At 43.2% G+C, this 144,179-nt stretch overlaps 1 protein-coding gene, 1 long non-coding RNA gene and 1 other non-coding gene across 10 annotated transcripts; 2 read left to right on the forward strand and 1 right to left on the reverse strand.

Annotated features, from left to right (window-relative positions):
• Nucleotides 1–4,730: 4,730 nt before the first annotated feature.
• Nucleotides 4,731–77,951, reverse strand: USP46 (ubiquitin specific peptidase 46). 7 transcript variants are annotated; one of them, XM_015096502.4, is made up of 9 exons: nt 77,773–77,951; nt 49,926–50,006; nt 47,307–47,520; nt 45,569–45,798; nt 31,716–31,792; nt 14,938–15,021; nt 12,617–12,814; nt 9,160–9,238; nt 4,731–8,540 (listed from the first exon to the last, which is right to left on the reverse strand). In XM_015096502.4, the coding sequence occupies exons 1-9, from the start codon at nt 77,806–77,808 to the stop codon at nt 8,439–8,441; spliced, it is 1,101 nt and encodes a 366-aa protein (XP_014951988.1). In that variant the 5' UTR covers nt 77,809–77,951; the 3' UTR covers nt 4,731–8,438. The 7 variants fall into 7 exon arrangements, with proteins under 7 accessions (XP_014951988.1, XP_060273104.1, XP_012035358.1 ...); XM_060417121.1 differs by lacking the exon at nt 77,773–77,951 and adding an exon at nt 76,802–76,918; XM_012179968.5 differs by lacking the exon at nt 77,773–77,951 and adding an exon at nt 75,234–76,531.
• A 22,198-nt stretch (nt 77,952–100,149) lies between these two features.
• Nucleotides 100,150–111,355, forward strand: LOC114115312 (uncharacterized). 2 transcript variants are annotated; one of them, XR_003589686.3, is made up of 5 exons: nt 100,150–100,203; nt 100,502–100,640; nt 101,069–101,131; nt 106,138–108,076; nt 108,770–111,355. It is a non-coding gene; the product is annotated as an uncharacterized LOC114115312 (long non-coding RNA). The 2 variants fall into 2 exon arrangements; XR_003589687.3 differs by lacking the exon at nt 101,069–101,131.
• LOC114115459 (small nucleolar RNA SNORA26) lies at nt 108,383–108,504 on the forward strand. Its single transcript, XR_003589799.1, has one exon. It is a non-coding gene; the product is annotated as a small nucleolar RNA SNORA26 (small nucleolar RNA).
• Nucleotides 111,356–144,179: the final 32,824 nt, after the last annotated feature.

A 144,179-nucleotide genomic window follows, 5' to 3' on the forward strand; every position in this document is an offset into this window, starting at 1 on the left:
GATGGAGGTCTCAGGACACTCATGACAACCTTGAATTGGCTTTCTCCTTTGCAGCCATGAGGTCAGCAGCCACAGGCTCACCCCAGGAAGCAGCTGACCTCTCAGTCCAGAAAGTCCTGACTCCATGCTCTCCAGCCAGACCTCCAGGACTACAGCTGTGGTTCACAAGTGTGTTTAAAGCTCAGAGAGACCACACACCATGGGGGAAGCATGGCAGATTTCAATAAGAGACTGTTAGAACTTAAACAGGATCAAGGCTTTGGTTTGGAGATTTGGGGAAGGGTTCAAGGAACAGCGTTTAGCTCTGGACTGGGTACTGTCAGGAAGCGGGACTAGTCCTTTGCTTGTGTATCTTAATAGATCTCACCCAGGACAGATGGCAGTGGTGCTGACGCCATCACCGGTCCAGCAGCAGCAGCGACTGGGATCTGGTCCGGAAGGGAGGTTTGGTATTTTGTGGTTTTCAGTGATCTGGTTTTTGTCCACACTTGGGCAAACTTACAAAGTGGCCTTATTTCATTTCATCATGATCACACCATGACCTTGTCTGAGGTTGGTGTCCTGTGAGATTGCTTATGTCTAGGAAACAGCACAGCCCGTCTTCAGACAACATCCCAGGCACAATGGTCACTGGCTATCTGGCTACTGGGGCTTTTTTTTTTTTTTTTTTTTCACTCAGCTCTTTTTAGTCTTGTCTTTTATGCCTGGAAGATGTTGTGGGGATTAGATTGAACGAACTAGTATAGCACACTACCCACAAACTTCCTGTTTAAGTAACTTAGCTCTCACATGCTTTCTATTGTCTTGGCAATTGCATCTCTATCTCCCTTGAGGACCTACAGAGAAGGGTCCCTCTGCCAAACACCACTCATTAGCATCCCAACATTATGACCAACATCTGACTCAGGTCGGTGAGTCAACATCAACAGGTGACACAGTCCTAACATCATCCAAGCAGGAAGCCACAGTCAGGACTGGAACTCGGACCTGCTTCCTGACCCTCTGCCTTTCGCTACAATGATGGCACCAGTGAATGACAGCCCACACTGGAACCTGGATTTGTGAGTCCAGCTGGGCTTTCTCACATTGCTATTGAATCGAGTCTGAAGTTTTACTATTAGAGATCAAAGTCAGGACGACAGAAAGGGCATCGAGTCCGTAGGTTGTCTGTCAGGGCTGGGGGCACTTGTGGGGCTCACTGGGATCCCCCTTGACCCTGCAGGGCAAAGGCACAGACTGGGACAGACATTGAGGTGACACCTGAGGTCAGAAGCTATACAGCCACGTTAGGAGGTAATCGTCACTATGTTCCTATTTTTTTGTTTGGGGTTTTATTTTTAGCGATCTTTTCTAAGATTTTTTTTTTTCTTGACATAGACCATTTTCAAAGCCTTTATTGAATTTGTTACAATATTGCTTCTGTTCCATGTTTTGTTTTTTTGGCCTCAAGGCATGTGGAGTCTTAGCTCCCTGGCCAAGGATGGAATCTGTACCCCTTGGAAGTCCCTGTAGGTCTCTATCCTTTCCTTCCGCTTTTGTTCTCTTCTCTTGTGGTTTGATGACCATCTGTAGTGTTATTTGGGTTGCTTTTTCTTTTTTGTATATCAGTTGTAGTTTGGGGGTTTGCTGTTTCATGAGGTTTCAATAGAGCAGTCTCTCTGTATATATATAAACATTAGGAGGGTCTCAACATTTTCCCCTCCTCTTACCCCCTGAAATTCACCCCCCACCAACTTATTCTACATTTTGTACCAATTCCATTTGAGGGCAGATTCTGCCGTGAGCTTCTTCTTCTTAATCTTCCCAGGCTCCTCGAGTCTGACACAAAGAGCAGGTCAGTCAGTGAACGTCCAGGAGGAACGTTTCTCTCCATTCTACAATCTTCACCCCTTCTTCTGCTGGAGCCTCCTAAGTCCAAGTTAGCACTGGCAACATACTTAGGCTAATTTATACTTATTTTTTGTTTTCTGGGCTTTGGAGTAACCGAGGTAGGAAAACATGCAGAAACAATTTCTTTTCAAAAAGAGTTTTCAAATTGTTCTATGGGGTTGGTGGGGAGCGAGGAGGAGTCTTTCCTTTACAAAGGTCTTATAACCCATTAAAATATATTCTTGTACCCCTCAGCATGGGAAACAGGCAATTCTCAACTCAAGATGGGCTCTACAGTGAAGAGACTTAGCTTTCTGTGGAAGATATGACAGCTCACTCTCAAATTTTTCTAGTGTTTATTTTCATTTATCTCAGCACAGAATGTTCTCTCAGGCAAGGTCAACTAAGAGACACTCTGAAATACAAATACAGTTGAGTTGGATCATAGAAGGAGGGCTTGGTTAAATATATAGAAATAGTGGTTTCAACTATTCTTCCTGCCAAGTCAAATCTACATCTCAGTTTTCTTCTCCAAGCTCCCTATTAGGAGGTAAGAAAAGATTTCCACCCACAACACAAATGCTTAACCTTCCTGTGCAGTTTCTGTGGAATTCCACACCTCCTTGATACAGCCCACATGCTCACTTGAGGGAGGGAGAAAAAAGTGAAAGACACATCGATGTAACTTATAGGATACCCTCAAGGTTGTTAATAAATACTTTATTATGAATCATCACATGGATAATAAGCACAAAATTAGGGGCCCTTTTTACAAAGTCTAATGTCTTCTCTGACTTTGGACTTTGGTGTCTCAGAACCAGAATGAAGCTTTCTAGCATTTGTTTGTAAGCTCCTAATATGCTTTGTTCAAAAGCACTATTAAAATATAATGGAATCCAAAGCAGGAGCATAGGTTGAAAGGTCAGTAAAATGTCTTGAAAACTCATGCTCGTTTGATTTTGGTGAAGTAAGTTAGGCTCTAATTATTTGGTAGTCACAGGAGATTTTTTAGATAATTTATTCATAAAATCCTGTGAAGATTTTCAATATGCTGGCTCTTTTAACATGAGCATTAACAAGCAAAATGCCCGAGTCCATAACATAATGGATTTATGCGTTGTTTTAAAAATGGGGTCATCCCTACTACGAGGAGCTAAAAGGAAGGTGAAGGCGACACTGAGCACAGATGAGGAGGGAAGTGGGGACTCCAGGAAGGCGACCCAGGGGGAAAAAACGAGCTGGCTGCTTCACCCACAGCATCAGCTGTGGCGGTTCCCGTTTGCACCGGAAGATCCGGGCCGAATACCAAAATGCACCAGGTTGTGAGGGCTTCCGCTGCTCACGTTATTTTCACAATTTAAATTTCTTTTCCACAGAACTTTTTTCCAAGGCGGGACACTAGAAAGGGGATCCTATCTGCTTCACCTTTTTACCTCCCAACTCCTGTCCCCATGGCTAGCACTTACAGGTGCTAAGTGGTGTCTTCATTAAAAATCTCTCCAATCTCTGTGTTGTGCTTAGTTGCTCAGTTGTGTCTGACTCTGTGCAACCCTATGGACTGTAGCCCTCCAGGCTCCTCTATTCATAGGATTCTCTAGGCAAGGATGCTGGAGGATTCTCTAGGCAAGGATGCTGAAATGGGCTGCCATTTCCTCCTCCAGGAGATATTTCTGAGCCAGGGATGCCACCTGGGAAGCCTGGGGGATCTCTAGGACAAGTCTAAGAGTTCTGTACCCAAGATCAAAATCTTCCCTCAGGAGGAAAAATGATTTGGCAAGCCTTTTCATCTTCATGGGGATACAAGACATGGAAATGGAAGGCTTCGTCCTCTGTTCAAGGGGTTTGAAGTCTCAGCGAACAGGAGGGAAATTTGGAGAAAACGGGCAATTCTCAAGCCCCAGAAACTGTACTGTGCTGGTGGCAACAGGGTTATCCCATAAACCTTTTCGGCAGACGGACAAAAGGAAGAAAGAAAAACACTTTTCCTGAGGTCTTCCATTCACACGGCCTTTGTGGAAGAGGGAGGCACTTCCCTACCAAGCCTGTTGCGGCTCAGCCAGCTTCACCTGAGCTGCTCTGGGATGGACGGAACCCGGGAGACTTCAAGGCACACTGCTCTGCTCTTGGTCTATGTGGTTCTATTTCCATCACTGGGCCCAGGAAAATGCATTCAGATGACAATCTCCTGTCCACACAGGGACCCCTTGAAGTAACTGTTGGGGGAAAAAATCCTTAGACATTTTAACAGCAAGCTTGAGTATCAGCCCCGGGGAGCCACATGCTGAGACCACAAGAAATGGGCCCACACTGCCCGCCACCAGGTAGGCCAGTGGTGGGACTGGTGTGCACCCCGATGGGGTCTACGCAGCTCAGACCCTGCCCAGAAGCCTGTGGCTGCTGCCAGTATTGCGGGCAGGGGAAAGCCACACTGACTCTTTCCTAGAAACCAGATGCCCACGAGATCAATGAGCTGGAAGCCACTGCCTTATTTTTAGAATGGATCTTTTATTCCATAACCAATAAAGGGCATTTCCTATGAAACGCCTCAGCTAAGCAATTCATTACGCCTAGTATACCTACCCTAATTCTGTTTTTCACTGATACTCTCAATTTGCTCTTCCCCAGACCCAGGTTTCTGGATTGTGTTGCTTTTTCTCACTCAAAAAAGTGGTGAGTAACCTCAAGAACCCTAACTTTCTGAACTTTGACAATAGTGGCAACTTTACTATGATAACCAGAATATCCTCTACAATGCCTCAAAATCACGCTTGGACTGATTACCTGGACACGAGACTTGCCAATGACTCACATTTTATAAAAAGGATTTAAAATCCATGTGTGTTAACACTACTCAGATATAATTCTCTAGGAAGAGAATTCCTCTTTATTTTTCTGTCAACAACTTTAGAGGCAGGGTATTAAACTGATTGAAGTTTCACAAGATTGACATTATTGCTTAAAGTGCTTGAATTGGTTACATTAAAAAAAAAAAGGTACAGATTATTTTAAATAAAAACTAAAAAAAAAAAAATTTTTTTTTAGCAACAAAGTCAAATGTGCCACGCAAATGCAGTAACTATTTTGGTTACACAGAAATGGAAGCCAGAAATAAATTAATATAATACTGGAAAACAAATTTAATTAGGCAGAAATGTAGGAAATAATTTTCCCTGACCCGTGCCACTTACATGAGTGAATCACACTAGTGCTGATAAATGCCTTGACCATATAATAGCAGACGAGGGCAAAACATTTAGTGCACAATATTTTAATACACATGAACATACAAAGTTGATCAAAATGCAATGTTTATAGATAAAATCCATCTTTGTAATAAAGCTACACTCCAATATCTAAAATAAGCCCTAAAGCTCCAGTTATAACATAGTTCATTGTTAGGCATGCCCATGAAAATTAAGGGTATCCATGAAAATAAATGCATAGGGACCATTTCTGTCATTTTTTTTCCCCATTTCATCTGAAATCCAAAATATACCAAGCTATAAAACCAATATGACTGGCTTCCTAGACAAAGCACCACTCTCCTGTGGTTTTGCTCCTTGGCTCTCTTCAAACCAGCTCACTTTGTGTTTCTTCGGAATGGAAAATGCATCAGAATAACAAGACTGGGCGTCAGCATTCTACCAATATTTACTTTCAAACACATGACATTTTAGCATACTGTGTCATAATCTAGATGTTAAACAAGGAAGTAACCAATAAAGCAGACATTCCTTCTCTTCTGAAAGTGGCAAACACTGTAACTTCTTTTAAAACACCCAGCAGTTAGAAGAAATACAGCAAGCCTGCCCATTCCTGCCAGAAAAACAACACACACAAACGCTGGCCATTTGAGGGACTGTTGCTGAGCTTTTGTGCTATCGCTCACCTCAGAATGGTCTCACACATCCCACAGCATCCCTGCTCCACACAACGAGTGAGGGATGAAAAATAAAGAAGTGTTATGTGCTCTAGTCTTCACACAAAGGGAAATGACTTGGGAGGATGTAGCTGCCTAGTGTTTCTTTCCTTTATTAAAGAAGGGGGACGATGATCCCAGATAGTGCGAAAGTTTAAAAAACTGATGGAGTGTTGGTGGATTTGTGTATTTTTATCTCAATTTTCTTTTTCCTGCACCACACGACCATGTTTTTGTATTATCTTCAATATTTAGGCAAACATTTATTCATGAATACTGAATTTTAACTGACCTTTTCTACTGAAAGGAATTATTTCAGTCAAACCACTGAGAAAAACTTTTTGCTCATCCAAAAAAACCCAAAAGTACTGAATTTATGACTTAGCACTCAGATAATACTTCTATGAGGGGCTTCCCTGGTGGCTCAGCAGTAAAGAATCTGCCTGCCAATGCAGGAGACTCGGGTTCGATCACTGGGTTGGGAAGATCCCTCGGGGAAGGAAACCCACTTCATTATTCTTGCTGGAAAAGTTCCATGGACAGAAAAGCCTGGAAGGCTACACTCCATGGGGTCACAAAGTCGGACATGACTTTGCGACTAAACAACAAATTAGTTCTATAGGCTTCCAACTGAAACTTTTTTCCTAATAAATTAGCTTCAAGAGTCACTTCAAAGGTAATTTTAACAGTGTTTCTCATGTATCACTTCCAACTATATTAGGGATCAGCCATCGTTTTTTTTTTAAAACTTTGCAACCTGCAAATATATGGATTATGTATAGTATAAACAGCTCCCTGTATCAGTCACCTTCAATTGCGAAGCATCTCTTCTTAAAAACAGGACGAAAACTTACCTTCCAGGTAAGTGATTACTGCATAAGTCTTGTGGAGGGAAAAAAGACAAAATATTTATAAATATGAATTCGCCTCTAAACAAGGCAAGGTATATTTTCATCACTTGTATAAAACAATAACGAGAAGATCACCCTGTTTTTGTCTTCTCCAGTGAAACGTAAAACATTTCACTTCAAGCATGAACAGATGAAGGGTGGCATGCTTATGGAAGTTGTGAGCAATAAACAGTTCAAGATACTTCAAAGATAAAGAAATCCAGTTTTCATCTAGATAAAGTGCTATGCTCTTAATTGTTGCAAAATGGCCAGTAACATTTTCAATTTCAATTTTAGTTCACATTATGCCAAAGTTTGCGTGTTCCTTCGCTGATGTATTAGGTAACAAAGTAACAGGTTCACAGTATATTATAGTGTATGGAAGTCAGCGGTCTTCCCACAGGAAGCTGAGATCTACAACTTAAAAGATTTGTAGGAAACCAAAAACCTGCTCAACAGCAAAACAGCATATCGAACCTTTTAATAAAAGGCATCGATACTCAAATGATTTAATAAATACACATACAACAAAAGTGAAAAAAAAAAGTAAAACTATGGTGAGATGAGGTTCTTCCAAAAAACTCCGTCTTGTCAAACATCCTGGGAGCCTGAGCCAAAGAAATGCTGCCCCTTTGTTCATCCCACCACCTGCTCACTGACACTTCCTCTGACCCACCTGCATCCCCAGCTAACTCCAATATCTCCTCCGGAGAAGGTTCCATGGTAGCCCTGGGCTTGCCAGGACCTGAAATGCTGAAATATGAACTGTTGTACAGTGTGGCTGATGGGAGGACAGGTGCAGCACCTTTGTTCTTCCTGGGAAAGGACGGTGTTGGTGCTGCCTGGCTAAGCAGAGCTGGGCGGGTGGCAGTCCCCGTGGTGTCTCAGCCCTACCACCTCTGACCGCGGAACACCAGCGGGGTTGGAAAGATACCCTGGAAAGCTTAGCAGCGCCGGATGAAGGAGAGATACAACTCACAGGACAGAAGAAGAGCATCACTAAAAACAAAGAGCACAGAGCTATTTTCCTGAAACTTCGTTTTGGTAGAAAGAGAAGAAAAGCAACTTTCCACTGTGCACAAAAGCTTCCTCCTCTCGGCTTTGCCTGCCCTGAGCTCCACGTCTCCTCAGCCCCTGGCTTGTAACGGCCGGGTGGGCACAGCCCTGGGCATCCTCGAACAGCTTCTCTTCACCCTGTTCCACCCGGAAGATGAATTCAGTTTCGAGGTTACTCAATTTTAAAACATTTTCACTCGAACAAACTTAAAGCTATAGTTGCAGCTCTAAAAGGTAAGCATCTACCCCATTCTTCTGTCCTTCTGTCAGAAAAGAGGCAGAGAAGCTAAAAATGGGGAGCAATATTTCCAGGGACAAGTTAAAGGAATGCATTGAAAGGAGACCCCGGAAGCCATTTAGGAAGATTAGCAAAGACCCCAAATAGACTGTCGATGTCTGTAAGAAATGGCATTCTAATTCAGCCAGACAGTGGCATAGTATGTACCTGAAACTAAAATTAGCAAATGTTATTCATCTAATCCTTACTACAATCTGATTGCAGTTAACTCTACCTCAGACTAACATAAAACCACGAGTAGTGCTGCTTGTAGAAAAATGAAGGGGGAAGAGAGTCACGCAGCCAGACCACCGAGACTTGGAGTGATGCCGTTCACCGGTGGTCCACTGGAGAGGAGGGACGTCTGCAGAGAGACCAGGTCCGAGTGCATTTTCCCTCACTCGAGTTAGTTCCACAGTCCTGTAAGTTATTCTCTTGACTGATAGAATAAAATATATCCAGATTCTGAATTTTTCGATATATCTGATGTCAGGCCATAGAATTCTTCAATAGCTTGGGCGTCTATTTTCTGCAAGAAAGAGAAGTGAAACAACACAGTGGTCTAACATGATTACTGGGAGAAGGAAAGAAAGGCTAAGGGGATGCACAAGAAAACGGAAGAAACACCATCATAAACTTGGGAACTTTCAACAGCAAACGGGTAACTCCACAGACTTGACCGAGAGAACATGACGACTCACACTGCAAATCCCTGGGAGCGAATGCCACCCTTTCCACTATTAGCAACCACAGGTGTGCACTCTTTGAAGAAGACAGGACTTCTGTCTTTCAAACGGTAAACTGTGGGAGCTCTTGGGAATAAGCAGAATTCATTCAGGTCATCGAAGCTTATTCCTTTTAGTGCTACCTTAAGTGGGCTCAAATAAACCATGTCTTTTAGGATGGCAAGGAGGTCCCATGTCTGCAATCAGTTAACAAAAACACAGTATTGATGAGTCCCTGATCTTACCCCTTCTCCCCTTCCAGAGAGGCTGGGGAGCAGCAGAATGTAGTTCTGAGAGAAATGTAAACTGTTTTCAAGTCAGATGACGGGAATACAGGTCTATTTTAGAAAATGTCCATATGCACACATCCCAAAACACTGTCTCCACCCCAGCTCCCTCGGATATAATCATCTGTTTACCAACCTCTACAATGTCGTCGTCAAACAACAGCCAGAAGCCATGACTTTTCACAATAGTAATATAATGCCCACGATTAGGACCACTGGAAAAGAACAAACAGAAGAATGTTACTCAGTTAACATTTACTTCTTTATAAAACTCTATGTAGCTCTTTATATGCAATGACTTTTTTTGGGGAAAAAAAAACCAACTATCACTAGGACAGAGAACTTGGAATAAGTCATGTCCATGTCCACTTGTCTTTGGCCACAACTCACAGAGAGACACCTGGGTGCTGACACTGTGCTGGGCACAAGGGAAGATGAATGAAGCCTCTGTTTCAAAGGATTCACGATCCACTGGGGAAAACAGACATTCAAATTCAACAAATATCAACATATAATTATTGTACACCCACTATGCTCCACTAGGTCCATTCAGGCAGTTAGGCAAAAAAAAAAAAAAAAAAGCAGTGAATGGGGGCTTCCCTGGTGGTCCAGTGACTCTGTGCTCCCAGTGCAGAGGGCCTGGGTTTGATTCCTGGTCAGGGAACCAGATCCCATGTGCCAAAGCACAGTTCACAGGACATCCAGCATGGTGCAACTAAGACCACGTGGTGCAGCCAAATAAATAAATAAATATTAAGACTGGGAGAAAAGCCTCTTCTCTTCGACTTACACAAACAAAAAAAAGCAGTGAATGAAAAAAAGTCCTGCCTTTCCTGAGGTTGAGGGTTGGAGTGGTAATAAACTAAAATACAAATATATTTCAAGGGGTGATACATGCTGAAGAATATAGCAGTGCAACGGGGTGGTGAGTGATAGAGGGAAGGCGCTATGGTGATGATATGAGATGTGAGCAGAAGGAACTTCCCTGAAGGGGAGGAGTGTGTGTGGGTGTGTTGTGGGTGTGTGTGTCTGTGTGTGTGTGAGAGAGAGGGAGGGAGGGAGAGGCAAGCCATGAGACCACGTGATGGAAGTTTCAGGAATGGAGAAGAGCAAGTGCAAGGCCTAGGGGATGGGTGGGGGTGGGAACAGTGTGATCAGGGAACAGCTCGAAGAGCCAAGTGAGCTGCAGTGGACGAGGCTTAGGAATGGGCCACTGTGGTTAAGATTACGGACTTCACTGTGAGTGAGCCAGGAAGACACTCGGGAACTTTGAGGAGTGATGTGATCTGATTCAAGTTTTAGAAAGATATTAAACCAAAATGTGTAATAACAAGTAGGAAAACAAAAAGGTACATTATGACACACTGCAGAGAAAAGTAGACCGGACAACCAAACAGCTTCTCCTATGAAGCCAGGTTTGCACAACTGACGGAGTTTTTAACTCTAACTCTGAAGTTTTGTTTTCTCAATGCATCAAAGTTGGAAAGCTGAACCTGCCTTAGTCTGCTTTTTCTTTGCTATACTGCACAGCATGCGGGATGTTAGTTCCCCAGTCAGGGATCAAACCCACATCCTGTGCATTCAAAGTGCAGGGTCTTAACCACTGGACCACCAGGGAAGTCCCTTTAGTTTGCTTTCTTTAAATAAAAGCTACCCCAGAGGATTGTTCACACCTTTCTCCAGCCACTCTCTCCCCTCCCTCTGAGCTCCAGCACATGGGCCACCTCTGTTTTCACACACATCAGCGTTCTCAGCTGGGGCCTCTGTGTCTGCTGCAGCTCTGCCTGAAAGTGTCCTCACTCATGTCTGCATTCTTGCCTCTTTTTATTCCTTGGGCGGGCTTCAGCTCAAATGTCATCTCAGGAGATAAACCTTTGCTGACCACCTTCCCTGAAGGGGCACCTCCCACTGCTCTCTGTCATCGCCCTCTTCCTTACTCATGTGTGTGCATAGTCGCTCAGTCACGTCTGACTGTGTGTGACCCCACAGACTGCAGCCTGCCAGGCTCCTCTGTCCATGGGGATTCTCTAGGCAAGAATATTGTGGTGGGTTGCCATTTCCTAGTATATACAGAATCGGACATGACTTATTGACTAAACCACCAGGAACATAGAATATACATAGCATATACATAATATATGGGATTCCCTGGTAGCTCAGCTGGTAAAGAATCCACCTGCAATGCAAGAGACCCTGGTTCAGTTCCGGGGTCAGAAAGATACCCTGGAGAAGGGATAGGCTACCCACTCCAGAATTCTTGGGCTTCCCTGGTGGCTCAGACGGTAAAGAATCTGTCTGCAATGAGGGAGACCTGGGTTTGATCCCTGGGTTGGGAGGATCCCCTGGAGGAGGGCATAGTTAAATCAAAGAAAACTGTTAAAGAACCCTTATGAATAAATAAACAGAAAATAGATGTGTGTGCACGTATGCTCAGTCACTCAGTCGTGTCCACCTCTTTGGGATTCCATGGACTGTAGCCCACCAGGCTCCTCTGCCCATGGGATTCTCCAGGCAAGAATACTGGAGTGGGTTGCCACGCCCTCCTCCAGGGGATCTTCCCAACCCTTAGGCTCTTTAAAATAATTAGCAGTTAGAAGTATTCTTCAGGGGCAAATAGAAAGGTGGCTTGTAACTGACCAACAAATACAACTTTCTGAGAACTAAGACAATAATCTGTGACTATGGCTCTGCATGGGACAAAACAAGGGTTGCCTCAGGTAGTTACAGCTCCTGACACCAGCCACCCAGTCGAGGAAAGGAAATCACTCCATCCCTCCCCGTGGAACCACGCATCCTCTTGGTAATGGTCTGTTTACTACCACTCCATCCAGGTGGATGGAGAGGAAAAGACACCTGCTCTGGGACAGGCCCCAGTCTGAAGCCTACAAGGGCGACAGCAATGTCGATCCCAGGGTATGGGACACAGATCCATCCCAGCTGAGCAAATAATAGCAACAGGTGAATTTTCAGTAGAGTTTTCATGACTTACACCAAATTATACAATAAAAAATATTTCCTCAAAAGACTTACAGCAAAAACACTTTGCTTCTCCATATCAAGGGCATTTCTCTCCACTCTCTTTTTTTTTTGGATTATGTAATTATAGAATACAGGGGAAAGGCTTAAAACTGCCTGAAGAACACTTAAGGATACATTTTAATTATTCAAATGCCAAAAAAGTATTAAATTCCATCCACTGCTTCCAGTCTTTATTTAGGTATCTTAAAACACTTTAGTGATCATACTAAATGAGTAACCTGGTTTTTCAAAAATTAAAATCACAGCACAAACATTTACTTTTCCATGTGATTTCAAATTCTTTGTATCTAATGGAGATTTATTATTTCCCTTATGAGAGAACATTTAAATTATTATTATGCGTTAATTTCCTTTATTTTTAAATTTATTATTTTACTTTATATACATAAGTTTAGAGACTCATTTTGAGGTGATAAACTGGAGCTTAGAGGAAATTCCCCAAAACGCCATCACCACGGAGTCTCACATCCCCGGCCCCGCCCCTGAAAGATGTGGCAGAGTCCACGTGGCCCAAGGACAGTGCCTCCCTCCACGCGCTCCCTGCCTGCCCTCACCTGCCACAGTGCACCACCACTGCGACCAGGTCATACATGCGGTCCAGGTTGACTGCATCACTGGAGGTGTTGAAGAGCCGGAGTTCTAGCGGGAAGACCACTCGGTAAGAGAGCTTGGTGTACCTATGGAGCTGCTCCATGTACTTGAACCGCTTGAGGTGCAGGGCCAAAATCATGGGCAGCTTCTTGACTCTCATCCTAAAATAAACCATGCAACAGAAAATCAGTGGCATCCAATGCCTGTGAGTGGGACCAATTATACCACAGCCTGCACGAATGGAGAGCAGGAGGGGTCCAACAAACCTCAAACCAGCAAACAGCCAATCCACGTGCCAGAGTAAAAGGATGCTCGCTTGCACAGACTCGGCTAACTGGAGCCTAGTAAGCAGAGAAGAGTGCAGTGGGGCTAGGATGTGGGGGTGGGATCATCTGTTTGGTCAAAGGAGACACCCCAGAACTTATGTACCAATAAATATATGATGCACAATTGCTCTACGTCACTGCCCTCTGCCTCCCAGGAAGAATGATATTTGGATAATCCCTCAACTCTGAGATAACGGAGAGGAGGGGGACAGTTTTTGAGAAAGCAGGCTGGGGAAAGGGCAAGCAGAGGGTGGATTCCGTACATACAGGTTCTGAGAACCGACAAACAGGCATGCCTCAGATATCCACTGCCAACTGGTTACCATCAGATAACCAGGCATGCTGGGCCCATTCTCCCTCCTTACTCCTGGGCAAGTCATTTCCCTTTTCTGGCTCTCAGGTTCCTCGCTTATAAATTCAGAGATTGATTGGCTTAGGGCTATATTTCTCAAAAAAGGCTCGTGAGAGCACGGGAGATGTTAATGGATGCGGGGTTTCTGAGGTCAAGTCAGGATGCTGCTCTCCCTTCTGTTCCTAAGTTCCTCCTTGCACATCCACATACCTAAGGCTTTGAGAAATCCTGCAGAAAAGGATTTTCTTTTGTTCGACGCAGCAGTTCCGCAACTTACACAAACATGAAAAGCTCTTTTTTCAACTAGATGACCATTAACATTCTTCAGTAAGAAGTCGCAAAGACAACAGTTTATGGAGATAACTCTGATAGAATAGAGGACTTTCTGGTTACCTTCGAGGACACCTTCTTTGAAGGTCCTGAATTATTGTAAATGCTGTTTTGACTTGTGCATATTTTCCATGAATTATTGTTTGTAAAGGACAAATTTAATAGAATATTATTTAGAAATCTATTGAAAAAAAAAATCCTGTGCATAAAAGTAAGCAAAACCACACCATCAGCAGAAACGTAAGATTTATGGGGATCCCTATTATTTTTTAGGAACACAGCATTTTCATGTATAAAACTTCCAGGGTTGAATAGAATATGCTTTCATGCTCCACTGGAAGACCCAGGATGGCCTTAGGCAGACTTAGTTTAGATTATATGGATGGGGACAGAGATAAGCTCCCCAACCACTAATGAATGTTAACTCCCATCTGCCACCACAATGACTAACCTTTCTCCAGTTCTGAGGCACCAAAGAAAGATGTGCATGTCTGGGGATGAAGGGCTGAGAGACTGGTCAGAGAAACTCGTTCAACTTCAGCTCTAGACCCCTCACAGTTTTAGATGGTAGGAATGGGCATCTGTGGGTTATCCTGAATATGCCACAAACCATGGACAGGGTAAACTTAACTCACGGTAAAGCCTCACAGGATAGTAAAAATGTCAAGATTTTTGGCTTCTGGGGACAGAACATAGGGAAGGACAATTATTTCACATTGTTTAAGACCTGTAACTGGCCAGTGCTGTAAAAAGACGCACAACCTTGGGTCTTGTATCAACTCTGAATATGATAACTTTCTTTTTACCCATCCATAGACTGATGTTATTGATTTCCTCATGCTTCCTTATTAAATGATTAGTATTACTTGCCTCTTCTATCTTCTAAAGAAGAAGTTCCAACATTAGGCAATACTAACAGTATTACTGGGTGACCACTATGTGTTATGTACTATGCTAAGTCATTTTTATGATTCACCTTTAATCCCAAGAGGACAGTGATCACACTTGCTCACCACTTGTTTACCCAGCATGAGTATCTGGCACACTGAATAAATGAATGAACAAACAAACAGATGAACACATGATCAGATGAATGGGCAACTTCCCCAGGTAGGCATTCTTATCGTATTCTACCAGTGAAGAAGGTAATTGACTTCTCCAAAGCTACTTGGTTACGAGCCCTAGGAACTGGGATTCAAAAATCAGATCTGTCAGGCTCCACAGTCTGGTCCCTTCTGCGGACAGGACGCCACCCCCGGGCTAAACCCTTACGTACCTTTTCTGGGCCTCTTGTTTGCTGCAGCATGTTTCACAATAATACTTCTGTTCACTACACAGTGTTTCTGTGTTGCTGAAATCTCTGCAAAGAGAAATATTTTCAACTTAACAGAAGTCCAAAATGCATTCAGCTTACCAGGTCCTAAACTCTCTATTACCTGTAGGGTAATTTTTAAGTGAATGTGGGTAAAGAAGTAATGAGAAAAGATTCTGCTTGGGAGCAAGTGCTATGATGATTAGAGCATGTTCACTGGGCTGGGTTATGATTTCACCATGAAAGATTTTCAAGTAAGCTTTATTTAATGGGACACAGATAGATCTAAATTAGGGTTTCCAACTGATTCAGGAAAAACAAAAAAAAAGAAACTCAAGGTTTTTAAGAAACAGTACCTGAAAACTGGAGATGAAAATTATAATAGAAAAATACTAACTATAGTAAAAGCCAACCATTACAGTGAAAGTCAAATCCAAAAAACCATCATACAAAATGCTAGGAGACATTACTACATGGTTAATGAAAAACGATCTGTCTTAGGTGGTCTACATTTTCAAAGAGCACGAAAGATAATAAAATTTAAATGGTATTCAATGGCCCTTATATTGAACTCAGAAAATCTTAAATTATCAGGAGATGACTACCAACCCCCTGCTCCCCTCCTGCCCACATGCTGGACGATAAGAACTCCCAACCACCTCCTCCTGAGAACAAACGCCATTGGGATGCTATGTCAGTATTCACCTTATCGTAAGATCTTACTGTGCTACTGACAGCTTTCATTTTTTAAAATGTCACGGCTTTTCATTCTTCTCTGGCCATCAAGATTCTACTCAGCATTCCTGGGGTACTGCCTCAAAGGCTGAATAGAATATCCAGAATATTGTAACACCCTGGAGTCTTGAAAAAGGCCGTGACGTTTCCTTATTCACAGGGAGTGTCCTAGCACTAGATCGACCAGCTTTTACCAAACAGAAAAAATTATTTACATGGTGTTACTAACTCAACCACTTAAATAGAGCTTATCAAGAGAATACATAGATTATTCATTCATTAGATTCCCCAGTGGCTATCAACCATACCCTGGATTGGGTGCTGGGGATCCACAGAGAATGCCTGCCCTCACAGTACACAGGTTACCAGAAACACACACAATGAGCCATTTACAACACTCAGTGTTCGGTGCAGGTGAAACATACATCATTTCATACTACTGACTCCCCTACCTAAAGCTCTTGGATAGTTTCTTGGTGAATTCAGGAATAAAATCCAAATTTCTTTTTTAACTTCTTAAAAAATTTATTTGACTGTGCTGGCTCTTAAGTTGCAGCATGTGGGATCTAGTTCCCAGGCCAGGGATCAAACCTGCTCCCCTGCATTGGGGGTGCCGAGTCTCAGCCACTGGACCGCCAAGGAAGTCCCTAAAATCCACATTTCTTGCTATGCCAACAGACTGACTGCTCTTCTGACCCATCTCCGGCCTTCCCACCTCCTTCACACTGCTCCAGTCCCACCGGCTGGCCTTCTCTGCAGCTCCAGGGTGCCTTGCTCTCCCTGCTCCAGTCCCACCGGCTGGCCTCTGCAGCTCCAGGGAGCCTTGCTCTCCCTGCTCCAGGGCATTTGCTAGTGCCATTTTTCTCTGCACTAACAGCTTTTTCCAGATGCTTCCACCGCTGGCCCTGCTCATTGTTCAGAGCTCAGATTCTACGTCACCTCTTTGAAAAAGACTTCCCCAGTCACTCTCTCCAAACCCATCCAGCCCCTACTCTGTTGCTGTCTTGTTTTCCTCTGAGCACTTATCACTATCTGAAACATCCTCTTAGTTGCTGGATGACGGGTATGGGCAGTGACCGTGTCTGTCTCACTCACTGCCAGAGTCCCAGCACTGAGGATGGGCCTGACACACAACAGCACTCAACGATGTGTGCTGGCTGAACAAAGGGAAACGCATGTATACAAAGTCCCCAGCAAAGTACAGAGGATGGAGATATGAACTTGAACTGGGGCAATTCAGGATGTTTCCTCAAGGGGTGATATCTGAGTCAGATTCTCAAAACGGAAAAGTGAACCAAGGGATTAAGAGTCCAGGATTCCAGACAGAGTGAAGGCCATGACCGAGAGGCATGAACACAAGGTACAGAGCACGCTTCTTAGAAGCTGTGTGGACCCTGTGACTCTCTAACTTGTCTCCGTGGGCTTGACAGCATCAGATGGTGCTTTATGGACCATTTATGGCAGTACTCTGGAGGAAGGACTGGAGGGGGTCAAAAAGCAAAAACACAGTTTAGAAGGCAAGTATACGCAACCCTCAGACTCCAAGTACCTGGTACCTGATACAGATTCAAACTCAGCTGAATGAATACTGCTCAGCTCTTCATGGAGTAACTGTTGTGAAATCTCTTCTTGGTCTGCACAAGATTTACTGGGGTAGAACAGAGCAACCAAGAAGGGGCAGTGAGTCTGGGTGAGGGTGGAGAGTCATAGTTTTGGAATGTCTACCACAGACAAACCTCTCCTCTGTCCTACTAAAGAATCAGAGTAAGTAAGGCAACAACACTGTAAATAAGGTACACTCCAATAAAAGTTAATTAAAAAAAGAAGACCTCAGGCAAGTACAACAAATAAGAAATTAAACACTTTCTACTCAAATTTCTCAATTAAAAAAAAAAGTTTTTGTAGATCCACAAAGGTAAAAACATAGCAGAAGTTGGTACTTAAAGACCCGATTCACCATCCTGCCCAGCCCTAGATGACTGGAAGCTTGTTGCCACAGGAGAGGCAGGACAAAGCCTTCAGAGCATCTGTGAGTCAAGAACTGGAAAATGCGGCTAAGTTAGAGAGACGGAGTGGCCCCAGCAGGAAACTGAGGCACAGCGGATCTGTCAAAAAATGCTGTACAGTTGTTGGAATAAAAGAGGGCAACAAATGTTGAGGAAACTCCTCAATGAGGAAATCAAAGAGGAGAGGCTGCTGCTGCTGCTAAGTCGCTTTAGTCGTATCCAACTCTGTGCGACCCCACAGATGGCAGCCCACCAGGCTCCTCCGTCCCTGGGATTCTCCAGGCAAGAACACTGGAGTGGGTTGCCATTTCCTTCTCCAATACATGAAAGTGAAAAGTGAAAGTGAAGTTGTTCAGTCGTGTCCAACTCTAAGCAACCCCATGAACAAGAGGAGAAGAGAAAGGTCTTTTAGACACTCGGGATAAATTACATCAAAGCACAGAGGAGAGATTATTGGGAAAGCACAAAACTCTGTATTTCTTGAAAAAGAGTCAAAGAAACACTTTTTAAAAATATACTTTGGGAGCAAGTCTAATATGAAACATATACCTTCATAAGGACTATAAAGCCTAATGGAAATGCACACAGGAAAACTTGAAAAAAATGGAGAATGACTATGTTTCCAGCTGAGATGGCTACAGGTTGTAAGAATAGCTATTATGACCAAGGTAATGTCTATGTTTGAGAGAAAACATTTTTTATTTAAATCTTAACCTTTCACTCAACACATTAGCTCAAAAATTGATTTTAAAAAATTCTCAGGGGCAGTCCTAAGATGGCGGAGGAATAGGACGGGAGACCACTTTCTCACCCACAAATTCATCAAAAGAACATTTGAAAGCCGAGCAAATTCCATAAAACAACTCCTGAATGCTGGCAGAGGACATCAGGCACCCAGAAAGGCAGCCCATTGTCTTCAAAAGGAGGTAGGACAAAATACAAAAGATAAAAAGACAAAAGAGGTAGGGACGGAGACCCCTTCTGAGAAGAGAGTCTTAAAAAAGAGAAGTTTCCAAACACCAGGAAACACTCTCTCTGGCGGGTCTATGGTGAGCCTTGGAATCTCAGAGGGCAAAATAACCAGGAGGAAAAATAAATAAAAAATTAAAACCCACAGATTACGTGCCTGACAGCAAGTGGAGGAGGAGGAGGAGCCCAGACACTCGCATTGCCCACTAGCAAGCAGGGGCTGGACAGGGAGGTGCGGGCTGCACTGCTTAGGGTAAGGACCTCGCCTGAATGCCCTGAGGGCAATCTGAGGGAACTAGCTTGAGACAGCAACCCAGACTGGAATAGCTATCGGTGGCTCAGTCGGTAAAGCGTCTGTCTACAATATGGGAGACCTGAGTTTGATCCCTGAATTGGGAAGATCCCCTGGAGAAGGAAATGGCAATCTACTCCAGGACTATTGCCTGGAAAATCCCATGGACAGAGGAGCCTGGTAGGCTACAGTCCATGGGGTCAGAAAGAGTCGGACACGACTGAGCAACTTCACTTTCACTTTCAAGACACCGCCAGCCTTGCTCATAGAACAAAGGACTGAGCAGAGCTAGCCGGCTGAGGACCGGCCCATCCCCCACCGGAGGCAGGCAGGCGAGGGCAGCCAGAGCTGGAAGGGGGCAATACTGGCCCCAGAGAGGCATCCTATACCAAACTGCAAGCTGACGTCATTGCTAACCAAGACTTCTTGGGATTCTGGATGGTCAACATCCTCTGGGAGAGTTGCAGACAGAGATCAGCTCCCCAGAAGAGACACACGGCACACCTGAGAAGGCATGCCTGTTGTACACCCAGAAAACCGAGTGGCTGGGGCGGGGGAGGCGATAAGTCACAGCCTTCAACTGGGACCAACTGCGCTCACCAAGCACCTGGTCACCTGAGCTGCTCAGACCTGGAAGGGCACAAAACGCAGGCCCAACCAAGTCTGCACCTTTGTGGAGTACCTGAGAACCTGAACCTGAGGGGCTTAGACCTGGGGACTGCATGAAACCCAGGGCCTGCATCAGACAGTTCCCGGCAGAGCAACCTAGAGCCTGAGTAGTATAGACTGGGAAAGCACACATGCCGTGAGCAGAGGCAAACTCAGTGTGACTAAATCACTGTGAGCACATGCCACTGATATTTGTTTGCAGGGTTCCTCCCTCCCCACAGCACGACTGAACAAGTGAGCCTAAAAAAAGTGACCTCCACCACCCGCCTTGTGTCAGGGCAGAAATTAGACACTGAAGAGACCAGCAAACAGAAGAAGCTGAAATAAACAGAGGGAACCACTCTGGAAGTGACAGGCGCAATAGATTAAAACCCTGTACTTAGCAGCAACTCCATAGGAAGGGGCCTGTAGACCTTGAGAAGTACAAGCTGGACCAAGGAACTATCTGAAAATGAACTGACCCCACACTATCTGCAATAGTTCCAGAGAAAGTCCTAGATATATTTTTACTATAATCATTTTTTAAATTAAAAAAATTTTTTTTAATTTTAAGTCCCCTATTATTTCTTAAATTTTCATTTTTATAACCTACTATTACCTTGCCAAAAAAAAAAGACCCTATTTTTAAAGCAAACTTCATATATATATATTTTATAATTTTTGTGACCTTTTTTTTTAATATTCTATTTTTGAGAATCTAACCTCTACTCTAGATTTTTAATCTTTGCTTTTTGGTATTTGTTATCAATTTTGTATCTTCAAGAACCCAATCTTCAGTACCCATTTTAACTTGGGTGCGAGATTACTGGCTTGACTGCTCTCTCCCCCTTTGGACTCTCCTTTTTCTCCACCAGGTCGCCTCTATCTCCTCCCTCCCCCTTTTCTTCTTTACCCAACTCTGTGAATCTCTTTGTGTGTTCTGGGCTGTGGAGAACACTTAGGGAACTGATTACTGGCTGGATCTCTCTCTCTCTCTCCTTTTGATTCCCCCTTTTATCCCCCTGGCCACTTCTGTCTCCTTCCTCCCTCTTCTCTATGTAACTTCGTGAACATCTCTGAGTGGCCCAGACTGTGGGGCACACATAGGGAAGTGATTACTGGCTAGCTTGCTCTCTCCCCTTTTGATTCACCCCCTTCTCCTCCTGGTCACCTCTATCTCCCTCCTCCCTCTTCTCTTCTCCATGTAACTCTGTGTACCTCTCCAGGTGTCCCTCACTGTGGAGAAAACTTTTCATCATTAACCTAGAGGTTTTATCATCGGTACTGTATAGATGGAGAAGTCTTGAGGCTACTGTAAGAATAAGACTGAAAACCAGAGGCAGGAGGCTTAAGTCCAAATCCTGAGAACACCAGAGAACTCCTGAATCTAGGAAACATTAATCGATAGGAGCTCATCAAACGCTTCTATACCTACACTGAAACCAAGCACCACCCAAGAGCCAACAAGTTCCAGAGCAAGACATACCACGCAAATTCTCCAGCAACACAGGAACACAACCATGAGCTTCAATATACAGGCTGCCCAAAGTCACACCAAACCCACTGACATCTCAAAACTCATTACTGGATACTTCATTGCACTCTAGAGAGAAGAAATCCAGTTCCACCCACCAGCTTCCCTAACCAGGAAACCTTGACAAGCCACCCATCCAACCTCACCCACAGCAAGGAACTCTACAATAAAGGGGAACCACAAACTGCCAGAATACAGAAAGGCCACCCCAAACACAGCAATATAAACAGAATGAAAAGGCAGAGAAATACCCAGCAGGTAAAGGAATAGGATATATGCCCACCAAACCAAACAAAAGAGGAAGAGATAGAGAATTTACCTGATAAAGAATTCCAAATGATGATAGTGAAAATGATCCAAAACCTTGAAAACAAACTGGAGTTACAGATAAATAGCCTGGAGACAAGGATTGAGAAGATGCAAGAAAGAACTTCCCTGGTGGTTCGGTAAAGCATCTGTCTGCCTACAATGTGGGAGACCTGGGTTCAATCCCTGGGTCGGGAAGATCTTCTGGAAAAGGGAATGGCAACCCACTCCAGTATTCTTGCCCCACCCCCACCAAAAGCAGCTCAAAGAAGTATTTTGGGCTTCCCTGATAGCTCAGTTGGTAAAGAATCTGCCTGCAATGCAGGAGACCCTGGTTCGATTCCTGGGTCAGGAAGATCCGCTGGAGAAGGGAAACGCTACCCACACCAGTATTCTGGCCTCAAGAATTCCATGGACAGTCCATGAGGTCTCAAAGAGTCGGACACGACTGAGCCACTTTCACTTTCAAACTAACAATTGGCCCCATAATAATCATAGAGATAATAATCATAGAAGAAATAAAAAAGAGTCAACACATAATGAATAATCCAATAACTGAGATCAAAAACACTCTGGAGGGAACCAACAGTAGAATAATGGAGGCAGAAGATAGGATAAGTGAGGTAGAAGATAGAATGGTAGATATAAGTGAATCAGAGAGGAAAAAAGAAAAAAGAATTAAAAGAAATGAGGACAACCTCAGAGACCTCTGGGACAATGTTAAATGCCCCAACATTCAAACCATAGGAGTCCCAGAAGAAGAAGAAAAAAAGAAAGACCATGAGAAAATACTTGAGGAGGTAATAGTTGAAAACTTCCCTAAAATGGGGAAGGAAATAATCACCAAAGTCCAAGAAACCCAGAGTCCCAAACAGGATAAACCCAAGGTGAAACACCCCAAGACACATATTAATCAAATGAACAAAGATCAAACACAAAGAACAAATATTAAAAGCAGCAAGGGAAAAACAACAAATAACACACAAAGGGATTCCCATAAGGATAACAGCTGATTTTTCAATAGAAACTCTTCAGGCCAGAAGGGAATGGCAGGACATACTTAAAGTGATGAAAGAAAATAACCTACAGCCCAGATTACTGTACCCAGCAAGGAAATATGAAGGAGAAATCAAAAGCTTTACAGACAAGGAAAAGCTGAGGGAATTCAGCATCACCAAACCAGCTCTCCAACAAATGCTAAAGGATCTTCTCTAGACAGGAAACACAGAAAGGGAGTATAAATTCGAACCCAAAGCAATAAAGTAAATGGCAACTGGATCAAACTTATCAATAATTACCTTAAATGTAAATGGGCTGAATGCCCCAACCAAAAGACAAAGACTGGCTGAATGGATACAAAACAAGATCCCTATATATGTTGTCTACAAGAGACCCACCTTGAAACAAGGGACACATACAGACTGAAAGTGAAGGGCTGGGAAAAGATATTCCATGCAAATAGAGACCAAAAGAAAGCAGGAGTAGCAATACTCATATTAGATAAAATAGACTTTAAAACAAAGGCTGTGAAAAGAGACAAAGATGGACACTACATAATGATCAAAGGATCAATCCAAGAAGAAGATATAACAATTATAAATATATATGCACCCAACATAGGAGCACCACAATATGTGAGACAAATGCTAATAAGTATGAAAGGGGAAATTAACAATAACACAATAATAGGGGGAGACTTTAATACCCCACTCACATCTATGGATATATCAACTGAATAGAAAATTAACAAGGAAACACAAACTTTAAATGATACAATAGACCAATTAGACCTAATTGATACCTATAGGACATTTCACTCCAAAACAATGAATTTCACCTTTTTCTCAAGCGCACACGGAAACTTCTCCAGGAAGGACACATCCTGGGCCATAAATCTAGCCTTGGTAAATTTAAAAAAATTGAAATCATTTCAAGCATCTTTTCTGACCACAATGAAGTAAGATTAGATGTCAATTACAGGAGAAAAACTATTAAAAATTCCAACATATGGAGGCTGAACAACATGCTGCTGAATAACCAACAAATCACAGAAGAAATCAAAAAAGAAATCACAATATGCATAGAAATGAATGAAAATGAAAACATAACAACCCAAAACCTATGGGATACTGTAAAAGCAGTGCTAAGGGGAAGGTTCATAGCAATACAGGATTACCTCAAGAAACAAGAAAAAAGTCAAATAAATAACCTAACTACACCTAAAGCAACTAGAAAAGGGAGAAATGAAGAACCCCAGGGTTAGTAGAAGGAAAGAAATCTTAAAAATTAGGGCAGAAATGAATGCAAAAAAGCAAGAGACCATAGCAAAATTCAACAAAGCCAGAAGCTGGTTCTTTGACAAGGTAAGTAAAATTGACAAACCATTAGCCAGACTCATTAAGAAACAAAGGGAGAAAAATCAAATCAACAAAATTAGAAGTGAAAATGGAGAGATCACAACAGACAACACAGAAATACAAAGGATCATAAGAGACTACTATTAGCAACTATATGCAAATAAAATGGACAACTTGGAAGAAATGGACAAATTCTTAGAAAAGTACAACTTTTCAAAACGGAACCAGGAAGAAATAGAAAATCTTAACAGACCCATCACAAGCAGGGAAATTGAAACGGTAATCAGAAATCTTCCAACAAACAAAAGCCCAGGACCCGATGGCTTCACATCTGAATTCTACCAAAAATTCAGAGAAGAGCTAACACCTATCCTATTCAAACTCTTCCAGAAAATTGCAGAGGAAGGTAAACTTCCAAACTCATTCTATGAGGCCACCATCACCCTAACACCAAAACCTGACAAACATGCCACAAAAAAAGAAAACTACAGGTCAGTATCACTGATGAACATAGATGCAAAAATCCTTAACAAAATTCTAGCAAACAGAATCCAACAACATAATAAAAAGATCATACATCATGACCAAGTGGGCTTTATCCCAGGGATGCAAGAATTCTTTAATAACTACAAATCAATCAATGTAATACATCACATTAACAAATTGAAAAATAAAAGCCATATGATTATCTCAATAGATGCAGAGAAAGCCTTTGACAAAAATCAACATCCATTTATGATAAAAACCCTCCAGGAAGCAGGAATAGAAGGAACATACCTCAACATAATAAAAGCTATATATGACAAACCCACAGCAAACATTATCCTCAATGGTGAAAAATTGAAAGCATTTCTCCTAAAGTCAGGAACAAGACAAGGGTGCCCACTTTCACCACTACTATTCAACATAGTTTTGGAAGTTTTGGCCACAGCAATCAGAGCAGAGAAAGAAATAAAAGGGATCCAAATTGGAAAAGAAGAAGTAAAACTCTCACTGTTTGCAGATGACATGATCCTCTACATAGAAAACCCTAAAGATTTCACCAGAAAATTACTAGAGCTAATCAATGAATATAGTAAAGTTGCAGGATATAAAATCAACACACAGAAATCCCTTGCATTCCTATATTCTAACAATGAGAAAACAGAAAGAGAAATTAAGGAAACAATTCCATTCACCATTGCAACAAAAAGAATAAAATACTTAGGAATATATCTACCTAAAGAAACCAAAGACCTATATATAGAAAACTATAAAACACTGATGAAAGAAATCAGAGGACACAAATAGATGGAGAAATATACTGTGTTCAGGGATCAGAAGAATCAATATAGTGAAAATGAGTATACTACCCAAAGCAATCTACAGATTCAATGCTATCCCTATCAAGCTACCAACGGTATTTTTCACAGAGCTAGAACAAATAATTTCACAATTTGTATGGAAATACAAAAAAACCTTGACTAGCCTAAGCAATCTTGAGAAAGAAGAATGGAACTAGAGGAATCAACCTGCCTGACTTCAGGCTCTACTACAAAGCCACAGTCATCAAGAGAATATGGTACTGGCACAAAGACAGAAATATAGATCAACGGAACAAAATAGAAAGCCCAGAGATAAATCCACACACCTATGGACACCTTATCTTTGACAAAGGAGGCAAGAATATACAATGGATTAAAGACAATCTCTTTAACAAGTGGTGCTGGGAAAACTGGTCAACCACTTGTAAAAGAATGAAACTAGAACACTTTCTAACACCATACACAAAAATAAACTCAAAATGGATTAAAGATCTAAACATAAGACCAGAAACTATTAAACTCCTATAGGAAAACAGGCAAAACACTCTCCAACATAAACCACAGCAGGATCCTCTATGACCCACCTCCCAGAATATTGGAAATAAAAGCAAAAATAAACAAATGGGACCTAATTGAAATGAAAAGCCTGTGCACAACAAGGAAACTATAAGCAAGCTGAAAAGACAGGCTTCAGAATGGAAGAAAATAATAGCAAATGAAGCAATGGACAAAAAATTAATCTCAAAAATATTCAAGCAACTCCTGCAGCTCAAGTCCAGAAAAATAAGCGACCCAATCAAAAATGGGCAAAAGAACTAAATAGACATTTCTCCAAAGAAGACATAAAGATGGCTAACAAACACATGAAAAGATGCTCAACATCACTCATTATCAGAGAAATGCAAATCAAAACCACAATGAGGTACCATTCACGCCAGTCAGAATGGCTGCTATCCAAAAATCTGCAAGCAATAAATGCTGGAGAGGGTGTGGAGAAAAGGGAACCCTCTTACACTGTTGGTGGGAATGCAAACTAGTACAACCACTATGGAGAACAGTGTGGAGATTCCTTAAAAACTGGAAATAGAACTGCCATACGACCCAGCAATCCCACTGCTGGGCATACACACTGAGGAAACCAGAATCGAAAGAGACACATGTACCCCAATGTTCATCACAACACTCTTTATAATAGCCAGGACATGAAAGCAACCTAGATGTCCATCAGCAGACGAATGGATAAGAAAGCTGTGGTACATATACACAATAGAATATTACTCAGCCATTAAAAAGAATACATTTGAATCAGTTCTAATGAGGTGGATGAAACTGGAGCCGATTATACAGAGTGAAGTAAGCCAGAAAGAAAAACACCAATATAGTATACTAATACATATGGAATTTAGAAAGATGGTAATGATAACCCTGTATGTGAGACACAGATGTATAGAATGGACTTTTGGACTCTGTGGGAGAGGGAGAGGGTGGGATGATTTGGGAGAATGGCATTGAAGCGAAATTATCATATGTGAAATGAATCGCCAGTCCAGGTTTGATGCATGATACAGGCTGCTCGGGGCTGGTACACTGGGACGACCCAGGGGGATGGGATGGGGAGGGAGGTGGGAGAGGGGTTCAGGATGGGGAACACATGTACAGCCATGGCAGATCCATGTCAATGTATGGCAAAACCAGTACAATGTTATCAAGTAAAAAAAAAAAAAAATTCTCAAGCTAAGGAGGTCTCTCAATAATTTCATGTTATGATGCACATTTAAAAAATAGTGGCAAAAGAAAAACAAAAACAAAACAAACAACAACAACAAAAATAGTGCCACATAGAAAGGAGCTGGCGTACACTGACACAGCTGCTTTGCCAGCAGCCCCAGGCTCTGCCTGGTAGTTGAGGGCATCTACACACACCTGTAACCCATCTTCCATGGCATATAAGCTAGGAAGCTTTGTTCTAGAATCTACAGCAGTGGTTCACTCGGCTGCTCATCAGAATCACCAGGGGAGCTTTCAAAACAATCTCAGTCCCCCATCACTCTGTCCCAAGCCAAGTTACATGAGAATGTCTCCAAGAACCAGAGGCACCATTGTTCTTAAAACTCCCTAGGTGGTTCCAATATGTTTGGTGGGCTGAGAGCCACTGTCCCCAGTGCTTTGCAAATACGAACATGTATGGGAGTCACCTAGAAATCTTGTCCAAGTGCAGGCACGGACTCGTGCACTCATTCTTGAAGGAGACCAGAGATTCTGCCCTACTAATGACCCAGGTAATGTCAACGGCAATGGCCCACAGACCACTATCGAGTAGCAAAGATCTAGGGCAGCAGTTCTCAAACTCTGGCGGTATCAAAACCATCTGGAAAATTAAGGAATAGTAGATGCCCAGGCTCACAGAAGTTAAATATCACCTGCCGCTGCTGCTGCTAAGTCGCTTCAGTCGTGTCCGACTCTGTGCGACCCCATAGACGGCAGCCCACCAGGCTCCCCCGTCCCTGGGATTCTCCAGGTGAGAACACTGGAGTGGGTTGCCATTTCCTTCTCCAATGCATGAAAGTGAAAAGTGAAAGTAAAGTCGCTCAGTCGTGCCCAACTCTTAGCAACCCCATGGACTGCAGCCCACCAGGCTCCTTCATCCATGGGATTTTCCAGGCAAGAGTACTGGAGTGGAGTGCCATTAGGCCTCCATTTTTACCACCTTCCCCAGATGATTCTGATATGCATCAAAGTTTGAGAACTACTGACTCAAGTGTTAAAAAAGATGAAGAAAAAGCAATCCACAAGAAAGATGTGTCAGATGTGTTTGATATTCAATATCAAATACCATATATGAGAAATAGCCAAAACTAAGACACAAGCCAGATAAACAGAGAAACTGACAGATAAGCATATGGCAAGAGATTTGTGATAAAGTTCCATATAAACTTGGCACAGAGAAGTTTCCAAAATGAAAAGACATTTTTTTAAAAACGAAGAGTAATTTTAAAATACAGCTTTGGGAGAACTAAAAAATGCTGACCTCCCTGGCCCTGGGAGAATGGGCATTTTTAATGAGAGGAGGACAGAGTAAGAGGAGAGTAGTGTCAGAGCACAAAGCTCTTTGAGGAGAAAGGTACGTTTCTGTGCAGGAGCCACAGGGAGGGACTAAGGCCCTGAAGTGAAAGGCAAAAAATACCCAAAAGGACAGGGGGGTAAGATAAACACGTATTTTAAGTTTTTGCCTGAGGCCATCCCTGAACTTTTCAAAAGAAAAAGAAATTTCTCAGTATCCTCCTATGATGCAGATGGCTCACTCTGCCTGCCTACGACACAGTGCTGAGATGCGAAATATCAGAAGTATAGCTCAGCTGCAATATGGCTTTAATGGCTTCTCTAAACCTGTTTCCTGAATAACCACTATTTATATGATCATTTCTCTGGGATAAAAGTTCATTGAAAACACGTTGTAATTGATCACCTAAAGCCCTTCTGGACAAAGGTGGCAGAAGTCTTAACATTTAAATCCTATAATTTTAGCTTGATTTTTAACTATTTTCAATATCAAAATAAATGATAAGGAGATCACACCAGAAGAGATAAGCAGGCATGATGTTTTAAAGAAGACAACTCATAATTCTAGTTTGAAAAATAAATCCTCAAGAATGCAAACCACATTAAGCCATGAAAGGGGCCAAAAAAGATCATAATCATTCCTTCTCTTTTGTCTCAAACAGAAAAAGTTAACGGATCAGCTGGCATCATTTATTTCCTGGAACTCTCTCCTGCACTTTGTTCCTCTGGGAGAGGCAGGAAAGCTGCCACCGCTGCCCCAGAACCCTCAGTGGTGAACAGCAACACCTGGCAGGCTTCTCTCTGTTGGGGAGGTGAGCTCTTAGGCATCGATGAAGGCAGATCCAGGTAAGCCAGCCAACGTTTATTTTCAGGATGATGTACTAAGGGGGAGGGGCAGGCCCTTGAGGAATATCAGCCTGGACAATCAGATGAGAATCTGATGTTGTTCAAAATGTATTGTGAGGCTATTCTGCACCTACCCATCCCGGCTTTAAGGCCTCCAAATGTCTCGAGCCTGCCTTCATCAGGTATGCATTGCCAATGTCCATATTTCCTCCAGAAAAAAAAAAGTGGGGGGACTTAGTTCTGGGGTTACATTTGTTTGTAACAAGGCTCCCCAATGGTTGAAATTCTTAGCTGGTCTCAAAGCTACAGCCACTGCCATCTGCCCTCCTCAACAGCCCAGGAATTTCTTAGAAGGGAGGGGAAGCAGCCAGCCTCCTAGCTCCCCTTCTCCAAGGGGAATGGGCAGATAATATCCTTTCTTCTGCTCCCTCACCTATGACCAGCTCTGGCATAACTTTATAGCTTTTTCACCTCCTTGTGATCACAAAACCCTGAGGAAATCAAAACTGGCTTCTTTTCATAGGAATATTAAGAGTCCATGCCAAAAACAGAACCAAGCAGAAGAAACAAAAAAAGCTATCCTGGCCTGCAAAATGCTTTGCAGAGACCATAAATGTGTCCTGGACACCTGGACCCAGGGCATCTGGAGACAAGCGATGAAATGCCGGACCAGCAGGAGGTGCTGAGGTAACTTGGGGGGGACAGGGGAAGGCTCAGCCTCCTGGGAATTAGAGAGTAACCAGCCCCCAGCTCACACAATACAGGATACCCAGACGAACTGGGACCTTCTGCCAGGTTGGAGCTGGTGCCTCTACCATGAAAAATGACTTTCTAACAGTCGACGGCCACAGCAAGTCCCTTTAATCTAAAGAGTTCTGAGTAACCTGAACTCCTGATAGAACAATTCTGTCACACAATGCCCACTGATAAAGATCAACAGGGCTTGAAAGAGAAAGACAAATACCATATGGTATCACTTATGTGTGGAATCTAAAATGTGACAGAAATGAGCTCATCTATGAAACAGACTCACAGACACAGAGAATAACAGACTTGCGGTCACTGGGGGGTGTGGGCAGGGGGTGGAGGATTAGGAGTTTGGGGTTAGCAGATGCAAACCATTAAATACAGAATGGATGAACAAGTTCCTACTATACAGCACAGGGAACTATATTCAATATCCTGTGACAAACCAAAAAAGAATGCATATATAAGTATAACTGAATTACCCTGAGGGACAGCAGAGATTAACACCACACTGTAAATCAACTATCCTTAAATAGAATAAACTTTTTTAAAATGAATGAATAAAAACCAACAATGCCCTGAGCTGATGAGGCATTCTAAGCAATGGGAAGGGCCACCCAGACCACCTGGCCTGCACCCCCACTACCAGCCACTCTCTAGACGTGTTTAATGTCCTGCAAAGCACCAATTCCTGTCTGTGGATTCCCACTAGACTGTAAGCGCCACGAGATACTCACCTGACGCTAGCTAGCCCTTGACCTCCGGTGTACAGAAGAGTGGGGCTAATTGTGAATTAAAAGGAGGAAAAAGCAGTGAGGACAGGACAGTGAATTGTGTCTCCACAGAGTATTAAAAAGCAGAGACATCACTTTGTCAACAAAGGTCCATATAGTCAAAGCTATGGTTTTTCCAGTAGCCATATACAATAAGAGTTGGACCATAAAGAAGGCTGAGTGGCGAAGAATTTATGCTTTTGGCATCAATTGTGGTGTTGGGAAGATGCTTGAGTCCTTTGGACTGCAAGGAGATCAAACCAGTCAATCCTAAAGGAAATCAACCATGGATATTCACTGGAAGGACTGATGCTGAAGCTCTAATACTCTGGCCACCCGATGCAAAGAACTGACTCATTGGGAAAGACCCTGATGCTGGCAAAGATTGAAGGCAGGAGAAGGGGGCAACAGAGAATGAGATGATTATACAGCATCACTGACTCAAGGACGTAATTTGAACAAATTATGAGAGATAGCTGAAGGACAGGGAAGCGAGGTGAGCTGCAGCCTATGGGGGTCACAAAGAATCAGATACAATTTAGCAACTGAACAACAACAAATCAACTCTGAGCACATTTTCAACCACAAGTCATAACACAGTATCTGCAGGAACCCTGGGCCTGTGTTACTCTTACATTCAGGGAAACTTACCTCCCCTCAACCCTAATTAGGAGAAGGCCTTCTTCCATGAATGAGCTCTACACAATGCTGCGAGATAGAGGAAAAGGTAATGCCCTCATTGGTTCTCAGTTCAAAAGTACGTAATTTTTAAAATCAAAGACTAGATTAGCTTAGAAAAAGAAAGGAATGGTAGGCATCAGTAGCATTTTTCAGCTTAATTGTGTGACTGTGATTGGGTGTGTCTGTGTGTGTGGAGAGGCAGATGAGGGCCCAAAGCACACATCTGTATTAAAGACTAAAACCTTATTTTTAAAGTTAATGACTAATGACTTCCACTTGATCCCCTCACTCCCCAGCAGGACTCTTCTCTAGACAACATATACTTATTTCTAATCTCTCTTGGGAAAGAAGAAATAGAAAATAATAGGATTACACTGGTTTAACAGAAAGGAAGATTATCTTCTGAAGAAATACAGGAAATTTTCCCCCATGACTTATTAGCCTCATCAAAAACTCAGACCACAGTCAGAATTCATGAGGTTACCTTAGACAGTGGGTAATAGATGTGTTCTGCTCCACATCAACAGAAAGGTCAAGAAAATCTTCATCTTTGCTGCTAACCTGAAGCAAAAAAAGGAAGAAGTATTAGGTATAAAATACATAATAGACAAGCAGGTATAATTTTGAATACTTACAGAGAACCAAAACCTGTAACTGCAGTTAAAGGCAGGTGGGACTTTGTATATTCACTGGCAACAGGTTAACCTTGAAAACAATCCCAAACAAGAGAAAACTCGAAATTCTTAGGAAACTCTAAACCTTACCTGTATCCCAGCTTTGACTCAGGCTTTTCACAATTATAACTCAACCAGATTTCTCTTCCTGTCCTTTCACTTCCCCCACTGTTTCAAAGCAAGAAGTATCAGACAGGTATCCTTACAGCTCACCCTGGCAGAATGCTTAACAGTGGAAATAGAAAAATGACAAGAGCCTTATAAACCTACTGCTCAGATGACTGCCCTCCATTAAGCTGTCTGCACTTCCTGCCAGTGCCCTGAAATCACTCCCCTCCTCTGGTGCCTCATCATTCGAACTGTATGTGGGGCTGGCGAGCTGAAAGTGCTACGGGCTGGAGGGCTACCCTGCCTGCACACACAGCCATCCTCTGGCCCAGCAAGTGCCATCCTGCAGAACGCCCACTGCTGTCTGGGGTACCACGCAGACCTGGACTTGGGGCTTGGGCTGCTTTGCTTGCTAAGTCACTTCACTCATGTCCGACTCTTTGTGATCCCATGGACTATAACCTGCCAGGCTCCTCTGTCCATGGGATTTTCCAGGCAAGAATACTGGAGTGGGTTGCCATGCCTTCCTCCAGAGGATCTTCCCGACCCAGGGACTGAACTCACATCTCTAATTTCTCCTGTGCTGGCTGAGTCGATCATCAGTCCCGACTGTTTCTTAGCCTGCACAGCTAACACCACACCACTTCTGAGTCGGTACTTAATGAAGCTCACCAGCTAGCCTAGCATTTCACCATCTTGGAGTAGGAGGGACAAACTAGCCCAGCAGCAACTTTAAGATGCCCAGTCACCTGGTAGCAAACAAAAATAATACACCTATAAACGTGACAACTATCCTAGGAGCCAGTACTGCAACATTCAGAGACGTGGACACAATCCTTCATGCTTTTATTACCACACCAAAGAATGGGTACTGGCAGTTGCCCAGCTCCACATCCTGTCTCTGCTACTTACAGTGGATGACTTTAGCTACTCTGTACCTCAGTTTCCTCATCTGTGAAGTGGGAGCAGTAAGAGTAGCTATTTCATAAGGTTGTAATGAGAATGAAAGAAACTAATACATGTAAAGTGCTTTAAGAAGTCAGTACTCAACAAATCCAGGGGGGGCAAAATATTTTAAATGGCCTGAAATGGTCAAATAGTTGGGAATAGGTTACTATGTTGTGGGCATAATATTACATGAAATACGAGACTCCTCTCCTGCACTTCCGCCACCACCATGAGAAAGGTAACCCAGGCTGGCCCAGTGACTGCTCCCCTGAAGATGAGAGCTCACAGAGGAGAGTGGTTCTCACTAAGGTGTCCTGGTCAAGCCCAGACTAGAGCTCAACCCCCACCAGCCTGTGGATACATGTGAGAGACAGCTGAGATGCAGACCAACAGGTTTGGGCAAGGCCAACTGGATCAGGCAACTCCCCACCAACCCAAGGCTGCAGAATTATAGTGAAAAAAATATCAGAGTTGATTTAAGCCTCAGAGTTTTGGGGAAGTCTAACAAAGCAACAAATAACCAATAGAACTACTTAACATGACAGGCATTCGTCCTTTCCTTGCACCTGGCAGATAGTGCGTTTTTTATAATTTGAAGATTTGTGGCAACTGCGTGTCAGGCAAGTCTATCGGTAACAGCATTTGCTCACTTCATGTCTCTGTGTCACATTTTGGTAATTTTTGCAGCATTTAAAATTTTTTAATTATTATGTCTTACGGTGATCTATAATCAGTGATCTTTGATGTTACTACTATGGCTTACTGAAGGTTCAAATGATGATTATCATTTTTTAGATTTAAGTATTTTTTAATTAAGGTATATAGTGAAGTGAAGTCGCTCAGTCGTGTCCGACTGTTTGCGACCCCATAGACTTTGGCCTACCAGGCTCCTCTGTCCATGGGATTTTCCAGGCAATAGTACTAGAGTGGGTTGCCATTTCCTTCTCCAGGGGATCTTCCCAACCCAGGGCTCAAACCCGGGTCTCCTGCATTGTAAACAGACGCTTTACCATCTGAGCCACCAGGGAAGTCCAATTAAGGTACATACATTTTTTAAATGCAATGCTATTGTATACTTAGAAGACTACAATATAGTGTAAAAATAACTTTCACATGCACTGGGAAACCAAAAAATTTGTGTGACTTGCCTCTTTGTAATATTCACTTTACTGCAGTGACATGAAACCAAACTCACAATACCTCCAAGGTATGTCTGTATATACTTTTTATTTTTATTCATTTATTGTCAGTTTCCCCTTTACTAAAATGAAAGTCTGAAAGACTGGCTTCAGTAATGACTAAGATCCTGTCTTCCGGCACTCCTCCAGAAAACTATAAACTCAGATAAAGCAACAGGGAAGAAACAAAGACAGACAGATGGGTGGTCCACATTTGGGAGGAAGAAGAGTTGCAAAGGATGAATTCATAGTTTCACAGCCTTTAGCTGGGGATTCATGGGGCGAAAATGCTATCTTTCTGGTTTAGGAGTCAGAAAAACCAACCTGGGAAACCATGTCCACTAAGAAGGGAAAAAATCTGAGACGGTATTCCCAACTCTGTCTGCCCACATCTCTGGCTGACCCCTGAGCCATGCTCACACAGAGTACAGTCACAGCAACACGGCTGGAGACAAGAGGGCTGACCCAAGAGCCAAACTGCTGCCTAAGAAACAGAGTCTGCGGTTTGAGTCCAACCAACACAACTACCTGCTAAAACTAAAGAAACTCATTGAAGAAAAGTAGCAGAACCCAGAGACTCTCAAACTCAACGTTCTCAGTGTCCTAGATATGATCCAAATTTACAATACGTGAAGAATCAGGAAAATGGAAAATATTCTTAAATAAAAGGAAATAACTGAGACCAATCCTGGGATGCCCCAGATGTTGGAAGTAACAAACAATGATTCTAAAGAAGCGATTGTAATTATCTTCAATAAAGTGAAATATAATATATTCACAGTGAACCAAAACATAAGACAGCAGAGAAATAGAAACAAACAAAAAAAGAATCAAATGGAAATTCCAGAACTAAAAAATTAATACACTGTTGGACTTAACAGAGATCTGGAGAGAGATCAGTGGATCTGAAGACAGAACAATAGAAATTATCCAATGAGAATAAAGGAAGAAAAAAGATTGAAATAAAAATTAATAGATACTCAATAAACCTGTTAGAAAATATTATAAACTAACAGGAGTCCCAGAAGGGGAGGAGAGAGAATAGGGCAGAAAAACTATTTGAAAAATAATGGCTGAATATTCCCTAAATTCAGTGAAAGATATAGATTGAAGATACTCAACAAGAATCAAGCAGGATAAATACAAAGAAGGCCAGCCAAGGTCAAACTGTTGAAAGCCAAAGGTGAAAAAGCAAATCTTAAAAACATGTAGAGAGAAATGACACATTACAGGGAGTTCCCTGGTGATCTAATGATTGGAATTCTGGGCTTTCGTGACTGTGGCCCGGGTTCAAATCCTGGTTGGGGAACGGAGATCCCACAATAAATTTTTTTTTTTCTCCAAAAAATGACACATTACCAGAGAATGATTTCACTGGACACTGGTCTCTCATCAAAAACTCAAGGGCCGGAAGACACTGAACTTCTTTAGGGTGCTAAAGGAAAAACTATCAGAACAGAATTCCGGTATCTGATAAATATATCCTTCAAGAATGAAGACCAAAAAATGAACAGAATTCATTATTAACAGAACTGCACCACAAGAAAGGTTAAAGAAAATTCTTTAAACCAAAAGGAAAAGTTACCAGATGGAAATCCAGATCCTCAAGAAGAAATGAAAAGCATCGAAAATGGGAACTGTGATTTTGTCTTGTGGGGGTTATAATATGTGTAAATGTAATACATATAATTACAGCACAAAAGACAAGGAAGGTTGGGGTGGAAGGAATAGGCACCTACACAGTTATGAGTTAACTATGTTTTATGCGAAATGTAACATTAGTATTAGGTTGGTGCAAAACTAATCGTGGTTTTGCAACATTGAAATTTGCCATCTGATATTAGAATATGTTTTAAATAAAAGTGGTTATGTTATACATCATTTTAAAACACATTTCTCACTTTGTTTTTTGCTAATGATTTATTACTTGCTGTTCATTTTATATTTATTTTAGACTATGGAAATGACGTTAGACAAAAACCAAATTCAAGCGATTTTCTTCTTTGAGTTCAAAATGGGTCATAAAGCAGCAGAGATTAACTTCCAACATCAACATGTTTGGTCCAGGAACAGCTAACGGACATACAGTGCAGTGGTGGTTCAAGAAGTTTTGCAAAGGAGACGAGAGCCTTGAAGATAAGCAGTGCAGTGACCAGGCACTGGAAGTTGATAATGACAAACAGAGACATCATCGAAGCTGATCCTCTTATAATTACAGAAGTTGCCAAAGAACTCAACGCTGATCAATTCTATGGTTGTCTGGCATTTGAAGCAAATTGGAAAGGTGAATAAGCTTGATTAAGTGAATGTTTCGTGTGTTAGTCACTCAGTCATACCTGACTCTTTGCGACCCCATGGACTGTAGCCTGCCAGGCTCCTCTGTCCATGGGATTCTCCAGGCAAGAATAGTGGAGTGGGTTGCCATTCCCTCCTCCAGGGGATCTTCCTGACCCACGAATTGAACCTGGGTCTCCTGCACTGCAGCTGATTCTTTACCATCTCAGCCACCAGGGAAGCCCTGAATGCCTCATAAGATGACTGCCAATCAAAAAAAGTTGTCGTTTTCATGTGTCATCTTTTCTTATTCTACGCAACTACAATGAACCATTTCTTGACTGGATTGTGACACTGGATGAAAAGTAGATTTTATACAATAACTGGCGATGGCCAGCTCAGAGGCTGGACTGAGAAGCAGCTCCAAAGCACACTTTCCAAAGCCAACCTTGCACCAAAAAAAGGTCATGGTCACTGGTAGTCTGCTGACTGTCGGATCCACTACAGCTTTCTGAGTCCCAGTGAAACCATTATATCTGAGAAGCGTGCTCAGCAAATTGATGAGATGCACTGACAACTGCAGCACCTCGCACCCAGCAGTGGTCAACAGGAAGGGCCCAGCTCTTCTCCACGACAACGCCTGACTGCACATCGCACAACCAACATGCCAAAAGCTGAACGAACTGGGCCACAAAGGTTTGCCCCACCTGCCACATTCACCTGACTTCTTGCCAATCAACTACCACTTCTTCAAGCATCTCCACGTTTGCAGGGAAAACACTTCCACAACCAGCAGGAGGCAGAAAATGTTTCCAAGAGTTCATCAAATCCCAAAGCAGGGATTTTTATGCTAAAGGAATAAACAAACTTATTTCTTCTCATTGGCAAAAATGTGTTGATTGTAATGGCTCCTATTTTGATTAATAAAGATATGTTTGAGCCTAGTTATAATGATTTAAAATTCACGGTCCAAAACTACAATTACATTTGCACCAACCTAGTAACTTTAAGTGGACTGTGCAAAGTATACTATACTCTCCAAAGACACACTAAGAGAAAAATTAAAATGGAATTATTAAATATAATACATACATATACATGCACAAATAATCCAAAAAGGGGAAAGAAAAAAAAAATCAAAGAAAGAGGAATAGAACTCAGAAGGTAAAATAGAAAATACTAAAATGGAGCATCAAACCCAACCATGTTAATAATTAAACACTTTTTTCAAGTAAAAGTTTTAAGTTGGACTTATTTTTAAAAGCAAGACCAGTTATATACTGTCCACAAGTATACTTTAAATATAAAGAAATAGATAAGCTAAAAATAAATGGGTGGAAAAGATATACTATGTAAAGAGTTAACATGCATATATAGTGGGCTATTTAATATAAGAAAACAAATTTTAGACAAAATTATAAGTAAAAAAGCTATTTCCTAATAATTGGGTCAATTTACTAGAAAAACATAATAAAAAATATAGAAGTCCTTCGTAGAAGTGTGAAAGTGAAAGTCACTCAGTCGTGTCCGAGTCTTTGCAACCCCAAGAACTATATACACTCCTTGGAATTCTCCAGGCCGGAATACTGGAGTGGGTAGCAGTTCCCTTCTCCAGGGAATCTCCCCAACTCAGGGATCGAACCCAGGTCTCCCACATTGCAGATTCTTTACCAGCTGAGCCACCAGGGAAGCCTAAGAATACTGGAGTGAGTAGCTTATCCCTTCTCCAGGGGATCTTCCTGACCCAGGAATCAAACCAGGGTCTCCTGCATTGCAGGTGGGTTTTTTACTAGCTGAGCTACTAGGGAAGCCCTAATTACTTGTAGCAAAGTCTCAAAAATACATGAAGTTGGAACACTTCACCAAGAAAAAAAAAGAATGAACCACATACTATAACACAGATATAAAAGAAATCAGATACAAAAGACATTTGTATGATTCTAATTATATGAAATGTTCAAAAAAGGTAAATATCTAAAGACAGAAGTTGATATAATCCCACAAGATGATATCACATTCCCATTCTTGATGCTGCTCAATACAAAGGATCTTATCGATGTGGTGGAAATGTTTTAAAACTGGATTATGGTTAGAGTTGCATAATCCAGCAAATCACCAAAAATATATATATATATATATATATATATTTTGCACTGAATGGATAAATTTTATGGTACATAAACTGCACCTCAACAAAGTTGTTTTTAAAAAGTAAAAAAAATTCATGAAGCAAAAACTGACAGGATTAGAGGGAGAAATAAGACAATCCCACATTATGGCTAGATATTTTAAGATTTCTTTCTCAACAAATGACATGAAACCCGGGGGCGGGGGGCAGGCAGAGGAGTTAAGAAAAACACAGACAATCTGAATAACTCTACCAATCATCATGGCCTACTGATAATTATAGAATACTATACCCAGCCACTGCAAAATACAAATTGCGTTTGACTCAACGGTTCTTAATAAGGGAAACTTTGCCTTTCAGGGGATATTTGGCCATGTCTACAGACATCTTTGTTGTGACATCTTTGGGGATGCTACTGGCATCCAGTAGGTAAGCCAGGGATGCAGCTAACCATGCTCAGGGCAGCACCCCACAACAAAGAAACATCGGATCCGAACGGCTACCAGTTCTAAGGTTGAGACACCCTGTTTTCAAGTACATTTACCAAGACAGACACTGTGTTAGGATCCAAAACATGTTACAATAAATTTTAAAAGACTGAAATCATACAGAGTATATTCCTTAACTAAAACAGAATGAAACTGGAAAACATTAAGAAACCTGGGAAAACACCAGGTATTTGAAAATTAAACAACATACTTCTAAGCAATACATGAGTAAAAGGAAAAAAAGACACAAGAGAAATTAGAAAATATTTTGAGCTAGTGACGAAGAAAACATAGCAGGATTTGAGAGACGCAACCAGCATTGGTTGCATGCTAAAAGGAAAAAGTATAGCTTTAAACGTGTACGTTAGTAAATAAAAAAGCAGGGACTGTCTTTTCTGTTTGCTTTAACTGCTATATCTCTGGTACATAAAACAATTTCCATTATTTACTAGATTAATAGTAATATTCACTAAATAAATGAATACAAAACTGAACAAAAGACTGAACAAATGAAAAGATATCTAAATGCCAACAGTGGCATCTGGGTGGCAGAATTATGGATGATTTACTGTTTATAAATGCTTGTTCCTGATTTTTAAAAACATAATTCATGGGTATCATATTTTTTTTAATCAACAAAACTTTTTAGAAACTCAAATGGCTCTTCTTTGAGAGATAATAAAAGGATTCTAGCCAACTGAAATTCACACATAATTTAGATAGTTCTACTAAAGTTCTCCATACTTAAAGGGGGATAAAAACAAAGAAACACTGTCTCCCTTTAGATGCAAATCTTTTCCTCTACTTAATTATTCTAGGGAGAGGGAAGAAAGGTACGCATCTAATTAAAGGACTGGAGAAAGTTATTGTAACTTTCTCAATTCCCAGCGCAAACTGCTTCCAGAATTAAGAGTGAGCAAGCACTGCTCAGGTGGGTCAGCCACGCCAGGGACATCAAAACATGGCACTAACTCTTCCATGGGGATTTTTCTCTCTCCCTCTCCATCTCAGACTGACATAGTCAAGAGCAGTGAGTGATCAAGCAATTTCCCCCCCACCCCTTTTTTCTCTTCCCAGGAAACTGCCAGAAAATAAAACCATTTTCTTCCCACACAGAAGAATCTCATTCTGGTCTAAGTGAAAACACAGCTTGTCTCCAAGGAAACATATATATCGCTAAGACTCCAACACTCTCAGCAGGTACAGGCTACATCTTATTCTCCTTTCTTCCCTCCTGATTCTGGGCATGGACTTCCTCAGAAACTAATTTTAAAAGAGTGAAAGAGATCCTACTTGCTCTTCTTTTTAATTACAAATTAATAGAACAAATTAATATACAGGGCATACATAAAAAATCAGGAGCTTTGCTAAGTTCCTGAGTAATTAAAATCCTATTCAAATGTGCTTCTAAATTCCCAGCAGCCTTTGCTAGGCTTAGCAGTAAAGGTGACCAGGTGGCAGCTCCATGCTGTTCAGCCAGGAACTGAAAACTGGCTTAGGGGCGATGCCAAGAAGGTGGTCTCAGGCAAAGTGGCAATGACAGCCCACCTGAATCCCAGGAACTCAGCACCAGTACTCATCGTGCTGAGTGCCCATCCCCCACTGCTCGTCTGTACAGGGCTCAGAAGCTCTGCTGAATCAATTTTAACCTTGGCAAACAGAGCAAGGAGGAGCCTACAACTGGTACTTAATAAAGCAGCTCTTCAGACAAACTTTTGGCTCTAGCAACAGATATAAATGCGTTAAAGCCACTGAGAAGCTATGAAAACCACAAATTTGCAAAGCAAAAACTCGGATTAAACAGAAAGAGGGGAAAATGAACAACAATAACAAAATTAAGCTCCAGTTGGTGCAGCAAATCTTGTGATCCAAGCAGAGGACAACCAAGGGAGTGCTGAGGCTAGACTAGAAAATCCCATGCCTCAATTCTAAAGTAGCTTGCTCAAGCTCATCTGGAAAATTCAGCACAGGATAAGCCCCTTAAAATTGTCTCCCCAATTCTACTGCAGAATGAAAACCGGCTATTCTCCATAAACCTTTCCCTTGACATTTGCACTGCAATCCCAGGCAATATTTACAAAGGGTGAGACCCAGAAAAAGACAAAAAACATTGTTGTCTGAAAGCATGAAGACTGGCACAAAAAGGTTTTTGCACAATTGGAGGAACTACCAGCTGAGGCTGCCCAAACAGCGAGGCTCCCCCAGGGGTCAATTTGCTGCTCCAGATCCAGTGTAGTTTAATCCCACTGTGAGCACTCACTAATGGCCTTGGCAATTCTGCCGGAAGCACTCTGAAAAGGCTGCTTGCCCGGGGCAGAGGACAGCGCTCAAATGGGGCCCTGTATTTCCCATCCTGTGAAGGAAAACTTTACCTTAAGGTCTTCTTTTACGCTAAATTCTCAACATTCTACAATAACAACAATGAAAAAGCCTGCAGACTATGTATTTTCTTAGAAAGTATACGGCTTTCTAACAATCAGAGCTTTCTAAAAATGGAAGGCGTCGTCTGGGGAGATTGGGTTCCCTATCACTGGGCAGAATCCAGCGGATGCTGGTGACCAACTGGCTAGGACGTCACTGGAGGGACTTGGGCACAGGGAGAAAAAGGATTAGGTGACTCCTAGGATCCCAACCAGTTAAAATCTCTAAGAAAATGGAGGTGATTATCCAAGTAACTCCAGAGGGGGTTAAAAAAAAAAAAAAAAAAAACACCTCTTGCCACAAATCTAATCATTGCTATAGAACACAGGAAGCCCAGTCTCTCCCTCTGTGATGTAGAGGGGTGGGATGGGAGAGGGAAGGGAGGCTCATGAAGGAGGGGAGATATGTATAATTACGACTGATTCACATTGTTGTAGGGCAAAAACCAACACTGTAAAGCAATTATCCTCCATTTAAAAAATAAATTAAAAAAATAAAATTGTGGTGGGGGGAAAAGATCCAGGTTTTTCAAAGTGCACCATCCTCCACAAAGACAGTCTCATTGTTTTCTGCAAATGAAGTATAAATGGTTGGAATGGTTGGAATCCCACTGAAACAAACACTATGGTATGATCCAAAAGTTTTGGAGGAATCTGTGGGCACAGGCTTCTGATCCACAGTAAGTGAAAGGTAAAGTAAGTGAAGCTGCTCAATCGTGTCTGACTCATTGCGACCCCGTGGACTGTAGCCCACCAGGCTCCTTCCTCCATGGGATTCTCCAGGCAAGAATACTGGAGTGGGTTGCCATTTCCTTCTCCAGGGGATCTTCCCAACCCAGGGATCGAACCGGGGTCTCCCGCATTGCGGGCAGATGCTTTAACCTCTGAGCCCCTCCACAAACTAACAGGCTCAGTAACAGCTTCTGCAATACAGCTGTCTGGGGGTGCAACCTTTGTATTTGTTGGGATCAACTGACCTGTTCTTAGACAAAAAAAAAAAAAAAAAGAAATTACAAATGTGACTGAGCCTACCTGAAAATCCATGCAGAGAATCACAAGATAGATTCAGTAACTGTGTTCATTTCAAAGAACCAAAAGGATTAGACAATCTGGGGAGGGTTACCTGGCTAAATGAAGAGATGTGATGACCCATTGTTCTGGTTCTTGTATCATAAGCTCACAGAATACTCTGTCCTCCTTCATAGAATTTTGCAATCATAATTACAAAACTCATTATTTGTTTTGTCATGTCTATCATTCATGCTTAAACTTCCAGAAAGGCAAAGGTCTCACTGCATCCTCAGTGTCTCTATCTCTACTTAGTACATGTGAAAAAGAAAAACAGGTGTTTATTGAATAAAAGAATACTTGTCTATACAGCCACTATATTACTAAAGTGAAGATATCTGAGAATAGTGGGTATAGACAAGAAGGTAGAGAAATGAGAATACTTATACACCAGGTGGGAATTTGATATTTTCAAATGAGTTTAATGATAAGCACACCTAATGACCTAACAAATTTACTTCTGTGCATATATCCTAAAGAAACTAAATTTATATATATGTTAGAATGCTCATTGTTCATAGTTGCCCCAAATTGAAAACAACTAAATATCCATCAGCAATAAAATGGATTTATGAATTGTGATATTTTCAGGCAATAATTAATTTAATAGAGAGCAAATGTTAAGAAGTAATCGCAAATAAATAGCTTGTATCATAAAAATAATAGAGTTGTATAAATACTGACAGGACACTGAGAATGAATGAACTAAAGCATCATGTAACAACACAAATAAATCTCACAAGGGTTAGTGAGGAAAAAAAACCAGGATGCAAAAGAACACGTATTGTATGATTTCATTCATATAGAGATCAAAAACAAGGCAAACTGAACCATATGTTTTAAGGAGGCAAAGATAAGTTCTGAGTTCTACCAAACATTCAAAATGTATACAAACTCTCCCAAAGAAAATGGACTATGTATGGATCATGTTTGGATCCTGATTTGAATTAACTAGCCATTTAAAAAAAAACCAGACATACTCAGAGAAACTTGAACGCTGAGTGAATAATAATCTAAAGAATCATTTTTAGGTGTGATAATGGTATTGTACTAGTGTTTTAAAAAAATTTTTTTTTCCTTACCTTTTATTATCTTTCAGAGATTTATAGCAAAGTAATGAAGAAATGGTGGCTCAGACGGTAAAGCGTCTGTCTACAATGCAGAAGACCTGGGTTCGATCCCTGGGTTGGGAAGATCCCCTGGAGAAGGAAATGGCAATCCACTCCAGGACTACTGCCTGGAAAATCCCATGGACAGAGGAGCCTGGTGGGCTACAGCCCACGTGGTCGCAAAGAGTCGGACACGACTGAGCGACTTCACTTCAATGAAGAAATGAGAAATGATGTTACCTGGGACTTCCTTAAAAACAGACCCATTCAGTGAAGAGGGATATGACAGGAAAGATGATCAAGATGCGTCAGTGTGCTAACAATCATTGACCCCAAGTAACAGACATATGGATTTATTACACATTCTACTTCTATATTCCATTGAATTTTAATGGAATATAAAATATAAAGGAACAGAAGGAGAAAGGGAGGGAGGAGAAATCTCTAGATAGATAGATAAATATGTGTAGAAAATGTTTTGGCAGGATATATTTCAAAATGTTAAAATGTTTAAGTGGTTATCTCTGGGCTAACATGATCACAATTTTTAGAAAATGTTACAAATTTATCATCTCTAGTGGAGATTACTGGTAACTCTTAGTCTCTTTTTGCTTAGCTATGTTTTCTAATTATTTCTAAAATGAACATATCAGAATGCTTTAAAACTTGTTTAAAAGGATAGAAGACTGCCAAAAAACAAAAAGCCTCCCACTTAAGTTCACATTTCTTAACCATTTCTGGGTCCTAGTCCCCTTGTAGAATCTGATGAAAATCATTCTCTCCCCTAGAAATGCCAATCCTTCAGAATTTTTCAGAATGTGAAACTTTGAGACTCCAAATGAGCCCATACTCTCCATATTGTTAGTAGTTATACTAACAAATAATAAAAGCTGACTTTTACTGCATACTTGGTATGTGCCAAGCACAGGTTTTAAGTTCTTTCCAAGAGTTAACTCGTTTAACCCTCCCAGCCACCCTGGGGCTTCCCTGGTAGTTCAGCTGGTAAGCAATCTGCCTGCAGTGCAGGACACCCAGGTTTGATTCCAGGGTTGGGACGATCCCCTGGAAAAGGAAATGGCAGCCTACTCTAGTATTCTTACCTGGAAAATGTTATGGGCAGAGGAGCCTGGTGGGCTACAGTTCATGGGGTCACAAGAGTTAGACATGACTTAGTGACTAAACCAACAACCAGCAATCCTAGGAGATAAGCACTCTCATCACCTCCACTTTATAGACGAGGAGAGTAAGGTCAGAGAGGTTGGATAATTTGCATAAGGTCCAAACTTGGCAGCCTACATAAAAACTTGGCAGCCTGGCGCTAGAGTTGGGCTTTTATATACCACATCATGAGGCCACTCATAGAGTTAAATCAAATATATGAAGCCAACGTGACCTCCTGAATTACCCTTTGGAAAACATCTTCAAATTCAACACTAAGGGCCTACTATGTGCCAGACTCACCCAGGTCCTGCAACAGCGCTGTCAGAGATTCATCCCAGACACCCAGCTAACTGCTGGAGAATCAGAAGTTAGGTCTGTCTTCTGAGTTCAAGTTCACCATAGCACAGCTGATTCCCTTTATGCCAGGGAAATGGTCTGTTCTAAGTCACACATGACTTTCTCGTGGCCCAAATCTTTTCAAGATAACTGGCAGAGGTCCAATTCAATAGTTCAATCTTTAGACCCTCAAATTACCCCATGCAGCACAGCAATCTAAGTTTTTGAGATTTTTCCCTCATCACTCTAATTCCACTGGCTGAGGCATCTTAGATGTAAACAAGCTTCCAAAGTTTGCACCTGAGGCTCATACATATGAACAGAACAGTCTGTATACAAGGAAGACAACTGCTAAGTGCTACGATGCCACGCTGCACTCACGCACAGCATAGCTCATGCACAAATATGCACAAGCAAGTTACATGAAAGCCCTCGTGATGCTTACAGTTTCACAGTTCAAGCATCGCGTTTCATTGGTGAGCGTTCCCTGAAAAATCTCATGGACCCAGGTGAGTTCTGGTTTATTATTCTCCGCAGGTTCATTCATGTTGCCATTTTTTAATTTTCCATTTTGTTTCTCCTGTTTCTTCTCTTCCTGCAGGATGTCCGCAATAGTGTTTAGTAAATAATTTAAAAATTCGTGGGCGTCCTGCTGCATGTAGTTATCAAAAAGATCTGGAAAGGAGAGGGTTGTTATTTCAGTCTCTGGCTCTTGAAAAGCAAGGGAAATGCTTAATTTTACAAGTCATTTTTCAATTTTTATATCAAAAGAATGGACATGTATGGGATCTATTCACCTCTATCTTGCAACTTCAATGGATAAGTTTTTTAAAAAACTTTTTGTTCACTTCTACCTTTTTACCACCGAGAACTAAATTTTCCCAATCTCCCTCTGTAAAGTCATCATAAATATATAAAGCTACAAACATTTGTATTTGCTCTACAAAAAAAGAAAAAGAACAGGAAATACTTGACAAGCTCCCTGATAAAATATCAATATTTAATATGATATGACCACCAATGATCAATTATTCACTTTGTAATCTATCCAGAATGACAGGGTCTCTTCCCAAAGATCATATTAAACTCTGGACCAGCCTAGAAGCAGCTTAAATGAAACACATAAGGGAGACTAGAGATATATATACAAGAATGTATCTATCCGATAGCATTCTGAAACCAAATACAGAAGATTCCAGCAGCCCGCTGCTGCTCCCTGCCATAAGGACAAACAATCAAGAGATGAATACAGCTGTGAAACTTCATTATTAATCATGTTCACAAGGGAGACTTGGGAGGGTTCTGCTTCCTTCTCAGATTATTTTTATTCTGCTCTGTATAAACTACAACAACTTCAAAAGACAGCAATCAAATTGAATGAGACTTTAAAAAAACAAACATCTGATTATCTGTGCAAGTCTGTTGCAATACGGCTGAAATCTAGGCTAACCACAAGTTGCCATATCAAATATTTCTATAGTCATAAAATTTACCCATGCATCATGTCTCCCCAAAAAAACCAGATAGAGGGGGAAAAAAAGGAAGAAAATCAAGTGACAGAAGGACATTTTTATTATAGAAAAACATCAATTTGCTATCCTTCAACTCTTTTAGACATATAAAAATCAGAGGTATTATTTTTAAAACAGCAGAGGCTCTAATTAGATAATGTGCATTTAGTTTAATCACTTATGACAAGTTTATAAGACAGTACTATTTTATTCAATTACTACATCAACCTATTTATTCCAGTCAGTGTCCTGCCTTGGGCAATTTTTCCTCTTATAATGATCCTACCCAGAAAAAAGTCCTCCGAATGTGGAGCAAATAAAAAGATCATTCCATTTTGGAAGGATTAATTACTTTTTTTTTTTTGGCCATGTGGCATGTGGGATCTTAATTCCCTGACCAGAGATGGAACCCACAGCCCCTGCACTGCAACTGTGGAGTCTTAACCACTGAACCACTAGGGAAGTTCCAATCAGAATTTTTAAGTATATTTTTTGAATCCAATTTTTACTGGGTGGAAAAGAAGAAATATCTTGTATTTAAAACCTGAGTAGTTGGCCATACTATTTTCCCATTTAAAAAAAAAAGAGGGGGGGGATTCATTTTGAGGTTACACAGACCTGTTGATTCTCCTTATCTCAGATCTGAAACACATTCGTCTCCATGTTACTCACCATTTTCTTTTCTCAGCCTCGAAATGAACTTCTTTGGTGGGATCACGCCGACCTTCTTCTTCTGCGTGGCGATGCTGTGGAAAAGGTCTGCCAGGCATGTCAACAAGTTCTCTTTCTTCTTTTGCTGGGCCTTGTACGCCAGCACATTCTCCCGGAACGGCCGGCAGAAGTACAGGGCTTGGAGAACGGAGTTACAGTAGCATGTGTTTCCGAACTGCCAAAGGACAAGAGGGCCGATTTAAATCAGGGTTCTCTGCAGCAGCGAGGAGAGGGAGGGGCCGCCCTGGTGTGAACTGGCCCAGATCCCCTGTGTCACGGGCTGCATGCCGTGGTAGACCAGCAAGCCAGGCCGAACACCAGTGACTAGCTGATCGCCAGGGAAATGAATCCTAGTATACACAAGCTGGAGAGCTCGCTAGGCTATAAAAGTCTCTATAAAATGATAAGGGACACTCGGCCCTGGTTTTTAAAAATCTAATGAGACTTTCTGGTGCTCAAAAGAGAGGGTGAAGAAAAAAAAAAATCAACATGATATGGAGACATAGAAAAGCAGCTGGCGACACAAAAGACGTCACACTGCAACACATCAAAACTCGTATGACAGGGACAATAAAAACCTCAATCAGAAAGAAATCCAGCTACTAGGAACCGCTTGCTCAGCTGAAACAGCCTTAACTGAGTGGGGACTTGTTTTAAGTTTCTCTCTTTCAAGGGTTTGGCACTCCTGCCACAGGCTTCAGACTAATCGCCTCACTTTCTCCAAAGCAATCTCGTTTCTGCCAAAGTAGCCACTGTCTCAATACAATAGCACATAGGTCCTGGTCTCCTGCCACCGTAACAGGACCCACAGAGTGACACGCTGCACTTCTCAAAAGCCACGGTTATGATTTAACGAGGCAAAAAGTCATCATCTCACTGGTTTTCAACTGACTGGATAACCAGTTCTATGGGAGAACACATAGCGGAGACGTTCATTTTAGAGTTGCTCATATGTGCTAAAATAAAGAGGGAAACCATCTAGGACAATTAGAAGATTAATAGCAGATTAGAAAATGCTGTGTAAGATTGAAATGGAACATGAACACCTTCTCAAGCCTGGTAGCTGGCTTGTGTGTCATCTGCCCAAGAGTGAGGCAGATGCACGGCCATCCTTAACGGGACATTTCTTCGTATGCTGATAGAACACTTCCTATTTTTATACATTTTAATCTACTTTGACACAATTACGTGATGAGACAAACCCCTTTTTAAAGAGAAGCTGTAACTTTCATGAACTACCATTCAAAGTGAACATGTACAAAACTATTATTAGGTTTAGATCTCACAATGCTTCCACAGGCTAGGAGATGGCTTTAGTTCTTTATTCCTCCATAGTCTGCATCCATCTTTTCCCTGGCCAAGGCAGAACTCCCTCAACTTAAATAACTATCCTCATAGAGCTTAAGCAAGAGGCCTTTGCCCAATGCCTAAAACGCTGCATTAAAATTCTAAGTCAGTATTCCATCAACACAGTGCCCTATATGCCAGTACTTTAGCCTCCTCCTCCCATTCTTTTCCTTACTCAGTACCTCACCTTTAGCCAGACACCCTTTAGTAACACTTGGCTCCTGGGAAAGAAAAGGAACTAACATTTACCGAGCGTCACTGTGCCTCAGCCTCATGTCAGGACCTTCAGTAGGAGCTCTCACGGATCCTTCACTATAAGCCAAAGTGTAGAAACCGCTGTGACCCATTTCACAGAAGGGGAAATGGAAGCTCAGAGAGGGCAAGTGACTTGCCCAAGATCACACAGCTAGGGAGCAGCACAGGCAGACTCTGGATTAGGTCTGTACTACTTCAGAGACAATGTCCACTCCATTAGTCCACAGCGGCATTCACTCAGAACACTCAGTAGAGACTATGACCTATGACACCTGAGTTCTGGCAGACCATGCTCAGAGCAGTTGTTCTAGAAAACCTGGTGCTAGTGAGGTAGCAGCTGATGTTATTTACATCCTCCACCCCAGAGAGAAAGGATCAGCTGGAGAAGAAAGCTCATGAGGGTGGTGGGTAATATTGCCTTACTACCCAGCTATCATGAACTTATCCAGGACACAGTGCCGAACAAGTCTGGCTATATACAAGGGGACCGTTGCTGAGCACAAGTGAAATGAGGCCAAGGGATTTAGAGATAAACTGGCCCCAGTCTCCCCCCACTTCCAACCCATGCTTCAGATACCAAATTATGCCACGAAGCAACCACTGGTGATGAGCTCTGGTTGAGCTGATGTATACAATCTGACGAGCACATTCAGATGGTAAAGGGAGGACACACAAAAGCAGATTTTGCTACAAAGGCCAATAATATTGCTCTGAAAGTTAGTGTGCAAAGGAAATCCTTTAAAGCACAGGGGGGAAAATGAGAATCTGACCTAATAATGCACTAATTAAACCTCCTCTTCTGGGGCAACTCATACTTCCAAAAATTGGACTAAATATCCCCTACTCTAGTATTTGCCACCTATGGTAACCAAGGAGTATGACCAATTATTTAAAACTTGGTAATGATGAAAATGGCAGTGACATTGCTTCAAGAATGCTAAAACACCTGATTAAGACAGTACATTTCAAAATACTTACATTGACCAATCCGAAGTAGTGTTCATTGATTGGAAACTGCTCTGGACCAATGTCTTTTTCCAGAGCAGAGGCATTGGTGCCCTGAAAGAGAAAAACAGCAAAAGTTCTGTTGCGTGTAAAACAGACAAGAAAGCAAAAGGATACTTGAGAGAGCCCGCTATTGAGACCAACATTTCCCCTAGTGGCTACAGAGTCTGGAGATGATCATGCTGAAAACAGGTGTCGGAAGTAAACCGTAGATGAGGTAATGAGGTCAGCCTATTCCTGTCCTCACCCAACTTCATCGTCCCTCAAATCTGTTCTACCCAGCTTCAATGACCTTCCATTAGGAAAGCAGGTTTAGGACAGGTAATGAGCAAACTGCCACTCAGAACTTCCAAATAAAATGTTCTAAGCTCAGATACCTGGAGTATATTTTATGCTACTCAGTGGTGTATAGAATCATACCACCAATTTCAAAGTCATGGTGTTTTTCTGATAAAGATTTATCTACTGTGCACCCACCACATGCCAGGCACTGTTCTAGGCTCTGACAACAGAACAGTGGACAAAGGCAGTCTGAAAGAAAAAGCAAGTATACTGGACAGTACATCAGAATGTCGTAAGTGCAGTGGAGAAAAAAAAAAGCTAGAAATGAGGGTAGGGACTCCAGGGAGTAGGGGGAGGAGGGAAGGCATGGAGTGAGGAGGTGTGAAGGGTAGATTGTTGCAGCTTTAAATAGGGTGGGTCAGGGAAGGCCTTATTGAGAAAGCAAAATGTCCAAGGAAACATTATAAATAATAGAGACACAGATTTAAAACATTTAAAACCTAACTGTTCCCAAGTGTATCAAATCGTAAGCCATGCATACTCAAGTTCAACACTCCAGCCTGAGGATAGTAAGTTACTGGATACTCCCACTGTGTGCCAGGAACTGCACTATTGATTCTCACAACATTCCCAGTAGGTAAACTGTTATTGTTCAGTCGCTCAGTCATGTCCAACTCTTTGCAACCCCATAGACTGTAGCATACAAGTCTCCTTCACTCTCCTGCAGTTGGCTCACACTCATGTCCACTGAGTTAGTGATGCTATCCAACCATCTCATCCTCTACCACCCCTTCTCCTCCCGCCTTCAGTCTTTCCCAGCATCAGGTCTTCCCAGGATCCAATGAGTCAGCTCCTCGCATCAGGTGGCCAACGTATTGGAGCTTCAGCATCAGGTAAGTACTTACTATTATAATCCCCATTTAACAGTTAGGAACTCAAGGCTTCGAATGGTTGAGAATCTGTCCAAGAACCACAGTCAATAAGTGGCAGAGCTTAGACTTGAACCCTGGAGTCAGACTTGGGATTTCACAGCCTTAACCAAATACTATGCAGAGCAATCCTACTGAATAAAACCATTTCCTGAGCCCTGCTAAGGGCCAAGAGGTCATTGGCAATGCCTCACTGATGATCATTTTCTCCCGAGGCCTGGATACTGGGATTAAGAAAAGTGACCAAAGTTCAGTCCAACCAAGTGAGTAATCTGGCGGTGGGGAGGACCAGGCCCCACGGTTACCTACAGCTCTACATCATTCTATGCTCCTCAAATCCTCGGGCCATCACAGAAGACCTATAGCTCACAGATTCTCAAAGATCTGGGAGACAGGCATTTTAAAAAGAGACTGTTAGGCTTTATAAAAAATAAATCTGCTGCTGCTACTTATTCTGGATTCGTATAATTAGAATCTCCTATCACAGAAAGAAATGGCCAAAAGGCAGGCTAAGAACCTGTCAAGATGGTCATGTGTCAACAAGCAAACATTAAATGCAGAACAACTCAATTCTGAGCAAACAGAACCTCAGCAGAAATAGTACATTCCATCCCCTTATTTATCCTTTGTTTCCACTTGTCTTCTAGGTCCATTATACTGTTCCGCCAATCTAAAGTCCTTTACCCATCACCAGAGACTTTACATTCAGTGGCCATTTGTGTGCACAACAGTTTCACTATCTTTTAATGGTGGGGGGTCCGGTTGGGGGGTAGGGAGCGGTTCGTTGCCTTCATAATGATGTGACTCCATATACAGGCTGAATTCATAAAATAATACTTCATTAAAGCAGGATTTCATGGCATTGAAAAAAAATCACGAATATTTTCCAATAAAGCTACATCTCAATCATAAATTGATGTAAATAATGTGTATTAAATATACCCACGGCCATTTCTAAAGCAACGTTAGGAAATATGGCTTAGTGCCCAGGAGGAATGTCAGATATAAAAGTAGAGCACATGGAGACAGATCTCATTAAATCTTTCTTTATGAGGCAGCCATTTATCCAATCCTTAACTTCTGCTATTTGGGAATTCCTGAATGGAGTCTGCTTTTTTCTATATATCTTAATACTTTCCCACCAAAGAGGGAGCCGATGGGGGTAGAGGGGGCAGTGCTGGTTGTGACTCAGGCTGACTACAGTGACTGGCAGCAGGGGATGGGGGACGGTGGTGCTTGAAAGGATACCCTGGACAAGAGGCAGCGGGGGAGGAGGTACCACAGCACAGCTCAGGAAGAGGGAAGGGAGCTAAAGGGGTCTTCATGAAACCTGAGATCCACACTTCCTGGCCACGCCTCAGGTCAGGCCTGCTCAACCTCTCCCAGGAGGTCTGAAAGGCTCAAAAGGGAGGTCTGATACCCTGGGCTGCTTCCAGATCACTGCAATGTCACCCTTTTGTCAGAACAGCTACCCTCAGACTTCCCTGGTGGCCCACTGGTTAAGAATCTGCCTGCCAATAGTGGGGGCATGAGTTCAATCTCTGATCCACGAAGATCCCACGTGCCATGGAGCAACTAAGCCTGTGCCCGCAACTACTGAGTCCGTGCACCCTAGAGCCCATGTGCCACAACTTCTGAGCCCACGTGCTGCAACTGCTGAAGCCCACATGTCCCAGAACCCACGCTCTGCAACAAGAGAAGCCACCGCAATGAGAAGCCCCTGCACCGCAACTCGAGAGTAGCCCCTGCTCGCTGCAACGAGAGAAAGCCTGTGGAAATAAATACATAATTTTTAAAAATCTGCCCCCTGCAGCCCATGCCTCCCGGCACTGTACAAACCCCTTCCTTTCTCCTCATCTTGCCTAACTCCCCATCCCCTGGAGACCTACCTTGACAACCCATCTCCTGCAATCATGCTGGGTGGTTTCAGGATCCACGTGGCAGCAGCCTCCCACATCTGCTCTCTGTGTTGGTGTCCTCTTTTGCAGCTACCTTTTATTCCACTCCACTCCAGCTACCCACTCCCAAAGACACAACCTGGATCTGGTCACCACCTAAACCCACGTAGGCTGGGCTCTGCCTGCCGGCTCATCCCATTACAGCCACACAGAGACTGGCTGGAACCCCTCACTCCTCTCCTTTCTCATCCAGCTTAGAGTCCATGGATCACGATTTCAATGGCTCTCATAAACAGGACCCCCCCATCCCCCGCCACCCTGCCATCCTTTGCTTACACTACTTGGCAAAAAGTCAACCCAGAGGGGACCAAACTATCCACCTTCTCTAAACCCAGACAGATGAGCAACATTAGAGGGGAGAAGTCACACTCCCAAGCTGACTGCACTCGATTGAACTCAACAAATTCAGGCAGCTCTCAACATGCCCACATTCCAATAGCGTTTTCTAACATGCTCATTCTCCACTCCACAGTGACTATTTCCAGCCTTCTCCAAGTTCCTCAAAACTCTTACATTCCTTTGCCCCTCTCACTGGCCTCCCACTCAACAGCAAAAATAACAAAATAAAATGAGCAGAGAGGATCTTTAATTACACATTCCCAGAAAAACATCTATTTCTGCCTTATTGACTATGCCAAAGCCTTTGACTGTGTAGATCACAATCAACTGTGGAAAATTCTGAAAGAGAAGGGAATACCAGACCACCTGATCTGCCTCTTGAGAAACCTATATGCAGGTCAGGAAGCAACAGTTAGAACTGGACATAGAACAACAGATTGATTCCAAATAGGAAAAAGAGTACGTCAAGGCTGTATATTGTCACCCTGCTTATTTAACTTATATGCAGAGTACATCATGAGAAACGCTGGACTGGAAGAAGCACAAGCTGGAATCAAGATTGCTGGGAGAAATATCAATAACCTCCGATATGCAGATGACACCACCCTTATGGCAGAAAGTGAAGAAGAGAGTGAAAAAGTTGGCTTAAGCCTCAACATTCAGAAAACGAAGATCATGGCATCTGGTCCCATCACTTCATGGGAAATAGATGGGGAAACAGTGGAAATAGTGGCTGATTTTATTTTTGGGGGCTCCAAAAATCACTGCAGGTGGCGACTGCAGCCATGAAATTAAAAGACGCTTACACCTTGGGAGGAAAGTTATGACCAACCTAGACAGCATATTAAAAAGCAGAGACATTACTTTGTCAACAAAGGTCTGTCTAGTCAAGGTTATGGTTTTTCCAGTGGTCATGTACGGATGTGAGAGTTGGACTATAAAGAAAGCTCAGTGCCGAAGAACTGATGCTTTTGTGGTGTTGGAGAAGACTCTTGAGAGTCCCTTGGACTGCAAGGAGATCCAATCAGTCCATCCTAAAGGAGATCAGTCCTGGGTGTTCACTGGAAGGACTGATGTTGAAGCTGAAACTCCAATACTTTGGCCACCTGATGCGAAGAGCTGACTCATTTGAAAAGACCCTGATGCTGGGAAAGATTGAGGGCAGGAGGAGAAGGGGACGACAGAGGATGAGATGGTTGGATGGCATCACCGACTCAATGGCCATGGGTTTGAGTGAATTCCGAGAGTTGGTGATGGACAGAGAGGCCTGGCATGCTGCAGTTCATGGGGTCACAAAGGGTCGGACACAACTGAGAGACTGGACTGAATTGAACCCTTCAAACCTACATGCCTCCCTGTCAATGACGGAGATCTCGCTCTCGTCCAAGGTCAATCGCTCCTGCACTATTAGATCCTGCCCTGCTGAACTGAACATGCCTACGTGTCTCTCATGTGAAAATATATACACACATCTTCCCACATCTCCCCAGTCCCCATCCTTTCTCACCTTATCTTCACAGCTAAACTACTTTAAACAACTATCTATTCTGAAACATTTACAAATGAATCAGATGATTTCTAAGAGTTGTTTCAAATAATCCAGTGGGGTGAAGTGGGAGGTGGGGATAAAACTCAGCTGTTGAAGCTGAGCGTGGGTACGTGGGGCTTGTTATACCATCTCGTTTATACTTTTACAGATATTATGGACAGGGTAATGGTCTCCCAAAGATGCCCATGTCCTCTTGTGATGACATGGGCAAAACTTGTGATGACTCCCAAAACTTGGGATGACATCACCTTACATGGCAGAGGGAAACTTAGATTGCAGAAGAACTGATTTGCTAATCAGTTGACCAAAAATAGGGGCATTGTCCTGGACTATCCAGTTGAGCACAATGTAATCACAAGCATCCTTAAAAGGGGGAGACAGAGCAGGACAACCAATGAGAGTGATATGATATGTAAGTCATGCCTTTGCTGACTGTAGGTGGAGGAAGGGGCCAGGAGCCAAAGAACCAAGCAGCCTCTAGAAGCTTAAAAGACGAGGAAGTAGTTTCCACTAGAACTTCCAGGAAGAACACAGCACTGTACTGCCTTCATTTTGGCTCAGGGAAACTCAGCTCAGACTTCTGACCTTGAGGCTATAAGATAATAAATTTGTACTGTTTAAGCCACTTAAGGTCATGGTAACTTGTTACAGCAGCAAGAGGAAACAAATACACTGTGTTTGAAGTTTTCCACAATACGTGTTGAGACCTGTCTCTGTTTTCTCTCCTTGCCATCTCTCCTCAAAATAGCCCCTTCTGGATGCCACTCTTGATGCACTCCACACACAGTCAACTCTGGATGGTGCACACAGCTGCTAGCTTTCCCCAGCCACTGTCTGAGGTCTTCCTCCCTCCCTTCATGCCTCTCTGTGGAGGGTCCAGATAATAACCAGGCTTTAATCAGCAGCTATGTGCCAAACACCTCCACCTCTTCACCACCTTCATCCCTGGAAGCTCACTTCTGAGCTCATTCAGGTAGGACGAATACACGTTTCCACTTGCTTGTCTCACAGACCCTCAAAATCATTCCACCCCAAGCCCTAGCTTTCACTTCTCCTTCCCCCCAATTCCAATCTTTTCCTGGTGTTTCCCCACTTAGTCCATGACGATGCTACCTTCCTCCCAGCTCCTTCTACAAACCTCAGGGCCAGCCCCAACATCCCGTCCCCCACTCAGCACTCATTCATCACAGTGTACTGACTGATTCCCTCTCCTTAAGTCTCTCAAGTCCTCTCGCTTCTCTTTAACCTCCAGCCACCAGTGAGACCAAGCCACCACCATTTCTCATCTGAATTTAAACAGCCTCCTAAATGGCATCCAGCATCCACCTTGCTGGCCTTAACCCCACTGCCAACGTGGCAGCAAAACTGTTCTTTTAAATACAAATCTGGGGTGTCCCTGGCGGCTCACTGGTAAAGAATCCGTGGTCTGGTAAGATCCCAAAACCCAATAAGCTCGTGTGCCACAACTACTGAGCCTGTGCTCCAGAGCCTGGCAGCTGCAACTACGGAATGCACGTGCCACAACCGCAGAAGCCCGCGCACCCTGGAGCCTGTGCTCCGCAACCAGTGAAGCCGCCGCAATGAGAAGCCCATGCACCGCAACCAGAGAAAAGCGCTCGCAGTAACGTTGACCCAGTGTGGCAAAAGGGACTCTGCAGATATGACTGAGTTAAGAAGCTTGAGATGGGGGAATTATCCTGGATGGTCTGAGTGGGCCCAGTGTCCTCAAGGGTCCTCATGAGGAGGCAAGAGTATCACAGTCAGCGAGAAGGCATGATGACACGTGCAGGGCTGAGAGAGCCCTGAAGATGCTACGCTGCTGCTGGCCTTGAGGATGCACGGCACCCTGAGCCAAGGAATGCACATAGGCCCTAGACAATGGAAAGAGCTCTCCCAGAGCCTCTGGAAGCTGTGCAGCCCTGCCAACACCTTGGTTTTAGGACTTGTGACCTCCAGAGCTCCAAGAGAATAAACTCCTGTCGTTTTTAGCTGCTAAGGGACTGCCCTGGTGGCCCAGTCATCAAGACTCTGTGCTTCCACTGCAGGGGGCCCTGGCTGGATCCCTGGTTGGGGAATTCAGATCCCACATTCCACACAGCATGGCCAAATAAAAAAAGCTGCTAAATCTGTGGTACTATTTTACTGTAGCAACACAAAATTGACATACCCCCCTCCCCAACAACCTCCACCCTCCACTCATAGCATACTGTCTTCCCTTACAGTATTTATGCCAGTTGTCATTTGCATGAACATTAATATCTGTCCAACCCCTAGACTGCATGTCCCATGGTAGCAGAGACTACGTTTAACCTACTTAATCCTGCAAGTACAGTACTAAGTGACTAGCAGAGGGCAGGCCCAGTCCTGCTGGGTGGGTAAATGAATGGATGGATGGATGAATAAGTGGCTGGATGGATGGTTGGATGGATGCGTGGATGGGAATGGTCAGGGGTGTGTGAATTGCTTCCATATCCATGATCATTTGGACATGGGTCCACACATTGGTGTGTGCACTCTCCAGATCTATTGTTCAGTGAGGTTCCCTAAGTGGTACCCGCAACCACTTCCCCGTTCTCCCTGCCCTTTTATAAACACACATCCTAGGAACTCCTTCCTATGGATACAGAATGTTACTAATATTGACCCTTGGAACCAAACTCTTACTTCACATGCTAGCATCTTCCACTGGTAACATGAATTTTTGTGCAACCTTAACAGATTTCAGAGTTCTCTATGTTAAATGCAGATCTCTGTACAATAAAAGGACATAGACATCATGGGGAATGTTTCATGAGATGATGATGACAGACACTCAAATCTCAATTAGACAGTGTAAATCAAACCTTTACATGAGCATGTCCTTCAGCCCTGCAATCTGTTCCACGTCTATACTCACACAGGTAGAAAAGATACAGAGCCTGTATCCAGGCCCCAAATGATCCAGGCCTGGCTTAAAACAAGATGGAAGTTTGTTTCTCTCTTTCATGTAAGTGTTCACAGGGAGGAAGCGGTGCAGGTCTGAAACAGCAGCTCTGCAGGGCCAGGGACACAGGCTCCTTTTAACCTGTTGCTTTGTCATCCTCAAGAGTCTATCTTAGGAACCAACGTGGCCACTCCAGCCCCCTATCATCGAACCTGTGCGAGGGGCAAACAGACAAGAAGGAGAGAGATTTCTCCTTCCCTTCCAAAAAAGTCCCTGAGAGTCACACACATCGCTTTTTCTCATGCTCTTGAGGGCCAGAACATCTCCCAGCCACGCGGCCACACCTAGCTGCCAGGGGAACTTGGCAAACGTGCTCCTGAGCAGCGATGAGCCACCAAAATTAGAAATGGAAAAAGGATACTGAAATAACAGTCAGCATGCAATGGTCCTCCCTGGCAAGGTTTTAACTGAAAAAAGTGAGAAATAATTTAGCGTTAGTCATTCAGTCGTGTCCGACTATTTGTGACTCCATGGACTGTAGCCTGCCAGGCTCCTCTGTCTAGGGAATTCTTCAAGAAAGAATACTGGAGTAGGTAGCCATTTCCTTCTCCAAGAAATAATTTCACTGGTTAAATAATTACAGTAATAAATAAGACAGAACCTACTCCACAGGTATGGCTGTGAAAATTTGTCCGAGATACAACAATAAGTAAAAACATGTGACTGAGCCAATGTGTGTACAGAACAATTACTGGAAATGTCCTCCATCCAAGCAGCAGACACTGAGCCCTCTTGGTCCACAGCACAACTATATACCTGAGGGACACAAAGGGACAGAGCGGCCAAAGCCTGCCTTCAACATCTATGCTTTAATGGAAATTCCAGAAAGAATACTTGAGAAATTATTAACACTTGTCACCAGTGTCTGGATCATCAAAAAAGCAACAGAGTTCCAGAAAAACATCTATTTCTGCTTTATGGACTATACCAAAGCCTTTGACTGTGTGGATCACGATCAACTGTGGAAAATTCTGAAAGAGATGGGAATACCAGACCACCTGACCTGCCTCTTGAGAAACCTGTATGCAGGTCAGGAAGCAACAGTTATGGACATTCAACAACAGACTGGTTCCAAATAGGAAAAGTACGTCAAGGCTGTATATTGTCACTGCGCTTATTTAACTTATATGCAGAGTACATCATGAGAAACGCTGGGCTAGAAGAAGCACAAGCTGGAATGATTGCCAAGAGAAATATCAACAACCTCAGATATACAGATGACACCACCCTTATGGCAGAAAGTGAAGAGGAACTCAAAAGCCTCTTGATAAAAGTGAAAGAGGAGAGCGAAAAAGTTGGCTTCAAGCTCAACATTCAGAAAACTAAGATCATGGCATCTGGTCCCATCACTTCATGGGAAATAGATGGGGAAACAGTGGGAAATAGTGTCAGACTTTATTTTTGGGGGCTCCAAAATCACTGCAGATGGCAATTGCAGCCATGAAATTAAAAGACGCTTACTCCTTGGAAGGAAAGTTATGACCAAACTAGATAGCATATTAAAAAGCAGAGACATTACTTTGCCAAAAAAGGTCCATCTAGTCGAGGCTATGGTTTTTCCAGTGGTCATGTGTGGATGTGAGAGTTGGACTGTGAAGAAAGCTGAGCGCCGAAGAATTGATGCTTTTGAACTGTGGTGTTGGAGAAGATTCTTGAGAGTCCCTTGGACTGCAAGGAGATCCAACCAGTCCATCCTAAAGGAGATCAGTCCTGGGTGTTCATTGGAAGGACTGATGCTGAAGCTGAATCTCCAATACTTCAGCCACCTCATGCGAAGAGTTGATTCACTGGAAAAGACCCTGATGCTGGGAGGGACTGGGGCATGAGGAGAAGCGGATGACAGAGGATGAGATGGCTGGATGGCATCACAGACTCGATGGACATGAGTATGGGTAAACTCCGGGAGTTGGTGATGGACGGGGAGGCCTGGTGTGCTGCGATTCATGGGGTCACAGAGTCAGACATGACTGAGAGACTGGACTGAACCAGTCTCTAGGAGAAGGGCTTGCAGATGACAAGCCCACCAAGGGGCTTTTTGTTTTTTCAACTGTTCCAATTTTTAACTATGAGCACATATTATCTTTGTCATGAAAAAAATGTAATGTAAGTTAGCAAACTAATATCCTGCAGACCAGTCATCGAAAGCCCACAGCACACACCTCACAGCTGTGTTTGGCCATTGCTCCCCCCAGTATGAACTTCCTTTTGATTTCGGGCATGTCCTCTCTCTTGGCCTTTGTTTCGGGTTGGAAGTGGGGCTGCTCATATTCAGCCTGCCTGTGGCTCAGGGTGGCAGAGGAAATCAGGCAAAACAAGGGACGTTATCAGCACTAAGTAAATGGCAAGATGCACTGTAAACCCAAGCCTGCCCTTTGATCAGCGGCACCCAGCGTAATGACACAAAAGGCAAACGGGCCACTGAGAATAACGGACCAGATACTGAACGAAAAACTGATCCACAGCAGTAAATCACAGGGTCTGCGGGTATAAGACAGAGTTTTCATTTACATCGGTAAGAAACGTGGTAACCTTTGAGAACAATGCACCGCAGTTTATTAAAAATAGAATCTGGGCTGGGACAAGTTCCAACAAGAAGACTGTAATGCTAGCTCTTCACAGCATGTCTGAAGGCAGTTGTGTGGCTGCCAAGGGGTGCGACAAAAACACAGAAGCAACAACAACAACTCGGGAAGAATGAATCATAAACGTATGAGATGTATAAAGAAAAACAGTTCTTCTAAAGCAATTTTAAAAGCAGCTTATAGGAAAACAAGTTAGAATGCCTTCCCTCAGGGGAGAGGGGATGAAGGCAGATTCTTGCCCAGGAGGATGTAATCAGAACAATGGCACTGCAAGATGTAGAAAAGTCCATGAAGGATTTCCCTTGTTGGTCCAGTGGCTAAGATTCTGCACTCCCAATGCAGGGGGCCCAGGTTCCATCCCTGGTCGGGAGAACTAGATCCCTCAAGCTGTAGCTAAGATCCCGCATGCCACAATGAAGACCAGAAGCAGCCAAATAAAACTTAAAAAAAAAAGAACATTGTATATTATGCAGGGGCCTAAACCGGAAAAAGAAACCAGGAAGGGGCCTTGAAGATCAGCTAGACCATTATACAGATCAAAAAAACCAACACTAAGATCATAAACATAAACCTACTTGCTCAAGATCACCCCAAGGCAGCCTACTCTTCTGCATCCTAAGGCATGCAGGATCTCTTTCAAGGTTGTACAAAGTATAGAAAGGCCCCAAATAACACGTAAGAATTCTAAGTACACAGAGAGTAAGTCGCTGACTATAAACCATGAATTAAAATACATGACAGGAGAGGTGAATGTTGTTGCTAAAACGACCTTTTAAAGTCGACATTCAAAAAAGGGCTATTTTACTTAACAAGCAGTCCCTGGTGGCGCAGAGGTTAAAGCGTCTGCCTGCAATGCGGGAGACCTGGGTTCGATCCCTGGGTCGGGATGATCCCCTGGAGAAGGAAATGGCAACCCACTCCAGTATTCTTGCCTGGAGAATTCCATGGACGGAGGAGCATGGTGGGCTACAGTTCATGGGTCGCAAAGAGTCGGACATGACCGAGCAACTTCACTTCACTTACTTAACAAGCGTGTTTCGAAGTACAAAAGTATTTTGGGGACAAATTCTCAAAAGGACTAAAAGTCCCAGACTTCTGATGACAAAAGGTCTTTCATAGAGCCTTAAGGAGAAAGTGAAGCCAAAATGAAATGTTTTGTTTTCTTCTGGAAGGAAGTTTTTGATGAAGCTTCTTCCCCCCACACATCAAAACTGACATAGATATTAAAATTTGGTGCTTACAAGGAAGGACTTAAAAATGAATAGCAATACTCCGATTAAAATTACAAACGAGAAATAAAAATAAATAAATAAAGTGATGCAACTCAAGCTCTCAGGATGAGTCAGGAGCCAACTGCCAGAATTCAAGGATGGTTAAGGAGGGATTACAGTCACTGTCTTCCAAACATAATTAATAATAATAACAGATAACACAAAAAATAACAGTGTCCAGTCACTGCTCTGAGGACTTAAGGTATATTTTATTCATTTTAATCTTCACAATAACTCTATGAGGTGGATATCATTACTGTTTCCATTTTAAAGATAAGAAAATTGAGGTACAGAGGGAGTAAAAAACTTCATCCAATTTCACACAGATAATAAATACTGAGATTAGGTTTTAATTCACACCATCTGGCTCCAGAGTGTAGGCTCCCAAGCACTATACCACACTGACTCTCAAGGTCATAGGGTCCCCTCAGAGCCCCGGAACCGTAAGAATAAAAAACGGAGGAAAGAGAAGAGGTCACAGTTAACAGATCTAAACCCCTACCTCTGAGGCACCACTCCAAATATTCTAGAATGAGGAACACAGGTGTCCTTCTCTGTAAAATCACCACAGAATACTGCAAACAGTTTAAAGAATATATAAAATTGAGGTTGAAAATCAGGAGAAACCTGAGATATAATCAAGAGATAATTTTTTTTTTCCAAAATAGTTTCAGGCTGTGAATTTTTATCCAGCCAAATATAACACTAAAAGAAAATATTACTGTTTAAAATAGGAGAAAGCAAAAACAAGATCAAAAAGTAGAAATCTAACAATGGAATAATGTGCATTCTTACTTCCCTAACATGGATAGATATTGACAATTAAAAAAAGAAAAGGAAGCCAGAGAGAAAAGACCCACCAGAAGTGTTCAGAATAAAATATGTTAATATATTAATACAACTCATCTCTCAGTACTGGGACTATCTGGGATGGGTAAGTGGGGAGAAATGGTGTGAATTATGTATCAGGGGAAAAACTGTCATTGTTTTTCTTAGCCAAAGGAAGTGGCAAAGCCTCTGTCGTGCCTCTATAGAGACAGAAATGCAGATTGCAATTCTGTGCCTCTTGGCTCAGGAACTAGTGCAGCCACTTCTCTGGCCCCTCAATGCTGTCCCCTCTCCCCCAACTCCCACCACCTCCTCCTTAGCATTTGGCTTTAACATCACTTCTTCAAAGCTATCTTCTCTGACCCTTCCCTCTCACAGAATCCTGGGTCACTCTTCATGCAACTAATTACAATCTGTAATAATACATTTACTTGGGGCTGATGTCTTTAATATCTGTCTTCCCACTGGACCACAGATTTGGCAAATGACAGTCCCTGGGCCAGATGTGGCCCACTAACTGTTTTTGTAAATAAAGTTTTATTGGAACACAGCTGTGATCACTCATTTACTTATCGTAGCTATTTTCACAATATGACAGCAGAGTTGCGTAGCTGCGACAGAGACACATGGCCCATAAAGCCTAAAGGGCCCACAAGCCCTTTACCAACAGCCCTGCCAAGTCCTACACTGGACCATAAACTCTATGAGGACAGGACTGTGTCTGATTGGTCTACCAGGACCCTACAGAACACTTGACATGCAAAAGGCACGTACTAAAGCTGCTGACTGAATCAACTTGGTGGGTAATAAGCAGTATGTGCCGCTTGTGGTTCAGAGAATTTCACATCTCTGTACTGATCAACTCCACTGTCAACCAGCCAAAACCAGTCCACTTATTGTCCCCTTCCACTCCGCCAGTAACGGCAGAGCCAGGACTCAACCCCAGACCACTCAGCTCCAGAGCTTGAGCTTCTGACCACAAGGCAGGGAAAATGATCTACCCATTCAGACTCTGAGTAATTCCTTAGCTGCAGATGGAGGGTCTGGGCAGAGGGCCACGACTGGTTCTGACTGTGTCCTCCTTGGCTGCTGGCCCTCACACATCACCTAACCACCAGTGCACTGTACCCAGAGGAGTTCGGGTGCCATCCATCCTCCTCAGAGAACAGACACGTCACCTGGTCCCACAGAGCAATACCGACACTCTCCCTCCAGACGAGGCACTCACTCGGACTCACCACCTCCATTTCATCGGTAAGGGAAATGAAGTTAACGGAGGTTCAGTAAATTGCCAAGGTCAAGTGTTAGTATGAGGCGGAGGTCAGCTGCAAACCCACCATCTTATTTACCATCACAATGCCAACTCCCAGTTCAACAGCACTCCTGCACCTCCCTCCAGACTCCCACAAGGAAAAAGGCATTCACAAAAAGGCAGTGACGGGCATTTTCATTCTACACCAGGAGAGCATATCATTTCCATGCCTTTCTGGGGAGGGAGAAACAATGCTGGAAAAAACCTCAGTGACTTCACTTAATGACCATAACACAGAGGCAAAAATGCCTGTAATTGAAGACAATGACCCTGGGATACATAATGATCCCAAGTCGTCATAGGAAGGACAGTAAAGAGCAGCGGGAGATTCCCACCTGTGAAACAATTCTCCTCGTGGCTAGAGACAGCACAACAAAGTCCTCAGGCAGAGGCAAAACTTCAGCTCAAAAGGAGGAAACTGGGACTGGGTCTGTCTTCCAGCAGAACGGGAAAGAGAAAGTATCTATCCAGTCCCTGAATTCAGTGAGTTAGAAGCAAGAACCTCATTCTTTTCTTCGCTGTATTATTATTTTTAATTTATTTATTTTAATTGGAGGATAACTGCTTTACAATGTCGTACTGGTTTCTGCCATACATCAACACGAATCAGCCATAGGTATACATATGTCCCCTCCTTCTTGGACATCCTTCCCATCCTCCACCCCTCTAGGTTGTCACAGAGCATGGATCGAGGTCCCCAAGACATACAGCAAATTCCCACTGTTTTACATACGGTAAAGGGTATGTTTCCATGCCCCTCCCTCAGTCCATCCACCCTGTCCTTCCCCAGCTGTACCCACTAGCCTGTTCCCTGTCTGCATCTCTATCGCTGCCCTGCAATTAGGGTCATCAGTAGCTTTCCTAGATTCCTATATATGCATTAATATAAAATCTACGTTTTTCTCTTTCTGACTTACTTCACTCTGTAAAACAGGCTCTAGATTCACCCACCTGACTAAGACCAACTCAAATTCATCCCTTTTTACGGAGTAATATTCCACTGTATATATGTACAACTTATTCATCTGTCGATGGACATCTAGGTTGCTTCCATGTTCTGGCTGTTGTAAATACTGCTGCAATGAACAGTGGGGTACATGCGTCTTTCAGAATTGTGCAAGAACCTCATTCTCAATCCAAAGTTCTGCAAAGGCACCAAGTTGCCTCCTTGGCCATCAGGTGGCACAGGAATCCTGGTCAAAGAGGCCAACTCTGCAAATTTAATTAACAGGGTGACCTCAAGTACTTCCCTCACTCTCTCTAGCACAAGCTCAAGGTCATTAAAACCCAGTACCCCCACCTGACAGCAGGGAATCCCTGCCCTTGGATCAGTATTGCCCTCTCAGAGATATTTTAGTCAAGTGCACTGGAAACACCCTGTAATGTACTCATTATGAAACATAAAATGTAAAATTCTGTGGACTCCTCCCCCATTTCCAGACAGTGTTGCAATGAGAGAAAGCAGAGGGAACAAGGAGGTCTTCCCAGCAGTATTACTCAAAGTGTTATTAACCCTCTGCCAGGAGCAAAGTTCAGAAACTGAAAACATGTATAATGAATGCACAGAGTAATTTCCTATCTGTTGAGTTTAGTAACAACAACAACGACAAAAAAAAACAAAAAACAAAAAAAACCCTAGAGCTGGTGTTTTATGTATCTTTGGGGCTTTTATTCCATTTTGCAATTAATTTTTTATTGTAGTTTACAAAAGTATCAGTCTGTGACAGATTGAAAATAAAAATAAAACTTGGTCCTTCCCTACAGACTTTGAAAATAATTGCCAACAGCAAAACAGCTGAATGAAATTGAGCTTGTTTTCTGAAATGTGTGAATAGCTGCTCAAGCTCACTCTTAATATGAGAGATGCAAACTAAAAATATACTAAGACACCATTTTCCCCCTATTGGCACAGATCAAAAGGCTTTTGGATCGCACCCTACTTTGGCAAGGCTGGGGCAGCAACAGTCGCACCCATTGATAGTAGAGGGCAATTTGGCAAAACTCATCAAAGTTACAAATGCAGACCTATTGCAAGGAAGTCAGCTGACAGATACACCCCCGTATACGCAAAATGATGTAGGGACAAAGTTGTTCCCTGCAGCCTTGTTTGTAAAAAAAAAAAAAAAAAAAAGGGCATGGAAAACTACCTCCATGCCCATCAGTGGGGGCTGGTTAAGTGAATTCAATACGTTCGGGCAACTGAATACTCTGCAGCCATAAAAAGAGAATGAGGATGCTCTTCACATAGTGGCACAGACCCAAGTCCAAGATACAAAAAGCAAAGGGCAGGTCCAGACTGTTCAGTATATGCTACAAGCACTATTTGTGTTTTTAAAAACTAGGAGAGAAACAAAAACATACTTGCTTGTATATGCATAAGAAGACATCACTGAATATAAGAGGAAGAAATGGCAAATACTGATGAATGCCACAGACAAGAATCGGAGGGTGGATATAATTGCAACACAGTATATCCTTTTGTACAATCTGAAATTTTTTTCTACCAGTAACTCATACTCCTTTTCAAAAACTTTATTTCAAAACTTTTAAAAAAGAAAGTGAGCTTAGCCGCTTCACGTGTTTTTGTTAAGAATGTCTCACTGTACACCAGATGACACAAAAGGGTATGTTTGTTGGCTTATCAGATGACTGAAAATCGTTTACTGCATCACGTGCGCTCGTTACTAGGAAAGGGAAAACACAGCATCCTGACTGATGATTATAAAAGCATTGCTACACACCAGCAGCCCCATGTCTTCCAACATCTCAGTAGGAAATCACAGCTTCTTCCTCCTTTTGTCCGCTCCATGCACGTCCCCTCCCCAGGCCTGCCTCTGACTGGAAGCCCCAGTGAGTTTACAAGTCTGCTCATCTCCTTCTTTAGCGCTACTCACCAGGAGGAATGGCTCTTAGCATCTTACAGACCGGGAGACCTAACTCACCTGCCCAGCATCACAAAAGCTACAAAGTGGCAGGATCAGGATTGGAACTCGGGACCTTGGATCCCAAGTTCAGGGCTCTTTCCACTACATCCTGTGGACTCCTTTGCTAGTGGGAAGGAGGGGGCACCAGAGGAAAACAGCAATAAAATAAAATGGCCAGGTTCTGGGCTAAGCACTGCACATAAATGATGCCACTTACACCCCACAATGCCCCAGGGAGGGAGGTGCTCTCATGACCCACATGCCGTGGATGAGAAGCACGTGGGTGAGAGGGTGGAGCATGGCAAGCTCTCACACCCAACCAACCAGATCGCATCCACACACTGACCTGTCTCCCGAGGAAGCTCACCAGCCCACAACCTGCAAACCAGTTTAACAGTGTTACTCCAAGAGCCAGTTATACGAACCATCATAAAGAACTTCTTCTCTGAGCCAATGTCTCCCAAACCACAGACCATGAATGCCCAAAGAAGGAGAAATAATCTTAGGTGGCATGAATACGAACATTTTTTTTAACTTTAGTAATTATACTTGATATGTATTTAAAAAGTATATAACTAGCTCATCAAACCCATTACTTCACAGATGTCTTAGCACAGAATGAGACTGAATTAAAAGAAGCTGAACAGATTTAAGGATAACTGCTAAATAAATAAGTTCAGGTGGTTCACAGATATAATGAAAACCATGAAGGAAAACAAACTGACATTTGAGAATCATGGGTCTAAGGAAGTGGATCCAATCTTAGGAATACTCCAGCACATAATACACACGGGTTCTGAATGTCACTTTATTTGTATTTATTTCATTTCCATCTGCCCTTCACCGTCCACACCACCCAGCCTCTCTCAGATGGACGAGGCAGGACCCATTACCAAAGCAACTGGAAACCTTCTATCAAGGTTTGACCCTGAATAGCTCTGATTATACATCTAGTAGATCAATTAATACAAGATAATTATTTTGAGCGTGCCCTCTCTCACTTTAAGTATCTGACCTGGCGAACAAACTGGAGAGCCAACTGGGAGAGACCTGTGACCTCTCTCTAGCCCTTGTCACCCCAGAAACAGTGAGAAGGAACCCCACTTCCCCAGCAGCCACAGTCAGAACTGCACCATCTAGTGAATGTTGCCTCTGCTCTTGCCCAACCTCTTTGTCCAATCCTATTTTTCCCCAAATGCCCACTAAATGTAGATGGCAGGGCACAGTTAAAGGATCACACTGAGTCCTGCAATGCCAACAGCTCTGTGCTTCGATCAAACTAAAAAAAATGTTCAATTCACTAAAAAAGAATTATGAAAAGTAATATGTGTGAGGGCATCATGGTTCAAAATGCTTCCATAAGAGAAATATCCTTTGATTCTCTAAAAAAAAGCTGTGAGGAGGGTATTCCATCATGTCTTTTTGTGTTGTAAAGAGATGGGGAAACAGGCTCTGAGAGTCACCAAGCAGGATTTCAAACCCGAACTGCTCCACTTTGGAGTTGTATGGAAAAAAAATTGTTTTCATTTTCTTCCTAGGGTCTTAAGTGTGCTCCCCAAACCAAGATCATCTGGTCACGAGAGAGGGCCCCAGAAAGGCAAAATGTCAGCCTGCTCCTGACATACTGGATCAGAATCTGCATTTTAAACAAGCTCCCCAGGTAATTTCTGGGGACAAGACATTCTGAGGAGCACTGCTTTACTGCAAGGCAATCCTTCCATTCTCCCACACTGCATCTCTTCATTCACTTATCCAATACTTATTTTTTGTGCACCTACCACACTGCGCTGAATGCTGGGAAATCTGCAGTGAATAACAAACACAGCTCCTGCCCTCATGGGTTGCCAGTCGAACACAGTGGTTTTTCAACCTTGGGTGCTCACCATAATCAAAGGTGGCACTTAACAAAAAGCAGATGCCTAAATCCCATCCCAGACCCACCTACATCTCTATACAGTCAAAAACGGAGGCTGAAACCCTAGATGCTGCTTATCAGAAAAGCTCCAACTCATACACCTACCTTGGAGAATAAATTGACAGTTATCTAGGAAAGCTGCGGGCAAGCGTATCCTAAGAGCAGCGTTTCTACTTCCAGGACTATATCCTGGAGAAATGCAAGCATGTGTGCAAAGAAGACAGGAACAGGAACACTCACTGCAGCAATGCTTCCAGACAGAAATCTGGGAAACTATTCAACTGTCCCTAAAAAAGGGAATGAACAAGTAAACCATGGTTAAATAAAGCATACTGTTAAAGAGCCCTCAGGATGAATAAACAAATAGAAAGCTCAGTGGTGTCCAACTCTTTGAGGCCCCGTGGACTGCAGCCTTCCAGGTTCCTCTGTCTGTGGAATTTTCCAGGCAAGAATACTGGAGTGGGTTGCCACTTCCTACCACAGTGGATTTTTCCAACCCAGGGATCAAACTCGCATCTCCTGTGTCTCCTGTACGTGTTGGTATATTCTCAAATATAATTGTTGAGTGGAAAGAGATAGTTCCAAAAGGCTACATAATTTTATACACGCTCATATATGGATTCATAAACATGAAGCATAAAGACATGCATGGCAAACACACACCATCTTCAGGAAAATGGCTAGTTCTAGGAGGAGGGGAGAGGAAAGAGAAAGCGGTGGTTAGAGGCTTTTTCTAAGGTACTTAGTAGATCTGAAAAAAGATCTTAACCAAATACAACTAAAGTTTAAGTCTGCTAAATCTGAAGGTTAGAATTTGGGTATCTAATTTACATTAAATTACATTTTTCCCCCCACACATTTTTGAGTGCTAATGTTTTGTGATTTAATTTCTTTAAAATTCTTTCAAATGCTTCACAGGGGATGTAATATATAGTCAGGGTTGGGAATCCCTGTTCTAAGAACATGAAGCAATACAACTCTGTTTAATATCAGGAAATACATCTATAGAATGGCAATGATCTACAGCTCTTGAAGTTAAATTACTTCCTTAAATAATTTCATATAGATTTTTAAAAAAATCTTTCACGTGGCAGATAGTTTCTACAAGCTATATATATATTTTCAGGAGGCAAAGGTAAGTATTACCTAAGGAAAGCAACATTTCTCAAACTGTGATCCTCAGTTCACCAGCAACACAAGGAAGAGGGAGTAAGGAGGAGAGGGAGTGTTTATTAAAATGCAGATTCCAGGTTTCCTGCCTTAGACCTACTTAATCAAAATCTCTGAGGGCAGAAACCCAGAGGCTGAATTTTTAATAAAAGAATGCACCCATGGGTGCAACTGTACACTGAAGAACCACTCAAGTATATTTTTTTAAGTTACTATTGCTCAAATTTTTAAAAACATATGTGTCTCTATGTCACCATAAAGTGACATGCTTCATACTCTGAAAATTAAGGTGCAGGGAATGTTTTCTAAATGCTCGAGATCATAATTCCACAAGTATATGCAAGCAGATCCTGATGAAAACTGGTTTCCCGCACAGTGTATCTAACCCTGAAGGACAAAGAAACGTATTTCAGGAAGAACATAACTTCACACTGCCTTTCTAAATAAAAGAACTTCAAAAAGCAACTGGGTAAACAGGAAAGCTCCACAGGTCCAGCCTTGCTGCTGGCCCCGACCCCAGAGCCAGACTCAATTAAACAGAAATGGTTAGCAGAGTAAGAGATGCCAAATTTCCTCTCTTAGGACCATCTTCTTCATTCTATAGTCCTTTTGCTACCAGTTTTCCACATCTTGTTAACATCTCCTTGGTCTGAGTATCTTCCATTCCATCCTCATCTTTCTTGACTTTTCCTTCGGCCTCCTCCATGTTCCCCTTCATTTTCTATTTCCCTACGTGCGAACGAAACCAATACCACAGTCCTGACTTTCAAGCCCTGGAAAACCTCTCTGGAGCCCCTGGGTTAAAAACAATCCAGTACAGGGACTTCGCTGGAGATCCAGGGGTTAGGACTCGGCACTTCCACAACCAGAGGTCTGGGTTCACTCCCTGGTGAAGAAACCAAGATCCCACATACGCAGCAAAAAAAAAAAAAACCAACCCACAGCACAGAGTGTGTGCATGTTGGGGGGAGGGTAAATTAAGAGGTTGGGATTAACGTATATACACTGTTGTATATAAAATAGACCACCAACAAGAACCTACTGCATACAGCACAGGGAACTATACTCAGTATCTTATAATAACCTATAATGGAAAATAATCTAGAAAACAATATGTGTGTGTGTGTGTGTGTGTGCGTGCGCATGCCGAGTGCGTGCTCAGTTGCTCAGTCCTGTCTGACTCTTTGTAACCCCATGGACTATAGCCTGCCGGCCTCCTTTGTCTATGGAATTTTCCTGGTAAAAATATGAAGTGGATTGCCATTTCCTCCTCCAGGAGATCTGCCCCACCCAGAGACTAAACCCGCATCTCATGCACCGGCAGTGGAAACTTTACCACTGAGCCATCTGGGAATCCCTACAAAAGGGAATAATGTGTGTGTGTGTGTGTGTATACACACATATGTATAACTGAAACTAACACAACACTGTAAATCAACTATATTTCAATAAGCAATTTTTGAAAATAAAATTTTAAAAAACAGCACAACACACAAATGAAAAGATGTTCGGCCTCATTAGGAAATTAGAAATTGCACATTTTAAACCACAATGATATAATTTCACGCCCATCAGACTGGCAAAACTTTAAGTCTAACAATTTTGAGTGTCTGCAAGCACACGAAGCAACTGAAACTCCCAAACCTGCCAGCTGGAACGTAAATTGGTACAAGTGCTTTGAAGAGAAATCAGGTCACGTATTCGAGTCAAAGATGCCCGCTTCCTTTGACCCACGATTTCCCTTCTAGGTACGTACAACACAGGGAAAAACTGAACAGATGCACAGGGACACAAGCTCCCAACGGTCATGGCACACAGACAAAATTCTAAAACTAGCCAAAAAATGAATAAATGTAACACATCTGTGTGATGGGATACTGTACAGTAGTTAAAAACAACCTAGATTGCATGCTTGCATTGATAAATCTCAAAATCATAACTTAAAAGCAACTTTGAAGTTGTTCAGTATTACAAAAGCATGTTTAAAACATGAGGAAGTAATACAATATCTAGTGTACGAACACCTACATATTCAGGAAAAGGTGTAGAAACACAGGATAAACACCAAATTCAGAACAGCGGTCACTGTCTGGTAGGAAGGGGATGGGGAAATGCTCACTCATATTTGTAAGTATTTTATTTCTTCACAGGGTGTAGACACTGAGTGGTCACTCTATGCGTTTCCATATTTTTTCTGCATGCCTGAAATTTATCACCACCTAGAAAGACAGTCCCACGTCTGAGCTACCTGAAAGCATTTGCAGGTTCTGAGAGCTGAATCAGAACTTGATGGGAAGAAGGAAAGTTGGACCTATGAATGGAAAGCTGAAACAACCAATAGGGTTCCCTTCTCCCTCTTCAAACTATCCATGGCAAAAAATCATTCTCAGAATTGTGGTAAAATTCCATGTAGAGGACTTGTGACACCCCCAAAATCCTAAGCCGCAATCCCAGAACAGAAACATTCCAAACAGCCTTTAGTGTTGACATAGAATTTATCTGCCTGAAGACACTTTTTTCCTGGTTCATTTTTGGGTGGCCTTTTCTTTGAAAAGATCAGCAAGGCCTTTCAAACCCTTAAATGAGCATTGGGTTTCACCACAAATGAAGGTTTACTATAAGAAACTGCATTAAAATATTTAGGCCAGAAAAGTTAACTAGACTCAAAGTTAACTTTTACAACTCTTCCAGTTGGTTTGCTTTGGGCTGGCTCCGTGGGTAGGCCAGAGATAAAACCACCGAGAGATACCTTTCTGATGATACCAAAGAATTCAATACCATCACAAAACTTCAATTCATTAAAACTAACTAGATAGACTAGGCCCAGTGTAGGGTGAAAAAAGACATGTGAACTTTCTTGTTTAGAAAAATTTAGGGAGCTTTCTCTTAATTGCTCAAGAGAATAAAAACTTTCAGTTACTACCCAAACACGCCAAAATTCCACGTTACTGAAAAATAACTAGGTTTTATTGTTTGGGTGAACTGGAAAACACGAAGCTGATATCCAGAAGCGGGTATCACAATCTTCAGTGAAAGTGAAGTCACTCAGTCATGTCCGACTCTTTGCGACCCCATGGACTATAGCGTACCAGGCTCCTCCATCCATGGGATTTTCCAGGTAAGAATACTGGAGTGGGGTGCCATTGCCTTCTTCAGGAGAGCTTCCCGACCCAGGGATTGAACCTGGGTCTCCTGCATTATAGGCAGACACTTTACCGTCTGAGCCACCAGAGAAGATTTAATTCTAACAAAATACTGGCTTTCAGTTTTGTTTTCCCATATGATTCCAAGAAAAACAGAGAAGAATCTGTAGACCTAATTGTCAGGTCCTGACCCAACACAAACTCCTTCATGTTAGACATAAGAGGCCAGAAGAACAGAATGTTTTTTTAAACATTAACCCAGCCCACTTCAGGCTGCAATTTCTAAATCTGACGATTATCAGTGTAGATGCTCACACATGACCTTAACCTCTCCTAGCTGATTCATTAACTCAGAGTCTCCAATTATCTTTCAATGGGAAGGAGTAACAGAGGAAGAAACACAGTCATCTCTTCTCTCAAATTTTGAGTTTTACATATTATTTTTAATTTTTTTTAATGTTTTCAACTATTCTAAAAATGCCTGCCTCAAATAAGTAATTGACTTTCCAATATAAAATGATCTCTATAAATGTCCTCCAGCTTTATTACAAATGTCTAGTAATTTTATTTTCCCTTCACATCAAGGTGACTTCTATTTAAAAGAATTCAAATCTGGCACTCACAGTGGTGCCCAATAACATCCTGGGGTTGTTCAATGGATGCTGAAATGGTAATACCTGGTAAATTCAACATAGTTTCAAACAAAGTAGTTAAGAACTACTACTCACTAAGGAAGTTTCTGACAACCAAATGTATATACACATTAGTTCTACAAGTTGAGAAAGAAACTACGGTCCCAAGAAACACAACAATTTGTTCAATGGCACCATTAGACTGAAGCTTAGCTGGAGAGACACCCAATAGCATAGATTTCAGTTCTAAGCTCTTCTGACTACAATCATAGAAAATAAAAGAATCAAACTCGAATCAAATGCAAATTAAAGAAACATCCTGCTGTGATCACCAGTTTACTGTCCTGCTTCTGAGATTTTGCTCAATCTTGATCCATGTGGATAACCCACTGTATTCAGATAGTTTCATCTTTACCAATGTTATGCCCACAAGATAAGAAACCATTGAGCTCCTTGGGGACAGCGACTCACCTCGATCAATTACACACCTGCACATAATATGTGCCGACACTAACACAGAGATCCTCAACAGATGGCCATTTCCAGGCACAAAACGTAATCTATTTGACACACGGCATTCCTTTCACGGAATATTTTACAGCACTATTCACAAATGAAATTAAGATTTGATGATTTAGGCCAATCTGCATCCATACAAGTCACATTTCTAGAGGGCACATTTGGTTTCTACTAACAAATGCTTCCTCTTTAGAAAATTCCTCAGGCTTTTCAAATAGAAAATCTACCCCCCAAAAACCTTTCACTTACAAAAGTTAAACCCATTAGCCTGGCCAAAATCAGAAGACTATCAACAAGGGACATTTCCTCATGCTTGGTAGCAGCTAATACATTTAAAAAATTACAACATACCAGCCAAACAAGCTTTACTATCTCTGAAGCAGACACGCTGTGTAGCTAAGGTGACAAGCCCTCAGCAAGCTGATCAAGAATCACTATGGCAGGAATTCACACGAAGTGAAATTAAGACAAACGGGAACTCGCATTAAACTGCCAATGGACAATAAAACCTCGGGGGTAGAAGACAAGTAGAGGGATGGGAGTATTTTCCACGACCCCTGTACCTAAAACTGGCACAAGAAGTGTGGGGAAAAGAGAAGGTGTTTATTTCTCAATCACACAAGGATTTGCAACAAGGTTTTTCCTGCTCTGCTGCGTCCTTTCTTGTCTGCTGGATGAAACAAATCCAGACTCAGTACTAGGTCCTGGTTTGCACAAGCCTTACCTAGAAGGATGTATCTTCTATCACTGTTTCTGTGACACACATCAGCCTGTTTAAAATATGCCAGATGACCTGCTTTTAAAAAAAAAAAAAAGACGCAACTGTCAACTGTCACTTCTTACTACAACTCCATTTGGTCCCAATGGAGTTTGGGACTGGGAAGGATCAGTTAGAGCCCCCCAGAGAGAAAAGAAGTGGTGAGGAGAGACCCACAGAAGACCTACCTGGAAACAATTCATCATTGAGTGAAGAATCTTAAGCGAGGTCCAATGAAACTGTATGTCTGAACAAGTGAAAAGACAGCAGTCTCATCACCCAGCCTCCTCTGTGGGAAGCAAGACTGGGAGGGACCAGGGCACCAGAGCAGCCTTTTATAAGGGGGCGGGATTAAGGACTCCCACCCCAGTCTCCCTGTATGGGCTTGGTTTGCATAAACAAACATTTATCTTAGCATTTATCTTAGCAGCTGCTTACATCAGGTCCAAGAAGACACTGTCCTTTAAACAACTGAAGATGACATAATAATGAGAAAGATGAAGCTGATCAGCAACACGTGATACTCAGTAAGTACTTGCTACCTAGTAGGCTCAGTAACTCCTTTAATACAACAGTCGCATGAGGAGGAACCATTATCATCCCCTTCTTGTAGATTAGGAAAGTAGGAGAGCAACTGGTTCTGGGACAAAAAACTAGCATATGTTCGAACCAAAACCCTGAACCCAGGAAGTCTGACTTTAGAGCCCAGACTCTTTATGTCCCTTACTCTAGGCACAGGGTCTATATCGGAATGTACAACTCCCGAGTTGTGAATTATTGGTTCCTCATCTCACTTGGGTGATGATCCTAAGTTTGGTGCCTTTTTAAGGACTTCACATGAGATGTCAATTCTCCACAGCCCACTCCTCTCGTCTGCCCTGCAGCTTGCCTCTCTAGCTGAGTTTTGTTGGAAACAGGTTGTGACATTCTGCTCAGGTGTGCCAAGAAGCCCCAGCTGCACTGAGGGCAGAAAAGGAAAAAAGCTGGAGGCTGGCTTCATCTTGGCACACGCTAGCTCTCAAGTTTCCAGCCTGCTTCAGTACAGAGGTGTCACCACAAACAAGCAGGGCAGGAACACCACCACCGACGGCTCCACTGCCCTGTAAGCCCAAAGCCACCAGAGCAGGCACGAAAGAGTGTTAGAGTTGCTCTGGTTTCACAGTTCCCCTCAGGAGCTGGTCTTAGCAGACAGAGAAACCGGGAAGAGAGGCATCACCTTTTCACTGCACCAAGCAACATTAATGCCATTCGACAGGAGGGAGCAGGGGGCCTGTCTCCGCATGGAGAAGAGAGGAAATGGAAACCGGCCAGGAGCCACCCACCACGTCTAACTGGTCCTGAGCCAGTATTTTTGCAGCTGTCACCCCGGGAAGGCCCAGCTTTTGCTCTGCCCACCACAGCAGTAGCCACGTCCAACAGCGCTGAAAACTGAAGCCAGCGCCAGTGGGTCTTGATTCCATCCCTGAGTAACACATGGCTCCTTAATGCTCCTTTCCCATGTGTTAATCTTGCAGGAGAATATGGGACAGAAGATTTGAAAAGCTGGGTGATGGGGGAAGGGCAGCCAGATCACCTTACTCCCAGGCTTTTCAATCAAGCCTCCTCAGATTCCCTTTAGCGGCCTGTGTTACTAGCTTGAGAGGTTTCCCCAAACTGGTATTAAAAGAGCATGTGTTCCATCCAGCTGGAGGAAGGGGAGACAGGATGGGGGTGGGGTGGGGGGTTGGTCCTTGGACAGCCAAGGCAAAGCACACACCCTCTCATCGTGCACAGGAAGGCAGTGCCTCACTCCAGGGGGCAAGCCTTGGTCCCCAAGGCTCTGACAAGTGGAAGTACCAGCAGGAGGCACCCTTGAGACCCAAGGGCTGGAGGTTGTTCCTGCAGAAGGCAAAGCAATGGGAGAAATACAAGTTAAAGTGATCACGATGTCGTGGGCCCCGTCCTCACCAGAGCCCAGCAATGTCCTCTTGCTGCGTCCACACCCACCGGTCCACACTTGGGTCTACAGTGACAGGCAGGATAACCCTGGAGACCTCCTCCATGCCCCCCAGACGGCCTGCATCCTCAGGACCTTTAAATGTCACTGCCTTATGACCTTGTTCCCCTTTCACAGATGGGGAAACTGAGGCATCCACAACAAATGACCGTGCTTTCCCAAACCAGGTATAAGTTCACTTCCCTGACCACAATTTTGCACTTTTTTTTACAGCTCTATCACATTTCAGATTTCTCCAGACACACCGACTGCCTCTGCAAAGTGAATCTTAAATACAGTTTAAAAGAGTGAACTCAAAAATCAGATAAGGGCGGTCAGGGTGTCCGGCAGGGCTTTATCTTCGGCAAGAACATGGTGGGCGTCCCCCGCGACCCCAGCTTCTCCAACCTGGTCCCCCGGGACGTCCGGGTTCGGCCTACCTCCTCCCCCCAAGACGCTTCACCGCAACCCGAGGGCGGAGGCGCAGCGGCTCAGGGACGCGCGGGCGGGCGGGCTCCCGGGTCTCGGGGCCGAGAAGGGGGCGGGGGGCTCCGGGCCCCTCCCCCGACAGCTCTCCGGGCCGCGACCGGCCCGCCCAGCCCGGGGGCCGGGAACTTCTGGCGGCGCCGCACGGCCCCCGCCGCCCCCACCCCCACCGGCCGCTCGGCGGGCGTGCAGCTCGGGTTTCCCATTCTTCGCCTCCCCACGCCTGGGGCTCGACCCTCGAGGCGGCGGCGGCGGCGACCACTCACCATATTACAGATGGAGGCGATGTTTCGGACAGTCATTAGTCTAAAGGTTACAGCGATCCCGCACCGCCATCTTTACAAGGGGAAAACAGGACCGGCCATGGTGGAGCGCTCGCGGGGAGGCCGGGCGCGGCGGCGGCGGCGGCGGGGAGGCGGCCTGGGGTCCGGCTTTCAGTTTGGCTGGGAGAAGGGAGGCCGGGAGGGAGGAGAGGAGGCGGGGAGGGCGGGGAAGGCGGGAGGCGGGCGGGAGAGCGGAGGGGCGGGGAGTGGCGGAGCGAGGGAGCCTGGGCCGCGGCCGGCGGCGCCGGGAGGAGGGGCGGCCCGAGCGCCGCGTGCAACCCGCACGCCCCGAGCGCTCCCGCCGCGCTCCGGCCCCGACCCGGCCCGGGTCCCCGCGGCTCCTCCTCCCGCCTCCGCCGGCCGCCCCGGCTCGGCTTTCCTCTTTTTTCTCTCTCGGCGTCCTGCTTCACTCCGAACCGGCTGGAAAGCGCGGCCAGGCCCCGGCTCGCGCAGCTGCAGCCGGTCCCCCGGGCGGACCCGTCCGCGCCGGCGGCCTCCTCCGCCCAGCTCCGGCCCGCGGCGCCGCCCGGGAAGCGAGACCGAGCCCTCGCTGGGTGTCGGCCGCCGGAAGGCGCAGCGCGCGGGCTGGGGACTCGCGGCCGCTTTCTGTCTTCACTTGTTCTTTCTGGCCGCGCGGCCCGCAGCAGCCCCGCGTTTTCACGTTCCGGCGAGTGGAGGAGGCAAGGGGCAGGGGTGACTACGTCCAACTTTTCGTTTGTCCCTGGGTTTCCAGCTAGATGGCACCAGCGGGGACCCACGAAGTAAATGGGGTCAGGACACGGCAGTGCCGAGAGCCCTTGGCCTGCCGGGTCGAGGGCGCCGGGAGGGGACGGGAGCGTGGGCCGAGGCGCGCTTGGGCAGTGGGTGACAGCAGCAGGTACAAAGGGGAAGTCTCAGTACTGGATAAGGACTAGGGATGGTCCAGGGAGCGATGGAACCTGGAAAGAATGAAAAACAAACTTTTCCGCGTCTTCTAGAAAAACCTACTTCACTCGGGGCCACCCAGCTTCTTCAGGTTTGGAGGGTCATTGTATTGGCTCATACACATTTCCTGCATACACAGTCGTGGTTTTTAACTCAAAGCGCGAATCTACACCACTTAGCAGTTACATTCTGTGAAGTGGAGGAGCCCATTTCCGAAGGTGTAAAACAGTTCTCATACAAAGTTGCAGTTTTATGCTTTCAACAGAGAAGTTGTACGAGGGAAACGCCTGACAGTTCTTAAACCCATATATTTAATGACAAATCGAATTAGAGGAGAAATTAATGAAATTGAAGATAGCTTTTATCTAACCAAGAGGAACATACTGGGAAAATAGCTCACTTCCTGTCCTCCATTATCTATTTAGTGTTAATGCTCTTTAGTAGTTGAAGACCATTGATTGTTAATGTCCCTAGGACCTGGGATGGAAATAAGACAACGGAGACAAAGTTTCGTTGGGGGTCATCTTGGCTCTGGATATTTAATGGATTTCCAGACATCAATTCCTGCTTAAGTTATTCTGCCTACATCTTATTTCCAAACAGATCCTGATAATGATGGTAGCTCACTTTGACTTTTTACCATTGTCAGTCATGATGCTCTTTACATTCATGACCTTGGTCACCGCCAAACCCATCGGATGACGGATCCTATTATAATCGCCTTTTGTAGGTCAGTTAAAAAAAAGCTTAGGATACCAAGCATCCTATTTCCATCATGTTACCCATATGTTACAACTGAAGCTGGGGTGCTAATCTGGCTGAGCACCTTGAAGACAAGAAAACAAAACACCCAACCTATGGCCAGTTAGGGTAACTGACACCTGGGTGAATGTGCCTGCTCAGTGGCTCAATCACATTCCACTCTTTTGCGACCCCATGAACTGTAGCCCTCCAAGCTCCTCTGTCCATGGGATTCTCCAGGTAAGAATACTGGAGTGGGTTGCCATTTCCTCCTCCAGAGGATCTTCCCCACCCAGGGACTGAACCCGTGTCTTTTGCATTTCCTGCATTGGCAGGCAGATTCTTTACCACCGTGCCACCTGGGAAGCCCACAACTGACCTATAAAGGTTTAAAATATTATACTTGAGGAAAGTCATAAAACAAGTTCAGGAGCAACCTCAAGGCTAGAACTTAGGACTCAAATTTCACAGACATTCCACTGTAAAAGCATTAATACAAAACCTTAAATAATACAGAAATTTTATACCATAATAGAGTTCAGAATTTCTGCCATTAGTATAGCATAATGGATGGCAAAGTCCACAGGATTGAAAATGCCATTGACACGGTGAAAATTGAACATCGTTGGATTACTGAGTGCTATGTCAGCAAGGCATCCTTTGCATGAACAGCCTATAGGCTAAAACCCGTGTTCAATATAGACAAACATTCAGATTGAAACTCAGTGAATTAGAAACAACAAATCAATTGAACACAGCAGATCTTGTCAGACTCATGAATAATTAAATATATTTTTACACTACTACGAGGTTCGTATTCACAGGCCTAAATCAGAAAGGGCATTAGTTGAAGAACTGTAACCTCAGTCTTTTTCAGCGGTAAACATTGTTTGGAGGTGATAAGATGCAAAGTAATGAAAATGTTGACAAGCTAATGAGAATTTTTAGGAGAAGTGTTTCATGTATAGGGGCCAGCTGATACGAAGGTATAGAGTAAAATCTGGGCAAAGTACACACTTGGGAAGTTGGGACATAGGCTAGCACTAAACAGATGAAGGAACATGACTCAGGCCAGGCCAGTGAAAGCACCACATGGCCCAGCCGCAGGGACTGGTTCAGCTAGGAGGATGTGATATACGCTGAGTCAATGAGAGTTGGCCCTGGGTCTTTGGGGAAAGAAGTGCTCCCCTGCTTTAGTTTGCTGAGCTGGTACGATATCTAGAGCTTCTGTCTTTCCACTGTTTGAGTGAAGAAAAATAAAGCTGAGAAATGCAAAACAACATCTTTTGTCCTACTGCTGCCAAATCTATATCCTGGCCTCTTCAGCAACTCAAGGTGGTAATGTCCTTGTTTTCTTCGGTCGTTCAAATTGAGTGACTGCTGCTCAAAACAATTCTAAAACATCATTGTCTCCCTGTTCCCAAAATTCATTAGGTTCATTCTGAATTCATGGTGTTCCCTTTTCCTCTGTTCTCTTCCCACTACGTGGATATTTCATCTTCTTCTCCATGATGCCGTCCAAGGTTGCTTCCCACCACCACCAATGAAGTATATGCAGATGGTTCGTGCCTCTCTGTTGTTACCAGTTTTGTGTCATTGCCCTCCTGCTTCCCCTCTTGGCTTAGTTACCGTTATGCAGCCTCCAGAACCCTTCATGGACCTTATATTTGTGAATTGCTTATGGCATCCGGCACACAGCATGGAGACAGTAGAGTGGGTGGTTAAAAAGGGGAGTCCTGGATCCAGACTCTCTGGACTTGGGCAAATGTCTTACCTTCTCTATGCCAAAATTCCTGGATCCATAAAAAGAAGAGGCCCTTCATAGAGTGATTGTGTTAGTTTATGTAGAGCATTGTGATTGTGTTTGTTAGTTTATGTAGAGTATTGTGATTGTGTTAGTTTATGTAGAGTACAAAACTATGGCTGATGTGCATTATAAGTGATCACTGCTATTATTTTTGTGCATGTGTTTAATAATATGTTTCTCATCTCAGATGTGAAGTGAGAGGTCTGTTTTTGCTTACCATTTTACACCTAAGACACAGTGCCTGGTCCGAAAGAGCAGGCAAGAAATCAGATATTAAATATTTGGGCAATTGCCTCTCTCCAAGTGGCCTGGAAGCTCCTAGAGGGAAGGTACCTTGTCTTTTGTATTAAAAACTATCTTATCTGGTCTGAGCCTGTGCCTGGCACATTCATCCCTCTCACTTTCCCCTCATTGCTGAATAGGTTATTGCACCTCATTTGAGAGGCAAAGACTAGTAAATATTTGCTTGTCAGGGGAAAAACATTTTCCTAGTTGTAGACTTCAGTTTAAAACCAGACTGGCTTCTGAGGGTTATATTTCAATTCTGTGAGGAACTTCATGAGTCTTTTCCCTTTTACATCACGTATACAGCAAATACTAAAAACATGCTTTGCACCAGGTGCTGTGTGAGGTACTGTTATGCCCAAGTTGCGAAATCTCCCAATGACCACCAGGGAGCCGATATCCAATGCAAAAGCAAGAGAGTTTTTATTACCAAGCTCGAGCTGGGGCTCCCACCTATATCGATGCAGTGGCTATAGGGAGGAGCCCCGAGCTCTGGGTTACATTGCTTATATAGGGTATTCTCGAGCGAAAAATTTGAAAAACGGGAGCTTCTGGGTTGGGAGATGTCTAATTGGTTACCTTCTGTGGAAGGGTTAGGTGTTGGGTTCTGATTGGTTCCCATTTCTGGGGCTGGCCACGGGTTCTGATCGGTCCCTATTGTCGAGGTAGACCACAGTTCCTGAGCGTTAAGTCAGGAGATTTTGGTCTGGGGTCCATTGGCTCCTGAGTGGTGGGGTGAGGTCAGGGGATTTCCAAAGGCTCTTTTCCCGGAACCTTACAAAATGGAGTTTTTCTGTTAACAAAATGGAGTAACTTAGATTCTTCAGTACCAATGATCCTAAAATAAGAGGAGGCAGTCACAGCATTCTGCTATGGTCTGTGTTTCTAGCGTGATGGTCATTGGCATCACTGTGGATGTCTTCACTACTTTTTGCATGCAGTTAATATAAAATTAGGATAAGCAAACTTCAGAGTGAATTCCTACAATGAGAAAACTACCTCTAAAGTCATGAATGTGTTTATGGGTGGTTAAGATTCCCTAAGTCTTTGGAACAACTGACTTATTTTGAAGTGTCAATTGAAATACCATTGAAGGACTTTTAAACTGGGCTAGAACATAATTAGATTTCTATTTGCTAATACATTTTGATTAACTGAAAGAAGAGATGACTATAGCTGGCTACTGTGTGGGGAAAGAGGGTTGACACAGAGCAAAAGTGCTCTAGGGGAGGCCAGTTAGAAATCCATGGAGATTCCCAGAGCTCCTCGGAGCCTGGGTTTAGGTAAGGAACAGCAATGGAAAGGGGAGAAGCAGACAGACTGCAGATGTTTTTCAAGGTTGTCTGGGATGAGGGACAAGGATGAGTCAAAGATAAAACCCAGGTTTCTGACTAGAATGAAAAGGAATGTCATTTTTTTTTTACTATAGAGAATGCTGAAGGAGAAGGTGCAGGTGTAGATGGTTGAGAAGAAATGAACTTGATTTCAGAGGCTGTTAGAGATAACCATGAAACAACCTGAAAGGTTATGTCAGGTACCAATCTGGGGCTCAGAAGAGATGTCTGGGGTGGGGATAAGTCTGATTAACATAGAGAAAATAACAGAAGGCATGTGCTTATGGGTGAAATTGCATAGGAAGAGTTTGCCAAGGAGTGTTGACTGAAAGTAGACACAGGAATAGCTGGGAAGAGCTCCACCATGCAACGGATCAGGTGGAGGAAGGAGGAGCCAAAGGAAACGAATCCAGTGCTTCTAAAGTGGTAGACGAGAAAGGAACAGTGGTAAATGCTGGAGTGCTTCAAGATGGGAGGGGGTAGTCAGCAAGTATCAAGTACAGCTTAGATATCAAAGGTGACTAATAACATTGTTCAATTCTTGAGCAAAACTTTAAGATGCATTCCTCTGACAATCCTGTGGAGGAAAGCCCTGTTATAGTCCCCATTTTAGAGAAGAGAAAACCAAGACTGAAAGGGTTTAAGTAACTTGCTCAGATTCAATTAAGCACCAGAACCTACTACTGAAAAGTTCTTTGAATTATATCAAAGGGAGTTTGCATGGAACAGTTAGGCTATTGGATATTGGATCATTTGTATCAGATTAATAAGAGTGAGATGAGAAAACAGACTAAAGGTGTTTGGCTTTCAAGGGAAGAGGAGATAAATAGATAATTAAAGTTACCTTCCTGAAGTGGGTCTCTGCCTGGTTTGCAAGGACCTCTTTAAATCACTTCACTGTCTGTGCCTCCAGGCCTGCAACCTCACACCCCCCCCCCCCTCAGCTAATTATTCTGCCTTCCATTTCAAGTCCACTCACTCCTCAAAACAATTCAAAGCGTGCTTCCAGAGGAGATCTTCTCAGTCTCACCTTTCTTGGTAGGTTTTTATCAGAGATCACTTTTGACATTTCTTTAGAAACCGGAAATGCCTGGCACAATGCTATGTACACACAGGACGCTCTCAGATAATTAACAGGTAATTAATTCTTTACCTACAACACTTGGCTCCCTTGATCAGAACTATTTTGCTCTCCATCCTGCTTTCCTGGCGGTTTTCTCTTCAAGTTCTGATCTGAATTATACAGAATTTAGCCATCATGCATATGGGGAAGGCAGGGTTTAGAAGGTAAGTGCATGATGAGGAAGCTGAAACAAATAAGCTTCCCTCATTTAGAAATGAGACTTCTAAAGAGATTTGATCATAAAATAAGGAGAGATCTCAGAAGCCTAAGGAAGGCAAGGGAATCAATGGAAGGGTTTAGTCATTTTATTTTTTCTTTCACCATAATCATTAGTACATTTCTCATCAAGATGTGAGGAGCCAGTGAACCTACAAATGACGGTCAGGTCAAGCGGCTTCCCAGGTGGCTCAGTGGTGAAGAATCCACCTGCCAATGCAGGAGATGCGGGTTTGATCCCTGAGTCAGAAACATCCCTTGGAGGAGGACACGGCAACCCCTTCCAGTATTCTTGCCTGGAGAACCCAATGGACGGGGGAGCCTGGCAGGCTGCAGTCCATAGGATTGCAAAGAGTCAGACATGCCTGAGCGCAGCACTCAGTCAGGTTGAGCGCCCAAGAGCTTTGGAAAGGAGGAAGTCGTCCATCCATTAGACTGAAGAAATTAACAGGAGATGGCCTCCACTGTCTTAGACAGGAATAGAAGCTCCATTGCTCCCAAGGGGTTTTGACTGCTTTCTTTACTGCCATGGCCCTCAGAACAGTAAGGCTCTTAGAAGGCTCGATTAATATTTGTTGAAAGGGTGTTTGAAAGGATAAGATTAGAAGAACTCCAAGTATAAACTCTAGTATAAGTGAATCGTTGTTCCAATAGCCTAATCAGATTTAGAACAGGCTTTCTTTGGGGGCACTTGCATTCCTTCCATGTCCATAAACACTATTCACAATAGAGGAAAGATGTATGCCTCCTCACCAGATTATACACGAAGGTGTGCTCCCCAGCCCATGTCTGATCGCTTGCATAGCTTTAACAACCTCCTGACAACCACTGCCACCTGGTGGAAGGGCAGGGATTCACAAGTGACACCTGGAATGAGACTTCCCTCCAGCAGCAGCACTTTTAAGTGTCCTTTGTGGTCATGCTCTTCCAGAAAACTGGCAACCATGTGGTTCGTTGAAAGCAAGATTGACGTGAACTCTCACTGTATAGTTTTGTCTCCAGTGAATGTTTAGGGTTCTACTCTTGCATTTCATCTCAGAAAAAGGGGTCAGTAATTTAAAAATAAATTTAAAAAAATAAAATAGGGTCAGACAGCCAAATTAAGAGTAATAAGGCCATGTGAGCAGATCCTCCTACTGGTGGCTGTGGTGCTGTGTACCCTGAAAAGTACTGTACACATGCCAGTCATCACCTGCCATTGTCAGTGGTCCAAAAGAGGCTGTGAGGAGCTGATGGCTTGGGATGCTCTACATACTCATTTGACAAGCCTTTCAAGACCTCCATGAGCTAGGTGGTGGTGGTGGTGGTTTAGTTACTAAGTTATGTCTGACCTGTGACTGCATGGACTGTAGCCTGCCAGGCTCCTCTGTCCATGGGATTTCCCAGGCAAGAATACTGGAATGGGTTGCCATATCCTTCAGGGCATCTTCTTGACCCAGGGATTGAACCTGGGTCTCCTGCATTGCAGACAGATTTTTTTTACTGACCAGACAGATTTTTTTTTTTACCAACTGAGCTATGAGGGAAGCTCAGTAAGTGAATTCAAATGTTTCAAGAGTACAAATTGATTCAAATGATTACAAATGATTTCTGCTGTTTTTGATGGAATTCTGGTTCAATTGAAACAATGATACTGTGGATGTTTCCATTTTAAGCACACTACATTCCTTGCTGTTTAGACTTTATTTTTAAATAAAAAGGACAAATCAAGGTAGCTTACTTCTTTGGCCATTTAGTTGAAGTCACTTATAATAAGTGTCAGCTATTATTGATTCCTATCGGTTATAACAACTTTTTAAAAGAGCTGTTGATATTATGTCTAAGAACAGAGTATGAGACTTTTACATGTTTTTAATATTTTAAATTAAAGCACACATGCAGAACTTCTAATTTTTAATTAAAACATATATACAGGCATAAATGAGAAGGCGATGGCACCCTACTCCAGTACTCTTGCCTGGAAAATCCCAGGGACAGAGGAGCCTGGTAGGCTGCAGTCCATGGGGTCGCTAAGAGTCAGACACGACTGAGCGACTTCACTTTCACTTTTCACTTTCATGCACTGGAGAAGGAAATGGCAACCCACTCCAGTGTTCTTGCCTGGAGAATCCCAGGGACGGGGGAGCCTGGTGGGCTGCTGTCTATGGGGTCGCACAGAGTCAGGCACGACTGAAGCGACCTAGCAGCACAGGCATAAATCTTAAGTGAATTGTCACAAAACAGGCACACCTGTACAACCATCACCCAAGTGAAGAAATAGAACATAACCAGCATTCCTGAAGTCTTAGCCCATGCTCCTCCCAACTCCTCTCCCCTCTCAAACCCCTACACTGACTTCTAAATCAATAGCTTATTTTTGCCTGGGTTTTCTGTTTGTGTTTATCTAAATAAAACCATGCAGTGTGTAACTCTCTTTTGTGTGGCTTCTTTTGCTCAGTATTGCAAGATTCAGCCATGTTGCTCAGAAGATCTGTATTTTGTTAGCTCTTGTTGCTATGCAGTATTCTGTTGTATGAAGATATTACAGTTTATATAAAAATTCAACACTGATGGATATTTGGTTGGCTTTCATCTTAAATGTCTTACCAAAAAACACTTCTATGAATGTTCTTATATGTGTCCTTTGGTGAACATGCACACACTTTTGTTGGATATACATCTAGGTATAAGTTGCTAGGTCATAGGGTAGGCATGTTTTCAACTTGGGGTGAATGCCAAACTGGTTTTTAAAGGGGTCATACTAACTTACACTCACCTGTTGCTTCACATGGCTCAGTGGTAAAGAATCCACCTGCAGTGAAGGAGACACAGGAGACGCAGTTTCAATCCCTGGGTTGGGAAGATCCCATGGAGAAGGAAATGGCAACCCACTCCAGTATTCTTGCCTGGAGAATTCCATTGTCAGAGGAGCCTGGCCGGTTACGCCCATGGGGGTCACAAAGAGCCGAACACAACTGAAGTGGCTTAGTACAATCAAGCTTTTTAACTTTCGCCTTTTGCTAAGTATGCCATATATAACTTAATAAAGTGAAAGAAAGTGAAGTCGCTCAGTCGTGTCCAACTCTTTGCAAACCCATGGACTGTAGCCTATCAGGCTCCTCTGTCCTTGGGTTTTTTCCAGGCAAGAGTACTGGAGTGGGTTGCCATTTCCTTCTCCATATAACTTAATAATGCTTATTAAATATTTTTGGTACTGAGTCCACATCACCCTGTTTCATTGTAAGCCCATCTCAGTAAGGTCCATGTCCCAACTAGTATAAAAGCAATAACATAGACATGTGACAAGTACATGTGAATCATCTAGCAAGAAAGGGATCCATCCCCTCTCTCCTCAAAATAAAACAAGGCAGAGAAATGAATAGCCAGGGCCTCTAAGCAGTAACAGAAAACAACTAGCTTTTTAAAAAGTAAAGTGTTTAAGTTGTAGAATAATTGAGTATTACAGTTATGTTAATCTAATTCAACTGCCTTGGAGCCGGGAGAGATTAAACGATTAAGACCCATACCAGTTGCGGACAGAACCAGAACTAGAATTCTAGTCCCTACATCCCTGGTCTTTTGTAGGGTACCTAAAATTTTATTCAGTGTACTTTCTTAAGTCTAAAATTTCGCTTTGAACTCAATTTCCTAGAGTTCAGATTACTTTTGTAAGTGCACTTAGTTACCCATGAAAGAACACTCTGTCCACATGTTGTAATTATATAGCCATGCTTTCTGTGACTAATTAGAAGACAACTCAACACTGAAATCCAATCCCAACAGAACATGCCATCTGGCTATCACTCTTCAGAAAGACAAAAGCAGTCTGTCAAATTCCCACTACTGTCTTCACCAGCAAGTCAAGACTAAGAGTTTTATAGAGCAATCCATGCAAATACTCTGCTGTCTTCCTCTGAGGACTCAAGGGGGTTTGAGGGCTAGCTCCTTAATGTGGTGACTTTCTTGTAGGAAGATTTCACTACTGACCCACAATCAGTAGATTGTGAACCTGAAGTTATGGCTGCGTACTGATCTTTGTACATTTATCCAGAACTTCTAGATGACAAATGGCACACAACTGCAAATGTCTAGCCTTTCTCTACTGACCAAAATGTAGCTAATTTATCCCTACGAAGTTCATGGTTTGAGTTTCTGCTTCCTTTGTGGCTCAGCTGATAAAGAACCTGCCTGCAAGGTGGGAGACCTGTGTTTGATCTCTGGGTTGGGAAGATCCCCTGGAGAAGGGAAAGGCTACCCACTCCAGTATTCTGGCCTGGAGAATTCCATGGACTCTATAGTCCATGGGGTTGCAAAGAGTCGGACACAACTGAGTGACTTTCACTTCACTAATAGCATCAGCAAACCATCTATAGACTAACTTTCACCATCTTGGTCTGGGAAATATACGTTCTCCTCTGTTTCATTGTGATATTAATTTAAGGTACTGTCCAGGCTCCTCCATCCATGGGATTTTCCAGGCAAGAGTTCTGGAGTGGGGTGCCATTGCCTTCTCTGTATCTCTTAAGTCAATCCTAAATGAAATCAACCCTGAGTATTTGTTGGAAGGACTGATGTTGAAGCTGAAGCTCCAATAGTTTGGTTACCTGATGCAAAGTGCCAGCTCATTGGAGAAGACCCTGATGCTGGGAAAGATTGAAGGCAAAAGGAGAAGCGGGTAGCAGAGGATGAGATGGTTGGATGGCATCATTGACTCAGTGGAGATTAATTTGAGCAGACTCTGGGAGATAGTGGAGGACAAGGGAGCCTGGCATGCTGCAGTCCATGTGATTGCAAAGACCTGGACATGACTTAGTGACTGAACAACGACAGCCCCTTAAATCAAAAGCCCCCCAACAGTAGCCCACAGATGTGTTTAGTTTAACCACTGCAGTGTTTAGAAGCTATTTGAATTAACGACAACCTTTGAAATCTAGAGAGTTCACATAAAAATTTAGATGATAAGCCTCTCTTGAAATACCAAAAGTTCAAGCCATTCAGAGATCTTGTTGACTGGGGTGGCTTTGTTCACTGGGGTGGCTTTGTTCATATCTCCCTAATTTACCAGCCTCCTATCCAGGCCTCTTCACTCCTTTATGCTGCCTTCCTTTCACAGGCACTTGAACTGACTTCTGCCCTAATCAAATAACATCAAGGCTAGGTTTCTGCCTGGAACTCAATGCCAGGGCATTCATTGGCAGCAACTTGAAGAATCTCAATAAAAGCTGCGTATAATTCCAGTCCCCCGTAGGGCTTTCTGGATCACCCAGCGCTGTCCTTTGCCATGCCCTTCTCTGGGCTGGGTATTGGCGTAACCCAGAGCTTCACTGGTGTAGAATGGGGCTGCATTCATTCAGAGAGAGCTGGGACTTCCGCTATGCCCTAGCAACCTAATTCTCATTTTTTTTACCCCTTCAAGTACATGGGCAGAAAAAGTGCTGAGTGATGTAGTTTAGCATTCTCTAATCTGCAGAAAATTCCACTGGCAAGATCTGCAAGTTTGGCTCTTCGTCTATGCATCTGTATTTTAGCCCCTGTAAGTCAGTGCATTTAACAATGATATTTAAAATTCAATAAATAAAGGCAAGTGAAATCACAGAAATGGATCATCACTTCTATGGAAAACCAACTAAATAAATGTTTCGCTCAAAATGCCAAGCACCTGGACACTTTAACAGAATGTTGAAAGTATATCCCCTGGAGGAGATGAGCAATTCGAAAGTAGGACGCTACATGATCCTCCAAATACCAGTGACACTCCATGTCTTAACGGATGCAGAGCCATGTTACCTGATGCGATGACACATATCATGCAGTGATAGTCTCCGGGGCCTGGTGGACAGCAGCTGTGCAGGATCTGAGGCTTTGGGTGTGAACAACGCACTGGTCCAAGAAAATCCACAGAGGTTAGTTCAATGTCATGTCGAGCCATGTTGTACACGATTTATTGTTGTGGAAGTTTTCCAGAGTTCTAAGAACAATGTGTAGTCAGAACCTAGATTGTCTCAATCCAGGCAGAGCACTGTAAGGGGTCCAGGACCATTTGCATCGAAGACCAGGCAAGGAATCTAGTACTTTTCAGTCCAAAATGTTAGATGTTTCCTCTGTCTAATATGAAATGATCCATGTGCGTAAACGTTATGTTTACAAAATATCTACCAAGTATTGAAATATAAGGTAGAACTATTATTTTCTTTCATTACACGAGCACCCCACTTTCATTTATTCAACATTCTGCAAACATTTATTGAACACCTAGTATGCGGAACCACTTTCCTAGGCCCTTGAAATAGTTGGGAAAACGAAGTTCACTGCTCTAATATGGCCTGCATTCTAGCAGGTGGAGTCAGACAATGGGCATAATAAATAAGTTGATAATTGCTATGTAAAAAAAAAGGTAGAACAGAGTAATTTGGCAGGTTGCCATGTTACGAGGTTAGAAGATTGGCCTCGTTGAGAAGGTGACATCTGATCAGAAACTTGAAAGAGGTAAGGTCACTGTACCGTACTACTCGTCCCTGTTGGGCCCATTTTAATAAAAAAAATATATATTTATTTCATTTATTTGGCTGTGCAGGACTTTCGTTGCAGCATGCGGGATCTTTTAGCCTTGGCATGTGAACCCTTAGTTGCGGTATGTGGGATCTAGTTCCCTGGGGTCGAACCTTGGCCCCCTGTATTGGAAGCACAGAGTCTTAGGCATTGGACCACCAGGGAAGTTCCTGTTGGGCCCTTTTTGAAGGAGTTAGTGTATCCACCTTCTCTTTTCTTGAATTATCAGTGGTCATTGATCTTGTGACCTAATTTTGAAGTAACTGCTCAGGTGTGTACCCACCTGGTGCTTTTTCCCTGAGCTCTGGTGAGGTTGTTCCGTAAAGCTATCCATTCTATAGCTCCTTTAGAAATCCTTAGAGAAGCTTGTTAGAAATGCAGATTCCAGGGTTTTCCTTCTTGGAGAGGAGGTCTTGGTGGGGACCAGGAATTAACAGATTAGCCAGTGCCCCAGGGGATTCTGATGTATATGGTCTGTGGCCATACTTTGAGAAACTCTGGCTCAAAAGACTGATGCCAGTATTTCATTATTCCATTTCCAGCATCCATTTTAGAAACATACTTTTGATGAATGTAAAACACATAAAAATCCTGAATTCATGAAAATATAAAACCTTCCTGTAATTCTTGAGGTTGTATAATATTATTCTGAAATTTGAGGTGGGGGGGCAAAGAAAAAAGGTTTATCCTGCCCCACCCATGTGACCTGTTTTGGGGAGTAATCAAGTAGTATTTGAAAAACACTTGTTCTTTCTAGAAGTCCAGCTAATAAAAGCAGAAGGAACGATTTTTGTTAATTTCTAATAATTCCGATATTTCACAGCTATGAATAAAGAGCCTAAGGAATGAGCATGAGTGGAAGCCAAAGCCATTTAGTGAAACGGTGCGCGCGCGCTCAGTCATATTCGATTCTTTGCAACCCTATGGGTATGGGATTCCCACCAAGAATACTGGCGTGGGGTGCCATTTCCTCCTCCAGGGGATCTTTCCAACCCAGGGATTGAAGCCACGTCTCCTGCATCTCTGGAGAAGGCAATGGCACTCCACTCCAGTACTCTTGCCAGGAAATTCCCAGGGACAGAGGAGCCTGGTAGGCTGCAGTCCATGGGGTCGCAAAGAGTCAGACACAACTGAGCGACTTCACTTTCACTTTTCACTTTCATGCATTGGAGAAGGAAATGGCAACCCACTCCAGGGATGGGGGAGCCTGGTGGGCTGCCATCTATGGGGTCGCACAGAGTCGGACACGACTGAAGTGACTTAGCAGCAGCAGCAGCTCCTGCATCTCCTGCATTGGCAGGTAGTTCTTTACCACTGAGCCACCTGGGATTAACAAGAGACTAGTCAGTGATAGGGTGATGACTAAGGATGGTGTCCTGCAGTAGTGGAGGACACCCACTGGAATGGGTTGGCCTTCGCTTCTCCAACCTCAACCCACTAATAAAGTGTAAAAAAGGGGACAATTGTGCCATTATGGGCCTTTCGGAATGATGCACCAGAAGTGCTGAAGGTTTTCTCACCCCAAAATTCAACTTGATACTTATTCAGCTAGTTTATAGAAAATAAGTTAAATAAAGAAAACAAGCTAAACAAGGATAAACACTCTAAATGACAGAAGGGAAAACAAAAAGACAAATCCATAATGTGGGTCATTTTAATAGAAAAAGTTACCCAATTCTACAACACATCAGCGATCAGGTAAAGAAGGAGGATCATTAAATAAAAGAGACTTAAAGATGTAGCCAAATGCTATGTATGGATCTTATTTGGATTCTGATGGGAAAAAAACAACTGTAAAAAGAGAGTTTTGAGACAATAGGGGAAGTCTGAACATGGACCTGGTATTAGATGATATAAAACAATTATCAAGTATGGTAATGGCAAATAGTTATGTTTAAAAAAAATTTTTTTTATCAATCTAGAAATGCTTCCTACAATTTTAATGAGTGAAATGACAAAGTCTGGAATTTCCTTGAAAACGAGTAAAAATAAAGGTGGGTGGGCAGATGAAATGAGATTGGCAAAATGTTACTAATTCCTGAAGACTGGTACTGAGTAAGTGAAGTTTCTCCTTATATGGGGGTATGCTTGAAATTTCCCATAATAAAAAGTTTTTAAAATATACTTTTGCTGCAGGTACATATCCCTTACAAGCCAGGGTAATGAGTCAAGACATTGAGATTATCATTCGTCACAAATTAAACTTTCCCTTTTACTGGTAACTCCCCTATAAATGCCCCAAACTAAGTTTTCATATCCTGAAATCCGTTTTTTTTTTTTTTAAATCTCTCTCTCTCTCACAGCCCAGAAAATCACGGTGGTTTTTCTCCCACGTTGATCTCTTCTGTAATAATGAGATGTGCAGAGTAAATGGAACTTCATTTGCTCCTCTAGCTGCTTGAGAACCATTAAGACCCTGCTAACATCACTCATCTATTAAGTGAAAGAAAAGCCTTGTCATTGACTTAAGGGAAAACTGCTCTTCATACTCAGGAGTTTGGGGTGTTTAAATGCAATATTTACATAGTGAAAAAGATCATGAAAAAGTAGTGAAGCACATGTGGTTGTATATGGTAATAGCCTATTTCTAGAGGAAAAGGGGAGCTCTCTTAGAATACTTACGACCTACTTTGGCTTTGGTCACCTAAGAGAAAATGGCTTCAGATTAAGAACTAAAATTTCCTGCATCAGAAGTACTCTAATTAATCAGGCTGAGTGCATTTGTAAATGTTGAGGTCAATAATGTAAAGATCCATACAGTAATTTAATTCTTAGAGGCTATTTGACTTCCACTGTGTTTAAAACTAAATTTGGCTACTTCACTTACTCCAGGGTGGCTAATTAACATCCACAACTCAATTCTCCTGGCCATCACTCCTGCAAATGTCTAAATCCAACCCACAAGACGTCATCCAGGGTATTCACTTAGCCCCTTCCAGTAACTCTGTAGTAATATTTCCAACTCTATTTTTTAAAAGTCTTAGTTAATAATCTCCCAGTTGCTGTTAGGACTTTTTTTTTTTTTTAACATCAAGTGCTATTAAAATCAAGATTTAGGGACACCTAATAGAGCTTCCAGAGAAGGCAATGGCAACCCACTCCAGTACTCTTGCCTGGAAAATCCCAGGGACAGAGGAGCCTGGTGGGCTGCAGTCCATGGGGTTGCGAAGAGTCGGACATGACTGAGCAACTTCACTTTCACTTTTCATTTTCAAGCATTGGAGAAGGAAATGGCAACCCACTCCAGTGTTCTTGCCTGGAGAATCCCAGGGACAGGGGAGCCTGGTGGGCTGCCGTCTATGGGGTCGCACAGAGTCGGACACAACTGAAGCGACTTAGCAGCAGCAGCAGCAGTCGAGCTTCTCAGAGCATTTTCTGGGAATACTTGCATAAGAATCAACTGGTGGGTTAAAAAAAATGCAGTTTCCTGGGCCTCCTCACCAGACTACATCAGACTCTCTGCTGATGGGCCTGGAATTCTGCACCTTTAGCAAGTATGACAGGTAGTTCTTTCACACAGTAAAGTCTGGCAAACAAGTTTTCAAGAATGTGAGTTTTTGTCAGGTTTTTAAGAAAAACAGGATAAAGACACCCAAGTTAAATAGCAGCAGAAGGAAGCAATCAGCCAACATGTGGAACATTACCACAGCACGACTGACCTGTCCACCAGCTAATAAACAGGTGAACAAAATTTAGGAAGGCCCATCAGTGGCATATGACTCAGCCATAAAGGAATAAAGTCCACCAGTGCATAGCACTGCTCCTGTTTGTTCCACCTTGAAAACATTACACTGAAAGAAGCCAGAAACAAAAGACCACATCTTGTATCACCCCATTTATAGGAAATGTCCAGAACTAGGCAAATTCATAGAGACAGAAAGTAAATTAGTGGTTGCCAGAGGACCTGGGGAGGAGGGGCAGGGAGTGACTGTTGGTGGATCAGAGTTTCTTTCTAGAGTGATGAAAATGTTCTGGAATTAGATAATGATGATGATTGTACAACTCTAAAAATTACTGAATTGCACACTTTAAAAAGGTGAATTTTATGGCATCTGAATTATATCTCCAAAGTTAGAAAGCTAGTGTGACTCAGTCATGTCCAACTCTCTGTGATGCCATGGACTGTAGCCGGCCAGGCTCCCTTGTCCATGGAATTCTCCAGGCAAGAATACTGGAGTGGGTCACCATTCCCTTCTCCAGGGGATCTTTGCCAACCAGGGATTGAACTTGGGTCTCTGGCACTGTGGGCAAATTCTTTACCGTCTGAGCCACCAGGGAAGCCTAATATCTCCAAGACTATTACTTAAAAAGCTAAAGACATTGGAACAACAACAACAAAGGAGGGCATTTTTTTTCCAGACCAAAAGAGGATTAAACTTTGAAGACATACTAAATGTAAGTAAACCTGTTTGAATCTCGATTCAAATAAATTGTGAAATAGACATTTTTAGACAAGGGGAGATGTTGAATATGAATTTGGAATTATTGTTTATTTTCTTAGCAACCATGTTCACATTTCAGGTACAATTATGTCTTTTGAGATTAATACTGAAATACTGAGGACTGAAATAACATAATATCTGGAGTTTTCTTTGAAATACTTCAAGAAAAAAGGGAGATAAATGGAAGAAATATACAAAATAAATGATAGTTTTGGTTGACAGTTGTTGCCTGGAAGATAAGTGTACAGGGACTTACTGAATTCTTGTTGAATTCTCTCCCTTCTATATTTGGAAATTTTTATGGAGAAGGAAATGGCAACCCACTCCAGTGTTCTTGCCTGGAGAATCCCAGGGACGGCAGAGCCTGGTGGGCTGCCATCTATGGGGTCGCACAGAGTCGGACACGACTGAAGCGACTTAGCAGCATGATAAGATTTAAGAATGAAGGAACTCAGGGCTTCTTGATGATTTTGTTTTGATTCCAAAAATTTCAATAGTACCTACAGTGTTAGAGTGAGACTGAAGGGCAAATATTAGAGGCAGATTCTTAACTTTAGCTTTTCAACAGGAAAAGATTAGAGGGAGAATTGAGAATAATTCCATATACTCAGAAAAATTAATGGACACACTGGAAAGGAATTGAGCTCAAAGTTCTTTGGCTATTTTTTTAAAAAGAGAAAAGCCATTCTAATTCTTTCCTCAAAAGTCACTTTAAGTTCTCAGGGGATAAAATTCTTATTAAATAAATATTTAGTTGATATTTGCTCTAAACAATGAACTGACTTCACATCAAAATAAATTTGTACTTTGATGTGCTGTTCTGGACTTAAGATTTTATTGTTGATAAATGCTGGAGAGGGCGTGGAGAAAAGGAAACCCTCTTATACTATTGGTGGGAATGCAAACTAGTACAGCCACTATGGAGAACAGTGTAGAGATTCCTTAAAAAACTGGAAATAGAACTGCCTTATGACCCAGCAATCCCACTGCTGGGCATACACACCGAGGAAACCAGAATTGAAACAGACACAGGTACCTCAGGTTCATTGCAGCACTGTTTACTATAGCTAGGATATGGAAGCAACCTAGATGTCCATCAGCAGATGAATGGATAAGAAAGCTGTGGTACAGACACACAATAGAATATCACTCAGCTATAAAGAATGCATTTGATTTGGACTCTGTGGGAGAGGGTGAGGGTGGGATGATTTGGGAGAATGGCATTGAAACATGTATATCATATATGAAATGAATCGCCAGTCCAGGTTCGATGCATGATACTGGATGCTTGGGGCTGGTGCACTGGGATGACCCAGAGGGATGGTACGGGGAGGGAGGAGGGAGGGGGGTTCAGGATGGGGAACACGTGTATACCTGCGGCGGATTCATGTTGATGTATGGCAAAACCAATACAATATTGTAAAGTAATTAACCTCCAATTAAAATAAATAAATTTATATTTTAAAAAACATTTTTAATGCAAAAAAAAAAAAAAGGAATGCATTTGAGTCAGTTCTAATGAGGTGGATGAAACTGGAACCTATTATACAGAGTGAAGTCAGAAAGAGAAACACCAATTCAATATATTAATGCATATATATGGAATCTAGAAAGACAGTAACAATGATCCTATATGCAAGACAGCAAAAGAGACACAGATGTAAAGAGCAGACTTTTAAATTCTGTGGGAGAAGGCGAGGGTGGGATGATTTGAGAGAATAGCATTGAAACAGGTATATTATCAATATAAAATAGATGACCAGTGTAGTTTGATGCATGAAGCAGGGCACTCAAAGCTGGTGCTCTGGGACAACCTAGAGGGATGGGGTGGGGAGGGAGCTGGGAGGGGTGTTCAGGATGAGGGGGACACAGGTACACAGGTGGCTGATTCATGTCAATGTATGGCAAAAACCACCACAGTATTGTAAAGTAATTAGCCTCCAATTAAAATAAATAAAAAAATTTTTTTAATTAAAAAAAGATTTTATTGTTGAGAACTTCGTAATTCTATAATGTTGTTAGAGATTTAGTTGTCTTAAAAATCTACTACTGTACACACACACACACACACACACACACACACCCCTTAATGATGAATCTTTGATCAGGGAATTAACCCAAATTACCATGTCTTTCTTTGGGATCATACTACCTATTTTTGATCACTGATTTCAGTGTTACAGAATTCGGCCTATCTGCTTCAAAAGCAGGTGCAATTTTGTTCTCAGATGCATGTGGCCTGATAACCCTCCTATCACATGATAATTAGGACTTAGAAGAAAATAATTATTTTAAGTAAATTTAAGCATGTGGAATCACCTTGACTAGGAAACTGTCTGCCCGGGGGTCAAAAATCTTGAACACGTGAATTATATTTTTTTAGGTTTTTGATACTGAGGAAGTTGGTTGCAGTGCCCTCTTTATGAAGATCCATGGGGGAAATTTTCTTCAGGAATCTTTGTGCTTCTCTTGAGCGTCTGATTTGTTTCCATTTTCTGGTTTTTGAATTGACTGTTAGGCAGCTCAGAGCAAAATTTTTGGCCTTTTTCCAGCAAGTCAACAGAGCTTCATGGGTTATATTTTCTGTACCAGCCCCAGACTTTATCTTATTTTCCCTGCAATCCAATTTTCTCACTGTGTTTTAAAAATAGAATTGTAATATATTCTTGTAAACTACATTCTTCTTGGGCTAAAATGAGATGTAAAACAGTGAATAAACAAATGAATGAACAACAATTATTTTAAAAATTATAAATATCAATATAAGCACAAAAAATTACAAAGAAATACATTGCAGCTCATTTTCAAGTTGCTCGTTAAATCCATCTTACTTTAACACTTTCCACATCTTTCTTTATACATGGAAGTCTCTTTTCTGACATCAACTGTGAGCTTTATGACACAAATATAATGAAGGGACTAAGAAGGTTTCAGGTTTATTATGACTTTTCAACATTGAAGGGGGAAAAGTAGATTTTAAAAGGTCTGAGGAAGATACTGTGATTTATGTATTTCTTTGCAAGACAGTATAAAAGAGCATGTGATATATATTCCATCCCAAGGAGAGTGGAGAAAGCAGTGTTAAACTGTTCCCAGATCACTTCCTAACAGTTTTTTTTTTGTCTGGAGGACTTGAGGGCTGCTTAGAAAGCACAGGCAATTGGCCATTTTTAGAAAGTGCAATTGGCCAATGCAGGAGACATAAGAGACACAGGTTCAATTCCTGGGTCAGGAAGAACCCCTGGAGGAGAGCACAGCAATCTACTTAAGTCAGTATTGTTGCTTGGAAGATCCCAACGACAGAGGAGGCTGGTGGGCTGCAGTCCACAGGGTTGAAGGGATGGACATGACTGAAGCAACTTAGCACGCGTGCAGTGGCACAATAGCCTACTGCATAGCACAGGGAACTCCACTCAATATTCTCTATGGACCTCTATGGGAAACGAATCTAAAAAAGAGTCAATCTATGTACAACCGATTCACTTTGGTATACAACAGAAACTAACACTGTAAATCAACTATACCCCAATAAAAGAAATAAATAAAAAACAAAATGCTTGAACAGATTTTCATTTGTTCTCAGCATAAAACACAAAGTCTGCCAGGGGCTCCTGCATGGTGTGGCCCCATGCTTTTCTCAGACCACGGTACTCCTACATCCTTAAGTTCTATTTGCACTTTGGGGTCCTTAACAGGTCAGTTCGGTCGCTCAGTCGTGTCCGACTCTGGGACCCCATGAACCGCAGCATGCCAGGCCTACCTGTTCATCACCAACTCCCAAAGTTTACCCAAACTCATGTCCATTGAGTCGGTGATGCCATCCAACCATCTCATCCTCTGTTGTCCCCTTCTCCTCCTGCCTTCAATCTTTCCCAACATCAGGGTCTTTTCAAATGCGTCAGTTCTTCGCATCAGGTGGCCAAAATATTGGAGTTTCAGCTTCAACATCAGTCCTTCCAATTAACAGGTCAAGAGCTTTCCATTCTATCTCAGGGCTCTATCACAAGCTGTTCTCTGTGCCCGCAGACCCCCAGCTCCACTGGAGATGCCTACCTTGGTCAGCCATTCAAACCTAGGCCATTTGTTTTCCTTCCCACCCACTGCACCCACCTGGGGAGAGCAATGTAGCGAGGTGTTTTGAGGGGCTCTGCCTTCAAAATGCATTCAAATCCCAGATCCACCACTTGTTTGCTGCTCTGTGACTTCGGAAAGTTACTGGACTTGTCTGGGTTTCTCCACCTATAATGTGGGGATGATTAAAAATATTTTGAGAATTAAATTTAACAGATGATAAACTCTTAGAACAGTAATATAAGTTCTCATTTTATATACTCCAATTTTATTCCAGTTGATTGCCAAGTTTGAGACCTGTCACCTAGGAAAGGTTTATAGTGCCTCTTTGCCCACCCGCCCCCATTCACCACCAACACTCCCCAACCAAATTTACTTATTGAACACTGAGAATGAGTGAACAGAAAGCATGAGGAAAGGCTGGTCCTCCACGTTTAGGAGGGACCATGGAGTGAGCTTGTTCAAGACGACGAGGCTCTGGCCTCTAAGTTTACAGTTTTGCAGGACACAAACAGAACAAGCGTAGCTACGGGAAGGGGAATCTCTGGGTCAGCCAGAGCCTTCTAAGGGCAGTCCAGAGGAAGACACTTGGCCGAGAGAACCAGATTCACGAGCACCAAGGCCTAGGAAGGCGGCAAGACTCCTAGAGCACCCGAGTAGAACGCTCTGCGGAGGTTTGCCTAGTCCTCCCGGCACAGAAAGACCTGCAGCATCCGGTCTAGCCAGAGACCGCCTGGCCAGGCCCGCACCGCCCACGTCCGGAGAATTCCCGGGATTGGCTGCCCGGACCGCCCTACCCCCGACCGTCCCGCCCCGGATGCCCTACTCGCGCCCCGCCCTGCCCCGCTTGTATTGTCTCGGCGCAGCACGCGCGCACCGGCCTCAGTCTTGCTGAATTGAGCGGTGAGTGTAGGTCGGTGAGGCGGGGATAGGTCGGTGAGGCGGGGAGGGCACCCGGCCGGCCTGCGGGCCGGGTAGGGCTGGGCTCGCCCCTCGTCCCCTCGAGCTTTGCCCGCCCGGAGCTCCACTGCTCTCGGCGGCCAGAACGCAGGGGTAGAGCAGCCCTCGGCGGCCTGGGAGGGACGGGCGGCGGTGCCCGTCCCGGGGCCGCTCGAGGCACATTGCGCCGCGCCGAGTCGCCAGGAGGCTTCCAGGCTGGCGGACCCGGGCGCGGTAACAAGTTTGCGCTTTGCTTCCCCAGGGTGCAGCCGCGGCTACTTTGTAGCGGGGTCGGGCCCCACCAAGAGTGCGGCGGCTACAGCGGATCTTGAACCAACCGTGGGCCTGGGGAGTTTATCTCCAGCTACTGCCGGCTGCAGCGGCCTGAGTACTAAGCGCAGGTATGACCCTTGAAGGAGTCCTCGGGCCTAGAAAAAGATAATGGCATGAGCCCGGGACTTCCCCGCGCTGTCCAGACCTTCCCGCCCCCTGCTCAATCGCAAATGTCATCTCAGCTAAAGATTACCCAAACGCCCCGCCTAAATCTTCCCGTGTCACTTCCGCAACCCACCCCCCACCCAAACGCAGCCTCCTTGATCCTTCGCGCGCTCAGCCTGGTCGTTAGGCCACTTGTCCCCCCTCCTTGCCTGAATAAAGGTAACCTGTCTTCGTTGAGGTCGTTTTCCTTTATTCTTTGCCTCCTTCCGAACTATCGCTTTCATATTTTTGGTGCTGAAACCCCGGAATGGGCGAGGCACTCGTGTCTCTCTCCACTCTCATCTCTCCTCTCTCTTTCCTCTCTCTCTCTCTCTGACGATCTCCGGAACAGGGAACTCTGGCCATTCGACCGCTCCGCACCCAACATTGCACTCACTCCGACCCCTACATTAAGGTAAGATCCGGATAGTGTTCTAGAGGTACCCTGGTATACTGTCCTCTCTGGTCCTGGGGACCCCTGGCCTAAGGCCACCCTGTAACCGACGGTGGGGGCCACTCCGCCTTGATACTGAGGTCTCTTCTCATAACTCTTGTGACTACGAGTGACGACCCAAACTCAGAATAGGAGCCTCTGCTTGCCTCCCAATCATTGGGTCTGGCCAATCTATCCCAAAAGATTCCCCTCTGGCCTGCGTCCTCAAAAATCCCACACCACTCTTACTGTTACGCAAGGCTAGCTGCTTAGAGCAGCTCTGTATGCAGATCTGGCCTTAGGACTAATCAGACAGTCAAAACCGCTGGCCTGAATTTGGCACATTTGACTTTTACATTCTTCAAGATCTTACCAACTTCGTAAAATGGCAAGTGGTCAGAGGTCCCACATGCCCAAGCCTTTTGGGCCCTTCAGAGCAGGCCCTCCCTATGCAAATCCTGTTGCATGAGGTCCTTCTGTGCACCTTGCCTCCCAAACAAAAGGACACTTCTGCTTCAACCAGCTGCGCGTGACATTACGCACCCCTAGAGTTCGACCCTGCAGATGAGCCCCCTCCCTACCAGCCACACCATCAACCCCCGCCTTCCCCCTCACTGAACTCACCTACTGACTCTGAAACCTCTCCTGAGCCTTTCTCATCCCCATGACCCCATTCCCCCAGTCCCTCCTCCCCCCTTCCCAACCACCATGCCACACAATCATGTACCCAACACGTTTCCCCTAAGAGTGGCAGGACCAGAAGGCCCCACCCGAGTCCACGTGTCATTTTCATTGTCAGACATGAGCCAGATAGAAGAAAAGTTAGGATCATTTTCTGAAAACTGTACCAGGTACAGAAAAGAGTTCCTGAGGCTTACCCAGGCCTATAACCTTCACATGGAGTGACATATATTATATCCTAAATGCCACTCTCAATCCAGATGAAAAAGACCGTATCTGGCAAGCTGGGCCAGCCCAGCTGCTGATGAGGTGGTGCCTCAACTAGAACCTCACTGGACATACCAGCCCAGTGACCCAGGCTTCAGGGGACTCGATCATATGGTCATTTGCCTCCTACAGGGCATGCAGAAAAATGCTCATCCATGTCAATTCTGATAAATCACCCAAGGGGCGGACGAAAATTCAGCCTTGTTGGTGCGCCTCACAGAGGCAGTCCAAAAGTATAACAACCTCAATATCAGTCCGCCCCTGACATTAAATGCAAACTTCGACAACTAGAGAAGGGCCCCAAGATCTCCCCAAAGGGACCTTCTAGAAGTAGCCTTCAAGGTTTTCAATAATAGGAGGAGGCTATAAAAGAAAAAGACTGAGAAAGGCTAAATATACCTTTTTGGCAGCAGCAGTTAAGGGAAGAGATCAGCCCAGCCCAAGTCATCCCACACTGGGGCTTAAACCGTTCCCCTCCCCAACCCCCCCAGCCCGGACCCTGTAACCAGTTGGGACACTGGTCAAAGGCATGCCCAAACCCACCGACCCACACCAAGGCGTGCCTGAACTGAGGCCAGTGGGGACACTGGAAGGTGGACTGCCCCCAGGGATGCCCTGGCACCCCTGGGAAGGTCCCCAGCTCTCCCCAAAACTCCAGCCCGACCCTGTGAGAGTTGATCCAATGATGGAAACCAGGTTCCAGCCCCCCACCTCCCACCCTGGCCCGCATCCTGGACACGAGCTCAGAACTCAGGGTGGACGGGATAGTGGCTGGGAGAAACGTCTCCTTCATAGTAGACACTGGAGCTGCCTTCTCTCTCTTGATCTCCTACTCTGGCCCAACCCCAAACTCAGAGCTCACAATCAAGGGGGTCTCTGGAGTCGCCCTAAGCCCAAGAATCAGCCTCCCATTACTCTGACAATTTGGAAACTTGACCCTTGAACACTCATTCTCATAATGCCTCGGTGCCCCATGGTGCTCCTAGGGAGAGATTTGTTACCCAAATTAGGGGTGTCTATTACCATACGCCCTCTCAATGCGGTCTCTGTTCTACATGCAGATGGCACCTGGACCCTCCGAATCCCCTACTCCTGACCTTCCCTGGACCTATCCGCCATAGACCCCTGAGTCTGGGATACAGGTCACCCATCCATAGCCAAACATACCCCAGTCCATATCACCTTAAAGGACCCCTCAGCTATAATCGTCCAGCAACAGTACTCTCTCACTCTGGAGGCCCACAAGGGACTTAAGCCTATCATTGACTGTCTTCTTTAAGCCTCCATCTTAATTCTTACCCATTCACCACACAACACCCCCATTCTGGCAGTAAAAAGGAGACCAAGCTCTTGGGAGACTGGTCCAAGACCTACGAAAAATCAATGAGACCATCACACCAGCACTCCCAGTAGTCCCCAGTCCCTACGCCCTTCTGTCTGCCATTCGCCCAACTACAACCTTCTTCACAGTATTTGATCTTGAAGATGCCTTCTTCACCGTCCCCCTCCATCCCCTCTCCCAACCCCTCTTCGCCTTCACCTGGCAAGACCCCGAGACTCATGTTTCCCAACAACTAAAGTGAACAGTTCTCCAAGGGTTCAGGGACAACCCGCACTTTTTTGGACAGATCCTTACAAAAGGATCTACAGACACTCGGCCTGGCCCCTGGTCACCTCCTTCAGTATGTAGATGACCTCCTCCTTTGTAGCTTAACCTGAAAGCTTTGCCAAATTCCTTGGGGCTCTGGGGTTATCGGCTGTCCCGATCCAAGGCCCAGATAGCCCAAACAAACATCACTTACCTGGGACCCTCCCTATCCTACCAACGGAGAATCATTCCTCCAGACAGAATCCAGGCCTTAAATTGACTGCCTGCCTCCAAAAACAAAACAGAACCTCATGTCTTTCCTCAGCCTCCTAAACTTTTTCTGTATCTGGATCCCCAATTTCTTATTGCAAAGCCACTTTATGAGGTGACCAAAGAGTCCCTAGATGAACCTCTCTTTGACCCCTCCTCACTGGCCTCTGCCATTCACCAGCTCACTGAGAGCCTCCTCTGAGTGCCAACTTCCCACCTACCAAATTATACCAGACAGTTTTTTCTCTTTGCCCATTCCAGTCAAGGACAGGCCCTGGGGCTTCTGTGCCAGCAGGCTGGAGACACCTGGACTCCTATAGCCTATTTATCGAAACAACTTGACCTGGTGACCAAGGGGTGGGCTCCCTGCATACAAGCCATGGCTGCCATCGCCGCCCTGGTTCCAGAAGCAAACAAATTCTCTAGACGTGCCCCCCTGACAGTCTGCTTTCTACACACCCTCCAAGACCTACTCTTATACCAGGCTTTACTCCCTTTGCTCTTCCAGGATACAGACTCTGCGTGCCTTTTTTCTCAATCCGCAGCTCTCGTTCTCTCCGTGTGCTCTCCTTAACCCTGCCAGTTTATTACCCATGCCTCTACAGCAGACCTTCCCCTACATCACTGCAGTCTCAAAATCCCTTCCAACACTTGACAGATCAGCCCGTCTTAGACCCTAACACCCCACACTGGGTCATTGATGGCAGCTCTCAAAAATCCCCACCCTTTGCGGCAGGATATGCCGTCATCCAGGGAAACCTTCATCACAACCACGAGACACAGATACTTGACACCTCACCTGTGCCACCTCACACCACCTCCCAACAGGCAGAACTAGTAGCCCTCACCAAAGCTTTGACCCTGGCTAAGCATCTAAGAGTTAGCATCTACACAGACTCCAAATATGCCTATAACAGTCACTCAAACATCCTGATACGGAGGGAAGGAGGGTTCCACACCCAGAAGGGATCCCCCATTATTAATTCTGACCTGATCTACAAACTTCTAGAGGCCGCACTCTTACCAGACAGCTTCCATCCTCCACTGTAGGGGATATCAAAAGGGAAGTCTCATATCAACCTACAACAGTGTCGCAGATCAAAAGGCAAGAGGTAGCCCTGTCCCATCCCTCCCTCCAGTCCCCTGTCATTTTAGCCCTGACTCCATCCGAGCTTCCCACCACCAGAGAAATTCCCTCCTATCTACACTCACTGTTACATCCTTCGTCTAATGTACTCCATCAGGTCTTCCACAACCACTTCCCCATATCTACTGCTGACCAAAAATATTTAGATGACCTTACCCATTCCTGTCAGATAAGTCAACGAACTAATCTCAATTCCAACCTTAAACCTACATCTTTTCCAACCCATCAGATGCGTGGCAGTCTCCCAGCACAAGAGGAGCAGACAGACTCTACTCATATGCCCCCAGTTCGGAGAGTCAGTACCTGCTGGTCCTGTAGACACCTTTTCGGGATGGGTAGAAGCATTTCCCACCAGAAACAGCCCACACTGCGGCCCAGGCCCTCCTCACAGAAATCATCCCCAAGTTTGCCTTGCCTTCATCTCTATAGTCTGATAATGGCCCAGAATTCATGTCTAAGGTCACCCAACAACTTGTCCAGTTCTTACACATCCCCTGGAAATTTCACATTCCATATTGTCCCTGGTTCTCAGGGAAGGTAGAAAGGATGAACAGGATAAGTAAAGAAACTCAACCGAATTATCCCTCGAGGTGCGTCTAGATTGGACTAAACTATCACCAGTGAGTCTCCTAAAAGTACGAGCTTTGCCTAGAAAACCCCATTGGGCTAAGCCCCTTTGAAGTTACCTACAGAAGACCCATAAACCCTCCCGGACTTCCCCCTAAAACTCTTCCCATACCAAACTCCCTGTACTCCCCTCTGCTAGCAGAACTAACTCCACAGTGCCCCCCGGAAATAGGTCAACCACAGCTTGCCCGCTCCTAATCCCCAAGCCCCCTCACCCCCTCTACAAATTGGGGACATGGTCTATCTGTCTGAAGATCCCCAGGGTGACCTAACCCCAAAGTAGCAGGGAGCGTTCAAAATCATCCCCCTTACCCCGACTGCAGCTAAGCTCAAAAAGGTCACTTTCTGGGAATGCCTCTCTTAGCCTAAAACGGGTTGACCCCAATCTTGCGCTGGTCTCCCTCACAGGGCCCACCTCCTTAAAAATCACCCGGCGACAACCTCTGTCGATCATCCAAGAAGACACTGAATGACCTGGACACTCACAATCCACAGCTGTTCCTGACCTGACTACTACAAGACCTCTGGACCAGTGCCCTGGCAGGAACCTCCTTCAAAGACCTGACCACACTAGTGTCTCAACTGTGGCTTAAGGGAACCTTTTACAACCTAACTCCAGACGAAATTTATTTCTTTACTCTCATCCTCTACATCAATCTACATCCTGATTCGTCTTCCCCAGATTCAAGCTACCACGGATTTGGGGCCTTCCACCTCTTGCCGGATTGGCCTCTCCCCATCTCTCTAACCATAACTGTACTCTTAACCTTAGCCCTTGAAATAAGCCTAACAACTGTCTCCCCTCTAAACTGGTCACCCATCCTCCGTCTCTTCGTCGGTGCCGCCTACGCTGTCAGCTACTGTATTTTACTCCTCGGATTCTATTTCCTCCACATTGTCTGACTACCAGACCCATGACTCCCCTGTTCCTTATCCTTGCTATGCTCCCCAGCCTTCTGGCTAGTTCCTGCCCTTGCAATGAAATTCATTCCTATGTCCATTCCTCATGTTATAACACGGCCCCTAAACCATGCACCATGAACATCGGGGCGGGAAAGTCCAAATCCCTACTCACTGTTAAAGTACAGAAGACAGGGAGTGCCGTGAACACCTGCTATAAGCCAAATGGAGAAGACATATGTTTCTATCCCACTACCCACTGGGGGTACTCAGATGGAGGAGGGGCACAAGATGAACAGCGTAAAAAGAACCAAGAACAGGTTATAAGAAAACTAATCTCCCAATCACGCAACTCCTGGGCCCGATAGACGCCCAGACCACCTTTCCCAATTACGGCCCCTCCTAAATCCTTCTGACAACTGACACCTTATCCTCCTTAACTCATTCCAATTCTTCTAGAACACTCACTACACATCCCAGTGCGGGATACTCATGCCTTCCCCCCAACCCTTGGACCTTGCATCTTGGTCTTTCTGACCCCAGGTCTTAGCATCTAAAAGAGAGAACAAGTAGCTGATCCCCAGGTGAGACATTCCCACAGGAAAAACGGCTATCATGGCCCGCCTCCTGATCGGGACTGGCATAGCGGCAGCTCTGGGCACTGGGATTGGGGGCATCTCGACCTCAGCCCATTTCTACTGCAAACTGTCCCAGGAACTTAGGAATATGCAACAGGTGGTGGAGTCCTTTGTTGCAGTCCAAAGGCAAATTAGCTCATTGGCTTCTGTGGCCCTACAAAATAGACGAGCCCTGGACCTTCTCACCATAGAAAAGGGACGGATCTGCCTTTTCCTGGGAGAAGACTACTGCTCTTTTGTTAACGAAACAGGCATAGTCCAGGGTAGGGTCAGAGAACTTAGAGACAGAATCAAAAGGCCACAAAAAAGAGTTACAAAAGCTTTCCACTCCCAGAAGCGTGTTCCAACTGGCCCTCCCTTGGTTGCTCCCTTTCTTGGAACCACTAGTACTTCTTATCTTACTCCTCTTATTTGGCCCCTGTTTCTTCAATCTCTTTCAAAGGTTTTTCCAAGACCGGATTCGGGCCATCTCTCAAGACCAAGTCAAAGACCATTCTTGTTGAGAGCCTCACCTTAACGTCGGCAAAAGGAAACCCTCGGCTGTAGAAAGATCCTCTGTTCCAGACCCTAAAACCATCGCCCCTATCCAGCAGGAAGTAGCCAGAGAGATACGGCGCCCTTTTCCCATCCTTTTATGACTTCAGGGTCTGTAATGGAGGCCTCAGGCCTAGGAAAAGAAGATAACTACCTCAAGGGCCCTTCCCTGACTTCACGGAAGACAACTGAACTTTGCCCCACTCCACTACTCCAGGCAGATTGCATCAGCCTGGAACTTTCCGCCCCCTGCTCAACTGCAAATGCCATCTCAGGTAAATATTACCCAAAACTCCCCGCCTATTCCTTACAACCCTGTCTTTGAGTGAAAGTAAGATGACCCAGGCCCGAGCATGTGGCTGATGGCGACCAGAGGGTTCCCAAGCTCCATGCAAAGGCTTGGATCAGGCTCTTCCTTAATGTTAAAAGAAATGGACATTTACTGGCCTCACCCAGCAGAACAGCTGCTTCTAGTGGGTTTTTGGACTCGGCTAAAGAAACTGCTGATGTCCACGGATATTATCAAGAGGAGTGCAGGAAATTGTAGAGAACCCTGTGAGAAACCCAGATTGCCCTTTCCAGTGCCCTGTTAAGGCTGATGCAGTGCCTTAAGAGGCTAACACAGGAGGGTAAAGAAAGTCTCCATAAAACCCAGAGAAGAGATTTTAGAACTCCTCTCTGGATCCTGTCTGGAGTCACAACTGAACCAGAAGATTTTAAGTCATAGCACTTAGTATCATGTGTATAGTTAATACCAAGGTCATTAAATTTAAACTTGACCTTCAGTTTGACAGTACTTTCAGGGCCTGATTTTTAGATTCCTCTGGGGGTCCCATCTAGTGTATTCAAAAATACAAGGCAGTTTGGGTACTTTGGTTGCCTCTGATGGTGGAAAAAGATCTAGGTGATGGAACACGTGTGCAAATTTTCTATTCAAAAAGGTAATTTTAAAACATTTATTTTTTTAGGTTGAAAACTACAGGGACAAGCCATTGAAGCCAGAATGCTCTCTGATGCTGGTATTTTAACTGACATACACCAACTATATCACTCTGCAGTGTACAACACCCAAGTGTGTCTAATGAGGCCACCCATTCTCACATAACTTGTAGCAGCTATGGATCTGCACTGGCATAGGAGCTGGGTCAGTGGGATAAAGCTGGTGGTTTAATTCTCCCAGCTTTATGAAGTGGGTAGTGTAAAATTACAGATGAAGCAATAGTTCAGGTAGTGAATTAATATTCCATCACATGCATAGCCCTAAACAGGGAGCCTCATATGTACCTTTTTGGCAATGTAAACTATGGAAAGTCATGTATCTCTCTTGAGATTTAGTGTCCTTGTGTAACAGCAGAAGTATTCAAATAGAGATTAGGCCATTCGGGGAGGGAGTTAGGATTAGAGACTTACTAAGAATATATGTCGAAATTTGGCACAAAGGGGCCATTCTTCAGCATGTTAAATGTTGCTGATGAATGTAGCACAGTGAGCTGTAAGAAGGAGTTTAAAGGACACAGTGATGCCAGATTGTTACAATTCTGAAAGTATTGGAGGTGATGGGAAAGTTTTCATATGGGAAGAAATGTCAGTGTAGCAAAATTAACAGCCCAGTAGGAGCTAGGAATTCTTCCTCTTGATCAGCACTGAATGTTCGCAAATACCTCATTTTCCAGAAATCTTAAAGGTGTTCACCTAGGACTCACTCTTAAAACATTGTTTTAGCCTCTGTAAACTTCATTTCTTTAATATTCCATATTCTGTAAAATCTAGCCTCCTAATATAGGAAATTCAACAAATATGTTGTAAAAGCATAATTGCTAGAGGGAGAAGACGAGAGAAATAGGAAAGACGTGTGTATGCACTGTGAGTGGAGGACATGATTTCAGATAGAGCTGGCTGAGACTAACTACAGAGGACCTGAAAGGGCTGCAGAGGGTAACATGGTTGTTACAGTCAACCTTTGAGTAACATGGATTTGAACTTCATGGGTCCCCTTATTCACAGGTATTTTCAGTAGTAAATACATTACTACATGGTTGAATTTGTGGATGCAGAGGGCCATCTATAAATTATTCAGATTAATTCCTTTATTATACAAAGGTCAACTGTACATATTTTGATGAAGAGGATTTCAGGTAGAGGGAAAGCAAGTGCCAAGGCCCTGGGGAGGGATGTGTTTAAAGGTTTGTGGGGAAAGCAAAGTGAAGCTGCAGAGAAGTGGCCTTAAGTTTGTGTGCAGGGCTAGGGTGGATATTTGAGACCATTCTAAGATGGCAGCTTGCTTTCTGGCCTGTAAGACCTCGGAATGCTATCACTTAACCTACCATGCCCCCTGCCATCTATATACTTTCCCACGTTTCTATTAAGTGCTATCTTCCCTCCCCAGTGCTCTTATTCTGGATTTCTATAACACCTTGTAATGCCCTTATACTTGGAAGCACATTTTGTAGTTTCTTGTGAGCTTGCCTACCTGCCCCTGCCAATAAAACCCATCTTGGTTTCTACCATATTCCTGGGGTCTGACTAAATACCTGGCATAAGTTCTCAAATACTTAGCCTTAAAACCATGGTGACTATAGTACAAGGAGCAGTATCATTTATAATACTATTGCTAGTTGTGTTAAATTGTCTTATAAATCACATGAAGTAAGTGGCTTACTTAGGAGTGGAGCCTAGATTGACCAGTTCTTAACTTCAATTTCTTTATCTTTGGTGGTGGTTTAGTCGCTAAGTCGAGTCTAACTCTTAAGTTGATGATAGTTACTGGAGTTTATACATAGTACATCTAACTTCCTGGTAAGTAGTAGGTACTTAGTAGTGCTATAGGATCATTTTTATAATACTGTATGGTCACCATAATTTAGATCAAAATGAAAACACTGATACTTGATATTCATATGGTACTAAGATGCTGGCTTTAATGTTCATTAAAAAAAATAGAGTACCTGCTGTGGGCCAAGACCTATTCTGGGTATTGTGAACAAAGCACATCAGGGTATGTAATTGCAACTGGTCCTTGACGGCCTCCGGTGTATAGGCCTGTAACTAGTTAGCATTTTGGTGGAAACGGTATTTGGTAGACTAAAGGCCTAGATGAAAGTCTGAGGGCACTAGCAAAGTTTCCAAGGGTAACCACTGGTTGCACAAGAAGCTTCACTCCACTGAGCCCTGCTGGTGGCTCTCTGTCCCTTGAGGAGTCACTTGGGCTGGACAGACAGGTGGAAACCTTGGGTCTGCCACAGATTTCCCCCTCTCCCAGGAAGCAGCTGCAACCCGTACAGTCCTGTTCATACATTGGTTTTCCAAATTTTTTTTAAATAACCAGAAATTTGTTCTTTAAAATTCTACAGTCCATGTGGTTGCAGAGCCAGACACGACTGAGTGACTAAGCAACAGCACACAGGTTGCAACAAGTATTGATACTGAATAATGGCAGCTTCATGCTAGAGATTGGTAATAGATGGGCAGACCCAAGTTTCTGAATAAAAAACTTACTGAATTTCAGTATTCTTGTGGGGCTATCACAGTCAATAAATAAAACATTATTGAAAAGATCGTGTGTTGTTTACATGTTGTCATTCACAGTAATGCCTTTTGAATCTCATTCCTTTCAAAGAAGTTAGGATCAAAACTCACCATAGCAAGTTGCAGACCTGAATAGAGTGAAAGTATAAAAAACTCCCCACCATTCCTTTCTTGCTGACAGATTTGAATACCTATTTTTAATACTTGCCACAGCAAAAAAGCTTCATTATTAAAAGTGAATATTTCTGCCTAAAAGTGGCGACTCTTTGAGATATTCCCATTATCTCTGGCCTTATTCCCTGAATCCCTGGAGGCTCAGAAGGTAAAGGATCCATCTGCAATGTGGGAGATGTCAGTTCCATCCCTGGGTTGGGAAGATCTGGAGGAGGGCATGGCAACCCACTCCAGTATTGCCTGGAGAATCCCCAAGGACAGGAGCCAGGCAGGCTACAGTCCATGGGGTAGCACAGAGTTGAACGCAACTGAAGCAACTTGGCATTCCCTAATTCTGGTGCAGCCCTATTTTGGTTAGACTTCCTCCAGGATCATTGCCCACAACAGAGTTTGCTACGAACTTCCCTCAGGTGCACGTTTCCTTTCAGGATGAGTCTATTAATTTAGCTTCTTAACTCATTTTTTTTTTCTTAAATTGACTTTGAGCAAAATTCCTGACCCTCAACTGTTCATGTGTAATATGGGTAACTGCAATATCCTTGCATCGTCCTGGGTTTTATCTCTGCCTTCAAGCCTTTTATGCTAGTCAGAGGCTTGCTCTTGACAGTACTTCTTCACCATAAGTTATATTTAACATTTCAAGGGTCTCGCAGATTTACACTTAGCTTTATACAAAGCTTAATACAAAAGTTTTGCTCTAAATAATGATTCGTTTTTATGGTTGAAAAACATTGTCATCTACTCACAAAATTAGCTGGCAACCTAGAAAGCAGTGTGGTCAGCTGAAACGTTGTATAAATAGGCCAAATGCATAACAAGAGAATGGATGCTGTTGTCTACAATCTGCTTTCAGTTCTTTTGAGTATATACCAGGAGGTCGAACCTCAACATTTGCTATTTTCTACCACTTTCCACAACAGTACGTGAATATTCAGGTATGTACAGGGCTCAGTATTCGAGATCCCCATTTACCTTTTACCCGTTTCTTGGCCGTGCTTTTTCTGCAGTGAAAACAGATTTAGCCACAAGACTCAGTATTAAGTGTAAAATACTTGAAGATGACTTTGTTTTGTTTGCCAAGTGCAAGAATTCAATACATACTGACACACCTCATCACTGGAGGAATCTACATTACTGCTTTAAGTGTTTCCATTAGAGACGACCTTCAAAATGTAGATGACTTACCCTCACTTAACTATCTGTACAGCAGCCGAATAATCACGAACTAGAAACAGGCTGGAACAAGAACCGACCATTTAAGCGAGGCGCTTCATTCCTGTTAAGCATTCTATCTCACTGTCCTGCGAGCACTCAAGCGCGGTAACCAGAGAGCCACAAACTCATCCACTATTTTTAATGCAAATATCCCTTCCGAGGCCGCAAACCGTTCAGTAGACGGAGCGAGCGTCAGTGCCCGGCAGGGCCCAATCAGGTCGCGCTTTACTACCTTGGGTTCCTCCCGCCAAGCGGCAGCAGAGCCGCGCCAACAGCGAATCTCCGCCCCGCGGAGAGGAAGGCAGGGAACCACGAGGGAACACCCAAGACCGGGCGGCTAAGCGACCCCACGGCCCGGGCCCAGCCTCACCTCCGCCACGGGTCCGGGGTTCGAGACAGGCAGCTCTCTGCCTGCGGCTCGTCAAACTCCCTAACCACGCCCACTGCCGCTCAAAGCCCCGCGGCTCGGGGTAGCGAGCGAATAGAGGCCACCAGGGGCCGAGGCATCCGAGGTGGACAAAGAAACCGCACCCTCCACCCACCGGCAATGAGACCAAGTTTCCCAAACCTGGTGGAAGACCTGCACCCTCGCGAGAGTTCTGACACGCCCCTACAGGCCGCGAGAACCCTGGGGGACGCAGCCTGCCTGCCAATCACCACATGGAGGCGGTTCCGCGCGCACCCAATTGGCTAAGCACGGGAAAGTTCGCGTCCCATTGGCATGTTTTCCGGAGCCAACTTCGCCGTCTCTGTCTGAATCCTCCTCCCACTCTCCGGCGCCACTTATCAGCTGAGAAAGTGGGGAGCAGGAGAGGAAACGCCTACGCTTGCCCCAGTTCCTAGTGCTAGAGCTTGGGCTGCCGGAGTAGAATCCCACCTCTTCACCCGTGGCGGTTTAGAATCATTTCTTGCCCAGATTCTAGCATGTCTTGTCTCGTTCCTAACCTCAGTTTTCTAACCTGTGTCCCCAAACTGACCTTGTCCTGGGCAGGGAGCTGTTTTTACCTGTGCTTGGGAGAAAACAGGCTTCCATAGACCTTGCCAAATTAAGGTATTTCAAGCTTTATGGTCTCCAAACCTACGTCTTGCTCTGCATAGCATGCAGTGAGAATTAAATTTTTTTTTAACAATCGTTAACCACCACCCCCCGCCCCGCATGCCTTAATTCATTATGTCATCAAAATAATCATCACTGAAGTGGGTACTGTCAGTGGTTTTTCAAGTGAAGAAACCAGAAGCACAGAAAACTTTAGTGACCTGCCCAAGTTCTGTGTTTGCTGTGCAAATATGAACTATACTCTGTCCTTTTCATCCCTCTCTCTCTTATTTTAATCCGGGACTTCATAATTGCTGGATTACCTCTACAAACAGCTTCTTAACTCCTCTCCTTGCCATCCTCTACAAATCCAAGGATTAATCTTCCTAAGCCAAATCTGATCGTCTCTCTCAAATCCTTCTCAGGCCTCAGAAATGTCAAATCCTTCTGTGGTTCCTTATTGCCACTCTCTGGCACACAGTGCTATTTATTGAAATATTCACATCTGCAGATAAGTACACAAGCCATGTTGGCTGTATAACCAGAAACGGTACTGTTGGATCAGAGTTGTGCTATGTTCAAATTTAGTAGACATTTTAATGCAGTTTTCCAGTGTTTACACAAATTTACACTCTGATCAGCAACATGAGAGTTCCAGTCATTCCACATATTTGTCAGTGCTAAGTATGTCCCGTCTTTTTTCATTTTGGCCATTTTGGTGGGTGATGATTATGTTTTCTGTGATTTTAATTTTCATCTCCCTGATAATTGAAATACATCATGAGAAATGCTGGGCTGGAGGAAGCACAAGCTGGAATCAAGATTGCTGGGAGAAATATCAATAACCTCAAATATGCAGATGACACCACCCTTATGGCAGAAAGTGAAGAACTAAAGAGACTCTTGATGAAAGTGAAAGAGGAAAGTGAAAAATTTGGCTTAAAGCTCAACATTCAGAAAACTAAGATCATGGCATCCAGTCCCATCACTTCATGGCAAATAGATTGGAAACAGTGGAAGCAGTGGCTGACTTTATAGTTTGGGGCTCCCAAATCACTGCAGATGGTGATTGCAGCCATGAAATTAAAAGACACTTATTCCTTGGAAGAAAAGTTATGACCAGCATATTAAAAAGCAGAGACATTACTTTGTCAACAAAGATCCGTCTAGTCAAGGCTATGGTTTTTCCAGTAGTCATGTATGGATGTGAGAGTTGGACTATAAAGAAAGCTGAGTGCTGAAGAATTGATGTTTTTGAACTATGGTGTTGGAGAAGACTCTTGAGAGTCCCTTGGACTGCAAGGAGATCCAGCCAGTCCTTCCTAAAGGAGATCAGTCCTGGGTGTTCATTGGAAGGAGTAATGTTGAAGCTGAAACTCCAGTACTTTGGCCACCTGATGTGAAGGGCTAACTCATTTGAAAATACCCTGATTCTGGGGAAGATTGAGGGCAGGAGGAGAAGGGGATGACAGAGGATGAGATGGTTGGATGGCATCACCGATTCAACGGACATGGGTTTGGGTGAACTCCGGGAGTTGTTGATGGACAGGGAAGCCTGTTGTGCTGTGGTTCATGGGGTCATAAAGAGTCGGACACAAACTAGACTGGACTGGACTGAACTGGAACTGGATTAATGAAGTTGAGCACCTTGTCATATGGTTATTGGTTATTTAGAAATAACTTTACGAAGTTTCTTTAAATTTTTTGCCCATTTTCCTGAGTTTTTTTTTTTTCCTAATACTTGATTATAAAAATGTTCAAATAGCAAAGTTTAAGGAATTTTACAGTAAACACAAGTAAACCTGCCACATAGATTCTGTTGTTGTTGTTCAATCGCTAAGTCATGTCCGACTCCTTGGGACCCCATGGACTGCAGCATGCCAGGCTTCCCTGTCCTTCATTATCTTCTGGAGTTTGCTCAAACTCATGTCTGTTGAGTCGGTGATACCATCCAACCATCTCTTCCTCTGTCCTCCACTTCTCCTCCTGCCTTCAATCTTTCCCCACATCAGGGTATTTTCCAATGAGTTGGCTCTTTGCATCAAGTGACCAAGGGCTTCCCTGGTGGTTCAGTTGGTAAAGAATCTGGCTGCAATGCGGGAGACCTGGTTTTGATCCCTGGGTTGGGAAGATTCCCTGGAGGAGGGAATGGCAACCTACTCCAGTATTCTTTCCTGGAGAATCCCCATGGACAGAGGAGCCTGGCAGGCACCAGTCCATGGGGTTGCAAAGAGTTGGACACAACTAAGTGACTAAGTACAGCCCAGCGCACATAAAGTGACCAAAGTATTGGAGCTTCAGCTTCAGCATCAGTCCTTCCAGTGAATATTCAGGGTTGATCTCCTTTAGGATTGATGCTTTGATCTCCCATTTTTTGTAGAACCTGTTTTGTTATATTTCTATCCTTCCCTTTATCTATCTTCATGTTGCATTTCAAAATTGATTGCAGATAGCAATATGTGTCTTCTAAATACTTCAGCATATATATAATTCAGTATTTAAGGTTTCTTCTTTTGATATAAACTTAAATGCACAAATCTTCAATGTAGATTGGCTGAGTTTTGAGCAAAGGAGTTTCAAGTTCAATGCCACCTTCCAGTCAATCTCCATTTCCACCTTCCTGATGGAAACCACAGTTCTGATTTATTTTTTCCCTGCAGTAGATTAGCTTTACCTGCTTCAGAATTTCATATAACTAGAATCATACATATCTGCTATTTTGTGACTTCTTTCACTCAGCCTACTGTTCTTTAGATTCCTTCATGTCGTTTCATGTGTCAATAATTCATTTCCTTTTATTGCTGAGTAGAATTCCATTGGGTAAATATACTAGTTTATCCATAGTAAGAGGACTTTTAAAATATGCCTCCTTTGTCAAGTGTATGTGTTTCAAATATCTCTTTCGATTCTGAGTTCCTTCTCATTGTTCTAGCGATGCCCGTTGAGAGGGAGAGTTCTTATTATTTACTTATTGGCTGGGCTGGGGTCTGCATGGCTGTATGGGCTTTTTTTCTAGTTGCAGTGAGGGGGTCTTGTCTGTAGTTATGGTCCATGGGTTTCTCATTGCTGCATCTTCTCTGGTTGCATAGCACAGGCTCTAGGCATGAGGCTTCCATAGCTGTGACTTCTGGGCTCTAGAGCACAGGCTCCATAGTAGCGGCACATGGATTTAGTTGCTCCGCAGTTTGTGAGGTCTTCCTGGACCAGGGACTGAACCCGTGTCCCGTGTGTTGGCAGGCAGATTCTTTACTGCAGAGACACCAGCAAAGCCCACGTTCTTAGTTTTAATACTCCAATGTATCAATTTTTGATGGCGACTGGTTTTAAGAAATCTCTGCCTACTCCAGGTTATAAAGATTCCTTCTCTATTTTCCTCCAAAAGTTTTACTGTTTTAATTTGCCCATTTAGAATAGTAATCTACTTTGAACTGATGGCTGTGAGTGATCGGATATAAAGGTAGATCCAGACATCTTTTTTTCTGTGTGGCCATCCAGTGAGTCCAGCATGGTTTTCAGTTGATCACTTGCCCACAGTTGCAGTTGTCACAGATCAGGTGACCACATACGTGTAGACCTATTTCCCACTCTGTTCCATTTAATAGGTTGATTTCGTCTATCTTTGCACCAATACCACATAGTCTTCACTACTATAGCTTTATAATGAGCCTTGATAGTGTACCAGTGAGCTGATTTTTTAAATTTAATTTAAATAGCTGTGGGGCTAGTGGCTACCCTATTGGTAAGAGCAGATATAGAAAATCCTCATAGGAAGTTCTGTTGACAGTACTGCTTTAGAAGACATCTAGAGGCCAATACCAGATACTTCATTTCACAGCCACAGGCCATCCTGAGTTTATGGCTGGGCTGCTCTTCAAAAATATCTGTGTGACATCTTTTAAAAAAGAAATTAAAAATGCATCTTCCCAAAGATAGGTAAGACATCCAGCTGTTTTGACCTTGTACTTTTAGCAACGAAAATATTATTTCAGGTTTGGGAGAGTTTAATGTTTTAGGAGACATTTCCTGTGATCAGACACTGTAAAATATGTAGCCCCAAATCATAGGGGAAGTTTCCTGCTGTAGCGCCATCACCTGTAGCTTATTGTCTGCTCTCATCCAAGGTCACACAATTCTCTTTCAGAGGGCTTTCCTGGACTGTTACTAGCTGTGTCCGAGAATTTGCCCTCAGACTTGTAATCAAAGGTCTGAGTCAAATCTGGCTCCTGTGTGTAAGGGATTCCTTAAACCATACTGTCCTGTTTATTCCATGGTATCATTGGAGCCTTTTGACTTGTAAATGATACATATGTACTTATTATGTCCTTCCGGTGTTACTTTTTATGTTACATGTATTTATTTCTGCCCACAATGCTTGATTGCATTTGATGACTGTTTCTTTTCCAATGTCTTGTGTCTTATAGTTACTGTGATGGCTGTTTTAATTATCACCAGTTTCCACACATGAGGATAGCACAGGGCTATGGTCATGATCTAAATTTCCATTGGGGCAACAGATATTTATTGAGTGCTTACTCTGTGAGATGCCCTGTGCTGGCCCCTAGGATAAACTCTGACAAATAACCAATGGTAGTTACCATTGCTGCTGCTGCTGCTGCTAAGTCACTTCAGTTGTGTCCGACTCTGTGCGACCCCATAGATGGCAGCCCACTAGACTTCCCTGTCCCTGGGATTCTCCAGGCAAGAACAATGGAGTGGGTTGCCATTTCCTTCTCCAATGCATGAAAGTAAAAAGTGAAAGTGAAGTCGCTCAGTTGTGTCCAACTCTTAGCGACCCCATGGACTGCAGCCTACCAGGCTCCTCCGTCCATGGATTTTCCAGGCAAGAGTACTGGAGTGGGGTGCCATTGCCTTCTCTGAGTTACCATTGGGCATCTACTAAATACTATGCCCCCAAAACTTGCATTTGTTATTTTTAATCCTAACAACATTGTAAGATATATACTGTTACTACATTTTTTTTTCAGATGATAAAACTAAGGTTCTAGGAGTCAGATGGCTTATCAGTGCTGGAGCTGAGATTAAAGCTGTGAATCCCACCATCGCCACCTCTGTGAGAGTTATCAGACTTAAAAGGTACTTTGGGAACACATGGTCTCATAGTGGAGGCAAACCCACAATAACCACAACCCCCTAGCAGAAAAGATACTACAAAAAGAAAAGGGAGTGAAAGCACAGAAGAAATGGCAGTTGGCCATGAGTCCTGCCAGCAGGTCTGTAGCACGCCGCAGTTGAAACTAGCCTTCGGGAAATGACTGAGATGTCCTTAGCAGCTTGGTCTTGTAGATGACTCCAGATCCTTTCTCCTCCTTCCGGAATGATCCGAGAAGAGACAAGGTTCCCTGTTCGTCTTCTCAATGCTCAGCCAGTCTTTTCTCTGATCTCACTTCTGAAGAGGAGGCATTGCTAACAAGTGGTCAGCATCCTCTTTAAAGGATGAGTCTCCAATGACTCTCACCTCAAAACCAGAATCTGTTCGTGCTAGGCTGCTTTGAGAAACCCTCCGGAGTAAGGATGGGCCCTTTAAGAAGACCTTGGATGTGACTGTGATGGCTGCATGTCTAGCTGCTATCTTTGACCATCTCCTAGATGTGATGGGTTGGATTGTGTCTCCCCTAAATTCTTGTGTCCAAGTCCTACCCTCCAACCTTAGACATGACTTTATTTGAAACGTGATATTGTAGGATCATTGCCGATGTAATTAGATAAGAAGGTTGTACTGAAGTAGAGCAGCACCTAATCCAGTATGACTGGTGTCCTTCTGAAAAGGAGAGACATGGGCACAGAAACACACTCTCAGGAAGAATGCTACATGAATACGAAGATGAAGGAAGAGATGACTCTACAAGCCAAGGAATGCCCAAGGTTCCCAGGAAACCACCAGAAACCAGCAGGTAGACGTGGCCCAGATTCATCCCTCCAGGCTCTAGAAAGCTCCTTCTCAGATGTCCAACCTCCAGAACTGGGAGACGCTGCTCTTCTGTTCTTTAAGCCACCCAGCTTGTGGTCCTTTGTTATGGCAGCCCTTGGAAACTACCATGCTAAAGATGGCAGAGAAATGAGCTAGGAGGAATCTGAGCCCCTGAGAACTGTATGGAGACGACTTCTGCATCAGCTTTGGTCCTGATAAACATCTGCCTTGATCAAGGTCCTGTGTATCATGGCCCTGTTTCTGGCACAGAACTCCTAAAACTCTTCATGACTACAATAAAAAGTGTCTTTTCTTATGTTAATGACGTGACTTTTGGAAAGTACAGGATACGGGCTGGTTGACCGAGGACCCGACCCTGTGTTGAGAACTGGAACTTTTAGTCCCTCCTCTCTCCCCTCTACCCCACACCAGGGAAGGAAAGGGGCTGGAGGCTGACTCAGTCACTAATAGCCACTGATTTAATCAGTCATGCCTTAGTGAGGAGCCTCTACAAAACACCAAACAAGACAGGGTTCAGAGAACTATGGGTTGGTGAACCCATGGAGATTCTGGGAGAATAGTACTTTCAAAGTGGGCATGTAAACTCTGCTCCCCTTTTTAATATGTTACCCTCTACATCTCTTCCATCTGGCTGTTCCTGAGTTATGCCTTTTTATAATAAACGGATAATTTCGTAAATAAAATATTTCTCTAAGGTCTGTGAGTCATTCTAGTTACTATAGTTGAATGCAAGTCTAGAGTTGTGGGGACATCCAATTTAAGTCAGTTGGTCAAAACCACAGGTAATAACCCAGACTCACAATTGGCATTGGATGTTTGAGCCGGGAGGGGGTGTTGGGACTGAGCCCCTGATCTGTGGGATCTGATGCTATCTCCAGGTAGATAGTGTCAGAATAGAGCTGATGTGTGTGGCAAATTCCCATACATCTTAATTAGTGATCAGAACCTTGGACACTATCACCGGGTCTCTGTTATTTGCATGAAAACGAATCCTGATAGTAAGGGAAAAGCTCAAACTCCTTATGATAACATACTAGACCCGGTTAAGATGTGTCCCCTGCCTTATTTTCTGCCTTCTCCCTTTGGAGCCTGCATATTCAGTCCCATGGCACTACTTTACTCCCAAATCCTCTCTTAATCTCTTTCCTCTGTGCCAGTAACATCTTTCTTACCCTCTGCCTGTGTTCTTTCTCACCCTTCTTGGCCTGGCGACCCCTTAGGCTTTTTCATTCTCCAGAATTCCTTTCCTGACCTCACCAGGGCTGGTTTCTGATCTCATGCTCCCAGTGCCTCCTGCTATCATGAGGTTTATTAATTATGCTGTAGATTATGAAGTTTAGAGTTCAGTGCCTGCCCTATCATAACTACTCAGTACCTCCTTGCTCAGTGAAGAAGGGTCACTGGGGGTTTCCTTGGCCATCTATGGGAAGAGGTGTTCTGAATTTCTTTAAAAAAAACTATATAGTTTTCTTTTTTATTTTGAAGAGCAGCCCAATAATAAGGCCACTTAAGATGGCCTGTAACTATGAAATGAACTATCTAGAATTGGCAACTGAAAGTGAAAATTGCTGAGTCGTGTCCGACTCTTTGTGACCCAGTGGACTATACAGTCCTTAGAATTCTCCAGGTCAGAAAACTGGAGTGAGTAACCTTTCCCTTCTCCAGGGGATCTTCCCCACCCAGGGACTGAACCCAGGTCTCCCACATTGTAGGCAGGTTCTTTACCAGCTGAGCCACCAGGGAAGCCCAAGAATACTGGAGTGGGTAGTTTATCCCTTCTCCAGTGAATTTTCCTAACCCCTGAATTGAACTGGGGTCTCCTGCGTTGCAGGTGGATTCTTTATCAACTGAGCTATCAGGGAAACCTACATTGGCTGCTAGATGTCTCCTAAAGCAGCACTGTTTCTATAGAACTTCCTGGGAGGATGAAATGTCCTATGTTTGTACTGTCCACTAGGGTGGCCACTAGCCACATGGATATTTAAATTTAATTAAATAAGAAATTCAGTCCTCAGTATGGTAGGTTGAATAGTGGCCTCCAAACAGATCCACCTCCTAATATCCAGCACCTATTAGTTGTACCTTATATAACAACAGAGACTTTATGGATATGATTAGACTAAAGATCTTTTTTAAAATCTATTTTTTTATTGAAGAATAATTGCTTTACAGAATTTTGTTGTTTTCTGTCAAACTTCAACATGAATCAGCCATAAGAAAGAAAAGTGAAGTTGCTCAGTCGTGTCCAAATCTTTGTGACCCCATGGAATGCCAGGCTCCTCCATCTGTGGGATTTTCCAGGCAAGAATACTGGAGTGGGTTGCCATTTCCTTCTCCAGGGGATCTTCCTGACCCACGGATCGAACCTGGGTCTCCCACACTGCAGGCAGACTCTTTACCATCTGAGCCACCAGAGAAGCCCCCATAGGCATACATATAATCCCTCCCTTTTGAACCTCCCTCCCATCTCCCTCCCCATCCCACCCCTCTAGGTTGACACAGAGCCTCTGTTTGAGTTTCCTGAGTCATACTGCAAATTCCTGTTGGATATCTAGTTTACAAATGGTAATGTAAGTTTCCATGTTACTTTTTCCATACATCTCACCCTCTCCTCCCCTCTAGATTATAGATCTTGAGGTGGAGAAATTATCCTGGATTATTCTAATGGGCCCTAAATGTAATTACAGGTGTCTTATAAGAAGGGGACGGAGAGATCTGACTGCAGAACAGAAGAAAGAGACAGTGTGACAGCTGAGGCAAGATGCTACACTGCAGGCTTTGAAGGTGGAGCGGGGGCCTTGAGCCAATGAATGCTCAGAGTGGAGCTCTACAAGCTGGAAGAGGCAAAGAAGCAGACTGTTCCCTGGAACCTTCAAGAGGAGCATGGCCCTGCAGACACACTGATGTGGCCCAGGGAAACTGACTTCCAACTCTGACCCCCCAGAACTGTAAGATCATAAATGTGTGCTTTAAGCCAACAAGTTTGCAACATTTGTTACAGCAGCCATGGTGAATTCATATACTCAGTAGCACTAGCCTCATTTCAAGAGCACACTTCTAGACAGTACAGTTCTAGAATCTTCTGCTTAAGGAGGACGCGTATCTCCTGGACATCTTTTAGAATTTAGAAACTCTGAATGTTAATATGTTCCTTGCAGCCAGTATGAATTTATGACACAATTATTTTGCATAGGAAACCAAGCTCCGAGAGCTCATCTGTCTTCTGCTCAAGCAGATCATCCGGACTGGTAAATCAAGGCCTTGGACATTGTGATCCATTTACTTCAGTTAAGACAGCTTATAAATAGCCTCATTTCTGTCATGAAAATTTGATACCAAAGAGACTTATTTCACTTTATCTTTCTCTTTGGGACACCAGGAATAGCGTCACATCAGATAGAAATTATACTTCTCTTGCTAAATGTCTCACAGAAATAGTGATATAGATGTCTCGGTTTTGTTTGCTGTGTACATGTAACAGTCCAGGAGGGAGCGCATCAAAGATGTGAGGGTCAAAGAGACTCACTTCTGAACTTTGCTTCAAAAGGATCCTCACACAGTAGTTTTTACAGCATTGCATTGCAGATTTCAGCTTTACGGTCTCTACCTGTCTGCACACATGCAAAGGTTTTATAACAGTTAACTGTTGTCTGGTCCAGTGGTTAAGAATCCACCTTCCAATGTGGGGACGTGGGTCTATCCCTGGTTGGAGAACTAAGATCCCAAATGCCTTGGAGCAACTGAGCCCACACACCACAACTAAAGAAGCCAGTGAGCTCTAGAGCCCATGCTCTGCAACATGAGACCATGCTTCTCAATGAGAGGTCCTTGTGCCACAGCTACAGAAAGCCAGTGCACTGAGAGGAAGACCCAGCACAGCCAAAAGAATGACCCAGCACAACCAAAAATTAAAAAATAAAATAAAAATAAAAAGAGCTGCCTTCTTTGAAAATGATGTGGAGAGAAAATCACCTCCAAACTCTATTACTAAATTACTCTGTATCATATTCCTTGCCATCTACACTCTAAAACTAGCTGGGAAATGTGGCTTGTAGCCCACCACTGGCAACCTTTATGCTTAACATTTTTTTATTGTCCTAAAATATACATAACATAAAATTTACCATTTTAACCATTTTTTAGTATACAATTAAGTGGTATTAAGAATATTCACAATGTTGTGCAATCAACACCTCTATCCATTTCCAGAAAATTTTTATCATCCCTAAACTGAAACTATACCTCTTAAACAGTAAATCTCCCAGGGGAATTTACTGGGAACCATGCAAGATCTGGCTTATTTCACTCAGCATGATGTTTTCAGTGTCTATGCATGTTGCAGCATCTAACAGAATTTCATTCCCTTGTAAGGCTAAATAATACTCCATTGTATGGATATACATTTTGTTTATTCACATCCATCAGTGGGTATTGGATTGTTTCCATTTTTTTTTTTTTTTTTTTGCCTACTATGAATGTTGGTGTACACAGTGGCATATTTTACTACTAGGTTATACAAACCTTTTTAACCAGAATTTGTGCAGGGTGAGAAACAGGTTTAGAGTCTTCCCTAAACAAGTGATTGTAAAACTTGGCCATACATTAGAACTTTCTGGGGTGTTTTTAAAACCTTCCAGTGCTCATGTTGCACCCCAGACCAATTATATCAGATTACCTGGGAGTGGAGCACAGGCATCAATATCTTTTGTAAATCTTAATCCCAATGTGCAGCCCGGTTTGAGAATTAGTGCTCTAAACAGTGGACTAAGAACACTGTTTCATCTTTTTTCTCTCCCCACAGTATCTAAATCACACTTAAATTTCCCATACTTTCAAATCCAGTTTAACTGAATTCATCTTTATAATTTTAAGATCTTCTAGTCAGAGCATTTGGGGCTTCCCTAGTGGCCAGTGGTAAAGAATCTGCCTACAATGCTGGAGACGTGGTTTGATCCCTGGGTCGGGAAGATCCCCTGGGGGAGGGCATGGCAACCCACTCCAGTATCCTTGCCTGGAGAATCCCCATGGGCAGTGGAGCCTGGTGGGCTACAGTCCATGGAGTCGCACAGAGTCAGACACAACTGAAGTGACTTAGCATGCACACAGTCAGAGAACTTAGACCTATAATCTAAATTTGGAAGGGGGGTGGTTGACAGGAAGTCTCAACTCTACCTTCCAGTATTACAGAAATCTTTGTTCTTATCAGTGACAAAGTGAATACATTTAAGAATAAAAAAAATAAACTTTCATGCAATTAGATCTAATAATTAAACTAGAATATTTTCTTTAATTTCAGGTCTAAAAATCAGCTCCCATTTACACAACTATTTAAGATTTCTTTGGAAATTGTATGCTAATGTAATTATACATGAAAAGAGAAAAGCGCTATTATTTGCTGGTAATGCAATTGATAGTCTTAGAAAATTAGGTTTTAAAGAAAAATTCTAGAGATATAAAAATAGATTAATGGTGAGAAAAAGATGAAAATTGATAGGATCCTCATATAACCAACTGAAAATAAGAGAGCAAACTTAAAAATATACAATACTAGATATATACTTTGTTTTCTTTTGTTTTATTGGTTTAGTTATCAGCCACACAGGATAGTGCTTCAGAGGGCAGCTTGTAGAGTGGGCTGTTTGGTGCCCATCTTGGCTTTCACCCTTAGCAGCTGTGGGAAATTGGGGAAATTATTTAACCTCTCTGAGTCTTAGTTTATCCATCTGCAAATGGGAGTTTTTTGAAAAAGGAATAAGGACAAGTGGAGAACTATAGCATATTCTCAAATAGTGTGAATTTATAGGCATAAAGGATGGAGGGAGATAGAAAATAAACAATGAAACATTGGGTGCGTAAGAAATTCTGAAACTTGAAACTAAGTTTTCATATGTATGTTTTCCTTATTTATAATTGCATAATATGTAAATTATAACATTTTATTTTAATGCAATTCCAATTAAACATAGAGAATACTAACTATAAAGAAAAAATAATTTTTAAAATGGAAAAGTACATGGATTCAACTATAGAGGAATATCTGAAAGGGAAAGGCTGTTATCAGTTTTTACATCCTCTTTTGCAGCAATTACAGACTAGCAGTGGTATAGTGGAATTCTACTTCAATGTAAAAGAATCCAGAAACAGACACAAGTTTAAAGAGGAAACCCAAAGTTTAAAGAAGAAAGAAACAGAAAACAGAAAATCTGGCTGTGTTAAGAGCATTCAAAATCAAAGAGATATAAGAAACTAATGAATATATTTTGATAACTGAATAGAAATCTAAAAGAAAAATTCATAGATAAAATTTAAATGTAAAAGCTTAACTTCATGGAGACTTCTCAGGGAATGATTTTTGAAACATATCTGTGGAAGAAAAGTCAATTTCTCTCTGTTTTGAATAACTCAATAAAAAAGACATTGGAATATATATTGTAACTTTAAATATTTGTAAAATGGAAAACAAAAGCACAATATCAGAACTGAAAGTTTAAAAATCAAGTACGACACAGTTAAACCATCACTTCTGCCAGTCTCCACAGCTATTATCCTGCCCACAGCCTTCCGTACCTTAACCTCCAAAATAGATTCTCCAACTTGTCCGTCTACTTCCACCCTTGCTTTCCTAAAAATCCATTCTCTGCATGATGAGCTGAGTGATCCTTTTTAAAGATTTTAGTTAAGACTGGGTCAACTCTCACACTCAACACTCTCCCTTGCTTTTCCATGGCTCCTAAAATTTAAACCCTTGGTCAAGCTCGTGTAGCCCTGTGTGATCACTCACTTCCCTCTCAGTCTCTCGCCTTGAAGGGCCCCGCCTGAGTCTTGTATCGCCTGTCTCCTCTGACTGCAATGTTCTCCCTAGCCCATCTTCACAAGGCTGGGTCTCTGATGTCCTTTAGGTCTCAGCTTAAATGTTTCTTCCTCCCGGAAACTTTACGTGAGTCCTCAGTTTAAAGTAATAATAAAAACTAAACTTTATGAAGTGTCAAGGCACTTTCTGACACTTTATTTTCAATAATCCAAGACTCTCACAAGAACCCAATGAGACACATTCTATCATTTCCATTTTATAGGAAGGGAACTGACTCCCAGCAAAGATATGTAAAAATCTTAATATATTGCAAGAAAGTAGCTTATCAGAAACTTTGGTTAAGTGCTCCGCTGCTTATAAGATAGCCTGCCAGCTACTCACAATCATGTCACAATCACACTTTTCAAAGTGTGATTTTGCTTATGTATTGTTTTCTCCTCTTGGTAGAATGTAAACCTGTCTTGCTCACTGATATGTCCAGCACCTAAAACAAGGGCAGGCACATGGGAAATAATCAAGTAATATTTTTTTTTTCTCAACTAATGTTTCTTGAATGTTGAATGAATGCATGAGTAAATAAGTAAATAATTATAAAATAAACTAGATTAAAAAAAAAAAAAGACCAGGAGAACCGAAGGTTCACTTAAAAAAAATTATTTCTTTTTTTTTCTTGGTTGTTTTATTTTTATTTAAAGACCTAATATTAATTTTTAATTTTTAATTTTTTTGGCCACGTGGTTTGTGAGATCTTAGTTCCTCAACCATGGATCTAACTTGGCCTCCGCGTCCCCCCACCCCTGCTTTGGAAGCTCAGAGTTTTAACCACTGGACCACCAGGGAAGTCCCCAAAGTTCACTTTTATTCTCATTCAAAACCTCCTACATTCTGATGGATGTAGCCTGCACTATCCCTCATTTATTCTAGAAGGGAAAAAAAATTACTGGGGAGTAAATGTGTCACAAAGTAAGGGATGCAAATGCTTCTTGAGATGTGGTGCTCAGGTAAATGAAGCCTCTGAAAGGTAGTATTTAAACTGAGACCGCTCATAGTGTAAATCTTTTTATATCCAATAAATTTCTCAAAAAAAATGTAAAAAAAAAAAGTAAAGTTCAAAAAAATAAATAAATAAACTGAGCCCTGAGTGGCAAGAGCTCCAGTTATTGAAGATGGGGCCAGGGTGAGCACTGTGGGCAGAGCTAGCACAACCATCTCAAGAGCAAACATGGGGGAGAGAAGGCTCTGATCACTAAGGCTTTACAGGCCACGTAAGGGCTTTGGATCTTATTCTAGTTATCATGGGAAGCCCTTGACATGTCAGAAATTCTGTGACATTGTTTGCTTTTAAAAGTCTCCTTTTAAAAGAATAAAGAATAAATTTTTATTTCTTGTAAATAAATAAAGAATACATTTCAGGAGGACAAGATTGGATTCTGTTAGAAGAGTTAGTAGTGGGTGAAGATCCCCTGGAGGAGAGCATGGCGACCCACTCCAGTGTTCTTGCCTGGAGAATCCCCATGGACAGAGGAACCTGGTGGGCTACAGTCCCTGGGGTCACAAAGAGTCGGACATGACTGAGCAACTAAGCGCAGCACAGCACAGGAGCAGTCTAGCTAGAAGTTGTTTGAATAGGGTGATGTGGATAGAAATGAGCTGAAAGAATTTGCTGATGGGCTGGCAAATTGCATGTGTGGGCAGATGGGGAAAAGGACAGAGGAACAGTGGAAACCATCTGATTCTCGGATGAGCAACTTGAGTGAACAGTGTCATCATTCAATGAGCCCAGGAAAATTGAAGAGGGAGCAGGTTTGGGGAGGGAATCGAGAGTGAAGTTTTGACCATGATTAAGTAGAGGTGGACATGAAACATTTAAATGGTTACAACAAATACGTAAGAATATATTAGTTTAGAGGTGAGGGGAGGAATCAGCTTTGGAGATAGATTTGGGAATCATTGACACAAAGATACTGTTTATAGAGACCAGTCCTGGACTAGGACACTGGTATGGAATAGTATGCAGATAGAGAGTAGTAGGGGTTTCCCAGGTGGCTCAGTGGTAAAGAATCTACCCGCCAATGATGGAGCTGCAGGAGACATGGGTTCAATCCCTGAGTCAGGAAGATCCCCTGGAGTAGGAAGTGGCAACCCACTCCAGTAATCTGGTCTGGAAAATTCCATGGATAGAGGAGCCTGGTGGCTACAGTCTGTGGGATCATAGAGAATCAGACACGGCTGAGCAACTGAGCATGCACATTGCCATTGCACAAGTAGTCGGGAGTCCAGCCCCAGAGCACTCCAACATTTAGAGATGGAACAGAGAGGTTGGCTGAGGAGAGCATCTCGTACAGTAGGAGGAAAGCCAGGGGAGTGCACAGAGATTTATTCAAAGAAATTGGCTCGTATGATTACAAGCCTGGCAAGCCCCAAGATCTGTAGGGTAAGTCAGCAAACTGGAGGTGCAGGAGAGCTGACACTTTAGTTCCAGTCTGAGCCCACAGGCCTGAGAACCAGGAGGACAGAGTGCAGCTCCTATTGAGGGCCAGCAGGCTCAAGACCCAGGAAGAGCTGGTGTTTTAGTTCAAGTTCAAAGACAAGAAAAAAGCTGATGTCCCAGTTTGAAGAAAGTCAGGCAAGAGGAATTCTCTTACTCATGGGAGAGGTATTCTTTTTGGTCTGTTTAGCCCTTCAACTGATGAGATAAAGCCCATCTACATTAGAGAGAGAAATCTGCTCTGAGGCTACCCGTTTAAATGTTAATCTTATCCAAAACACCCTCACAGAAACACCTAGAACATTTGACCAACTATCTGGGCACCCCATGGCCAAGTCAAGCTGACATGTAAAATTAACTATCAAAGTGAAGGTTGAAGGAAGAAGGTATCTGGAAAGAGGAAGTGGTCAATTATTAAGAATGGTACTACAAGCATATATAATAGAATACTTAACCACAGAAAGAATGAAATAATGCCATTAGCAGCAACATGGATGCAACTAGAGATTATCATAAGGGAAGTAAGCCAGACAGAGAAAGACAAATATTAATACCATATGATATCACTTATATGCGGAATTCAAAACGCGACACAAATGAACACATTGGTGGCTCAGACCGCAAAGAGTCTGCCTGCAGTGCAGGAGACCTGGGTTCGATCTCTGGGTCGGGAAGATCCCCTGGAGAAGGAAATGGCAGCCCACTCCAGTACTCTTGCCTGGAAAATTCCGTGGATGGAGGAGCCTGGTACGCTACAGTTCATGGGCTCGCAAAGAGTCAGACACGACTGAGCGACTTCACTGGTTCTCTGGTGAAAGAACCAGACTCACAGACATACAGAGCAGACTGGTGGTTGCCAAGGGGGAGCGGCAAATTGGGAGTTTGGATTAGCAGTGTTAACACGTACAAATTATTATAGACAGGATGGATAAAAAACAAGATTCTACAGTATAGCACAGAAACTTATTCAATATCCTGGGATAAAACATAATGGAAAAGAATATGAAAAAGAATCTATAACTGAATCACTTAGCTGCATAGCAGAAATTAACACAGCATTGTAAATCAACTATATTTCAATAAATTTAAAAAAAAACAAAGGAAGCAGTATTTTGTAATAAGTGTAAATATACAAAAGTAACCATACAGAATTGTATAAAAATAAAAATTTTAAAAATATGAAAAAGAATGGTATTGAGAGATTTGTTAAGAACCTAGTTAGGACTACTGATTTGGCAAGATGGACATAATTGAAGTCCTCAATGAGAAAAGCCAGGTTGGTGGATACAAGCTTCATGAAAGAATGTGAGATGCAGACATTGGTAGGTTCAAGGGCACTTCATCGGAACAAAGGGAAGGCAGAGGGCAGGTACCAGTAGAGGCTGGCTGGTGAGAAGGTAGATAAATGAAAGACTGCTTGTCTAATTGCGTCTACTTCTCAATGAAGTATGAGGCAAGGTCATCAGATGAAAACGTGCTTGGGGGGTGAAGTAGGGGAGTATGAGACTATTCTGAGGGAAAAGATGACAAAGCATGGCAGTCATTTAAGAGAGTAGAGATTATAGAATTGTCAGGCAGTGCTAAGTGCCCGTTCTGGTTCTGTGATTGTGAACTTAAAGTGAGACCTGGCAGCACATTTAGGAGTCATGACAAATCGAAACAATAACAGAATAATCATTGTACAGGCATACCAAAATGGAGCCCAGAGTTCACTGAGGACCTTGTCTCAGACACATCCCTCTCCCCCTGAGAACCTGAGCTTTTTATAAACTATACCTAACCAAGGACACCAACCATTTTTAAAACATCTGCTAGCTGCAAGCTTATTGCAAGGCTGTTCCCCCTTGTAACTATGCAACCATTTCAGACCCCAATCAATCCTTGTTTTAATAAGTACCCCTACTTCCTGCCAGCTCCAATTATAATTCTTGATAAACAAGTTACGTAACAACTGTAACCTTGCAGTTTTTACCTTGATAAACCTCTCCCATTTTGTAGTCTGGAGGAACGCAATTCAAGTGCTTCTTGAGGCTGCCTTCTGGACTTCAGTCCTAACAAAACCCCAATAAACATCTTTTTTATTTCAATCAGGTCTCCATTTCTCAAGTTTTCATTACAGGTACATTAAATCACAGTAACGCTCAGGTACAGAGGTTCCCCCTAAAATACTCCTTTGCAGTGGTACGATTTATTGATAGCTACCTTTAAATACTTTATCTTCTGTAAAGTCACAATATAACAATGTGTTTTAGAATACAATGTGTTTTTTCCAGTAGATCATCTATGCAACATTAGAATTGAGTGAGGGATATATGCCATTTCTTTTAAGTGGTTTTCTTGCTCAATTCCATTTTTACATAGATAATCTAGATTTCAATGATGGATCAATTTTTAAATAGTTTTATATTGTATATACACATGATAGTATTTCATTGTTTCGGAAAAACACATATATATTTTTTCCTGAAAAGATCACTGAAATATGAATTTAAAATTTTTAAATTCTTACAGGTATCTTTCTGACAAAAAAAGAAATCTGGGAGCAGACTTGACTTTTGAAAACAGTACTTTGATTGGATTACAACAGTACTTATGAAGTACTTGTAAAGCTCAAGACAGACCAAGGCTGTATTCTAACTGGGAAGCCTGAGACTGGTAGGGGTACAGGTCAGCAATTCTGTAATTTTATGCAACAAATTTACACACAGGAGAGAGTTTAACAAATGACAGCAGACTTCTCATTATTAGAGACAGAAGTCATGAGTAAGTAAGGGAGGAGGTTGGGTTAGAATGCGCCCTGTGGTGCTGAGGGTGGCAGACATCAGTATAAACTCTTTTATTTATTATGTCTGGATACAGAACTGTAGGAACCTGTGTCTACATGGATTAATATACAGATGTATTTCCTAGCTTTGTCCACCAAGGGGACCTAGGCATTGACACTCTAGTAGCAATAACAATGAGCACAGTTTGTGCCTAGATCTTGGTTTCTAAATAACATTATCAGTAAAAGGAGTCATGGTTACTTAGAAAAATGACAGGTCCTAGGATTGGACAGGAAAACTACAAGATGAGGCTGAAGCAATACAAAAAAAGTAAGGGTGTTCAAAACAAAAGGATGGGAGTGTGTCAAAAGGATGCAGGAGCCACCTTCAGAGTTCTCAGAGGCCAAAGCTGGGGCAGTTTGAATAATAGTATAAAGAGTAGACTCGGACCACAACCAAAGAATAATGTATATATCCATAAGTCCACACTGATAAACATGACTGAGATGACAAACCTTTCTTACAGTAGAATTCCCATTAATAAATAGAGAAGCAGTAAATCACCACAGTAATAACTGCAATAGGCAAGATCCACTGTAGAACAGCAAAATTCTGTGAGTTACACCTTAACAAGAAACAGGATATTTGCATTACAACACTTCAGTTTTGGTGGTTTCAGTCATTAAACTAAAATTTCTAAAATGGCATCAATTTGTGAACAAAGCACTTAAAAACAATGCCTTTTAGCTGTCTTAATTCCATTTCTGAGTTCAGGTGTTCAAATCCTTTATCCCTGTAACAAACACCACTCTTAACTCTAACAGAATTGATTACAACGGCCCTTATTGTCTGGCATCTTTCACTGAGTCTTGGTAAATGTTGATAAATAATTCAATTAATTGCTAAAGCATCTGAGAAGCCTTTTGAGTTGGCTAATAGATCAATTCTTTCGCCAGTCAATGTATCTTGTGCTCCATCTGTTACAAAATGATGGAAAGAGGGAATCTGTCTTACAAATAATTTAAGATCCAAATATCAAAAATATGTGTTCATTATTAATAATTTTGAAACTATTTTTGCATAAGGAAGCATAAAAGATTCATATTCTTTAACCCAGTATTGTGTTGCTAAACACACCTTGAAATCACTCATACCAGTTGACAGAATAAGACTTTATCCTTCCAACAGACATTTTCTAACATTCCAATCACTGCAGTCTTATTTCACAACTGTCCCTAACTTTGTTGGAACTCAACAGTGTGAAATAAAGACTGAATCCTTGTGGCGGAGTTTTACAGAATCTGCATGCTAATTCAGGAGACATAAGAGACGTGGGTTCAATCCCTAGGTCAGGAAGATCCCCTAGAGGAGGAACAGCAACCCACTCTAGTATCCTTGCCTGGAAAATTCCTTGGAGAGAGGAGCCTGGTGAGCTACAGCCCATGGGGTCACGAAGAGTCAAACATGACTGAACACACAGCCCACACAGTGAAATAAGGGCTGAATAAACACATCTGCACATTTGTATGAGGTTTCTAACATACCTGAGTATTTGAAAAGGGAACCAAAGTGAGCCATGATCAGAACTCCAAAATGGTATAATCAACTTTATTCATAAGTTTTTGGAAATTTACATCTGACGATAGCCAACGCTGAAGTTCAAACCTGCTAGCAACATTGGCTGTTGTTGTTGAGTTGCTAAGTTGTGTCAGACTCTTCTGCGATCCCGTGGACTGTAGCCTGCCGGGCTCCTCTGTGCATGGGATTTCCCAGACAAGAATACCGGAGTAGGTTGCCATTTCCTTCTCCAAGATATCTTCCCAACCCAGGTGTTGAAATCATGTCTCCTGAGTCTCCTATATTGGCAGGCAGTTTCTTTACCATTAAGACATCAGGAAAGCCCAACTGAGTTCACTTACATTTAGCTAAGCAATGCCTAAGGTCAGGTTTACATACACTACTTAATGCTCATCAAAACCCTCTTCATCATGTTTCAAAATATATGCCTGTCCTTGTGAAGCTTTCCTTCTACCAGGGAATAGACAATTGGTATACAAATTAGTAAATCTAGTCTGTCTCATCACTGATGGCATCACTGACTCTATGGAAATGAATCTGAGCAAGATCTGGGAGTTGGTGATGGACAGGAATGCCTGGTGTGCTGCAGTCCAGGTGGTCGCAAAGAGTTGGACATGATTGAGTGACTGAACTGACTGACTGAATCTGTCTCAAACCTCTTTAAAAGTGACCCTTGACCACAATGAGGTACTATCTCACACTGGTCAGGATGGTTGCCATTAAAAGTCTACAAACAATAAATGCTGGAGAAGGTGTGGAGAAAAGGGAACCCTCTTACACTGTTGGTAGGAATGCAAACTAGTACAGCCACTATGGAGAACAGTGTGGAAATTCCTTAAAAACTGGCAATAGAGCTGCCTTACAACTGAGCAATCCTATTGCTGGGCATACACACCAAGGAAACCAGAACTGAAAGAGACACATGTACCCCAATGTTCATTGCAGCACTGTTTACAATGGCTAGGACATGGAAGCAACCTAGATGTCCATTGGCAGACAAATGGATAAGGAAGTTGCGGTACATATACACGATGGAATATTATTCAGCTATAAAAAAGAATGCATTTGGGTCCTAATGAGGTAGATGAAACTGGACCCTATTATACAGAGTGAAGAAGTCAAAAAGAAAAACACCAATGCAGTATATTAATGCATATACTTGGAATTTAGGAAGACAATAACGATGACGCTATATGCAAAACAGCAAAAGAGACACAGATGTAAAGAACTGACTTTTGAATTCTGTGGGAGAAGGCAAGGGTGGGATGATTTGAAAGAAGAGCATTGAAACATATATTACCATATGTAAAATAGATGACCAGTGCAAGTTTGATGCATGAAGCAGGGCACTCAAAGCCGGTGCTCTGGGACAACCCAGAGGGGTAGGGTGGGAAGGCGGGTGGGAGGGGTGTTCAGGGTTGGGGGGGACACATGTACACCTGTGGCTGATTCATGTTGATGTATGGCAAAAACCACCACAATACTGTAAAGTAATTTGTCTCCAATTAAAATAAATTAACAATTAAAAAAAAAAGTGATCCTTGAACACTGAATTCTAATGGTCAGTGGCTGTCATCCATCTTCTCTAGAAAGGAAATTTGTTAATAAACATTTTTATATCATTGTTTTTGTCTAAAAGGCCACCAGGAAAGCTATTTATTTCTCCATTTTACAGAAGAAAATGCAGATTGTGTCAAGAATTTATCACTTCCCCCAATTGCTTAGAACAACTCCTGCCCCTTTAATACAGCATCTCAGGTCTCTCATCTATACATGTACCACAATCACCCAATACCGAAAGCTGAATGCTCATCTTTTAAAGGTTTCTCTAGTTTTAGTGCAAAAGCTTAACAACTTGGCTTAACACACCCAGTAATGGGATAGATAGAGGACTTCTGCTCAGGAGCCCTCTTACTAAACCCTGTACTACTGGCACTGATTCCATTGCTTACCGTCTTTTGATATCAACGTTACTATGAGCAATAAACCCACTTCTAAGGATGCACCCAGAATATGGTTTGTTTTAGGCACACCTTGAAATGAATAACTATTGGAATAATTTTCTCTCTGTGGATAAGTTGTCAATTTGTTACAATGTTCGTGAGTTTGTTTATATTCAGCTTTTGAAAGGGGAGTAGGAATCTGCCCAGCCCCATGATAAGTAATCACTTTCATGAGCTTCTGGCTTATCCTTCCCTGTCTCTTTGCAAAACTGGGTAAATATGTATATATACACACAGGCATATCTTCTTTTATGGCTTCAGTTTATTGCGCTTTGTAGATACTGCATACTTTACAAACTGAGGTCTGTGTAAGCCTGTGTGGAGCAAGCCTGTCCGCTCCATTTTTCCAGCAGCATGTACTCACTTTGCATCTGTGCCGCATTTTGGTAACTCTTCCGATACACCAACTTTTTCATTATTATCATTATAGATATTATAGATATCTGTGAAGTTACTACTATGAAAAAGATTATGACTTGCTGGAAGTTCAGTGATGGTTACCATTTTTTAAATTAAGGAACTGTTTTAAATTGAAGAATGTGGATTTTTTTTTAGACGTACGGCTACTGCACTTAATATACTACAGTATAGACAACTTTTATACGCACAAGGAAAGCAGACAATCTGCATGACTTCATTTACCACCAGTATTGTATGTGGAACCAAACCTAGCAATATCTCTGAGGAATCTCTCCTCCTTTCTTCTGCTTTATGAAAGGGGGCACCCTAGATACCAGTTCTGCATCTTGCTTTTATTCTCAGTAATGGTATAATCTGTAGCAAGTTATCGACCCCTTGGATTTATTCATCTGTAAAATGGGAAGAGCACTGTGCGAATTAAGTGAAAAAAAATGTAAGGACAGAAGCGACAAAGTGACAAATTCAATACGATGAATGCTACGTCCACTCTGCTCCCTCACTGCCACTGCCTATCGTGGTAACAAGACTACAGTCTGTACCAGACAAACATCCCTTTAGACTAGATTAAATGCCCACAGGAAATCAGGGCAGTACAGCAGATCATCCCACATTAAAGGGTCCATAGCTTTCTCCCTAAGGGAAATAAAGAGAGTTATTAAACACACCAGATGATTACCCAAGATTTACAGTTTGAAACAAACTTAAAAGATTTCCATGGAACCTTTGTACATGTACACTGGATTCTTTCACCTTCAAACAAAATCCAGGTTTCCAAATTCCCTCATGTATGTGAAAACACTCTCTGGTGTCCCCAGCAAAGTCTAGAAAAGATTATTGGGAGAAAAATTTTCCTTTACCAACTTTTTCTTTTTTCAACTTAGGCCAAAGTAGTTGGGGGCCTGTGGATGAACAGGCAAATTAATAGAAGCAGAAATTATTATACGTGTGTGCAGGAGCACACTTCAAGGAGTACAGATTTATAATCCAGCTGAATAGGACGGGGTCAGCTGGGGAAAGGTTTTAAGGCCTCAGTGGAAAGCATGGGAGGTTCTGACAGGACATATTTACACAGCTCCTTGGCAGGTCCTGCTGTGGAGTCGGGCTCCTCCCTTAGAGAAAGCTCCCTGGGAGAGGGGTTAATTGTATGTGTGCTTAGTCGTGTCCGACTCTGCACCCTCATAGACTGTAGCCCACAAGGCTCAATGGGATTTTCTAGGCTAGAATACTGGAGTGGGTTGCCATTTCCTCTCCAGGGGATTTTCCCGAACCAGGGATCAAACCCACATCTCTTGTATCTCTTGCATGGGCAGGCAGATTCTATACCATTAGTGCCACCTGGGTTATAGCAGCTGAATTCTTAGAAAGACTTGCTATACATATCAAAGGGAAGTTGTTTTTTTTTTTTTTTACCCCCTTCAGCTGCTGTTTGTTCAGATGTTCTCAGTTTAAAATAGCCTTCATGCCGTTTTGGTGGGGTTAGCCCCTTCATTTCCCTGTTAAAAGCTGTCATGAAGTTTCACTGGCAAGGAGCTGGGGAGATTGCTGTGGAGAGCCGGGAGGTAAGAGATCAGCAAACAAAGGCACAGTTACAGGGATGAATATGCCTAAAAGAGCAAATCCCAACATGTAGCCCCATCTTTCACTGAACCAGTCTCTTATCCTCGAGAACACGTCAGTCCAATTAATCCACGCTTCCCTCATCTTATGTAGGACGTCAGCCTGTTTCAGTAGCTGGCTCACATCCCTCTGTATTTCTTCTGATCTGCTTCCATACAGGCAGCCTGAAAAGTGAAGTCGCTCAGTCGTGTCCGACTCTTTGCAACCTGTGGACTGTAGCCCACCAGGCTCCTCCGTTCATGGGATTCTCCAGGCAAGAATACTGGAGTGGGTTGCCATTTCCTTCTCCAGGGGATCTTCCCGACCCAGGGATTGAACCCGGGTCTCCCACATTGGAGGCAGATGCTTTAACCTCTGAGCCACCAGGGAAGCCCCGATGATGGTACACTGTGACCCTTGTTGGGCAGCCCATGGGGCTGAGATGGTGACTATGGAGCACAGAGGCAAAGCTGCCAACCCCTGGTGGACATACTTTCAAGATGTGTGGGGAGGTAATGAATTCTGGTTCCATGGTTCTGGAAATGTTCAGGATTGCTTCTTCTGAATCAGAAGTTCTCAAACTTGAAAAAGCATCTTTACTGAATCAGTATTGTGATACACGAGTACTTGCCTACAACATCTGGTTGGATGCTTCTATGTGGTGCAACTTTATGCCTGAAGGAGCCCAGGCTTGTAATCTGGTTAGCATTTAAAGTGGGATACCTAGTGAGGGGGGCTTCCCAGGTGATGCCAGTGGTAAAGAACCCATCCTGCCAATGCTGGAGACCTAAGAGATGCCGGTTCGATCCCATGTTGGGAAGATCCCCTGGAGGAGGTCATGGCAACCCACTCCAGTATTCTTGCCTGGAGATACCCATGGACAGAGGAGCCTGGTGGGTTCATAGGGTCATGGAGTTGGACACAACTGAAGCGACTTGGCACACACGCATGCCCCTAGTGAGGAAGGTGCCAAGTAGCCAAGACCGCATCTCCCTGACCGTTTATATGGGAACCCTTATATACTCTATTGCCACATAAAATAAAGAGACCAGAGGTGCTCGCAGACAAGGTCAGAGTGGAACCTGTGACCCACCAGGTTGGAGCTTGGTGTCCACGGTGGCCTCTGTCATTTATGTTGTCAGTTATGTTGACGTCTGCACATCTCCATTTCCCACGTGCCTCTGTGAGGTTGTCAGAGCAGAATGGATTGTGAAATATCTGGTGGTGAAGACCTTCAGTCCAGTTTTGGCAGCTGTAGAGATAGGTGTCATTACCTGCCCAGGTCATCCCATAATTCTGGTTGGCCCCTTTGTAGCCTGGAGCATCGGGCAGATCAACCAGGGAAACAGCTGAGCTGTTCCAGGTCCCATTTGTGTGGTCTGCAGACCAGGAATACTGCCCAGTGACTAGGCAAACATTTGTATCATTATAATCATTCTTGAACTCATTTGCAACATCTATGGAGGGTTTGAGGTGCCATCCATCCATGGAATACAACCTTAGTGCTTGATTATAGTACCACTTTGGTGTGTAACCTAAGAAGAGCCCAGTGCCATTTTTATTTTCAATGCAAAGAGAAAATTTTCCCTCCAATAGCCTCATCTGAATGAAGGACAGACCCTGAGCTTCCATGGGGAATCCCCAAGTACCCTGCCACAGGACGAAGTAGGGTGTCTTCCATACATCCACTGTCCAGAATGGGTCTACCAGATGTTCGTACTGGCAGGAATGAAACCTAATCCAGGTTCTTGGGCAGTATTTAGATGTTGACATAACCAGCAATTACCCTGATTAGTTGAAGTGGCTGCTGCTGCTGCTAAGTCGCTTCAGTCGTGTCTGACTCTGTGCGACCCCATAGATGGCAGCCCAGCAGGCTGAGATCTGCAGGCAAGAACACTGGAGTGGGTTGCCATTGCCTTCTCCAATGCATGAAAGTGAAAAGTGAAGTCACTCGGTTGTGTCCAACTCAGCGACCCATGGACTGCAGCCTACCAGGCTCCTCCATCCATGGGATTTTCCAGGCAAGAGTACTGGAGTGGGGTGCCATTGCCTTCTCTGTAAGGTGGATAGGGTCTGGAAGATTAGTGTTAGTGAGTGTCAGGGCCATGTTAAAATTGTTGAAAAAGCAGTAAGAGTTAGCTGAAGCAAGACGTAGCTTGAAAGGGAATGCACAGTAAAGGAATAGAGGGGGGATAGGTTAAGACAAGCAACCCCCAGTTAATCTTTCACTAACTGAAAGAGGAAGGGTTTTGTTTTAAATTTGTAGGTCAGAGAATTTTGCAGGTCAGGCAGAGGAGAGGTTTCAAGGGAAGATAAATGGAGAAATTTTTGATCTGAGATCTTGGGTAGAGCCATCTACTTTGTGGGGCTGTCTGCTTCTGGAACTCTAGAGAGCTTTGGAAATCCTCAGTTTGAGGTTGCTCATAGGAATGGCCTTCTAATCGTTCTGGAGGGTGATATCAGGATGCAGCTTGCTATTTCATGTAAATCCAGGAGGACTTTTATTCTGATGACGGTGCAGATAGCCGTACTTCCTAAGGCCTATCCTGGCAAGGTGATGGTGTATGCTTTCTTGTAAAAATGTTGATGTATGCTCACCTCCTGGAAGAAAGGGAAAGCATGGCCTGTCTGTGAAGACCATGATTTTTTCACCTGTTGATGATATACACCAAGTATAGAACTAGTCAGAATACTGAAACTGTTCACTCAAATCCCTAGGAAGCTAGCCCAGTCCAGGAATGGAAGGTTTAGAGATGCCAGCAGGCATTGGAGTGACTAAAAACTATTTCAAAAGAGGTTCATTTTGAGTCATCTGGATCTGCATAAGGGCCAGGGCTAATACTTCTATCCATGTAAGTCTCAGTTCAGTTCAGTTCAGTCCCTCAGTCGTGTCCGACTCTTTGCCACCCCATGGACTGCAGTATGACAGGCTTCCCTGTCTATCGCCAACTCCCAGAACTTGCTCAAACTCATGTCCTTCATGTCAGTGATGCCATCCAACCATCTCATCCTCTGTCGTCCCTTTCTCCTCCCACCTTCAATCTTTCCCAGCATGAGGGTCTTTTCCAGTGAGTTGGTTCTTTGCATCAGGTAACCAAAGTATCGGAGTTTCAGCTTCAGCATCAGTCCTTCCAATGAATAGTCAGGACTGATTTCCTTTAGGATTGACAGCTAGATCTCCTTGCAGTCCAAGGGACTCTCAAGAGTATCCTTCAACACCACAATTCAAAAGCATCAATTCTTCAGTGCTCAGCTTTATTTATAGTCCATCTCTCACATCCATACATGACTACTGGAAAAACCATAGCTTTGACTAGACAGACCTTTGTTGGCAAAGTAATGTCTCTGCTTTTTAATATGCTGTCTAATTTGGTCATAACTGTTCTTCCAAGGAGCAAGCATCTTTTAATTTCATGGCTGCAGTCACCATCTGCAGTGATGCTGGAACCCAAGAAAATAAAGTCTCTCACTGTTTCTACTGTTTCTCCATCTATTTGTGATGAAGTAATGGGACTGGGTGCCATGATCTTAGTTTCCTGAATGTTGAGTTTCAAGCCAACTTTTTCACTCTCCTCTTTCATTTTCATCAAAAGTCTCTTTAGTTCCTCTTAGCTTTCTGCCATAAGGGTGGTGTCATCTGCATATCTGAGATTATTGATATTTCTCCCTGCAGTCTTGATTCCAACTTGTGCTCATCCAGCCTGGCATTTCTCATGATGTATTCTGCATAGAAGTTAAATAAGCAGGGTGACAATATACAGCCTTGACGTACTCCTTTCCCAATCTGGAAATAGTCTGTTGTTTCATGTCTGGTTCTAACTCTTGCTTCTTGACCTGCATACAGATTTCTCAGGAGGCAGGTCAGATGGTCTGGTATTCCCATCTCTTGAAGAATTTTCCACAGTTTGTTGTGATCCACACAAAGACTCTTTGTATAGTCAATAAAGCAAAAGTAGATGCTTTTCTGGAACTCTCTTCCTTTTTCAGTGATCCAGTGGATGTTGGCAATTTGATCTCTGGTTCCTCTGCCTTTTATAAATCCAGGTTGAACTTCTAGAAGTTCACAATTCGCATACTGTTGTAGCCTGGCTTGAAGAATTTTGAGCATTACTTTGCCAGCATGTGAGATGAGTGCAATTGTGTGGCAGTTTGAAAATTCTTCAGCATTGCCTTTCTTTGGAATTAGAATGACCTTTTCCATATGAGTCTAATTTCTAGATAAATCTTTTTCCCCTTAACATTCTTTTTGATGTCTACACTTTAATGTCTTCCTTCCCTTGAGGATCAGGGATGGTAGGGAACATGAAATTTTAATGAATATCCTCTCACAGGTCTTTGTGAGCAAGTGATTTGCTTCTGCTGTAAAGTGAGTTCCTTGAACAAACTAGTAGTTACCAGTGCAAGGGTGGGGAGAGGCAATATAGAGGTGGAGGAGTGGAAGGTACAAACTATTGGATGTACAATAGGCTACAATGGTGTACTGTACAACACGGGGAATGCAGCTAATATTTTGTAGTAACTGTATACAGAGTGTAAGCTTTATTAATTGTGTGAAAATTTTAAATATTATAAAAAAACAGAGAGTTCCTTGATCAGATTTAGTTCAAAAAGGAGTGCCAAAACAAGGAATAGTTGAAGTTGTTAGTTACAACCACTGTGGCATCAGTATGGCTAACTGGCCAGCACAGTCCATCCGCTAAACGTACAGACAATAGCCAAACAGTGAAAAAGAGTCAAAGGCTGAAGGTAAATCGATAAAGTCCACCTGGAGTGCCATAAAGGACAGTGTAGGGTCTTGGAGGTCTCCCTGGGGGTACACTAGGTACCTCTGGAAACTTGGTAAGATTTATTATAGGTGGTGCAGTGGGATATAATGTGCAGGAAGTACCTGCAGAGAGGTCAAGAAACTACGGAGCTACCAAAGTATGCTAACAGCATGACGGACTCCAGAGGCTTATCTGGTTCTGTAAAGGGTTGTAGCTTCCCCTTCTGCCAATGTATCAGCCTTCAAAAGAGTTAGGAGTTTTGCAGCTTGGGCAGAGTTTGTAGTGGGCATGCATGCTTAGTCACTCAGTTGTGTCTGACTCTTTGCAACCCCATGGATTATAGCCCTCCAGGCTCCTCTGTCCATGGGATTTCCCAGGCAAGAATACTGAAGTGTGTTGCCATTTCCTTCTCCAGGGGATATTCCTGACTCAGGGACTGAACCTGCATCTCCTGAGTCTCCTACATGGGCAGGTGGATTCTTTACACTGAGCCACTTGGGAAGCCCTTTCCAGTAGGCAGCATGCAGCAAGTGTTTTCTGTGGGATAGTCAGCTTCCCTGAAAATTTTATTACAAGAGCCATCATAGAAAAGAACACATATGGTTTGCAAAAGGATGCACTAAAGAGTTTTTCTTGTGGTTTCGAAACCATCTAGATGGTCATAAAGTGACTGGGTGGAATGGCTCTTCATTATGACTTAAGGAGCCCATGAATAGGAGCTGGGTTTATCTGGTGCCTTCCCAGGCCTTGGCCTTCATGGATCTGATTCTCCCCGCCAATGGTCCTTCCACAAGAACTCTTCCAGCAAGGCCTTCACCTTTATCCTCTCCTCAGGTCCACGCCTGGTCCAGGGCTTCCTGTTACACAACCCCCTAGAATCCTGAGCTGCTTGCTCCTTTGCCGCATTTCAGTTTATTTTGCATGTCTCCTATGTGTCATGCACCCTTCTAATTCTTCAAAGGACAAAACAGAAACCTTTGACATTCTAGTGGAGAACAACAACAACAAAAATCAAGATGTAGATATATAATGTCTTAATAATAAGGAGAAAAAACCAAGTCTTTATTACTACTTGGAAGACTAAAGATAGAAAATAGTATTTTCTGTGAACAAATGCCTCTTCTGACAGTGAGAAACAAAGAAGCAAAGCTCATCATGATTGCTGTTACTGCGCTGCTTTAAGGGAAGCAGGAAAACATATTTCACTGCAGAAATGATTAAATATGACAGAAGGCTTTTTACCAGGAGTGATAGCTGGGTGGCGCCCTGCACACCCGAGTAAGGTCCTATTTGGATCTGTATTTGATCACACAGAGGAGGCAGAGATGGACAAGAACAATGGCCCTGAGGTGTGGGACACGTGGGACACAGCCCTGGGGGCTGTCACTAGTTAAAGGATGCTCAGGAAGGAGGCTAACTGTCATGGGGCTGGGATAGTGGTCTTTGGACTTTTCATATCCCCAGTCCTCCTCTCCCAGCGCAGAATAGGCCTGCAGTGCTATCCTTTCCAGCGTTCTAATAGCTAAGGGAAACCCTTCCCACAGAGCAGCAGCAATCCCACTGTTCCAGTCTGGGCTCCAATCCCATTAGCCTCTTCAGTCCTCCCCAGGCCATTTATTTTTTGTCTCTTGCCTCTTCAGTGGCTTCTCTTTTGGCTCTTCAGTCTGGCTCCAGGAATGGGTGTAACCACTATTCAAACTGCCCTTTGCTTATGCTGATGGACCACCTCATTTGTAACTATCTTTATTTCTTTGATGTCTCCTTTCCTCCCTCTCCCTTTTAAATCAAATCACATTTTGTTTTCCCCAAGCTGTTTCTACCTTCTAAAATGTGTGTGTTTTTACAGTATAATTGAGTGAAGCCAGGGATGAAGAGAGCAGTGATGGTGAAATAAAGTGGAAAGAGACCAATGTTCAGGCTTTGGAAGCAATTGCCTCATGTTGGGGTGTGTTTATGCATTTATAGAACCCATTTGTATTGAGAACTACCATATGCCAAGTCCTGTGGTAGACCTGGAGATAAATAGACAGAAGGAAAAAATGGAACAAAAC

Source organism: Ovis aries, chromosome 6 (assembly GCF_016772045.2).
Source record: "Ovis aries strain OAR_USU_Benz2616 breed Rambouillet chromosome 6, ARS-UI_Ramb_v3.0, whole genome shotgun sequence".
In the NCBI taxonomy this organism is placed as follows: Eukaryota; Metazoa; Chordata; class Mammalia; order Artiodactyla; family Bovidae; genus Ovis; species Ovis aries.

Excerpts from the sequence above, each read along its gene's own strand:
- USP46 (XM_060417117.1), bottom strand. The coding sequence starts at position 77,808 with ATGACTGTCCGAAACATCGCCTCCATCTGTAATATG. Across the intron at positions 31,793-45,568 it reads GATGCTTGAACTGTGAAACT|GTTAGCAGCAAAGATGAAGA; the intron begins GTAAGCATCACG and ends TTTTTGCTTCAG. Across the intron at positions 15,022-31,715 it reads TCTATTACCCACTGTCTAAG|AGATTTCAGCAACACAGAAA; the intron begins GTAACCTCATGA and ends TTCTCTTTGCAG.